The sequence below is a fragment of the Tursiops truncatus genome, chromosome X (genome assembly GCF_011762595.2).
Source record: "Tursiops truncatus isolate mTurTru1 chromosome X, mTurTru1.mat.Y, whole genome shotgun sequence".
Classification (NCBI taxonomy): domain Eukaryota; kingdom Metazoa; phylum Chordata; class Mammalia; order Artiodactyla; family Delphinidae; genus Tursiops; species Tursiops truncatus.
In genome coordinates, this window is record NC_047055.1 from 99,288,020 (window position 1) to 99,432,198 (window position 144,179).

A 144,179-nucleotide genomic window follows, 5' to 3' on the forward strand; every position below is an offset into this window, starting at 1 on the left:
TCCCACTACTGGGCATATACCCTGAGAAAACCAGAATTCAAAAAGAGTCATGTACCACAATGTTCACTGCAGCTCTATTTACAATAGCCAGGACATGGAAGCAACCTAAGTGTCCATCAACAGATGAATGGATAAAGAAGATGTGGCACATATATACAATGGAATATTACTCAGCCATAAAAAGGAAAGAAATTGAGTTATTTGTAGTGAGGTGGATGGACCTAGAGTCTGTCATACAGAGTGAAGTAAGTCAGAAAGAGAAAAACAGATACCGTATGCTAACACATATATATGGAATCTAAGAAAAAAAAAAAGAAAAGGTCATGAAGAACCTAGGGGCAAGACGGGAATAAAGACACAGACCTACTAGAGAATAGACTTCAGGATATGGGAAGGGGGAAGGGTAAGCTGTGACAAAGTGAGAGAGTGGCGTGGACATATATACAGTACCAAATGTAAAATAGGTAGCTAGTGGAAGCAGCCACATAGCACAGGGAGATCAGTCAGCTAGGTGGTTTGTGACCACCTAGAGGGGTAGAATAGGGAGGGTGGGAGGGAGGGAGATGCAAGAGGGAAGAGATATGGGAACATATGTATATGTATAACTGTTCACTTTGTTATAAAGCAGAAACTAACATACCATTGTAAAGCCATTATTCTCCAATAAAGATGCTAAAAAAAAAGGGAATGGTGGATGCAATTTTCTTCAACAAAAGATCTTATAAATTTCATCATCAGAATATATGCTATGGAAAGTTTTTATTTAAAGATATTTTATCTATTCAGTGATGTTAACAGATGCACTGATAGGTTATTGCCAAATTTGTAATATTTAAAACTTCTTGAGATATTAGAATTGTAGGGTACTGAGTCAGGAAGTATCCATTAATATTTATCCTTTATGCTGTTTGTTTCTTCTCCTGATGACAATAGAACAGGAATGGATTAAAACTGAAATGGCTCAATTAATGTATTCAGTCCTTAATGAATAATGTAGGTCTGGGTTTATGTCTTGAGTGGGATAGTGGACTCTGAGTCATTTCTAAGCATCTGGCAATAGGTACTATAATTTTAGTTTTTAGGACTGTCTAACCTACTGGTCACTAGGTCATGATGTCCTTCAAGATAGGACCTGTATTTTGTTCCCCTTATTCTAGTACCTATCCCAGGACCTTGTTTCCCCAAAGTTTAATGAATAAATAAATTCTTTAAAAATTACCTATTTTTCTTATCTATGAACTTGCACTTATTTTTTATTAGCCATCATTTCATTTCCTGCTGGTTCGATAACCTCTTTCAGTTTCTTTACACTGTTTCTGTCCTCAGCAGTTTTCCACACAGTTTCTCAATTTCCTTGCACTTTGAAGTCTAATTAAATGCTGTTATTCTCTTTTTCAGATTGTTAATGAAAATATTAAATAAGATCAGGTAGAATAGCATTTAATCAGGACTCTCCTAAGTGAGCAGCTTCTAGTTTGCAGATAAAATGTTTGTTTAGGGCATTCGGTTAGTTTTCATTTCAACGTACCTTCAGTGTATTTGGAGTAGACCTTTCATTTTAGACCTAGTTGTTTATCTAATTATCATGTTAACGTATGACTTTAAGCATTTAATTCATATCATAACATAGCAATTCTTTTTTTTAACATCTTTATTGGAGTATAATTGCTTTACAATGGTATGTTAGTTTCTGCTGTATAACAAAGTGAATCAGCTATACATATACATATATCCCCATATCTCCTCCCTCTTGCGTCTCCCTCCCACCCTCCCTATCCCACCCCTCTAGGTGGTCACAAAGCACTGAGCTGATCTCCCTGTGCTGTGTGGCTGCTTCCCACTAGCCATCTATTTTACATTTGGTAGTGTATATATGTCCATGAACCTGGCATTCCTTAAGGATTATAATTAAGGACTAAAAATTACCCTGACAATGTTTGTCAAGTTAGCATCAATATTGGTAAAGTTCAAAGTAGGAAATACATCCTGTAACAGCTAATTAATGATAATATAATAAAATAGTCAAAATGTAAGAAGTATATAAAAGATAATTTATGAAGAATGGTTAAGATCATTTTATTGTCATAGTGATGGTAAACAACAGAATGTCCTGAACCCTCCAGCTGTAGGAATTTAGGTTAGATGTATGATTTTCCTCAGAGAGCATTGTTAAAGAGAGTGCAGTGCTTTCGTTAAGGAGGTTACAGGAAGTGGAGAGGAAGCAGGGATTATGGAGATAAGCATGTTAAATAATAGATATGTGAATGCAGAGAGGAGCATAAACTCCACAGAGAGAGAAGAAGCATTTTGAAGAAAACACATTAGGAATAAGAAAGAAGAAACAATATGGGACTTGAGTTACTCTATGTTTATTTGGATTGGTGGATTGTTTAAAACCTCTCCACAAATGTAGAAGAGTCTGAGAAAAAAAAAAAGATACAGGAAATGTTCTGGAAGTTATTTACTCAGTTGTACTCAGTTGTGTGTTTATGTGTGTTTTGTGTTATTTATGTGTCAGCAGTAAACGCTTGTATATTTATGAACCACAATAGAAATAATTATAAGTTAGGGCATTGGTGTTATACTCTTTGCTCAAAAATATAATGGAATGAAATAAAGATATCATATGAGTTTTTAAATAATTTAATTAGATTACATAAAATATGATTAATGCTACAACTTAGAACAATACACAGAGATGAATAACTCACAAATACATTTGTATTAATATAATAATGAAGACTTACCTTTTTTTAGAAGGGAAGGTAGGAACTTCAGAAGCCAAATTAACTGTCTTAGTAGCTCTTTAAAAAAGATCTTTATGAAAATCGAAGGAATATAAAAAAGAAAAACATTGCATGAAGCAATTTCACATATAGTGTGGAAGCAAACACATAAATCAACCAACCAACCAAAACCCTAATGTACCAAATGAATGGAGGTTTGTGATAAAATATTACGACAATAGAATAGAGTTATTTCAATAATGTTTAGGAAATAAAATAAGAGCACCATTTGAAGGGGGAAATGATTTAATGTTACCAGATAACTGAAAGAATAAAAAGGGGTGAGTAGAACTACACAGCTCCTATGTCCTTCCATCTTCTCTGTCACAGAAGATAGAAGATACCAGTAAGAGGACATTGATTTCCAAAATAATCAAGGTGATTGTATATAGTGATTGCTAAAAGCTGTCTAGATTTTTTTTAATGCAATAAACTATAGCCTGGCAAGATTGATATTAATCTAAGATATAAATCTACAGTAGATTATCAAACAGATTGTCAGTATTTAAAAATACAGGAAGTCACCCCAAGGATGTAAGATATATTCAATAAGAATAATTAAAATGAAGAGTAAATATAGTTGTTTATTTTAAAATATTTTCTATATCAAGGGATATTGACTGGACATGTATGATTGATTTCAAAGATTTTTAATACAATTTTTAAAATTAAGGTATGTTAGTTATAGGATAGTAAGCTAGGTACATTCATAATTAATTAAAATTTATTGTTGGTACATGAGAATAACATTTTAATACTCAGTACCTGAGAAGACGATTTGTCACATAACAAAGATATAGGAGAAGTAAAAGTAGCATGTAAAGGTGAAAATTTTCCATTTGTAGAAGCATTGCAAATTTAGCTAATAATCCTTAAAGAGTTCAGTGTATTAGGTGATCTGTTGTTGTATAACAAATTACCTCAAACTTTAGGCCCTTAAAACAAAAAACATTTATTATCTCACAATTTCTGTGGGTCAGGAATTTGCACATGGCTTAGTTTGATGTCTCTGCCTCAAGGTTTCTCATGAGACTGTAGTTAAGATATTGGCCAGGGCTGTGGCTTTCAGGTGAACACATGACTAGAGGTAGAATTGCTTGCAAGCTTCCTCATAATGCCTTTGGAAGGCCTCAGTTTGACCAGAGACATTCGCTCATTGTCATGTGGTCCTCTCCATAGGGTTACTCACAGCATGGCAGCTTGCTACCCCCAGAATGAGAAAAAGAGCAGGGATGAAAGCTACAGTCCTTTGGTAACCTAAACTTGGAAGTTATATCTCATCATACTTGTCACTTTTTTTTCTGTTTGGCTAGAGGCAAGTCACTAAATCCAGTCCATACTGAAGAGGTAGGGGATTCATAAGGATACAAGGACAAAAATTTGAGGAAGTAGGAATCATTGGAGGCCATCTGGGAGGCTGCCTACTGGTCTCCAATTATTCACATCTCCCCCACATGCAAAATACACATTTTCCCTCTTAAGTTTCACAAAAGACTTACTTCGTTACAGTATCGTCTCAAAATCCAAGATCTTATCATATAAATTAAGTTCAGGAATGGATGAACCTTTTGAGTGTAGTTCTTTAAGTCCGGTTATTCCTGCACAATTTTTCTTAATTTATAGACCCGTGAAACTAAAGAGATAAGCCATCTGCCCCACACATCCAACATAAAATGGTGATACAATCCTGAGATAAGTGCTACAGATGCTCCTGTTAAAATGGGGGGTAATTTGGAGCCATGAAAGATTCACTGTTCTATAGAAATTCTGAAATCCACCTGTAAAAGTGTTAGAAGTTCCTCGATAATGTCCATGGCTTTCACCTCCACCCTCTGAACTCTACCTTATGCAGTATAGGTGCTGGTTAAGCGGTATATGAGAGGCTGTTGTCTTTGCATCTGATGTTGGTAGAGCTGGAAGTCCACAGGGCAGGTTGTCAGGTAAAGAAGGTGGGTGCAAAATGCAGAGAGCAAGAATAAATTGGAACCTACAAGCACAAGGTGGAGACAATGCGGACAGACCAAAACTATGTCAGTTCTTGTTTAGTTGTAGAAGCTAAAGAATTGTAAGAAAATAAATGTTAGTTGTTTTTAGCCACCATGTGTGTGGCAATTTGTCATAGCAGCCTCTGAAAACTAAAGCAAAAGCCAAGGTACCTAATAGCAGCCTATCAAATTATACCATATCTCTGTTTGTCTTGCTCAGTCTTGTCTTATCCAATATACTTTACAACGATTTTAATGAGGATAAGAATTAAGTTTTTTTTTTAGTTAATTAATTAATTAATTTTTGGCTGTGTTGGGTCTTCGTTGCTGCGTGTGGGCTTTCTCTAGTTGCGGCAAGTGAGGGCTACTCTTTGTTGTGTTGCACGGGCTTCTCATTGCGGTGGCTTCTCTTGTTTCGGAGCACGGGCTCTAGGTGCACGGGCTTCAGTAGTTGTGGCACACACTCAGTAGCTGTGGCTTTTGGGCTCTAGAGCGCAGGCTCAGTAGTTGTGGTGCATGGGCTTAGTTGCTCCGATGCATGTGGGATCTTCCCGGACCAGGGCTCAAACCTGTGTCCCCTGCATTAGCAGGTGGATTCTTAACCACTGTGCCACAGGGAACCCCAAGAATTAAGTTTTTGAATGATGAACGCTGAGAGAGTTTCTTATTAATTTTAGATATTAGGGGGGATCTCAACTATGATCATCCACCAGCAGCATCAATTTTTTGTGTTCTAGAACTATTAGCAGATGTATTAGTAAACTTATATTCAAAGAACTTGATTTATGTTGTCTCTTCCAGAACTTCAGTCACAAATTGATTGTAATTTTCTGTCCTTACGTACAAGATTCAACTGAAAAATGCAACATGAAAAAGACATGACCTAATAAAAGGGGTATAAAATTCTTCAATTTTTTAATGGACTCAAACTAAGTGCGAGTCATCATTTTGACTGACTTAAATAACAATGGTGGTGGTAAGGGAATGAGGCTTAGATTTCCGTGCCTGGAATTCTTATATTTTCTACCCAGGATATCCCATGTCCAGTAATAGGGCCTTTGAGAAATCAAATGAATAATCAGAAAGTCTCTTGATGACCACCAAATTGGAAAAGGAAAAAGATAACCTTGGGAGATATTTCATCTAGGCCATTCCTGTACCATTTTTGCATCCTAGATCCAATGCCTGAATAAACACTGGAAAATTATATATTGTCTTTTCAAAACTCCATAATGACCACTCCCTTAAATTAATACAAATTTTACTCAATTAGGGTGTAATGTAATTTTTTTTGCATTTTGCTTGGCTTCCATAATATTCTTGTTCTGACTCCCTGAGATTTCAAGGATAAAATGTTAAGGAGAGAGTTAGGAGGCTAATAGCATTATCTTCTTCTGCCTCAAAGTCCTTGATAATTACATAGGTGAGATCCTAATTTTACTTATTATATTTGGTTCTTCCTAATTTCTGTTCATCCTTAGGAACTGAGGTTTAGGAGGAAGAGATGATCAATTCCCTACTCTCACGTTTTGATCTTATAGTAAGGAAAACAGACTCTTATTTGATCAAATCATACATGTACTTCTTTTACTGCTGTATTTAAAGAAGGACATTATCAAATTGGAATACCAGGAAGAAAACAATCAGAATTTTTAGGGACTGAAAAATCAGGTTTTATGAGGATTGATTGATGGTTTGGGGGCTATTTGGCCTGAACAAGAGGAAAACTAAGATGGCTGTTATAGCTATATGTTATGTATAAAGGCTATCATATGAAAAGGGATTTATTCTGTCTAGCTGTAGATTTCAGAACTAGGTGGCACTAAACAGAATTTTAAAAGAATCAAACTTCAGTTAAATAGAATATAGTTTTTTAAAAATCATTTATAGTTGTCCAAAAAATCAAACATGTTGTACAGTATTGACTTTCTTGACACTAGAAGTATTTAAGAAAGATCAGATCATCATTTATGTATGCTGTAAAGTGGATTAATGCATTTTATAAAATATATGAGCTGGTTACATCTAAGGCAGGAATTTTAAACCTGGAATATATGCTCTGTAAGAGATCTTCAGATTTTCTTTGAACTACCTATAGTTAAGCAAAATTTTAAGTGTATTTCATTGTACATTTTTCTAAAGGGAAGGCTTACAGCATTAATCGGATGCTCAAAAGGGTTTTGACTCTTGAAAAGATTAGAAATCCTTGCTGTAAGTTTTTTTTGCAACTCTGAAGTTCCAACATTCTATTCAAAGTAATAATGTACCTTTAAGTGTACAGCTCTGTGGTAATTATCATTTTTGACCTTTTATGAGTTTAGAAAAATTCTAGCTTCTTCCACCCACATTGCTGTCAATTTGTTAATTTTTTTGGCCTCTGCCCAGTAAGTATTTATTTTGGTGTTGAATGGTTTATTTGTGATAGAAAAGTATATGGCTTCCACTTATAATTACTTTAAGAACATAGTTTGTTTATTTTTGAGGTTATGAAGCATCTGTTGCATCAGAAATATTAGTTCATATAATCTACTCAGTATCTCTGGAGCTTTGAAATTGTTAAATAAAAACGATGAATAATTGTCACAATGGGCAAAGTCAAAGGAAATAGATTTCTAAACTATTAAATATAGCTGAGAGACTATTAAAAATAGCAATTGAAATGAGTTCAAATGAATTGAAAGGTCATTTTATGAATTTATATATGGAAGAAAATGTGTCTCTGAGGGCAAAATTGTTCCCTCCAGTACCCAATATCAAGAACTTTAGTGCACTTTGTCCTTCTTTATAATTATTGCTGGGAATTGAAGGGCTCTGTTTTCTGTTAGCCACTGGGGAAATCAGAGGAAAATGACCTTTAAATAAATAATTATAAACTAGGTTTCACTGCCATCTTCAATCGCTTCTCTCCTTTTGAATACACTTTTAATATGTTTTTCTGATTATTCTGAAGAGTAGATTTTGAATAAATTTGGGCTTTGAAGTACTTTAGAAAGATTTCTATCTAGATTCCTCAAATCTGTTAAAGAGAGAGGAATATAAACTGATGCAGCAGCTTAAGTACATCTGGAATAACTAAGAAAGAAACACATTAAAGTTAATTAAGACCAAAAAAAAAGCAGCTTTTATCTCATACTTATGTGGATGAAAAAATGATTCTAAATTATAACATTTCTCTAGCTAAATTGGCCAAATGCATATCCAGGGAGATATAGTTTTTCAGCCTGAGATTTCTAGATCACTCAGCTAGTTATCTACTTCCATCAGGATAAGCAGGTATACTGGGACTTACAGCTAACTGTAGGTTGTTGCTTCTTTCGCCTTTCATCAAAAATGAGAACATCTGTAATCATCACAGAAGGATGCTGGCCTGTGCCTCTTGGATGATGTCCAGCAAAGTTCTCCAGTGGGCTAAGCTTGGATAGCCCTGCATGAGGAGAATAGACAATTACTGAGGAATGGCTGAGAGGAAGTAAATTCTGAGTTTGTAAAACAAAAATAACCCACACTGTAAAATAAACTAGAATGTGTAATATAAAATGTGGCGAAGAAATGAGATATACTTAAGGATAAACTTAAAGATGTATTTTATAAGAAACAAATTTAACAACTTAAGAAAAATTATCATGATAATTTTCATTGTTGTTACATAAAAATGTACTAAGCAAGAATACATTCAAATCTAAGTTGTAGCTCAGTGTCTAGACACAAGGAAATGCTTTTTGAGAGGAGACAGAAGGATGTGGGAGTGGGCTTAGATCATATTTCACAATGAAGATAAAGTGATAAAGATTAAGTGACTGCATTTGTGTTTAAGTACAGACAGTATTGTTGTGTGATAGGAAGTGGAAGGAAAGGCAAACCCAAGAGATATGAAGAAAGAGGAAGCAAACTATGAAAGAGAATGACAATTAAAAATATTTTTAAAAAAGAAAAAGGAAGAGAGAGGAGAGAGGAAATGAATGAGGGAGGTAGAAGAGGTGTGAATAAAAAAGAATGAAGACAGGTAATTATTTTTATGCCTGATTTGGATCTATACCGACAGACATTTCTCATATTACATCTGCAGGCCTAATTTTCTTATTAGATTATCTGCTGTACAGTCAACTCTTCCTTTGGGGAGAAAAGAGGCAACAGTGGCTTTTTTTTTTTTTTTTTTGCAACAGTGGCTTTTTCAAGGATAGTCCCCAGCTAGATTTCCACACTGCTCTCAAATTATAACCATAAGCTGTGATTCATATGAGGTAAAAGGTATATTTATTTTAAATTTCCAACAGAGAAAACCTACAAAAAGAAAAATATATATTGTTCAACAATAGTTATGTTCCACAGTTTCCTAGAGATTTGACCATAATGTTCTCTCTTAGAGAGTGGTTAAAATGAATGATTGGATGACCTCTGAATTACTACCCATATCCTTTAACTGATTTTCTCCCCAATCTTCAGTATGTCTACCTGGATTCACAAAATATATAGTTAAGGCATAGTCTTTCATCCTTTGTCCTATACTCTAGATTCTGAGCTTTCACTCAACTTTACACAAAGCTGTGTGTTGCTCATGACATACCTACCATAGAGGTCATGACCTGAAGCTTCGAAAAAGATCTGAATATGAATCCCACTTCTGCTTCTCATTAGCTCTATGACCTTAGAAATTTATTTAAAATCTCCCCGTAAAATGGCAATGGTAAGAGCTACCTTGAGATATTGTTTTGAAGATTAAAGAACATACAGTTAGCACAATGCATGACACATTTAAGTGTTCAATATATATGGGCCTTTGTTGTTTTCATTCGTAAAGGTACTATGTGTTCTCCACCTCATCTAAGAGTTTGCTCTCCAGGTTCTGCACTCTGGCTAGAGCGATAGTCTTTTCTCAGAGACAGGGTTCACTTTTAACTGCTTATGGAATTGGTGACAGTAGACAGGTATCAGTCTGTTGTGCTCAGTATCCAGAAGAAATAAGCAAAATATAATGAAACCTTCTAGATAGTACTTTATTACTTCCAACATCTCTTTCAGTTTACCCCTAAATTATTGTAGCAGTCAATAATATGAACTCAAATGGAAGTTAACCCTTAAAAATGCCCAATCATATTATTATATTTTTTCAATTTTAACTGGAAACTTTTATAGAGGTAATTGTAAATTCACATACAGTTGTAAGAAATAATAAAAAGAGATTCATGTACCCTTTATCCAGTTTCCTGATAGTAACATTTTGCAAAAACTATAGTATAATATTACCACCAGGATATTGGCATTGATACAATCCGTCCATCTTATTTAGGTTTAGTCAGTTTTACTTGTATTCATCTGTATGTGTGTTTGTGTGTGTGTGTTGCTCGTGTGTGTGTGTGTGTGGTGTTAGCTTTATACAGTTTTATTATATGTGTAGGTTTTTGTATCTGTCATTACATTCAAGATACTAAACAGTTACATCACCACAAAAATTCTTTGTATTGACTTTTTTTTTGCGGTACGCGGGCCTCTCACTGTTGTGGCCTCTCCCGTTGCGGAGCACAGGCTCCGGACGCGCAGGCTCAGCGGCCATGGCTAACGGGCCTAGCCGCTCCGCGGCATGTGGGATCTTCCCGGACCGGTGCACGAACCCATGTCCCCTGCATCGGCAGGCAGATTCTCAACCACTGCGCCACCAGGGAAGCCCCATGTATTGACTTTTGATAACTACAAACCTCCTTCCCACTGACTACACTCCCTTGCCAGAAACTACTAATATGTTCTGTTTCAAAAGTTTCTCATTATTTCCTCTTCATATATTAGTCATATATTTTTTTTACAGCAAAGGAGAGATTGAGGACATATATAAGTAAAGAAACCCCTTCCCTTCAGAAATCTGGCCAAAAGAAGGAAAGATTATGACTCTCATGCATTAATAATTTTTGTCCAGGTTACCATAAATAATATTTGACTCTACTATATATGTAAAATAATTACGTGGCCTCTGATACAGGGTTAGCACTTGCTAAATCCTCTTTACTTCTATCATCTTATTAATATTATTATTATAAATTATAAATATTATGTCTAATTTATAGTCATATTTCCTTGAACACATTATTACCTTTCATGCCACTGTGCCTTTGAGTTGTCTGGAGTATCTGTCATTATCCAATGGTATAATATTTATTCTCAAGACCTAATTTTTAGAAATCCCCTCTGAACCCTATCCTTTCTCATTATAGTGTATGACATCAGGCAGAGTCCAGAACCATTCCACAGGATTGACTCACTCATTCTTCCAGCTTCTGAGACTGTTGGCTGCTGACAGTCTTCTGTGTTCTTTTCAAGGCTTGGCTCTCTGCTGTTTTGCTGTAGGTCACATATCCACCCTTCCAGGGGCAAACCACATCCAATTACTGGTCAATGCAGGGGTGGAGGTATAAAGTCCAGGTTCCCTCTCTTCAAGTTCAGCCAATTCTCAAGGACATTTCAGCACCAGAACTCCTCCATGGGACCGGCTGAGGCTTTTCTTAAGACTATGTCAGAATCTTTCCCTATCTTTTTTCGTTCTCCCAGAGGTTACTCCCCAATAAACTTACTGCATTCAAATATCACTTTAAGAGTTTACCTCCCAAGAACCCAACCTATAAAACTCATGCTCTACCACCACTGAGTATTTTTCCTCTGTGTTTTCAAATATTCATATGAAAACTTATATAGGATTTGGATTTTATCAAAATTAATATTTCTCCCCAGTCATATTTGCTTCGTATTCAACACTCTTGCTCAGGTAACATTCATTCAATCACTAAACATATATTAATTGAGAAATTACTATATACCATGTACTCTACAAAATCCTGGAGGTACAATGGTGATCAAAACCAGAGACAGACATTTTTAAAGTAAAATGTACATATAACCTTGTTCTTTTTGTGTTGTCCTTTCTAAGTTGGCTAGTTTGAACTACAGCTCTTGTCCTTTTTCTCTGCCAAGAGGGAAGATTCCCTGTATTCATAGGGTAGAAATCAGCATTGCCTCAAGTAAAACAAGACAATGAAGACTTATCTTACGAGAAATTTATAAAGAAACGGTATCATTAATTTATAGACTTTGTCAGCTTAACATTTTTCATACTTGATGTCCTTGAATTTCTAACTACATCCCTGTGTCAGACCTCTCCGGAAATAAGGATGGTCCACCTGCTCTTTACGTGTGGCCCTTCTGCGTCTTTCTTCTGTCTCCCAAATCCTTTTAGCACTGAAGTGGTTAATATCAGACACACCTTTAACTGTGATACTGATCTGCAAGATAGAAAACCTCTTAAAACTAAGCATAATGTAGCCATGTTGGTTACAGTGGATTATTTGGATCCAAGAGTGGATAAAGAGACGAACAATAGGGCAATTACAAGAGGTACTCATCAATAAGGGGTGCCAGAGAACAAAATCCCTGGTATGTTACAGAATGGGAAACTTTGTGTTTATCACTATTCTTCTCAGGGAGAATAGTGTATATGATTGAAAAGAAAATAACTGGAAAAGGAGAAAAACTGCTTAGGATGGGACTCCTGGGCGGGGCGGTGGGAGGATGCTCACATAACAGTGTGTGGTCACTAATGTGCCTTCCTAGGAGGTCAGGTATGGTCCACTGCATGCATTTATTTTTTGAGCAGCGTCTGCAAATTTGGGGCCAGGGACAAATATCTTTTTCTACTAGTCTTCCTTGTCAACCGTTTCCCATAAACCTGGGGTCCCCAACCCCTGGGCCATGGACCGGTACCGGTCCATGGCCTGTTAGGAACCAGAACACACAGCAGGAGGTGAGCAGTGGGCGAGCAAACAAGGCTTCATCTGTATTTATAGCTGCTCCCAATCGCTCGCATTACTGCCTGAGCTCCGCTTCCTGTCAGCATTATGGTGAGTTGTATAATTATTTCATTATATATTACAATGTAATAATAATAGAAATAAAGTGCACAATAAATGTAATGTGCTTGAATCATCCCAAAACCATTCCCCCACCCTGGTCTGTGGAAGAATTGTCTTCCACGAAACTGGTCCCTGGTACCAAAAAGGTTGGGGACCACTGCCGTTAAAAACCATTGAAGCTCTCTTATGACAAAATGACCAATAGATAATAAAGGATAGTGGCTTGAAGGGGCAACATATCTTGGCCTCATTTTGCTTGGGACAAGCAGGTGGTAGCAGCTGCTTTCCCATCTGAAACATTTATACTGACCAGAGGGCAGGAGGTTATGTTTCCGTTTACTTTGGTGTCCTTCGGAATCAGGAGCTGTGATTGAGTAAATTAGCATTACTTTCCTTACAAAAACTTCCAACTCAGTGAGAATGATAGAGAGGGGGTAGGATATGGAAAAAACAACCAGCTTCATCTGTGATGCATGTAATAACCCCCTGTCTTTCTAAAGGAAAGCTATGGTGAATATTTCACTCATAAGCCATTATGGTGTTGAATAACATACTTATCTCAGGTGAAAAATCAGTGTAGCTTGTATAAAAAGATCTACCCTCAAATATTAAATGAAATTTTAAAAATCATGAAATACTTAAATTTCATAAAATGCTTGAAAGTGTTTATTATTCACTTAAAACTGAACACTCAGTGAAATCATTAGTCCTTAATTTCTCAGGTGGCATTGAAACATTTGAATATTCTTGGTCTTATTTCTCCCCTCTTCGTTCAACATCCATGTGTTGAAAAACTGACTTGTGTACATTGAAGAATTGTTTTATTTTAAATTATTTTGGATAGACTTTTATGTTCAAAGAGTAATTGTAATAAGAAAGAATTTTATGATGATTTATGAAATATAACTTTTTAAAAAGTTTATGGTTATTATGATTCAAAATTTAGAATCTAGTAAACTTTTAACTTGTGGGAAGGGCTATGTCCCGACACAAAATGTAACCTTTTGTAACCATTAATAACAAATGGAAATAGTGGTTGTCGATAGATAGTCTCTGTGGACTTATGAAATATAGGATCTCTGAATGGCATTTCAGAATATATCCTCTCTGTATTCCACCCCTCATTATGATGGATCTGCCCCCTTGTTCATCATTTGGTATTATATTGTTTAACTGGCTGAATTCAAGAAAAGAATACAAATTTCTATAATTAAAATAAATTTAGGTGGACAATAGGGAAGTTAATTTTAAACTATTCTCTGTATAACTGACTAGATTTTGAAAGGCTGAGTGAATGTTTTCTAAATTTTCTTAGTGTCCTCGGTGAACTTCGTAAGAAACTATTATTAAGGCTCATAATGATAGAGTATTCAAGTTGGCAGACAGCAGAGCCAGAGTTATCAGGCTTGATTTCAGTGCTCCCAGAGACCTGAGACTTGGGTCAGGTCCTTATAACTTCTGCTAGCTATGGATAAGCTATCTCACTTTTCTCATATTTATCTCCTAATGCAAAGGGCAAGCAGAAGTGTTCTTTTCCAGGTTTCCTAACCTTGATCAGTCAGTTTTCATTATTTGGTTTGGTCTCTCCTGTATTCAATAAAGGTTGAAAAGATGACTCTCTCTGTTCTTCAGGATTTTACCTTCAAATGGAAATTATATTTCCAAAGTCAGTAACTTAGAAACATTGACTTAGAACTGGAAAAACCTTAGAAATCACCATGAGAAGGTGATTTTAAAGCAAATGCTTTTCCTTTTTAATATCATAATGAATTTTTAAACTATGATCATATCAATGAAACACTTAGACACAGAAAAGCCTTTCTCAACATCAGCATCATAAGGAAACTCATCCAGTGTATCTTGTGGGTTTTTTTTATACTAATGTATTTTTTTCCCCAAAGGCCTAAAAGTAAACTCTGTCAGAGTGTTTCTTCTTACTAAATCCTTGAGTGATGCTATATGAAACAGGGAGAATAAAATATAACCAATTCCATAATGATACACCACTCCAGAAATGATTGGATTACATAGAAGGGCATCAAGGTGAAAATCTATAAAATGGTGATTGATATATGGTCTATATACACATAAAAATTTTAATTAAGAATTTTACAGAATGCAGTGTGTGTTGTATCTTTTAGATAGAATTACACTCCCATAACGTTCACCTTAGCTTTTCCCTTTTATAGTCAAACATTTTCTGCCTTCCACTGTCAGTGAAGCATTTCCTTAATAATGATCAGAAATAACACTGTCAAGTTTCTATGCCACATCTTCTTGACATTACATTTCCCAACCACTCTATTAATGCTCTTAGTTTTTAGTTAATGTAAATGTTTTCCTTTAGCTTTCTACCAATCCAATATTTTCTAAATTATTCTAATAGTAGTTAGAAACATTTCTGGATTTGGAGTAAAAATATCTATGCCAAATTCCACCTCAGCTAGGGTCTGAAAGAAAATGGGCAATTCACCTTTACTTAGAATTTTAATATCCTCATTTATAAAATAGTGATGACATCTACCTTACAAATTCGTTATATAAAATATGAACTCATATATGCAAATAAGTTGTGCAGTAAACATACACTACAACAATAAACACAAAAACACATGTAACCCAAGTATGTCTCATAATCGATGAGTAATTCTGATATCAGGACTTTGTTCTTTTGCCCAACTAAAGCTGTCAATAATTCTGTGATATCGTCTACCATTTTAGGTGTCACGGGTTCAAGGTATTATATATGTAGCTGAGAAAAAAGCTATTTAAAGTCACAGCTGACACAGACATGTTTGCTTCCTAGGATCTCAGCATAATATTCTCAGGCGTATGGCCCCTTGTTAAAGAGAATACTTTGATAGACTGCAGTAACATGGTAGAGGAAATTTTTAGGGCACTCTCTGGAAGCCCATAAGGAGAACTAAATTACTCTGTATAAAAAAGTATCAATTTTGAGGTGCCAAAACTGTCCAGGAAGAAGATGGTCTGGGTTTAGCATGTGGAAGGATGGCTTACACAAAAGGTGAGATAGCAAGGAGAGATTCAGGATCAAGGAGAAAAAAAAAATGAAGCCAGGGGATGAGGAACACAAATGTAAGATACTCAAGGATCCTCAAGAATGATGTAGACACTGGATTTTTTTCTGTGTGAAATATGACTGGTTTTATTTCATTCTTAAAGGTCAAGGTGACTGCAGCATGCTGGAGGGTACAGGGGCCCTTGGCAGTAGACAGTTGTGTCACATTGGACTCTTATTAGTCAGGAGATTAACCACATTATTCAATTTCTGTAGCACCATATTGAACTGAATGCTGAGACATATGTTTTGAAAACATAGTACCATATAAAGACAGATATTTAAATTAAAAATGAAGTGGTCATCTTTATGTAGGAAAATGCATAACCATTCAGAGAGGTAAATCAGTAGTGTCTAATACTAAAAGTGGCAAATAAACCATTGGAGCATTGGAAAGGATCTACCATTTTGACTAAAGGTCTTACTCTTTCATATTTGAATTAATATGTAATCAATTTTCTGCTTTAGAGAAAATTAAAAATGGCATACATTGTAATTAACATATAATAATAAAAATGAGTGATCTAAATAAACACTTAAGAGATGAGATTTGTTACCTATGTATCCTGAAGTGAAAAGTGAAAATTTTTAGATATGGAGAAAGACCATATTTTCATGAAGTTATTGTTTCTTAATTTGATGACTCTATCATTTTTTCCTTTTATGATAGCAATATATTTTATAAAATCTTACTTAAGAAAATATAACTAATAATTGATATTCTCAATATTTAAAAAGTGAGCTTTAAAGCATTGAAACACATTTTTTTCTCATACATCACATATAATATATAAAATGATGTTTTTATTCATAGTATTAAAAAAACATTTTATTTGCCTAATGAATAATAACTATCTTTTTGTTTAGATGCAAACTGCAAATATTAAATTGATTTTGTTGTCACTATTCTCCTTGGTGTATTTAGAATATTTAATTCTAAAAGCATTGGTCCTTGAGCTTGCCAAACTCAAAATTAATTATATTTTTCCTAAACATATTGTTTATTTTAAATAAAAAAATTTGAAATGTTTTTCATTTTTCATACATATCTCAAAATCCTTTCCAATTAGTGGTTTACAACATACTTAGGAAAAAAGTAAATGTAGACATTAACTTCTGCATTTAGAGATGAGAAGTTGGAGCTTAGAGAGAGTAAGGGATTTTTCAAATGTGTGCCTCTCAAATTTCACTGGATTTATGCCACAGAAACCTGAATTCCTACCACTGTTTCTTTTTAGGTTGCAATGACTAGTAATTCTTAGTCTAATTACCTACTGCACCTGTTTTCACACCCTTCCAACTCCATATGATTCCTAGAAGCTAGTAGTTTTCACTAGCAGATTCTAAGAAATATGAAGAAAATGGTAATGATGTAGACCTTCTACATAAATGTAGGTTTGTGACATTCAATGCTATTTCTATTTTGAATTGACAATGTTAGAAGCAGAGGTTATTTTCTCCTAAATACTAGGCTTGCAATTAGTCTCTGCTGCCCCTGGTGAGTCTGTATGCATATTAAACTAAGGCAAATGTGATAGTAAACTATTTTCACATATTTTATACCCAAAGATAACACTTAAAAAAAATAGTGAACTCTAACATCTATTAGAATTATTTTAATCCTGAAAGCAGAATGTAGTGTTTGGTAGAGCTATACTCTCATTTTAGTTGCTGACTTTATTTGGCCTCTATAAGAAGGCCCAGTTTCTTCATTTTAATTATTGTATCAGCCACATTTAGAGTATCTCCTTAGCTTAAGTGTGATTTTATTCCATTTATATGCTGTTATTTGAGCAATGTACTATGCCAAAAACGTAAACTTCTCATTATCATCACTATTACTATTATTCTCATTTGAGAGACTTTTAAAACTGAGGTTTTTGGATGTTGAGTGACTTGACTTGTTGAAGAACACACAACTATGTACATATTAAGGTATAAGCTCAGATCCTGCAAATAAAAATACAGGTTCTTTCTACCATAATACTCAATAAAGAAAGACGTGATAAATTTTCAAGCAGCAATTCAGAACATTTACAAACATTTACTCTTTGTCAAGTGCTGTGTAAGTTTCCAAGTATACAAAAATTAGTAAAAACCCCATGCCTGCTTTTAAGATGCTTATAATCTAGTGAGGAAGACAGAATACTCAACAGATCACAATGTATTAAATATATAAAAGGTACTGTAGAAAGAAGAAAAAGACTCGGACAATAGTTATATAATGTTGTTGATAGTATAGGCTTTGGAGTCCTAAATTTTAACCTTTACTCTGCCACTTACTGTGTGATTTTGGACACAGTTTAAACTCTAAGTCTCCATTCCCCAGTTTTCATATCCAGTAAATGAAGAGAGCCCTGAATGATAGTTTGAAAGATAAGCATTAGCATGGTGATTGATATATGGTACATACTCAATAAAAGTTAGCTTAACAAAAGTTGGGATATGAGGAGAGGGGGAATATTTGATCATTTGATATGTATCTACAGAGTTCAGCAAATAGAGTGAGGGGCATGTATAGTCCAGATACTGGAAAGATCTTATGCTAAGATGTAGAAAGAACAAAAATCCATATACCATGGCTATAATAACTGTTATAGGGAATAGGGGAACAAGGAGAACATGGACTAGGGGAGGAAGATAAATCTGGAGAGGTAGTTTGGGATTAGCTGACTAATTAAAATAAATAAGATGCAGGAGTTGAGGCTATCCCCAAGATTTTCATTTTGTCCATGTGGATAGACAGTGATGACATTGCCATATATCATCAAGTACAGATACTATCTATTTCAAGACATAACAGTAATTTAGTAACATCTTTTCTGGGGAGTGAAAGTACATAGTACATTTTGCTATTCTCCAAAAATCACTTATGTTTACAAATATAATTTTATATGTATATATATATATATATATATATATATATATATATATATTCTCCTTTTAAGTACCTTAAAGTATAAGGAGAAAGGTATTATCTTTCAGCTTGATACATTCTTGAGCAAAAAATCATCATAATAAAACACATTCATTGAGTGTTTAATATGTGTCAGAAATTGTCACAGGGTCCTTATCTCTTAAAACTTTGAAACAGCCATACAAGTAGTATTAGCTAATTTACATATGAGAAAATTCAGAAAGCACTACCAAGATTATTTTATAATCTTCTAACATTGATTTTTGTCATGCCTCAGACTTAGACAGTCCTTAGAAGGATTCAACAGAAGTAAAAAAGTCAGGGCATTATGATTGCTGTCTATAAGACTCAAACAAGGAACAGAGGTCATGGTATTTTCTACAGCCACATGTTTAATAAAAGAGGCCATTTTTATTAGAAGGGAAGCTAATTAGCAGTACTGTTTCACTTTCTTTTCTTGGCCCATTGAAATACCCATGAAAATATAGACAAATGCTAATTTAGTTATTTTATGATCTCTAGAAGAATCACCAGTGCAAATGAATAAAACTAAGAAAGCAGACATGGACAGTGTCGGAGGCAGTTTTCCCTATGTCAACCACATGTCTCTGCACCCAAGTATTAGGGTCTGATTTCTAACCAGAAATACAAACAACATCACTGTCCTAGCACTATAGCTCTTTCTAATGTCTCTTCATTCATATCTTTGACTTCCATCCATAATTAATCATTCCTTCCACATCAGCATTTTTGTCAGCTTTATTGAGGTATAATTGATATATAAAACACTGAATATATTTAATGTATACAATTTTATGAGTTTGGGCATATGCATACACCTGCGATACCATCACTACAATCAAGGTAGTAAATATATCCAACCCCTCCAAAAGTTTCCTGTGTCTTTTATTTTGTAGTACGAGTACTTAACATGAGACCTACCCTCTTACTTTTTTAAGTGCAGAACAACATATCATTAACTATAGGCACTGTGGTGCACAGCAGCTCTCTAAAACTTATTCATCTTGTATAGCTAACTTTATTTTTTTAATTTATCATTTATTTTATTCACTTAGTACAGTAAGAACACCTTTCCATGCAATTAAATATATTTATACAGAATCCTTTTTCTTTTTTTAACATCTTTATTGGAGTATAATTGCTCTACAATGGTGTGTTAGTTTCTGCTTTATAACAAAGTGAGTCAGCTATACATATACATATATCCCCATATCTCTTCCCTCTTGCATATCCCTCCCTCCCACCCTCCCTATCCCACCCCTCTAGTTGGTCACAAAGCACCGAGCTGATCTCCCTGTGCTATGCGGCTGCTTCCCACTATCTATCCGTTTTACATTTGGTAGTGTATACATGTACATTTATACCCACTGAAGAACAATTCCTGATTTTTATCTCTCCCCACCCCCTGGCAACCACCATTCTATTTTCTACTCCTATAAGTTTGACTGTTTTAGATATCTTATATAAGTGTAATTATGCAGTATTTGTCCTTCTGTGACTGACTTATTTCAGTTAGCTTAATGCCTTCCAGGTCTGTCCATGTTGTCATAAATGGTAAGATCTCCTTCTTTTTTAAGGCTGTATAATATTCCACTGTATTATATACCACATTTGGGAACTAACAATAGTAATATAAGTAGGTCAGAAGTTAACTGGATAGGCTAATTTCACATTTGATGATTGAATATAAAATAATCAGTGCATTTGGATAGAGACAGGAGATAGTCAGAAATGGCCTAATAATTTAAAATTAATTTCTTATTTTTGTAGTACACTTATCTACTTTCCAAATTTTTTAGAATGGGATATTATTGACATTTTATAAGCAAGAGGGTGATATAATCTGATATATGTTGTCAAAATAGTCCTGGTTGCTGTTTTGAGAATATATTGTAGAGGGAAGCATCAGTCATTCAGGAAGGAGATGGTGTTGGCTTAGAAGTACAGTTTATCAGATTAGAGTGATAGAGTTGATATGTTGGGAATGAGGAAGGAGATGTCAAGGATGACTCCCAGGTTTTTGGTCTTGCGTGGCTGGGAACCATCTACTGAGAGGAAAATGACTGAAAGAGAAACATATTTATAAAGGACTACCAAACATTCATTTGGAGGTATGATAAGTTTAACAGTTTTCTAATTCATCTCTGTGGATGTCTCAGTGACACAGATGGATATATTAGTCTGCAGTTAAAATAGAAAGAGAAGAAGAGAGGTGAGGGAGTCTGTTTAAGAGAGAGAAATGTGGGATTTATCGGTATATTAAAAGCAGTTAAACCTATGGAAGTGGATGATACCACCAAAAGATAGAGTGTGTAGAATGAAAGATAAGAAAGACAATTTCTGAGAACTGAATCTCTGAAATTTAGAGATAAGTTAGACAAAAGGGGGCTAGCAAAGAAAGTCAAGAAATCAAAGAGAAATCAGAGAGATAAGAACAAAGCCAGGAGAGTCATATCAAAGCTACTATGAAAGTATTTTAAGAGGAATGAAGTAACTGAGTATGTCAAATGCTGTTAAGAGATCCAGGAAGATGAGACTGGAATAGTGCTTAATAGATTTAGCAAAATGCAAGTTATTGGTGACCTTAGTAAGATGAAGTTAGCATTATTCATCTTGTAAGTAAGAAAATAAAAATACTCCTCGAGTACCAGTGAGTATCCCACAGGGTAGAGATAGTCTGAATTTTTACTGTAATAATATTTTCTCATGAATTTATATATCTATATAGAGCTAGATCCCAGAGGAGAAGGGCATGGGAAAGAGGTTGTAGGGTGATTGTGGAGAAGTAATAGAATTGCAGAGAAAACCAGGGATATCCAAAATGCTACTGCCAACCTTTGGATAAGAAAAAGAATGTTAAGAACTATCTTTATTGTCATGTGCGAAAGCAATATAACACCACTTATAAACAATAACCATTTTGGGAAACTAAACTTGAGCCATTATTTTCATTCAAAAATAATTATTTTTACCATGCACCAGATGTTGTGCTGAGAATTGGACACAAGGTGAATAAGACAGATTTGGAATTTTCCCACTGAGCCTTGCAAGGTAGATAGACAATAGAAAAATAGAGCATAATATCAAAGAGGGAAGTGTTATGGTGGAAACGAAGGGAATTTATTTATTTTCTTCATTAAGACTTAATGGTGTATAATTGACATAAAATAAACTGGTATAAAATAAAATTGACATAAAATAAGCATAATATTTACATATGATAAGTTTTGAAATAATTATGCACCTGTGAAATCATTATGGCAATCAAGATAATAAACATATTTATTATACCCCACAGTTTTCTTGTGCACCTTGTAATCCCCTCTCAACCTTCCCCACATCCTCCCCATTCCAAGGCAACAACTGCTCTGACTTCTGTCACTATATATTAGTTTACAATATAGGAATTTATATAAATGGAATCAGAGTATGTACTGGTTTTCTTCTCTGGCTGCTTTCTCTCAGCATAGTAACTTTGAGGTTCATTTATGTTATTGCACGTATGAATGGTTTATTTGATTGTACTGCTATTATCTATTTCATTATATAGCTACACCACACTTTGTTTATCCATTCATATGTTGGTGGACATTTGAGTTATTTTCAGTTTTTGACTATTACAAATAAAGCTGTTTTGGAAACAAAGAGAATTTAAAGCAGAGCAAAAGGTTGGAGGGAAACTACAATGAGTAAGGTGGTCAAGTAAAATCACTCTATAGATATACAAGCTGATACTTGGTGAATGGAATCAGTCAAATGACACCCTCTGCATTATATATCACATTGCTATTAGTGTTTGTGTAATTCAAAATTTGGGGTACAATTTCCTATTTTACCTTCTGTATACTTAAAATGATATCTTGCTAAATATAAATAAGTTAACCTATGATATATTGATATATATCAGTATATTCTCTAAAGTGAAGCTAAGAATATATGGTTTTACAGATCTGCCCTTAACCTTAGAAAGAGTAGTTTCAAAATATAAATGAAATATTTGGGGTTCTATAGTTTTTGCTCATGGAATTCATGACAGATGATCAAATGGTTAAAAGACATTCTTCAAGTAAACTGTAATATGTATTTTATTGATATTTATGAATTTATTTATTATAGTATTGAAAGCTTAATTAGAACAATATGAGAAATGCTTTCAAGTCTTTATGGTATAAAAGTTAATTGACCAATAATAAAGAAACAGATTTTGAAACATATTAGAAACACATTTTTAATGTAATTTAGATGAATTTAACTGAAGAACAAAGCAGAGCAAAATAACACCTTGCAAATATTTGTATTAAAGTGTCATTGAGAAAGTTTTGGAAAGTTTTAAGTTTTGCCAGACTTACAGCTGTTGCCTATTTGAGAAGAAGAAACAAAAATTCTGCTCGATGATACTTAAAAAGTAGGGTAGAAAATATCTTTAGAACTTTTGAGATTTTAATTGATAGCTAGTGCATGAATATCAGTGAAGCAATGTGTATTTCATTAAAGAGCTCTAGCTTATTAGTTACAAGGTAATGTTTTGTGGTAACTGAGCATACCCAGTTCTGAAGTCAAGTCAAAATCTTTCAATTTGTTTCAATTTTTTTTAATTGAAGTATAGTTGATTTACTGTGTTGTACAAAGTTTATTTATTTATTTTTTTGGCCATGCCACGTGGCTTATGGGATGGTAGTTCCCCAACCAGGGATTGAACCCAGGCACTCAGCAATGAGAGCACAGAGTCCTAACCACTGGACCGCCAGGGAATTCCCTCAAGTGGTATCTTAAATAGTCAAGTTGAACATAGTTTTAAATGGATACTGGTGCTCAAGTGTGTGTATACTTAGGAGATCTACAGAAAAGAATATTTGAATCCAATTCTGTGTGAGGGACATGATTAGCATATCTTTAGAATGCGGCATAAAAGGAGAAAGATAAATATTTGGGCAAAGGGAGAGGTAAAGAAGACCATGGACAGTTTACTTTAAATGAATTTAAGATCAAACATTTTAACTGAGCTCCAAATATCCATGTTGCATGTGAAATTTTCTTACTCTCCTATCTTTGTCTTCCAAAATTCCTGACTTTCACATTAATACAGTTAACTAGAGGTGAATGCTTTTGGACTCACTCTGATAAAGAACCGTTTATTTACATCATAAGAGCGATAACATGGTACCAGTATCTGAATCTCCCCAGTGTCTCACTGTGCACTGAAGATACGTGCCACAAGTGGGACTGTTGTTATGATTCTACAATACACAAATTATAAACTTGAAAAAATTTTCCCCTTCTTCTAGTATGCCAAAAAAATTCCCAATATTTCCATCCAAATATAATGTTAATTTATCTGTCCAAATAGAAGGATCTTTGATCTTCTTAGCTAATTTGATTAATGCAGACAAGTATTATAAAGAAAACATATTAGAGTATTAGATAACATATCTGGAGGATAAAAGTTGATTGAGATATGTAAGCACATGGCAGTCATTCACAATGTCTCCGGAATCATTATTTTTACATATTGGATCATTTTCACCGTCACACATATTCTAATTTTCTGCATTACAGAATGACCTCACTTTCCACTTAACTACCTTGAAATCTCCCTGCTCAACTTTGCAAGAATATTCCTTAAAGATTTGCAGTCATTAGATCCTCTATACGTACTTCTCCAAATTTCTATTGAACACACTCTAATCAGGCATCTGACCCCACTTCCACCAAAATATTTTTACTAAGGTTATCTGTGCATTGTTAAGGCTAATTACTACTTCTTTGTCTTTATCTCATTTTGATACAAATGGTCAATCCTTGCAAGATTAAATGCTTTCTTCACTTTGTTTCTGTAACACCATACTCTTCTGACTTTTCTCCTAGATTATTGGCTGTTTTCAATTTCCTGTCCTCATTCTTACTCATTGACCTACTTCTTGATTTCAGAGAGTCTTAGATTTTTTTTGTACCACTTTTCCCTATGTGTACCTACTTCTTTGTTAAATTCAATATTTTCATGGTTTTAAATAATATCTATACACTGATAATTCTAAAGTGTCTGAAAAATCTTTTCATTAAACTTGAGATTTTAGGGGGCTTCCCTGGTGGCGTAGTGGTTGGGAGTCCACCTGCCGATGCAGGGGACGCGGGTTCGTGCCCTGGTCTGGGAGGATCCCACATGCCGCGGAGCGGCTGGGCCTGTGAGCCGTGGCCGCTGGGCCTTCGCCTCCGGAGCCTGTGCTCCGCGACGGGAGAGGCCACAGCAGTGAGAGGCCCGCGTACCGCATAAAAAAAAAAAAGTTTTAAAAACTTGAGATTTGAAGTACTAGTGATTTAGATATCTAAAAAGTATTCAAGGACTTCCCTGGTTGTGCAGTGGTTAAGAATCCACCTGCCAATACAGGGGACACGGGTTCAAGCCCTGGCCCGGGAAGATCCCACGTGCCGCAGAGCAACTAAGCCCGTGTGCCAAAACTACTGAGCCTGCACTCTAGAGCCCACGAGGCACAACTACTAGAGCCCGTGATCCACAACGAGAAGCCACTGCAATGAGAAGCCTGCGCACCACAACCAAGAGTAACCCCCACTCGCCACAACTAGAGGAAGTCCACGTGCAGCAATGAAGACCCAACACGGCCAAATAAATATAAACAAACAAATAATTAATTTTAAAACAGCATTTAAAAGTCAACCTATCTGTACTGGATTGCTCTATTTTCAAGTTGGTTAATCTTGAAACTGCAATGCATGAAATCCGTTTTTCTCTATGGCTCTAAGTTAGAGTTTTCCAAAAGATGAGGAGGCTATTACTCTCTGAGGATCATCATGCTTAAATATGGTGATAGATGAGTGCAAAATTTTCTAGTAGTTTGCAGCTTATCCTTGTTCTCTTCTCCTCCATGTCTATCTGTTCTTTTTGACTGCCTGCCCTTGAACTATGCTATGGTAGATCTTTCCTGTTTTGTCACTGAAGATCTAATCTCCTCCTTTTCATTTTACCCTTATAAGTAACATCAGTGGTCTCCTTTGTTCTTTGAATTCTAGTTAGTTTGAGTCAATTAATGGCCCTGCCAGAAGATTGGATGATAGTAAGAAAATGAATTCATGGTATTTATTCCGCTGGCTCCCACTCTTCTGGGCTGTCAATGGCTGTGTTCTTCTGAAGAAAGGAACATTTGATTTTGTTTGGAATCCTCCTACATTCATAGCTACAGAAGTAACCAGAGGTCTTTCTGGTAAGCACTACATTTCTTTTCCCCTTCAGGTCTAAGGGGGTTACATTACATTTTTCCAGTGTTCCTACCACCAGGATTCTCCACCATTGCTTTTATTATTTTTTTTAACATCTTTATTGGAATATAATTGCTTTACAATGGAGTGTTAGTTTCTGCTTTATAACAAACTGAATCAGTTATACATATACATATGTTACCATATCTCTTCCCTCTTGCATCTCCCTCCCTCCCATCCTCCATATCCCACTCCTCCAGGCGGTCACAAAGCACCGAGCTGATCTCCCTGTGCTATGCGGCTGCTTCCCACTAGCTATCTATTTTACGTTTGGTAGTGTATATATGTCCATGCCACTCTCTCACTTTGTCACAGCTTACCCTTCCCCCTCCCCGTATCCTCAAGTCCATTCTCTAGTAGGTCTGTGTCTTTATTCCCATCTTACCCCTAGGTTCTTCATGACCTTTTTTTTTTCCCTTAGATTCCATATATACGTGTTAGCATACAGTATTTGTTTTTCTCTTTCTGATGTACTTCACTCTGTACGACAGACTCTAGGTCCATCTACCTCACTACAAATAACTCAATTTCGTTCCTTTTTATGGCTGAGCAATATTCCATTGTATATATGTGCCACATCTTCTTTATCCATTCATCTGTTGATGGACATTTGACTCTTTTTGAATTATGGTTTTCTCAGGGTATATGCCCAGTAATGGGATTGCTGGGTCGTATGGTAGTTCTATTTTTAGTTTTTAAAGGAAGCTCCATACTGGACTTATGTGAGAGGGAAGTTTGTAGCAATAAATGCCTAAATTAAGAAGAAAAGAAAAGATCTAAAATAAATATCCTAACTTTATACCTCAAGGAACTAGAAAAGAACACATTAAACCTAACGTTAACAGAAGGAAGGAAATAAAGATTAGGGTATAAATAAAGGAAATAGAGGTAAGAAAAACAATTGAAAAGATCAACAAAACTAAAGATTGTTTTTTTGTAAAGATGAATAAAAATGACATTTTTTAATCAGACTATGAAAAGAAAAGAATCAAACAAAACCAGAAATGGAGGAGGAGACACAATATGATAATACAGAAGTACCACGCACCATAAGAAACTGCTATGAACAATTAATACACCAATAAATTGGACAACCTAGAAGAAATGGATAAATTCCTAGAAATATACAACCTGCCAAGACTGAATAATGAACAGAAAATCTGAACAGATCAATAATCAGAGTAAGGAGATTGAATGAGTAATCAAAAACCTCCCAACAAAGAGAAGCCCAATATCTGATGGCTGTACTGATGAATTCTCCAAAACACCTAAAGAAGAATCGATATCAGTATTTCTCAAACTTTTCTAAAATATTGAAAAGGAGAAAGAACTTCCCAATTTATTTTACCAGACCAGCATTACCCTGATACCAAAGCCAGATCATGACACTATAAGAAAACTATAAACCAATATCCATGATTAACATACATGCAAATATCCTCAAGAACGAATTAGCAAACAAATTGAAGAGCACGCTGAAAGGAACATACTCCTTGATCAAGTCAGATATATCTTTATGGTGCAAAGATGGTTCAACTTAAATCAATAAATTTGACACACCATATTAATAGAAATAAGGATACAAATTATATGATATTCTCAATAGATTCGGAAAAAGCATCTAACAAAATTCTGCATTCTTTCATGATAAAAACTCAACAATTTAGGTATAGAAGGAATGAATCTCAACATGATAAAGGCCATATATGACAAGCCCACACCTAACATCATGCTCAGTGGTAAAAAGCTGAAAGCTTTTTCTCTAAGATCAGGAACAAGACAAGCATTACCATTTTTACCACTTGTATTCAACATAGTACTGGAAGTTCTAGCCAAAGCAAATAGGCAAGAAGAATATATAAAAGTCATCAAATTGGAAAGGAAGAATTAAAATTATTTCTGTTTGCAGATTACATGATTTTATATATAAAAAGCCCTAAAGACTCTACAAAAAACTGTTAGAACTAACAAATTTAGTAAAGTTGTTGGATACAAAATCAATACAGAGAAATCAGTTGTGTTTCTATACCCGCAGAACAAACTATCAGAGAGAAATAAAGAAAACAATCCCATTTATAGTAGCATTATAAACAATAAAATAGTTAAGAAAAAAAATTGACCAAAGCAATGAAAGACCTGTACACTGAAAACTATAAGACATTGATGAAAGAAATTGAGGAAGACATAAATGTAAAAGTATATCACGGTCATGGATTGGAAGAATCAATATTGTTAAATATGTACATTTTACCCAAAGTGATATAGAGATTCAGTGCAAAACATCAATGGCATTTTTCACAGAAATAGAAAAAAAACCAACCTAAAATTTGTTTGGAACCCACAAAAGACCCCAAATAGCCAAAGCAATCTTGAGAAAGAAGAACAAAGCTGGAGGCATCACACTTCCTGGTTTCAAACTATATTACAAAGCCATAGGAATCAAAATAGATTCATACTGGCATGAAAACAGACACATTGACCAACAGAAGAGAATAGAGAGCCCAGAAATAAACCCAAGCAAATACAGTCAACTCATATTTGACAAAGGTGACAAGAACACACAATGGGGAAAGGATAGTCTCCTCAATAAATGGTGCTGTGAAAACTGGATATCCACATGCAAAAGGATGAAACTGGACCCTTATGTCACATCATTGTCAAAAATCAACTCTAAATAGATGAAAAACTTAAAAGTAAGACCTGAGAAAAGGTAAAACTCATAGAAGAAAACAAGGAAAAACCTTGACATTGGTAGTAGCAATGATTTTTTGAATATGACACCAACAGCCTAGGCAATACAAGCAAAAATAAACAAGTGGCCCTACATCAAACTAAACTAACTAAAAAGCTTCTGCACAGCAAAGGAAACAATCAACAAAATGCAAAGGTAACTTATGGAATGGGAGAAAATATGTGTAAACCATACATCTTATAAGGGGTTAATATCCAAAACATATAAGGAATTTATACAACTCAATAGCAAACATAAATAAATAAGTAACCCAATTTAAAAGGATCAAAGGACCTGAACAGACATTTTTCCAAAGAAGATATACAAGTGGCCAAGAGGTACATGAAAAGATACTCAGCATCACTAATCATCAAGGAAATTCAAATCAAAACCACAATGATATATTGTCCTCTCACACCTGTCAGGATGACTTTTATTAAAAAGAGAAGAGATAACAAGTGTTAGGATGTGGAGAAAATGGAACACTTGTACACTGTTGGTGGGATGTAACTTGGTACAGCCATAGTGGAAAACAGTATGGAGTTTCCTTAAAAATTTGAAAATAGAACTGTCATATGGTCTAACAATCCCACTTCTGGGTAGATATCCAAAGGAAATAAAATCTGCATCTTGAAAAGATATCTGCACTCCCACGTTCACTTCAGCATTATTCACAATAGCCAAGATATCGGAACAACCTAAGTGTCATTTGCAGATGAATGTGATTATGTATATAATGCAATGTTATTCAGCCCTGAAGCAGAAAGAGATCCTGTCATTTGTGACAATGTAGGTGAACTTGGAGATCATTATCGTAAGTAAAATAAGCCAGACAGAGAAAGACAGGTATTACATGGTATCACTTCTATGTGGGATCAAAAATAGTTAAGTTCATAGAAGAAGAGAGTAAGAACAGTGCTTGCTAGGGGCTGGAGTTGTGAGAAATGGGGAGATGTTGGTCAAAGTGTGCAAAATTTCAGGTTGATACTGTATTGTATACTTTATATTTGCTAATAGCACAGATCTTAAATGTTATTATCACACATACAAAATGGTAATTATGTGAAATGATGGATATCTTAATTAGGTTAATTGTGGTAATAATTTCACAGTGTATAAATATATCAAAACATCACGCTGTACACCATTAAATATATACAATTTTTTATTTGTCAATTTTACCTCAATAAACCTGGAAAATATTTTCAACTACTATAGTGGGGTGTGTGTGTGTATGTGTGTAATTTGTAATCTGTTACGTCCTTTAATTGCATTTATTATGATGCAAATTCCTTATTTTATGCTTTCAGTCATTTGAAACCTTTTTTATTGGCATTTTTAGTTTTTTCTATTTCTAACAGGACTGATCCTTTTACTTGTTGAAGCTTCTGACTAATTTCGGATGGATAGTTTTCTTATCTGTTTATAATTTTGAATTCTGAGTATCTTCAGTAATGCTCTATATGTGGAGATTTTTCACACAGTTTTGTTCAATTGTCCCTTACGAGGTATTTTGTATTTGTATGGCTCTATGAGTGTCACTCGTCTGACACCACATATTGTTCATTTTTCTACATTAGGCTTCATTCTTCTGCACTTTGAGCATAACTTCATATTCCAAATCTACTCAAAGCACTTATGCCCATTTTAAAAATTGAGATGTTTGTTTTCTTATGTTTTAGTTGCAAGTGTTCTTTGTATATTATGGATACAAGTCCTTTGTTATCCTATATGTGTTTTGTAAATATTTTGCTCCACTCTGTGGCTTGATTTTCATACTCATAACAGATTCTTCTGCAGGGCAGAAATTTTTAAGTAATTCTAAATTATCAATTTTTCTTTCATGGATATTGCTTGTGTTGTTGTATTTAAATAGTTATTGGCAAAACCAAGGTCACCTAGATTTTCTCCTATGTTATTGTTTAGGAGTTTTTTAGTTTTGCATTTTATATTTATGTCTATGATGAATTTTGAGTTAATTTTTGTGAAATGTGTAAGGTCTGTGTCTGGGTTGTTTGACTGATTGATTGATTGATTGCATATGGATGTCCAATTTTTCCAGCACTGTTTGTTGAAAGACTTTTATTTCTTCATTGAATTGCCTTCTTTGTCAAAGATCATTGTATTATATTTGTGTGGGTTTATTTCTGGACTCTCTATCCTGTCCCATTGATATATTTGTTTTTCTTTGGCTAGTACCATAATATCTCGATTATTGTAGCTATTGGGTTGGTCAAAAAGTTCACTTGGTTTTCCATAATATATAATAAGTCTTGAAGTCAGGTAGTGTCCATCCTCCAATTTTCTTATCCTAAATATTATGTCATCTAGTCTGGGTCTTTTGCCTTTCCATATAAACTTTAGAATCAATTTGTTGATGTCCACAAAATAACTTGCTGGCATTTTTATTTAAAATGCATTCAACCTAAGATCCAGTTGAGAAGAACCGGCATCTTGAAAATATTGTCTTCTCATCCATATACATGGAACATCTATTCATTCATTAGCTCTTGGATTTTTTTTTTGTAAGTTTTGTTTTTGTTTTCTAGTTTTGCTCCTGTAGAGCTTGTATATATATTTGTTACGTTATAGTTATACCTAAGTTTGTATTTCTTTGGTGTTAATATATAAATGTATTGTGTTTTATTAAATTCCAAATTCTAACTCTTCATTACTAATATATAAGAAAGGGTTGGGCTTTTGTATATTAACTTGGTATTCTGCAAACTTGCTGTAATTGCTTTTTAGGTCCAGGAGATTTTGTTAATTCTTTGGGATTTTCTACATAGACAACCATGCCATCAGTGAAAAAAAGAGTGTTTGTATACATTTTCTCAATTTATACCTTTTATTTCCATTTCTTGACTTCTTGCATTAAATAGGGATTCCAGTATGATGGTGAATAGGAGTGGTGAGCATGGGAATCCTTGTCTTGTTCCTTATCTTAGCATGAAAACATCTAGCTTCTCACCATTAAGTACGATGTTACCTGTAGGTTTTTTGTAGAAACTCTTTACCAAGTTGAGGAAATTCCCCTGTATTCCTAGTTTGCTGAGAGTTTTTATTGTGAACTGGTGTTGGCTTTTTCCAATTAGTCTTTCTGCATTTATTGATCCGATCATATGATTTTTCTTCTTTAGTCTGTTGTTGTGATGGGTTATATTAACTGATTTTCAAAGGTTGAAGTAGCCTTGCATGCCCGGAATAAATCCCACTTGGTTCTGGTGTATAATTATTTTATACATTATTGGACTTGCTTTGTTAATGTTATAGAGAAATTTTGCGTATATGTTCATGAGAGATATTGGTCTATAGTTTCCCTTTCTTGACTTTGCCCGGTTTTGATATAAGGGTAATATTGGCTCCATAGAATCAGTTTTAGAGTGTTCCCATAGCTTCCATGTTGAAAATTTTGCAGAGTATGGGTATAATTTCTTTCTTAAATGTTTGGTAGAATTTACAAATAACCCGTCTGGGTCTGATGCTTTCTGTTTAGGAAAGTTATTAAGTATTGATTGAATTTCTTTAAAAGATATAGGCCTCTTCATATATCTACTTCTCCTTTCTGAGTTTTGATAAATTGTATCTTTCAAGGAATTGGTTCATTTCACCCAGGTTATCAAATTTATAGTCATAGAGTTGTTCATCATATTCTTTTTTATCCATTAATGTCCATGAAATCAGTAGTATTGGCCCTTCTTTGATTTCTGATGTTAGTAATTTGTGTCTTGCTGCTTTTATTCGTAGTTAACATGGGTAGAGTTTTATCAATTGTATCAATCTTTTAAAAGGGTCAACTTTTGTTTTTATTGATTTTCTCCATTAATTTCCTATTTTCAATTCCATTGATTTCTGCTAATTCTTCTTATTTTTAATTTTTCTTATTAGTTGAAGTTAGATTTATTCTTTCTTCTAGTTTTCCTAAAGTGGAAGCTGAGATTATTCACTTTAGATTTTTCTTCATTTCTAAAGTATGCATTCAATTCTATAATTTCCCTCTAAGCACTGTTTTCATTATATCCGGCAGATTTTGATAAATTATATTTTCATTTTTCTTTAGTTCAAAATATTTTTAATTTCTTTTGAGAATTATTCTTTGACCCAAAGTATGTTGTTTAATCTCAAAGTATTTGGGAATTTCCAGCTATCTTTCTGTTATTGATTTCTAGTTCAATTTTATTATGGTAAGATAGAATATTTTATGTGACTTCTAGTGTTTTTAATTTGTTAAGGTGTTTTATGGTGTTAAGGTGTTTTATGGTCCAGAATGTGGTCTATCTCAGTGAATGTTCTGGTTGAGCTGGAGAAGAATGTGAATTCTGTTTGTTGTTTATGAAGTATTCTATAGATGTAGATTAGACCCACTTGGTCGATGATGTTATTCAGTTTATCTATATCAGTTTTTGCCACACGTATATTGAAGGTCTTTTGTTAGGTGTATACACTTTAAGGATTATTATATCTTGTTGGACAATCGGTGGTTTTATTATTATGCAGTGCTACTCTTTATCTCTGATAATTTTCTTTGCTCAAAAGTATGCTTTGTCTGAGATTAATACAGCTTTTTCAACTTCTTTTCGATTAGAGGTATCCTGGTGTATCTGTCTCTATTTCTTGACTTTTATCTATCCATGTCTTTATATTTAATGTGGGTCTTTCTTATAGACAATATACAGTTGGATCTTGTCTTTTTAAGTCTGTGATTTTAATTGGTATATTTAGACTATTGATATTTAAAAGTGATTATTGATATAATTAGATTGATATCTATTACATCTGTTACTGTTACATAATCATTAGCGTTTTCTTTTTTTTTCTTCCACTCTTTGCTACCTTCTCTGGTTTTAATTGGGCATATTTTATGGTTCCCTGTTTTCTCCTCTTTTGGCCTATCAATTATACTTTTCTTTAACTTTCCCTAGTGGTTGTACCTGAATTTGCAATATACATTTACAACTTATTCATGTCCTCTTTCAAATAATGTATTATACTTTATATGCTTTAAATACTTTCTAACAGAGTATTTCCAATTTTTCTCTTCCATCCCTTGTTATATTGCTGCCATTAATTTACTTATCCATAAGTTGTGATCACTAATTGCATTGTTGCTATTATTATTTTGAAAAACAAAACTGCTGTTAGTTCAATTACATATAAGAAAAAATAGATTTTATCCTCAATAATTTTTCTCTAATGCTCTTCCTTTCTTTATGTAGATCTGACTTCCTGACCTTCTTCATTTTCCTTCTTCCTGAACAATTTATTTTATTATTTCTTGCAAGGCAGGTCTACTGGTGAAAGACTTTCTCAATTTATTTTCTTTTTGAGAAAGTTCTTATTTATCCTTCACCTTTGAAGGATAATCTTGCAGGTACAGAATTCTACGTTGGTGGGATTCTTTTACTTCAACGCTTTAAATATTTCACTCCACTTTCTTCTTTGAATGGTTTCTTAGGAGAAGGCCATGTGATTCTCTTTTTTTTTTTTTTTGAGAGAAAATCCGTTTTCTTAATTTTTGTGTCCATGTTTACAAAAAGTAGTTTCTTGTAGGTTGATATTCTGTAAGGTGGGTTACTTTGGAGTCACAACTGTCTTGCAACAGGACTCAGGATGAATATCTCACCATCTGATAGATGAATTGAAGTATGGACTTTATTGGTGCAACTTAGAGCAAGATGAGAGAAGGCATGGTTTACCATGCTCCCATTATTCCCTTGGAGGAGCTGAAATTGTGTGCTTGTGGGTTTCTGTGTTATTTCAAGGGTCACTGGGAAATTGGAGTCCTCCCTCCTGACCTTGGACATCTTGGACACGTGGGAAATTGTGGGTGGCAGAGGTGAGAGGAAGCCACTTTTCCCACATGAAACTGAGCTTGAGTTTAACCCTTCTGGCTAGAAGAAGTGGCAGGAAATCCTTCTTTCACCTAGCCCCTTGTCAAAATGGGTTCTTGGGTCATTTTCAGAAAATGTTGCTCCTTGCATAGCAGCTGATAATTTACATTCCTTAGAGGTTCATTCATCTATTTCCTTAAATTTTTTTATGATAGCAGATAAATTTCTTATGCTATTTTAAAGTGTGTCATATTACTTGAGATTCCCCTGACATAAGATTTAGTTGACTTTTTAAAAGTTATTACAAAATAATGGCTATATTTACCTGTGCTATACAATATGTCCTTGCTGCTTATCTATTGTATAGTAGTTTGTACCTCTTAATCTTGTACTCTATCTTGCCCCTTACCCTTCTCTCTCCCCACTGGTAACCACTAGTTTGTTCTCTATATCTGTGAGTCTGCTTTTGTTTTGTTATATACATTCATTTGTTTTGTTTTTGAGATTGCACATGTAAGTGATAACATGGAGTATTTGTCTTTCTCTCTCTGATGTATTTCACTAAGCGTAATACTCTCTAGGTCCATCCACATTGTTGTAAATGGCAGAATTTCATTCTTTTTATGGCTGAGTAATATTCCATTGTGTATAGATAGATAGATAACACATATTTCTTATCCATTCGTTTGTTGATGGACACTTAGGTTGCTTCCATATCTTGGCAATTGTAAATAAAGCTGCTATTAACATTGGGGTACATGTATCTTTTTGAATTAGCATTTTTGTTTTCTTTGTATATAAACCCAGGAATGGAATTGCTGGATCATGTGGTAGTTTTATTTTAGTTTCTTGAGGAACCTTCATAATGTTTTTGTTAGTGACTGCACTAATTTACATTCCCATTGACAGCATACAAGGGTTCCTTTTTTCTCCACATTCTCGCCAATATTTGTTATTTGTGGTCTTTTTGTGTTTTTTTTTTTTTTTTTTGCAGTACGTGGTCCTCTCACTGTTGTGGCCTCTACTGTTGCGGAGCACAGGCTCTGGACGTGCAGGCTCAGCGGCCATGGCTCACTGGCCTAGCCACTCCACGGCATGTGGAATTTTCCCAGACTGGGGCACGAACCCGCGTCCCCTGCATCGGCAGGCGGACTCTCAACCACTGCACCACCAGGGAAGCCCCTATTTGTGGTCTTTTTGATGATAGCCATTCTGACAGGTGTGAGGTGATATCTCATTGTTGTTTTGATTTACATTTTTCTGATGATTACTGATATTGAGTGTCCTTTCATGTGCCTGTTGGCCATCTGTATGTCTTCTTTGGAAAAATGTCTATTCAGGTCTTATGCCCATTTTTTAGTCAAATTGTATTTTTGACATTGAATTGTATGACAGCCAACTGTGTATTTTGTCTTTTAGTGTGACTTGATTTTTCATTGAATGCCACATGTGATGTACTGGGTAAAGGGAATTGAGGAAATTGGGCCTTTACATTAGGTTTTAGGTTTCTTTGGCTAGAGATCAGGCTGTATCTATAGGTGTCAGAGGCTTATATTTCCTCTGGTTTCCTTGTTTTTGCCTCCCCTGTTGTCTTAGAGTTTCCTTAGAGACTTCTTAAATAATGTCTGAGACATGCTACTCATTCAGTTGTATTATCCTGTTGTTATACAGGAGCCCTATTGGTGTTATGATAAAGTCTGGGGGGAGAAGAAGGGTTCTATAGCTCTATGAGTGGGTCTCAGTCTTTTATTGAACTCTTGCTCTGGTCTGTGACCTTCACAAATGCTTCTCAATTACTACCACCCTCTTAGATGAAGCAGGGAGACTAAATAGGGCTGGAGTTGGGTAGTTAGTTAGACTCTGGTAAAACAGATTGTCTTGAAGTCCAACCTTGTTAAGAAAGAACAAAAAACCCTGGGTGTATTTAAGAATGGCCTTTTTTTTTTTCCTTTCCATCTGCTGGCAGCATAAGGGTTTTCTTTTTTATCTTCACTGTGAGAACCTGGTGGGGCTCCTTGAGGTAAAACTCACAAAAGTATGGGGCCCTCTCCTGGAGCTTTTAACCCTCAAACATGTCCACACTGAGTCCCCAGCAATTCATCATAATAGTGTATGTTTGCCTACCTTGTATTGCTTCCTATAGATGTTTCTGCTCCAAAAGTTGTAATTCTTTATATATGCCTCTCTGTATCTCCAATTTTAGATGCTGTGGTTTTCCTTGTGACCTCAGTTCCTAAGCCCTTCTTAGGAAGAGCTGTTCATTTTCTTTTTGTTCACCTTTTATTACTCTTTTTTTTCTTGTGTGGACAAAAGTGGTGACTTCTAAGCTTCTTACATGCCAGAATAGAAACTAGAAGTCTCTATTATTTTGTAAACATTTCATCATTTCTTAACTCAGAATTATTTCAAGTTCACTGAATTCTCACTTTTAGTAGCCTTCAGTTGTTATTCCATAGAGGCATTCAGGTCTCTTATTTTTGAGGAAATTTGTATTTTCTATAATTATTGTTTCATTTTCTTCTTCTAGGTTTTCTTAATCTTGGTGCTATAGACTTTTGGGGCAAGATAATTATTTGTTGTGGGGAAATATCCTGTGAATTGTAATACATTTAGCACCATCTCTGGCCTCCACCTACTAGATTCCAGTAGCACCTCACTAGTTGTGATAATCAAAACTGTCTGCAGATATTTCCAGTGTACTTCAGGCGAAAAATTGTACCCAGTTGAGAGCCACTGTTCAATCTATATTTTCTCTCTTTTTTCTTTCTTGTTCAGAGTTTTTTGTCTTGGTCTTATATGTTAAAGGCTTTCCTAAGAATGTTGGAAGCTTTAAAAATATGAGGCATTGAAAAGCCACCTTAAGCACGTGAGTGGGGCTTATTGAGTAGAGTGCTTTACTGTAATGAAACTGGTTGCCCATTAATAGGTGTTTTCCTGGAACTATTCAGTTTTTCCAAAAGTAAATTTTCTCATATTCATTCTGGCACATATACACCTGGATGCAAGAACTCTGATAGGAGAAATGGGCCTGGGCATTTTACTATTCAATATGTAGACTACAACCAAATTTCTCTCACCAAGTTCTATCCTCTTACACTAACATGTTTTAGTTTAGAGATATTGGTTTCAATTTCTCTCTAAATAAATGTTATTCATCTGTAATATGAAATAGCCACATGGCTCTCTGTAGGTAATGACCTGGATTGTTAGCTGTTCTTATTAAGAGATTTCGACTAATACCCCTGTTTCAAGCCGATCTGTCATCCTCACATCCCTAAGTCTCTGGTGCTTTCAGTCTCTGAATCTGTATAAGTTTGCTCATCTTTCATATATTCCTTGGAAAATCACTCAGGTATAAAAGCTTTCAGCTCTCTGGTATGTCAGCTATGCTTTCTCATTGATATTCAATTACCAAAAAAGTATTAATTACTCATGTCTGTTGCTTTTATATAAAGGTTCAACGTGCTTTTATTGTAACCTTTATCTCAATTTTTTTCTTTTCCATATGAATATTAACTGTGTAGTGACCATTTGTAGTCCTTTCATATTTTCATTTCTCATTGATTAGCAAGAACTCTAATATTTTATAATATTTGTATATATGTTTATAGAACATATATGAGTATATAGATAGGCTGAATATATATATATATATATATATATGTTTCTTCAGCCATTTTATTTTTCTATTTGCTTAATATTGCTTAGTTTTCATTTATATATATATTTAATATATATTTACTTATTTTCTTTTTTGTATGATTTTTCCATACAAAACATATTACTTCTATAACTCTTATGCTTAGAATATCTTTCCTCACTCTAATATGTAATAATTAAAAAACATTTTTTACAGATAATTTTCAAAATTCACCTGAAATTTATTTCACATATTGAAATATAATAATCTCACTTTCTCCAAATAGTTTATCTTAATAATCCAGACATGGCTTTTACATTTCTAAAATAAATTGTGATACAAGGTTTATCATTTATTAAAGTCTTAATTATATAAGAACTATTTCTTTTCTTTTTTAGTACATTGATATCTTCATTTTTTCTCTCACCAATATCACTGTACTTTAAAATGTATAGCTTTTAATTGTATTACTATCTTATAAGGAAATTTATCTGTTATTCATTTATAATCTTTTATCTAATAATATCACAAGATTATTTTTTCCTAATAGATTTAGAACCATTTTTTGGAAATTTTTTATCATGCTGAGGTTTTGATTCTAACTGTATGTTGCCAAAAATTATTGTAGAAAGAATCAAATGTATATATGCTGTAAAATGACTTACAAATCTGCAGCAAGTTTTGAGTGGTCAGTAGTTGAAATATACACAGATAATAATTAAAGCAACAACAACAACAAACCTTATATCACTGCCCAGGAGAAACCACTTATAGTAGACATTCTTGAGTGATGTCACCAAATCATTATTCAAAGTAATTCTCTATCTGATCTGAATATGAAGTTTTATGGTGGGTTAGAAATGGTCTATAGATAAAAATTAAGCATATATAATCGAAATCTATCTTGTAGACAGTAAGAAATATAGATGAATGTCAAGACAAGTGATTTAGTTTTGTTATATGTAAGAGTATTGTATCAAACTTAAAACAATGAAAATTGAACTCGTTATATTATATGCAAAGATAGCATTTCCATACTTTTTTATATTCTACATTTTATGATAAGCTTAAATATCTGATGTCATCTATGACTCCTTTATCTGAATTGCCCTTTATACACAATTTATTGATCTCTCTAATCCCGCCTCATCACCTTAACTTGAATTGTCGTATTTTATTTCCTGATTTTGTGATTATGAAAGCTACTTATCATTCCTCCCATTTCCAATCCAGCACGTACAGAGCCTGTAGGTGATCACTCCATCCCAACAATAAGTAAAAAACTGAACAAATCGAAAATAAGCAACTCTTCTTATATCCATCAGAGATAAAAGGCTGCAGGGCAAACTGCTGCCCCCCAAATTAGAACAATCAACAGGTGGATACAAAGAATCACAATTTATAGAATCAGAAACCTATAAACAGAAACTTCCATGGTAACCACTTCCAGGGTAGGCAAATATAAACTGTAATGACAAATTACTGGAGGCTCAGTGTGGAGAAGTCTGAGAGTTAAAAACTTCAGGGTGGGTCCCAATGTTTGTGGAGTGTGCCCACACTTTTGTGAGTTTTACCTCCAGAGCCTTACCATGTTCTTACAGTGAAGATCAGAGAGACATCCTCTTATGCTCCAAGCAGAGGGAGGGGAAAAGTAAATCTTGAAATATGCTGGGGGAGGGAGAGACACCTTACCTATAGAGGAGCAAAGAAAATAATTACATATGACTTCTCAGAAACCAATTAAACAAGAAAAGAGTAGAGTGAAGTATTTAAAATGTTAAGGAAAAAAAAAAAAACACCTCACCAACCTAGAATTCTGTATCCTGTGAAATTATTTTTCAGAAGTGAATTAGGGTAAGCTGTGACAAAGCGAGAGAGAGGCATGGACATATATACACTACCAAATGTAAGGTAGATAGCTAGTGGGAAGCAGCCGCATAGCACAGGGAGATCAGCTCGGTGCTTTGTGACCACCTAGAGGGGTGAGATAGGGAGGGTGGGAGGGAGGGAGATGCAAGAGGGAAGAGATATGGAAACATATGTATATGTATAACTGATTCACTTTGTTATAAAGCAGAAACTAACACACCACTGTAAAGCAATTATACTCTAATAAAGAAGTAAAAAATAAAAAGACTTTCTCAAACAAAAATTGAAAGAATTTGTTGCTAGGAGACTTGCTTTGCAAAAAAAAAAAATATTAATTTTTTTTTCAGAGAGAAGGAAAATGGTATAGATTAGAAACTTGAACCTACATAAATAAAGAATGTTAGCGAAGGCATAAGTGATGGTAAAATAAAAAAATTTTAATTTTCTTATTTGTAATTGATTTAAGAGATAACAGTTTGTTGACAATAATCATAGCAACAGTATATTCAATGTTGTTGAATGTTATAGCTTATGTATAAGTGAAATGAATGACAGCAATTACACAATGGATAGAAGGAAGTATTTAGGAATACTTTGTTATTATAAGGTACTTGTGCTTCCTGGGAAGCAGTATCATGTTATTTGAAAGTGGACCTGGATCAGTTGTAAATGTATATTGCAAACTCTAAGGCAACCACTACAAAAAGTAATAAAAGAATAATCAATATGCTAAGAAAGGAGAGAAAATGGAATCATATCAAATGGTTAGTTAAAACCAAAAATGGCAGAAAAAGAGTGGAAGACAATATAAGAACAAAAACAAGGTAGACAAATAGAAAACAGTAGATATGGTAGATATTAATCAAACTATATCAATCATATTAAACTTCAATGATATAAATACAGCAGTTAAAAGACAGAGAAGGTCAGAAATAAGACCAACTAGATGTTGTCTACAAGAAACCCTCTTTAAATATAAAGACACATATACAGGAAAACTGAAGGCATGTAGAAAGATATACCACACTTACACTAATGAAAAAGAAGCTGGAGTAGCTAATTAATTTCAGACATAGCCAACTTCAGAACAAGGAAAATTATCAGGGTTAAAGAGGGACATCACATGATGATACATTCTTCAAGTGCCCAAGACCTAACAGTCCTTAATGTGTATACACTTAAAAACAGAACACCAAAATACTTGAGGTAAAAGCTATTCATTGCTTTATTTTCCACCTTCCTCCTTTTCATCTCACCCTTAAAACTTTCTAATCTTTCTAAATCATAGCTCTAGTCAAGTTATTCCCTGTTGAAACTTCAGTAGCCCTTCACTACCTAGAGAAGTAAGAATAGTGCTCCTGACTTTCCGCCCAATGTTCAGTATGACAATTCATTCCATTTTCTACATTTATTTACCACTATTTACTTTATGTCAAATAAGTCCTGTGCTTTTCCTGCCTCCAGAGCTTTTGTTCCTATTGTTTCTTACTAGTGGAACTTCTTATCTCTGTTTTAGACAGCTGAAATCCTAACCTTTCCTTTGAACATTTGAAATGCTATGTTTTAAGTACTAGGCCATTTTTCTGAATATTTTTATTTACTTGTGAAAACTCCCTCCTCTGAACGTTGTTATAGTTTTATTGAATATTTTTTGTTTGCAAAATATAATATTCTACCTCATGTCACAGTTATTTGTGAATTTGTCTTATTAACTTCTGTATTATAAAATATTTGAGGACATGGTTCAATCATTTTGATATGTTCTGTACCATATAGCATGGACAATTACACACAGATGGTGTTTAAATATGTTGGTTGGGTAAATTTTGGGGGGGGCGTATAGTTGTTTTACAATGTTGTGTTAGTTCCTACTGTACAGCGAAGTGGAGTTCCCTGTGCTATACAGTGGGTTCTCATTAGTTATCTATTTTATACATATTAGTGTATATATATCAATCCCAATCTCCCAATTCCTCCCACCCCACCCCTTTCCCACCTTGGTGGCCATATGTTTCTTCTCTACATCTGTGCCTTTATTTTTGCCTTGCAAACCAGTTCATCTGTACCATTTTTCTAGATTACACATATATGCATTAATATACGATATTTGTTTTTCTCCTCTGATTTCACTCTGTATGACAGTCTCTAGGTCCATCCACGTCTCTACAAATGACCCAATTTCATTCCTTTCTATGGCTGAGTAATATTCCATTGTATATATGTACCACATCCTCTTTACCCATTCATCTGTCGATGGGCATTTAGGTTGCTTCCATGACCTGGCTATTGTAAATAGTGCTGCAGTGAACATTGGGGTGCGTGTGTCTTTTTGCATTATGGCTTTCTCTGGCTATATGCCCAGTAGTGGGATTGCTGGGTCATATGATAATTCTATTTTTAGTTTTTTAAGGAACCTCCATACTGTTCTTCATATTGGCTGTATCAATTTACATTCCCACCAAAAGTGCAGAGGGTTCCCATTTCTCCACACCCTCTCTAGCATTTATTGTTTGCAGGTTTTCTGCTGATGCCTATTCTAACCAGTGTGAGGTGATACCTCATTGTAGTTTTGATTTGCATTTCTCTAATAATTAGTGATGTTGAGCAGCTTTTCATGTGCCTCTTGGTCATCTGTATGTCTTCTTTGGAGAAATGTCCATTTAGATCTTCTGCCCATTATTTATTGGGTTGTTTGTTTTTTTAATTTTTTTTCTTTTGTTTATATATTTTGGAGACTAACCCTTTGTCTGTTGATTCATTTGCAAATATTTTCTCCCATTCTGACGGTTGCCTTTTCGTCTTGTTTATGGTTTCCTTTGCTGTGCAAAAGCTTTTAAGTTATATTAGGTCCCATTTGTTTATTTTTGTTTTTATTTCCATTACTCTAGGAGGTGGTTCAAAAAAGATCTTGCCATGATTTATGTCTTGCTGTGATTTTTGTGTTCTTCCTATGTTTTCCTCTAAGAGTTTTATAGTGTCTGATCTTACATTTAGGTCTTTAATCCGTTTTGAGTTTATCTTTGTGTATGGTGTTAGGGAGTGTTCTAATTTCATTCTTTTACATGTAGCTGTCCAGTTTTCCCAGCACCACTTATTGAAGAGGCTTTCTTTTCTCCACTGTATATTCTTGCCTCCTTTATGAAAGATAAGGTGACGATATGTGCGTGGGTTTATCTCTGGGCTTTCTATCCTGTTTCATTGATCTATATTTCTGTTTTTGTGCCAGTACCATATTGTCTTGATTACTGTAGCTTTGTAGTATATTCTGAAGTCAGGGAGTCTGATTTTTCCAGCTCTTTTTTTTTTTTTTCCTCAAGATTGCTTTGGCTATTCGGGGTCTTTTGTGTCTCCATACAAATTTTAGGATTTTTTGGTTCTACTTCTGTGAAAAATGCCATTGGTAATTTGATAGGGATTGCACTGAATCTGTAGATTGTTTTGGGTAGTATAGTCATTTTCACAATATTGATTCTTCCAATCCAAAAACATGGTATATCTCTCCATCTGTTTGTGTCATGTTTGATTTCTTTCATCAGTGTCTTATAGTTTTCTGAGTATAGGTCTTTACTTCCTTAGGTAGGTTTATTCCTTGGTATTTTATTCTTTTTGTTGCAATGGTGAATGGGATTGTTTCCTTAGTTTCTCTTTCTTGGTTGGGTAAATTTTAAAATTTATTTTATTTATATCAGTGACAGTAGAAAATAACATCCTCTTTCATGAAGACTTCCTGATTATTCAAATCATTTTTTTATCTCTCTCTAGTCTGAAATTCTTTAGTACCCAATCTTTGCATCAATTGTTTTAACAGTTAATGACTTATTTAATGGTGAATGTGTGATCCCTGGTAGTTTAAAATTTGCGTGAGGGCCAGGGCAGTTTTCATTATCTCTTTTGTGTTCTTTACAGTGCCTTGAATACATAAGTGGATCCATGAATACTTATTGAATTAGATTGAATGTAGTAGTCTTTATCCTTCTTCCAATATGCTACACATTTGACATGCAAATGAAGCATCAGTAAATTAATGGACAATTGTGAAAATATTATGTAAGTTGCACATAAAATTCAGCTTCTTGAGAGGAGTATTTATCTGCACACATGCAGATAGTCTGCCAAACTATTGCAGCTTCATTTACTCTAAAATTTTTATTACAGAGCTACAGTTTGGTGTACAACTATTACCCTGAATAACGATCCATTTGTTTATCCATCATTTAAGTCTTTATTTCAAAATGATTTCCCCACATTGGCCATTTTTGGTACTTTATAAAATATATGGGTTGTATATATCTTGCCTGCTACCTTGCATTTGCCTTGTTTCTTGGTTGGATCTCAGTCACAGTGAATTATCCTCAAAATAATAAGCACATTTTTCAGTCAACAGAGAAGTTACATGTAAATATGTGTTCCTTAAAGTTTCTCATAATTCACCATGTGAGAGATACATTTTCATGAGGTAATATAAAGGCTGGTTACAAAGAAGAATGTGATCACCTCTTTAAGCCTTCATCTGACATTTATGGGTCTTGATAGGTTTAAATAATATGTAACTTTGCAGAGTTGATTAGGGCAATGTTCTTCCTCCCTCTTGGAGTTTATTGTTATTGAAAGCATTATAGTTAATAGAACTCTGTATTATTTTGTTACAGAAAATTATTAATTTTTAAAAAAGCTCCTTTAGAGAATTTAATTATTTTGTGTACCAGTGAGCATTGTATAAATACAGAAGCCAATTATTTAATGCTTTAATATCATTAACAGTAAATATTGTTTTTCTTTTTAAATCATCACATTGTGATAATCAGAATTTTTAATTACTAATTATTTCTTAATTTGATATGCCCTGGGTGTTAGTATATGATCTGGACCACTAAAAAGATGCTGAACAATGTATATGACAGAAAATCACTGACCACACTAATGAAAAGTTTTTTGACGTACATGCCACATTTGTAAATAATGTCAGTATATTTTACAAAGGGCCAGAATTGCTCAAAATAATTACTCATGAATTAGCATTAGTCAATATACTAAAGGCTTTTATTGATACACACACACACACACACACACACACACACACACACACAAACACACACACACACACACACAGAAAAACATCTTCAGGAATTTTTTTCAAGGATTTCAAGAGGAAACTGCAAGGAAATTTGCCAAAAGTGATTGAAAATACCATTGTGGAATCTTCAAGTTTAAAAGAAAATAATGAAAGAGTATAAATTAAATTATATTTTTTCAAGTGATGACCAGATATTGAAGTATAAACACTTCATAAAAAATAGGCCTCATTTTCATTATCATTTTAATGTGCTTTCAGACATACACAGTATTCTTGCAGTATTACTAATGGTGTTCTTTCAGACCTGCCTTCACACCCAGTGCCTTTAAACTATTATTATAACTGTTTTTTATAACAATTTCTATGTAAATGCAAAGTCCTATGGGGCTAGGCATTACTGGCTTTTTCTTTTTATGAACATTTTTAGAATACAATTTGACAGCATTTCCTCCATATATTTATTTTATGATGAAAATAAAATTCCTTACATATTTTATAAATAGTATTATTTTTGCATTTATTGCAAAGTATCAGACTAGAAAATTAACTAGAACTAAATTTTTTACAATTATTGGAACTTTTTAAAGCCTATTACTCACTTACTGTCTCTTACTCTTCTAAGCAAAGCCTCTATTTCATCATAGTATCTGAAATGTATCTCTTCAGTGAATATATACTTTTCTGTTGCTTTAAAATACTCTTCTCTTTATAGCTGTGAGCATTCATAAGATTATGCTATGGTTTGTTATATGAGGCTAAGATTTTTCACTGTGTGAATTCTCACTTGCTGGTAACTTTTAACGAGCTGCCTAGGTAGACCAAAATACTAATAAAAATATTAATAAGAATAAAAATTCTGTCCTAATCTGATGTTTTAGAAATTTGAAATATTTTACTTTGTCTTTTACCCTTCTGTTTGGGGTCCTATAAGAAATTGCATCATTACAGTTTGTTTCCCATTCCTTATTATCTACATATTGAAAGTCTCCATCCTTTTCTAAATTCGCATTCCCTGTCCAATTTCATTGCTAGCCTATTTCAGCTTCATTTCTTCCAAAGAATGGAAAAATCATAAAGAAAAATCCATGAAGAAGAAAGTAGGAAGGAAAGAAGGTTATAAAAGCTCACGGGGATTCATAGAAGGTTTGAAGTAAAAGAGGACCTCAGAACTTTTAATTCTGGATAAGATGGAGTAAACTCATTTCATTTCTCTCACTGTATACAGCTATAAAAACTGGATAGAATGCATAAAACTATTTGAGCTTTCTAAAAAGTAAATACTAGCAAGCATGTTAGGGAAGAAGATTAGAATTTGAAATACCCCCAATTTGGTGGCACATTTACCATTTTTTTCTCCACCAGTATCTTCCAGTCTGAAGTCAATGAATTGAAGTGGAACCAGAGCACAGAAAAAGAGACCTCCAGGAGAAGACCTCTAGTTATAGTTAGAGGAGAAGGAAAAGGAACTCCTAAAGTTCAAAGGGAGTGTGAAAATCCCTCATATGGATATATTTTTAATTTTCTCTGTTCTTTCTCTTTCCAGTTCCCAAGTATTGGGTTGGCCAAAAAGTTCGTTTGGGTTTTTCCATTTGGTCAACCCAATAATTCTATGGTGACTGTGGCAGCAGGAACCAAGACTCTGATGGAGGGGAACCTTCATCTCTGTTCAGTGTATTTGTGGTTCCAAGAGTATGGGGCAAAAATTGTTTTTTTTTCCTCTGTCTTCCTTCCTACAGCTTGGCCCCTCTCATACAGGTAAAATTGCAGAAGTACACAGCAAAACGAGGAAATTAAAGCCCAAATTTCTGGACAAGGACTGAAAAGAGGAGCCTCAGGGGAAAACTGAGATATCACTGAGAGAGAGGAGCTTGGGATAGTGATGTTGTTTGTGAAATCCTGAACTCATTCTTAAGTGGCTTATGCAGTAGAGCTGCTCCTATTTAGCAAAGCATAAACTTTGAAAACTGAACTAATGGGTAGATGAAGGCCCAGGTTCCAGACTGATGACACACAGTGGGCAAATCAGAACAGCACTAAAAATGCTTTGAAAACTGAATTGTCATTGGAACCACAGCTCACAGAAGGTGGGATGGAAGTTGTGGCTTGAAATTAACCACGTCAGTTGCCTTCTAAAACAAAAAGATCAAGATTATTCTCAGAATCTAAACAAAACTCAGTATTTACAGTATATTCAGAATATCTAGGATACATATATGAGGCAAATATCGATATGCATGAAACAGGAGCAAATGCCAAGATGACACAGATGTTGGAACAATCTCACAAAGATTTAAAATAGGTTTTATAAAAATGATATGGGAGGGGTGGGATAGGGAGGATGGGAGGGAGGAAGACGCAAGAGGGAAGAGATATGGGAACATATGTATATGTATAACTGATTCACTTTGTTATAAAGCAGAAACGAACACACCATTGTAAAGCAATTATACTCCAATAAAGATGTAAAAAAAATGATGTGGGAAGCAATCACAAGCTCTCTTAAAACTAATGGCTGAAAAAGGTATCTCAGGGGAAAAAATTAATATGTAAAGAAGAATAAAATGGAAAGTTCAGAACTGAAAAATGTTTTAACTAAAAAAAAAGAAAAAAGAAAACAAATAACAACAAACAGAAAACAACTTGATAGAAAAAATAGCTGAATGGAAATAACAGAGGAAAGAGTGGACACAGATCACTCAGTAATTACATCAAAATTTAAAAGGTCTAACTCCTCCAATTTAACGATCAAAATTGGCAGACTAAATAAAATCCCAACTGTGTGCTCCTTAAAGGGGACAAACATTAAATATAAGGAAGATAAATTTTTAAATAAAATAATAAAGTTATGCAATGAAAACATTAAACAATGAAGAAACTTGTGTACATATACAAATTTCAGACAAAATTATCTTAAAATCAAGAATCATTATTAATTATAAAGAAAGATATCCCATAATGATAACATGGTTAATCAATGAGGAACACATAACTATCCTTAATTTTTATGATCTTAAGTACATATTCTAGAAATATATAAAAGAGAAAATGACAAAACTAAAAAAATAGAGAATTTCACAGAGTGGGGATTTTAACAGAAGTCTCTCAATACCTGCAAGGCAAAAAATCAGTAAGGATACAAAGAAACAGAAGAGAATTATCAAACTCTATCTAATTTGCATATATAACATACTGCACAGAGTGTAGAAAAAACATCCTATTGAAGTGCATATTTCTAAGATTATAGCATTGATAAGTTTTCTAAAATTAGTTATATACTCAGCTATAAAGAGGGTTCCAACAGAATTCATAGGACTGAGATCATACTGAGTATATTATCTATGCTCAGGGGAATTAAGAAAAATTAAAAAAATAAAATAATAGCAATAAAACCTCAAACAATTTCAAAATTAAGCACTAAGGACAAAATATAAAGTAGGACATAGTATGAGCCCAATGGTACTGAAAATATCTGTTAATGAAACTTGTAGAATGCAGCTATAGTGTAACCGGAAGAGACCAGTACTGAACCCAAGTTTGGCTGCTTGCCGCTCCAAAGGCCAATACTTGAGAGACAAGTGTTGGTAGAAAAGGAAAAGTTGTTTTATTCAGGAGGCCAGCAACCTGGGAAGATGGTGGACTAATGTCCTAAGACCATCTCCCAGTTGCCAGTTAGGAGACAAATGTTTTAAAGGCAGCCTGAGGGAAGGGACTGCAGGCTACATGAGCAGCTCGTGTGCAATTCTTGGATTGGTTGGCATCAAGATGAAGTTTCAAGCATCACCCATCTTCTGGTATCTATGTGCTTGTGGTTGGCAGTTTTCATCTAGTGGGGGTCTGCTTCCTGTGAAAACAACTTAGGAATATGTGTCAGACCTTTATCTATATCTTTCAGGGAATTGGGAGTTCAGTGACTCTGCTATGTGGCTGGTTTATAGTCTAAATTGTTACCAGTTTCCTGGCCCAACAGCTATTCTTTCTCTTGACATCTTCACATTTCCTAATTATTACCTCTTGAGACAGCCTTTTGAGACGCAGGGGAGGGCTGGGAGACTAAAGCTTTTCTACAAACAAGAGGACAAGATGGGGGGGGAGGTTCTGCCCTGGAAATGCCCCATAAGGTCCTGCTTGGTTATAATCCCCCTATTTCTTTGATACTCCTCAAACCTGAGGAGGAACAGGTGCGTAACAAGAAAGGGAATAAAGTTTTGGATGTAGAGGTTGATCATAAACTTGGCAGAGGAACTCAGTTTTAGGGGATTTAGTTTTAATCCCCACTCCTGTTTCAATAGCAGTGTGTAGAGAAAACTAATAGCTTTAAAATACATACACTAGAAAAGTATAAAACGTTAAAAATTGATTATCTATATATTTCTCTGCAGAGAGAGTAGGACATAAGTTATACATGAGCAAAAATTAGTAAGAGAAAACAATATAAAATATAGAAAATCAGCAAAGCTAAAAGGTGGTTCTTGGAAATTTCTAGTACATTTTATAACTCCTTGGCATAACTGATCAAGAAACAATGAAAGAAGGCACAGACTTCTAATATCAAGAATAAAAAAGGGTCAACATTACATGTCATACAGATATTATCAACACAAAATAATATAAATGTATGATACTTATTTTGAACATTTGATGTAATACAACAGAAAAATAGAAAAAAACTAATTGTACAATATCTACAGTTAGCCTTCTCACATAGAAAATCTAGGATTAGATGACTTGCTTTAAGAATTCTACCAACCAGTTAAGGAAGAATTTTTGAATCTTAAAGGAATTGTTTGAATATTTCCTTTGAATATTTGAGCAGGAATATTTCCCATCTCAGTTTATGATGCTAGCAAAATTCTAATTCCCAAATCTGACAAATATATTTGAATAAATGGAAAAAATCCTGTTCCGTCTCTTTTACAAACATAGATACAAAATCCTAAATAAAATATTGCCAACATTAATCAGTGGTATGTGGAAAGGGAGAAGTCACTATCAGTTTGTATTTATTGCAAGAACACATGGTCAGTTTAACATTTAAATATATGACAAAAAATTTACTATATTAATATTTGGTTCTTCCTCCCAATGTTGGGACATGCTTATTCATCCCGTCTTTTAAAATAGTTGTCTTAAATTTACATTCCCATATTTCATTATGAATTTCAGAATCAAAATACTTTTGCTTATCTTGTTAAAAATCTCAGAGTCATATAACTGTCCTGATCAATTCTTTCTTGAAAACTTTCAGTTGCAACAAATATAGGAAAAAAAACTGTTAATTTTTCTTCTCATTTATATTTTTTTGAGTAATATAAAACCAACAATCCACTCACAGTTTTAGTGGGCATAAACTCCCAGCCAGAGGTTACATTTCCCAAAAGTCATTGAAGCTGCGTGTGGCAATTTGACTAACTTTTGGCTATTCAAAGATGAATAGAAGTGTGTGCAACATTCTGCTCACACTATTTTAAAAATAAAGTTTATTTCCTTTCACTTTTTTTTTTGCCCTTCTTACAGGCTAGAGCAATGATTGATATGACCGTAGTGTCAAAGCTGACCATGTTGATGAGGACAATACCAAGGGTAGGGAGAGGGAGTAGGAAAGAAACAAGATAGAATAAACCTAGTTTCTTTCACCGCATTGTAGATCTGAGCAGCCTGCTCACCCTGGACAGCCTGTGTATTGCTGGACTGTTACATACAGAGAAACAAAACTTTATATGGTCTGAGCTACTCTATTTGTGATTTTCTTTGTTACAGCAGAGTAATTTATACCCTAATTAATAAGTAAGGAAAGTAAAACTCTACAATAAGGACATTTAATTATTACGTAACAAGAAATTTGGATGTTTCCAGGTTTGGCAAAACGCCTCAGCAATGGCAGCAAATAGCTAGGCTTTTTTTCTATGTATCCCTTATGCCACTCTCAGCATATTATTCTTATTTTTATACTCCCATTGTCCAAAAATGAAAGTGTCTCTAAGTATCTGCTCATAAAATAAATTTCAACTAAAGTTAAAAGAAGTATACATTTTCTCTTAAGTCTCCAGCATCCTTTACCTTATGGCTCTGACTACGCATAAGTGGGTTATCTTTCCACCCCTAAAAAGAATCTCTTACAAAATAGAAATGAAATTATTTTGCTTAGATTAGGTCAATCATAGTTTCCCTAAGGTTTAGAGAATGACACACATATTGCTACTTGAACAAATTGGATTTCCATAAACTAAGGAAGGGAGCATGGGGTGCCCTTGGGAATACCACCAACAGTGACATTCCATTCATTTCCTAGTTCAATACTTATATAGGTGCTTTTCCCTGATACATACATATGATATTTTTCTTACTTTTTTTCAATGCATTTATACCCTCTCAAACTGAGAAATACCCACAGACTCATCATCTAGTTACCAAATCTAGCTTAAAGTAAATGATGTCTGGTTTTACACTTATTCATTAAGTCTAGATGTGGCTCCTTTATATAAAAAAGATAAATTACCTGCCCCCAATATATGCACTATATAGTGAGGGAGAAGGAATAAAACAACTGCATTTGAGTAGGGGGAGGGGGAAGAAATTCACAGTTGTTTTTGGTCCTTAATATGTATAACAACTTACTAGCAAGGATTAGTATTGATTTTCTGCCTTCAGTAGGATAAGCTCTTTGTTGATGTAATGGACTAACTATATTAATTGATTTTTGAATATTGAACCAGCCTTGTACCTCTGAAATAAATCCCACTTGGTCATGGTGTATTATTCGTTTTATAATGTTGTTGGAGTCAATTTGCTTATACTATGTTGAGGATTTTTGTATCTATGTTTGTTAACGACATTGATCTGTCTGCAATTTTCTCTGCTTGTTGTACTTTTATTTTATTTTTAAATTAGGGCAATGCTGGCTTTATAGAATGAGTTAGAAAGTATTCTTTCTGCTTTTATTGGCTGGAAGAGATTTGAAGGAATTGGTATAATTTCTCCCTTAAATGTATGATAGAATTCACCAGTGAAACCATGTAGGCCTGGTACTTTCTCTTTTGGAAGGTAATTAATTATTAATTCAATTTCTTTAATAGATATAAGCTTTTCAGATGATATGTTTCTCCTTGTGTTAATTGTGGTAACTGTATCTCTTAAGGAATCGGTCCATTTCATCTAGGTTATCAAATTTGCGGGCATAGAGTTGTTCAGAGTATTCTTTTGTTATCTTTTTAATGACTTGGGAACAGTAGTGATGCTCTTGCTCTTCTTTCTGATATTGGGAATTTGTGTCTTTTTTTTCTCTCTAGGTTAGCCTGGCTAGAATTTTATCAGTTGCATGGATCTTTTCAAAGAGCCAGCTTTTGTTTTCATTGAGTTTATTGATTTCCTGTTTTCAATTTCAATCATCTCTTCTCCTTTTTCCCTTTATACCCTTTGCTTTAGGTTTATGATGCTTTTTTTTCCTCTAGTTTTCTAAGGTGGAAGATTATTGTATTTAGATATTTCTTTTCTAATTTATGTATTCAATGGTATATTTTCCCTTAAGCACTCTGTTTACCATGTCACAGAAATTTTGATAAGTAGTATTTTCACTTTCATTTAGTTCAAAATATTTTAAAATTTCTCTTGGACTTCTTTGACCCAAAAGCTATTTAGAAGTATGTTGTTTACTTTCCAATTATTTTGGGATTTTTCCAGCTATGTTTCTGTTATTTTTTAGTTTAATTCCATTGTGATCTGAGAGCATACTTTGTATGATTTTTGTTTTTTAAAAATGTGTTAAGGTGTGTTTTATAATACAGACGGTGGTCTATTTTATTGACTGTTCCATGTGAGCTTGAGAAGAATGTGTGTTCTCCTGTTGTTGGATGAAGTGTTTTATAAATGTCAATTAGATCCACTGATTGATGGTGCTGTTCTCTTCAACTGTAACCTCACTATTTTCTGCCTGCTGGTTCTGTCAATTACTGATAGAGGAGTGTTGAAGTCTCCAACTATAATAGTGGATTCATCTATTTTTCCTTGCAGTTCAATCAGTTTTGCCTCACTCATTTTGACATTCTCCTGTTAAGCACATGCACATTAAGGACTGTTCTGTGATTTTGGGGAAATGACCAGTTTATCATTATAAAATTTACCTTTTTATTCCTAATAATTTGCCCAGGAAACTGTCTGAAATTAATATACCTATGCAAGCTTTTTTGGTTAGTGTTAGCATGATATATCTTTCTCCATCCATTCACTTTTTTTCTTTTTTTTTTGCGGTACGTGGGCCTCTCACTGCTGTGTCCTCTCCCGTTGCGGAGAACAGGCTCCGGTCGCGCAGGCTCAGCAGCCATGGCTCACGGGCCTAGCCGCTCCGCGGCATGTGGGATCTTCCCAGACCGGGGCACGAACCCGCGTCCCCTGAATCGGCAGGCGGACTCACAACCACTGCGCCACTAGGGAAGCCCCCATTCAATTTAATATAGCTGTGTCTTTATATTTAAAGTGAGTTTCTTGTACACAGCATGTAACTGGGTCTTGTTTTTTTATCCACTCTGTCAGCCTCTCTCTTTTAATTGGTATGTAGAACATTGCCATTTAAAGTGGTTATTGATATAGTTGAATTAATATATACCATCTTTGTAACTACTTTCTATTTCCCTCCCAATTTTTTGGTCTCCCACTCTATTTTGCTTCTCTGGTTTTAATTGAACATCATCATTTAGCATGCCATTTGTTTTTCTTTTGAAGATTTTTGGGGGTTGCGTTAGAATTTACAGTATATGTACACTTACAAGTAATTTAAGACCGCTTTCAAATAGCACTCCACTGCTTCATGGGTAGTGCAGCTACCTTATGATAGAGTATTTCCAATTCTTCCCTCTCATCTCTTAAAACTTTGCTGTCATTCATTTTACTTATCCATAAGTTATAATTGCTTAATACATTGTTGCTATAATTATTTTGAACAGTTATCTGTTAAATAAAATAAGGATAAGAAAAGTGAACATTTTATTTTACCCTCATATATTCTTCCTTTAATGCTTTTCCTTTTTTTTACATAAATTTGAATTTCTGACCTGTGTCCTATTCCTTCTCTTTGAAGAATATATTTTAACCATTCTTGCAGGTCAGGTCTACTGGTGACAAAATCCCTCAGTTTTTGTTTGTCTGAGAAAGCCTTTATTTCTCCTGCACCTTAAAATTTTTAAAAATCTAGGTGAAATTCATGTAACATGAAACGAACCATTTTAAACTATGCAATTCAGCGGCATTTTGGACAATCATGTTTTGCAACCACCTTCTCTATCGAAATCTAAAATATTTTCATCACCCTAAAAGGCATTCCCATACCTGTTAAACAATCACTCCTCATTCTTTCCAACCCCTGGCCCCCAACAACCATTAATTTGCTTTTTGTCTCTATGGAGTTACTTATTCTGGAAATTTCATATAGCTAGAATCATACAATATGCAATTTTTGTGTCTTGATTCTTTCACTTAGCACAATGTTTTCAAGGTTCGTCCACTGTATTGTGTTAATTCAGCATCCTGCTACTTTGCTGAATTCATTTATTAGTTCTAACAATTTTTTATGGACTCTTTAGGATTTTCTATGAATAAGATCATATCATCTGCAAACAAAGATAATTTTACTCTAGGTAAGTTGTTACATGCAATACTTGAAGAAACCACCTCACCATAAAAATATGGTTGGCCCCCAAAGTTATTTATCCTGATGAACTAAATTAATCCTAGTCAGGGCACTTAGGAGGTAACTGCCTTTCTCTTATGTTACTAAAACAAAAAAAGTTAGATGGTATACCTAAACGAAGATGAAAGAAATAAAATCAATTAAATCAGTTATCACAATAAATTAAAATAGGCTAATTCATCCTAATTGCCAGGAATTAAAGTGAAAAAATATTTGGGCAAATATTTATTCCCCTAAAAATTACTTTAGAAATGTAACACAGATATGCTGAACAAAGAAGTGATGAGAAATGATTTACCAAACAAATAGGAACAAAAATCTATCAGAAGACGCAATATTCATATCATAAAAGGCAGCATTCAACACTAGAGCCAAAAGCATTAATTATGACAAAAAGGGAGAGTGTTCCCCTTCACAAAGATGTGGATGCTACAATTCCTGTAATTTTGTGAATATGTTACCTTAACTTGGAAATGTGACTGAGGTTAAGGATCTGGAGAAGGGAAGATTATCTTGGATCATCTGGCATAGCCCAACCTAATCACAGGAGTGCTTAAAAGCAGAGAACCTTTCCTGTCTGTGGACAGAGGGAGATATGACCACAGAAAGATGAGAGAGTTGTAATTTTACTGGCTTTGAAAATGGAGGAAGAGGGCCACTAACCAAGGAATGTGAGTGGCCTCTGGAAGCTGTCACTGTCAAAGAAACTGATTCTCCCTTAGAGCCTCCAGGAAGGAATGCAGGTGATGTAAATCCAAAGTGACTCGTGTCAGATTTCTAATCGACAGAACTGTAAGATAATAAATGTGCATCATTTTAAGCCACTGAGTTTGTAGTAATTTTTTACAGCAGCAATATAAAACTAATACAGATTTCTACAATAGCACAATTAATAATCAACAGAATATAAAACTGTCACAATTTTTATGCACCAAACAAAAAAGCAATAAAATACATAAAGCAAAAACTCCTAGACAATACCAGAATACTAGAAACATCATGGTAAAATATTTTAATATACTTGTTTAAGCCAAAAAAGAAGTATGGCTGCTTGGGATTTAAACAATACAATGTGTGTGTGTGTGTGTGTGTGTGTGTGTGTGTGTGTGTGTGTGTGTGTGTGTGTATATATATATATATATATATATATATATGAATGAGTGGAGGGAATGAGGGGGAGGGATTACCCTCTGTCAGAAGGTAAGTTTTTTACCCTCTGTAAGAGAGTATATATTAATCTATTTAACTTGTATAGAACTTAAAAGTATTGGTTTTGAGCTTGGCTACAAACAAAAAGTTGAATATGTTCTCCCAAACAGATTCTTATAGGCCATATTCTCAGACCATAAAAAACCAGATGTCATAATAAAAGCAAAGAATCAAAAAATGGCATGATCCCCTGAAAATAATTTTTCTCTACTAGAAAATAATGACAAGTCATCTAAATACCTCATGGATTAAAGAGTAAATATATAAATTTTGAAACAAAATACCATCCATTGTGTTTAAATGGAGTTCCATCTTGGTTTCTAAGGCTGCATATTTCAGCTATGTAACTGTACAGCTCATGTGTGATTATTCCTGTCCTTTCTGGGTGATTTCTATTCTCATTTTATTGAATAGTCCCTGCTTCTTTAAGATAGGTATTAATAATTTTTTTCACAGGGCATAGGAAATTTCCACCTGATCTGTTTTTGATTATCTTATTTGTATGAGGTGGGCATTATGTAAAACACTATTTAGAAATTACAGCTTTCAAGTTATCACCTCAAGAGAGATAATTTCACTTTTTGAACAATCCAAATGTATAAAGAGTTCAAATAAAAAGCAGAAATGTTTAGGTAAATTTGAAATTTCTTGTAATTTGTAAGATATGTTTTTGCCAAAAGCTAATTATTAACTGCCAAGAAACCAGCAATATTTTAAACTTTAAACTTCAAAGAGACTGAAATGGTAATAAAACAGCTCCCTCTCCCATTTCCCAAGTATCCAATAACTGTTGGAAGGTATGTGATGATCTGCACAATGACAGATTTTTATATAACATTTTTTTAAATGATTCTGTATTCTCAATTCACTCACAAATCACTCATCTTATGGAATAAAATGAAAGTGTTAAAGCAGGATTGCTTCTCCTATGGGCTTCTAGAGGAATTTATTTACTGCATAAAACATTCTTGTCCAAACAAGAGGAAAAATCATCAATTAGAGGTTTGAAATCATTCACCATGATGCTATTTTCAGTGAAGAAACTAGGAACAGTAGCCTTGACACTTGCTAAAAATCTGAATGTCTTAAAACCTACGTGCTTGGCCTTCTGGGACTTCCAGATGTTGTTGTCTTAACAACAAAGAATAAAATAGCTGGCAAGGTATATCTCACCATCTAGAGAAAGCTGAAAGCAGAGTGAATGGTATAAACTAGTAAGGATTCGTTAACTTTTAAGATTTAAACAATTGTTTTATGCATAAAATGTATTAAATGTATAACCTGTAAGCAACATATCCAGTTAATGTCTATAAATCCTTTACATTTAAAAAAATATTTTCTAGAAGAAAACATAGGCAGTAACCTCATTGATATCACTTTTAGCAATGTTTTTGTGAATCTGATTCCAAAGGCAAGGGAAACAAATGCAAAAATAAACAAGTGGAACCACATCAAACTAGAATGCTGCATTATATATAATGTAATACTACTCAGCCATAAAAAGACTGAAATTCTAAAAATGAAATTAAATTAAAAAATAAAAGGCAAAAAAAAAAGACTGAAATTCTGCCTTCTGTGACAGCATAGATGGACCTTGAAGGTATTATGCTAAGTGAAATAAGTCAGAAGGAGGAATATAAATATGAATACTGCTAAATTTTTGCTCAGGAGTGTGACTTTTTTCTCAGGCATTTACGGATGGACATCTTGAAGTATTTTTGATGTATTTAATTTTTTTCCTCTGTGCACGCAGATAAAAATTGAAACGTTCTTTCCTTGAACTTCCTTTTATTTATGCCTCTTTCTGTTTTCCTTACCATTGTCCTTGTTCTGAACTATATTAGCATATATCTAGATTACCATAACAGATTATTACTGGACTTTTTTTTTTTTTTTTTTTTTTTGCGGTACGCGGGCCCCTCACTGCTGCGGCCTCTCCCGTTGCGAAGCACAGGCTCCGGATGCGCAGGCTCCGGATGCGCAGGCTCAGCGGCCATGGCCCACGGACCCAGCCACTCCGCAGCACGCGGGATCCTCCTGGACCGGGGCACGAACCCGCGTCCCCTGCATCGGCAGGCAGACTCCCAACCACTGCGCCACCAGGGAAGCCCATTACTGGACATTTTTGATTGGTTTTCATTACCTTAAAATCACCCCACATAGCCCCTGATTAATTGTTCTTACGACATAATAACAACTTGAATACAAATGCTGCTCATGGAAGGCAATCTCAGCAGCTTGTAAAAACTCAATTAGTGGACATCTTCACTTTACCCACAAGGCTCAAGGGGTTCAGCACCATTTCTGGTGCTTCAGAGGTAGGCATCATCTCCAGTCTACTGAGATGCACAGAACTGCTATTATCAAACTTATACTGAACAATGTAATTGGCTCCCAAGGCTAATTTGACTCCTCTTACTTTCTTGCCAACTTCTTGAGATCTCTCCTTCAATTATACCTTTTTGTATATATGTGCTACTTGAACAGTAATTACTTAATTTTTAGTTACATATGTATGTATATGCCCACATTTACATATACACACACATATATATACCTATATCTAAGCATTTCATAAGTACGTGCTACTAGAGCTATGATTAGTTAATTACTGAGTTATATTTGCATATAAATCACATAAATACTCTCACAATCTATAAATATGGAAATCTAGAACTCTCTCAGGAAACAGTTGATGGCCTTTTGTCTGGTATCAGTCATGGTGGTTGGGATTCCTACAGCTATCTTATAACCTTGAGTATGGGTGCCATGTAAAAAAGGATAAAGGGCAAAAAGATAGAAGAAGCCTAAATCACTGTTGTCTCCTTCGAAAACAAGATCAGCCTTGGACTGACCACTTCAGTCTACCTTTTTGTGTTTAAGACATTGTATTTAGGTTTCTGGTAAGAGTAACCATAAGCTATTCCTACCTATGATACAGTATAATCTAAATGGCATTAAATCAGAAACAACCATTAATAAGAATATGGTTTAAGAAATTATGTCACATGAACTTTATAGATTTTGATCAGAAGATTCAGGAAAATGATTTTGCATGGGGTAACTCTCTCCCCGTTCTTGAGTGTGATCCATACTCTCAACTCCCACGTAATCCCCTGTTTCTATGCAGTCTTTAATATAACAATTTTGGAGTATGTAGATGCATAAAATATGTGTGTGTCTTATATACTATGACTGAAGTTATGCAGAATATCTATGTACATAGAACTTAAAACTTACGTGCAAAAATGAAAATTGTATTTAGCTGGTAGGACCATAATTGATTTTCTTTTTCATTTTTCAAAATTATTTTTGCTATTGTTGCAGCTTTGAAATTAAACATTTAAATTTTTTTATAAAGAAGCAGTTGATTGTGATTGATGCTGAGATTTGGGACTGGAAGGCTCTGGAGGGGATGAGCGATGATTTTTCAACAACTTTTTACTACTTAATACTTAAATTTTAGCTAAATTATCAGGAGGCAGAAGAGTGATTAGAGTTAGGAGGTTATGAAATAATTATGTGAAAAGCAAAAATATAACATAATTATATAGATTTACTAAGTTGAATGGTAATGTTTTTTCTTCTTCAGTTTTGACACTCTAGTAATAATTTCCTCACCAATTCACTTAAAAATAGATACTGTCTTCTGTGATATCAGTCTAAAAATGTTGTTACATACATGTCTATATTATGCTTACTCCAAAAGCAATGAAGTTAGTAGGGTTGAGGGCTTTAACAGTGTAAGAGCTCTGTCAATGATTTTTAAGCCATAAGCATCCTTTATCTAACAATGTTCCAACCATTTAACCTTGAATTATTTGTTTAAGCAGAAATACAACCTTCCACTGAGTTCAAGTCTGTGAGCATTTTCGTTCTCCCTGAATGTTAGATTAATAGCCAGATGCCAGAAAAAATTCTACATAACACACTAGATTAATAGGGCCTATTGTAGTAATATTAAAAAAAAATCAGCGCTAGTCAGGGTTCTCCACAGAAACAGAACCAGTGTGTGTGTGTGTGTGTGTGTGTGTGTGTGTGTGTGTGTGTGTGTGTGTGTGTGTGGAGAGAGAGAGATTTCAAGAAATTGAAATGCATGATTTTGAGGACTAGCTAGTCTAATCTCTAGGATAGGCTGGCAGACTGGGAACTCTCAAACAGCAATCGGTGCTGTAGTTTTAATGTAGAATTTCTTCTTCCTTAGGGAAAATTCAGTTTTGCTTCTAAGGACTTCCAACTAATTGAATGAGGCCCTTCCACGTTATCACGAATAATCTCTTTTGCTTAAAATCAGTTGATTATAGATGTTAACCACAACTACAAAATATCTTCACAGCAACACAATAGATTAGTGTTTGAAGTTAGTAGGGTACCACAGCCTAGCCAAGTTGATGCATTAAACTATCACAGTCTATCCCTTGTCAACTTGACACTCATATGCATCTCTTTAACCATACTTAACCTTAAGTAAAGACAATAACAATGTCATACTTCCACCTAACATGAGACAACTCTCTTGTGTACAAAGAAAACTGTGCTAACCCTTTCCCCAGGAGGGGATGTGAAATCCTTGGGTAATGTTCATTCTTTTCCATGTTATCCTGTAACTTGAATGCTGTCATGTAAACTTAACTATTATGAATACATCTTATGTCAGATGATAATTAGTTAAGAAAGAAAAGATAATATTTATTATATACAGTATATATAATTAATATGTATAAAATAATACATAAAGGTATAATATACTATAATATGTATACATACACACAAAAATATTTACAACAATATAAAGAAGAAATACTCGCAGTAATCAGTCTTCATTTCTGCAACTGGTCACATGATCATAGCTGGTATTTATAACTACCTTCTTCTACTACCCATTCTGTATTTCCTTTACCCTCAGCAATCCCCTTAGCTGGTAATGGTTCTTTGCCTAATGCGCCACCCCAAACCTTCATTCATGAAGTGTCTGGGTCATTAGTAGTCCTTTCTGATTTGGGTTGTCATAGTTTTCCATTGACAGGGCATGATAGCACTAAGAGATGCCCTAAGGGATCTCCTATATTCCAGATTGTGGGATTGGGAAACGTTAAGATTTTTTTTACAAGTGGGAGACACTAAAGCATGTTTGTACACTGTGGACTGAGCAAGTAGAGAAGAAATTGATGATGGAGAAAAGGCGGGGGGATCAAGGAAGGGGGTAAATTCCTTAAGCAGGATAGAGAACATGGATCACTTTTTTTTTTTTTTAGAAATGTATGCCTGACATGTTTTTTTAATATTTATTTATTTATTGGCTGCCTCGGGTCTTAGTTGCGGCACATGGGATCTTCGTTGTGGCATGCGGGTTTCTCTCTAGTTGTGGCATGTGGGCTCCAGAGTGCGCAAGCTTAGTTGCCCCGCGGCATGTGGGATCTTAGTTCCCTGACCAGGGATGGAACCCGTGTCCCCTGCATTGGCAGGCAAATTCTTAACCACTGGACCACCAGGGAAGTCCCTTTTTTTTTTTTCTTGTTGACAGACTTTATTGTTAAATCACAGAAATCCAATTTCCTCTCACAAATCAGGATAAATCAACCCAGTCAGTATAGTGATTACTTTCTTTGTCTGTTATTTAGAGACATGAGGAGACCAATTTGGCTGGGTATCAGTCTTAACTTCTAGTTCAGTGAAATCATTGTTGTATCTCCTGATGTAAGCATTCCTTCCCTTGAGATTAAGACCTCTAGACCAACAGAGCATGAGGTCCTGGGGACAGAAAGCATCATTTTTCTAGTGCATCACTAGAGGTAACAGTGAGTAGTGTTACTCCTATTTTCACCCCTTGATTCCTAGGCCTGTGACTCCTGGGTATCAGAGAAAAAGTACTATATATTGGATGCTGATTTAGAGCATATACAGAAGGTTACCTCTGTCTTGCAAGGAGTTTCCACCTATCTGGTCCTGTGTCAGAATTTTTGAAAGAGCTTTCCACTATTCTATCAAACCAGCTGCTTTAGGATTACAGGTAACATAGTAAGACTAGTGAATTCCTTGAGCATGGGCCCCATTACTGCACTTCATTTGCTGTGAAGTGAGTTCCTCGATCAAAAGCAATGCTATATGGAACACCATAATGATGGATAAGGCATTCCGTAAGTTCATAGATGGTAGTTTTGGCTGAAGCATTGTGTGGAAGGAAGGCAAATCCATATCCAGTATAAGTTTTTATTCCACTAAGAACAAAGTGTCGCCCCTTCCATGATGGATGTAGCCCATTGTAATCAACCTGCTACCACATAGCTGGCTGATTACCCTGAGGAATGGTGCCATATTGGGTGCCATAGTATTGGTCTCTGCTGCTAGCATATTGGGCACTCAGCAGTGATTATAACCAGGATAGCCTTGGTGAGTGGAAGTCCATGTTTCTGTACCCATGCATAACCTTCATTCCTGCCACTATGGCCACTTTGCTCATAAGCGCACTGGGAGATGACAGGAGTGGCTGGATAAAAAAGTTAACTGGTGTCCACAGAACAGGTCATCATATCCACTTGATTATTAAAATCCTTCTCTGCTAATGTCACTCTTTGTTGAGCACTCGCATGGGAAATACATATCTTTACACTTTTCACACATTCAGAGAGGTCTATCCACATACCTCTTGCACAAATGTCCTGGTCACCAATTTTTCAGTTGTGTTCCTTCCAAGTCCCTGACCAATCCAGCCAAATCATCGGCCACAGACCATGAATAAGTCTACAATCATATATCTGGCCATTTTTCCTTCCAAGCAAAATTTACCAGCAGAGGTACTGCTCAAAGTTCTGCCCACTGGAAGGATTTTCCTATACCTCTGTCCTTTAGCACTGTCCCAGAAAAGTGCTTTAGTGCTATAGCTTCCCTGTTTGGGGTGGTGCCTGTATATTGTGCAGAACCATCTGTAAACTAGGCCCAAGTGTTCTTCTTCTCATCAGCCAACTGATAGTAATGAACTCCATGAGGATATAGGTGCAGGCTGAGAGAGAAGACCGTACAGCAGAAGTGGGAACCATGGGCATTTGGGCCACTTCTTCATGTAACTTACTTGTGCCTTGAGGACCTGCTCAGGCCCAATCAAGTATACACCACTTCCATTTGATGATGGAGTGCTACTGTGCATGCCTAACACTGTGGCTTGGTTAGAACCAGTTACTGGATGTGTTAGGTAACACCCAGTTCATGATGGGCAGATCAGGTCGCATGGGAATGTGGTGGTACATGGCTATGTGTTCATTGTCTACATGGCCCAGTAGCAAGGCAAAAGCTGTTTCTCAAAAGGAGAGTTGTTATCTGCAAGGATGGCAGAGCTTTGCTCCAAATTCATAAGGATCTGTACTGTGATTCGCCTATAGGAGCCTGCCAAAGTCTCCAAATAGCATTTCTGTCTGCCACTGAAACTTCAAGCAGCATTGAATCTGGTGGATCATATGGTCCACATGGCAGAGCATGACAGCATGGACTTTTTGCAGACTATTCTCTTTTTCTCAGCCCCACTCAAAGCTAGCAGCCTTTGGGGGCCATTGAGTAAATGGGATGGAATAGCACAACTAGATAAAGAATTCATTGCCTACAACATCCAGAGACCCACTAGGCATTGGGTACCTTTTCTGGTTGTAGGAGGGGTCAGATTCAACAACTTAACCTTAGAAAGGATATCTCAATATGCACCTCACCACTGGACACCTAGAAATTTCACTGAGGTGGAAGGTCCCTGAATTTTTGTTGGATTAATTCCCCAACATTTGGCTGGGTTTGGCCAGAGTTGTTGCTACTACTTAGTCACTAAATCCAATCAGCAAAATGTCATCAACTTAATGGTCTTTTGATAATGTCTTGTGGAAGGGAAAGGTGAACAAATTCTCTGTGGACTAAATTATGACATAGGCTTGGGGAGTTGATATTCCTCCTCTGAGTTAGGAGAGTGAAGATTTATTGTTCACTTGCCATGTGAAAGCAAATTGCTTCTAGTGGTCTTTACTAACAAGTTTGAGAAAAAATGGATTTGTCAGGTCAATAGCTATATAACAGGTACCAAGGATATGTTAATTTGCTCAAGTAATGAAACCATATCTGGAACAGTAGCTGCAATTGCAATCATCACCTGGTTATGTTTATGATGATCCACTGTTGTTTTCCAAGATCCATCTGTTTTCTACACAGGCTAAATAGACAAATTCAATGGAGATGAGGTGGGAATCACCACCCTTTCATCCTTCTAGTCCTTGATGGTGGCACTAATCTTTGCCATTTCTCTAGGAGTGAGGTATTCCCTTTGGTTTACTATTTTTTGGGTAGAGACAATTCTAGTGGTTCCACTCGGCCTTTCCTACTATCTTATTCCTCACTTCACAGGTCAGGGAGCTAAAGTCTGAATTCTTTCAGTTGTTGGCTATGTCTGTTCCAGTTACATACTCCTGAAGTATAGAAATGACCACAGGATAGGTTTGGGAACCCATTGGACCCACAGTGGGAATGGACCTGAGCTAAAACTCCATTGATCACCTGGCCTCCATAAGCCCCTACTCTGACTGGTAGACATTTTTGTTCTCCTGGAATTAGCATCAGTTCAGAGCCAGTGTCTGATAGTTGCTAAAGAAATGGTATCTCCTTTTCCTCAAAGCACAGTTACTCTGGGAAAAGGCTATATGTCCCTTTGAGGTAGGCTGGGAGAAAAATTAAGAGTATAAATTTTTGACAGCATAGCGAGGTCTTTGTACAAGGGGAGCCAGACTCCCCTTCATTCAAAGAGCTCTGGGTCTATAAACTGGCTCAACTCTGGGGATTGATTGAGGGATAGTCATTCTCTGTTTTAATCATTTAAGTTAGACTTCTTTTCATTCCACCTAGAGCTCTTCCATATATACAGATAAAATAAGAAGTTTGTAGACTGCCCATCTATTTCTTTTTTAGGGATGCCATGATTAACTAACCAATGCCATAGGTAAGTCTTCATTGACTCTCCTTTTCATTATTGTAAACATTCTACCTTATCTTTGGTGAATAAGTGCTACCACTGGTGTCTGCCACTTTGGGATTTAATTATCATTGTATGTAGGAATATCAGTTAATTAACAGCAGTTTTTGGTATAATTTCTGACCTACAGAAAAGAGTGACAGTTGTGGTGAAATGTGTGTTTTCTGGACCCTCCCCAGGTGGGTGAACATTTCTTACACGATAAAACCAGGCTAACATTCCAACCTCCCTAAGCCTTTGGATCCCTTTCTCTATAGTATACCAGCGCAATTCTGGCACTTCAAATTCATATATTATAGGCAGCTTTTGGTTGGTACATGTTTCAGCCAACCAACTAAACTATTAGAGCCCTTTCTAACCCCTTGAGCTGCAACACTGAATCCAAAATCTCTTTAATGGGTCCGTATCAATAAATTCAGGCTGACCCAACTTTATGTTCCTTTTACCCGATACCTTTATTCTCCATTCTCACACATACTCCCCATATTTCTGTCCATATAAATTGGAAAAATCATTTAATTCCTTTAAAACACACTTCCTCATGGGTCAGCCATTTTACTTCACCTTCGTCTTTCAAGTCCTGCTGGAAATTAGGTCTATTTACAGGTCTAGAAGCAAACATAGTAGGGTAGCTCCAGGGGAGAATCAGTAGTGTCTTACCAGACAATTACCTCATGAGTTAATTGTTCCTCATAATTGTTAATGGTTTCTCAGGCAAATCAGGGTTAACCTCTTCAGATAGGGGTAGAAAGACTGCCTTTTCTGGCAAAGGTTTTAGCAGAACTTAGGGATTTAATTTCTCCAGCTTTATTTGCAATCTGCCCATATATACCCATTCTAAAATTCAGGATCCCATTCTTTCCTAATAAATAACCTCACTTTAACAGAAGACCCCCCGAAGGATGGTAATTCAATTTGTGTTGAATTTAGCTCCTCACAGGAAGAGGCTCTGGGTTTGGTTTTCAGCAATGTCAGCCCTGTGGCTATAGGAGTTAAAGTTTATTTCAGGGCAGACGTAGAAACTGATGTGGACTGAACTATGTCCTCCCCGAAACTCATATGTTGAAACCCTAACTCCCAGTGTGAATGTACTTTGAAATTTGGCTTTTAGGAGGCAACTAAGATTAAATAAGGTCATAAGGGTGGGGTTTTGAGCCAGTAGGATTGATGGCCTTATAAGAAGAGGAAAAGAAAGAGAGATCTGTCTCTCTCTCCATGAACACTCATCAAGGAAAGACCATGTGAGGACACAGTGAGAAGGTTGCTCCTGTGCAGATCAAGAAGAGAGCCCTAACCAGAAGCCAAACCCTGTTGGACCTCAGTCTTGGACTTCCCAGCCTCAAGAACTCTGAGAATAAAGGTCTGTTGTTTACGCCAACCAGTCTATGATATTTTTTATAGCAGCCTGAATGGATTAAGACACAGCCTGAGCTGGCTAACCCAGAAACTTTCAGGTCATTTACAAGGTACTTGAGCTGGGAATTTGAAGCCCTGTACTCATCCTTTTCTTTCCACACTTTGTTCAGTGCAGTTAGTATTAGAATAGGCAGATAGCTAGATATGAGCAGAGAAAGGGGGGCACGGACCAAATGGCAGGAAACCATACATCTTGTGAACAACAGGGGTCCATGAGCAAAGAAAAGCAGGAACCTCCAGACTGACAGGAAACTACACATTTTGGATGACAGGGGTCCTGGAGGCAGACAAAGAAAGGTGGAGAAACACTGGAATCTTGTGTCTGAATGTAACCTTTTGCTCATTATGCCCTCATTACAATAAAATTAGCCTTGCAGGTAAGAAGTATCCATCAGGCACCTACACCGTGATGCTTCCCATCAAGACTAAATAAGGACAAAAAACACTCCTTCCCTCAGGAAGGTGAAGCTGGGATGAAAATCAGGAAATATGACTTAAAACTCCTCCCTTCCCAATGAATATTCCGCCTATTCATTTCCACACACCCTGTAACCAGCTTGCCAAAGAAACTCAGGGCAGCTACTCACCCGAGTCTGTCCAATCTCCCCTTGAGTGTGTACTATAGCTCAATAAATCCTTGTTTTGTTTTCTTGACCTCCCTATCGAATCTCTGAATTCTTTCTGCAACAAGAACCTACTCCCCAGTAACATTAGGAGTAAACAGCCTATCTCATTATACTTGTTGTTTGACAAAAATATTCTAAGGTATCAAATTCAGGGTAAACAGAAACTTGCCTTTTATAAGTATTTGACTTGAAGGATTCAATAATGATGTTTTACATATCTCTATTGCCACATTATGTCGTGGACTTTTACTGCATCTTTACCACTGGAAATAGTCATTAGTTAGATTCAACCAACTGAGGATCAGAAATATTCCCCCCAAAAGTTTCAGAAAGTTCCACAAAGCAAAACTTGAATTTTACAGCTTCTGGCAACTATTTACTTAGCATTCACATTATATTTACAATTATTTACCTAGTATTTACATTATAGTAGGTAATAAGTAATCTAGAGATTATTTGAAATGTAACGGAAGATGTGCAAAAACTATGTGCAAATACTCTACCATTGTATATAAGGGACTTGAGCATCCACAGATTTTGGTATCCAAGGGGTGGGGGGGGGAGGGGAGTTGTGGTCCTTGAACCAATCCTCCATGGATACCAAGGGAGAACTGTAAATAGATCAATTTTTTTTTTTAAAGGAATTGGCTGGCAGTTGAGCAGGCTGGCAAGTTTGAAAAGCTTAGGGCAGAACTGTAGGCTGGAAACACTCAGGTAGGAGTTGATGCAGCAATCTGAGGCAGAACTTCTTCTTCTTCAGGGAAACTTCGGATTTGCTTTTACAGGCTTCCCAAGGATTGCAAGAGGCCCATTTACTATTGAGAATAATCTCCTTTACTTAAAGTCTATTGATTTTAGATCACATATCATCCACCACATCATCACCACATCTATAAAATACCTTCACAGAAATATCTAGATTAGTATTTGATTGAACTGTCCTCTATGGCTTAGCCAAATTAACACATAAAAACTAATCGTCCCAAGTAATATATGATAACTTACTGGATCTACACTATCCAACTGCCTGATTCACACTGAAGTCTCTTTCTATACCTTGTAAATAACTTATTTGTGAAAATTTATTTTAAGAAGCTTGTAATTGTTTTTACCCTAGTCAAAACTGTTTATATAACATACTGTGCACATTGCTTAATGTAGGCAGAGCAGAATCTTTGTTTCCTGAGGGCACATTATAAAATTCCCCTCCTTAATAAAGTTGTGTGTGGGAAAACATTTTTAAAAATACAAAAATATCTATGAACAAAAATATTCATACTAATTTATAAAACTATTCCCTACCCAGGTAATCTTCCTCTCTTAATACAAAAATCTCTTCTTTCCCACTGTATGCGCATTATTCTTAGCAGTCCCTCAAAAAAGGTCTCACTTGTTAAGTTCACTTGCATTGCCTGTTGGTATTCCAATGTATGAATATTCCATTATATATTTACCCATTCTATTGTTGAAGGACGCTTAAGATGGTGTCAGTTTGGGGCTATTAGAAATAATGGTGCTGTGGACATTACTGTGCATGCCTTTTGGTGAATACATACATGAATTTCTTTGGTGTATATGTGTAGGAATGAAATTGCTAGAACAAATGGTATGCTTATATTAAACCTTAATAGGTAGCAGATTCCTCAAATGATTCTATTTTTCTATTTAAACTTCCACCAACAGTACATGAGAATTTCATTTGCACTGCATCCTTGTCAGAATCTGGTACTGTGTGTTTTTTTTTTTTTTTTTTTTTTAATTTTAAGCCATTCTGGTGGGTGTGCCACTGTGTAGTAGTGCATTATTACTCTGTGCATTACTCTGATGACTAATAAGGTTGATTTCCAATCCTTAATTTTATTAGCCATTGGGAGGATGAATATTTTATATATATGGATATATACATCTGTATCTATCTCTATATAAATATCTGTATCTATATATGTTAGGTGAGGTATTTCTTCATTATTTTGCTCAGTTTTGAAATTCAAGATTTATACTTTTATATTACTGATTATATCTTACAATCCAAGAACCTGGTATATTTATTAAGTTATATTTATATTAATTTCTGAAAATGTTTTTATAGTTTTCTATGTAAAATGTTTTACTTCCTATAATGTATAACTAGGTATTTGATTAACTTATTTATTCTATCTGTAGAAACTTTTCATCTGGGTATAGGGTGTACTCTGCAAGTTTTTTGAAAGAAAAACTTTATTTATTTAATGGATATAAGATTATAACTTCTTGTGTTATTTGTATTTCTCTAGGATATGGTCTATTTCATGTAAATTTTCAAATGTATTGGCATCAAGTTATGCATAAAATATTCTTACTGTCTTATAGGGACAATCTTTAGTGCTTACTTTTTATTATTGTGTGTCTTATATTTATTTTATCAGTCTAGCCATAAGTTTATCAATTTTATTATTTTCAAAGAATCAGTATTTGGCTCTATTAGTTTTTATTTTTCCAATTTTTTTCTTGTAGTAAACTACACAACATAGAATTTACTGTTTAGCCATCTTTAAGTGTACAGTTCAATGATACTAAGTACATTCATAAGTTAATGTTCTACAACCATCACCACTGTCTATCTCCAAAAATCTTTTCATCTTGTAAAACTGAAACTCTGTACCTATTAAACAATAACTCTCCTTTCCTCTCTTCACCAAGTCCCCAGCAACCACCCTGCTACTATCTGTCTCTGTAATTTTGACTACTTCAAGTACCTCATGTAAGTGGATTCATACAGTATTAGCTTTTATGTGACTGGCTTATTTCACTTAGCATAATGTCCTTAAGTTTTGTCCATGTTGTGGCATGTTGAAGAATTTTCTTTCTTTTGAAGGCTAAATAATGCACCATTGTATGTTTATATCACATTTTGCTTATCCATTCATCTGTTGATGGACACTTGTGTTGTTTCCTCATTTTAACTATTGGGAATAATGCTGCTATGGATATGGGTATACAGATATCTCGAGACCCTACTTTCAAGTCTTTTGGGTATATACTTAGAAATGAAATTACTACATCTTATGGTATTCTATTTTTATTTTTTTAAGGAATCACCATACTGTATTCCATAGAAGCTGTACCATTTTACATTCCCACAGATAGTATACAAGCGTTCAAATTACTCCACATTCTCACCAACACTTGTTGTTTTCTGTGTAATTTTGGTTTTGTTTTTGGGGGGATAATAGCCATCCTAGTTGGTATGAGATGGTATCTCATTGTAGTTTTGATTTGCAGTTCCCTAATGATTAGTGATGTTGAGCATCTTTTCATGTGCTTATTGGATATTTGTATATCTCCTTTGTAGAAACGTCTATTCAAGTCCTTTGCCAAAATTTTAATCAGGTTATTTCGGTTTTCTTGTGGTTGTTGAGTTGTGGGAGTTCTTTATATATTCTATATTAATGCATTGTCAGATACATGATTTGCAAATATTTTCCCATTCTGTAGGTTTCTTTTTTAGTCTATTGATTGCATCCTTTTATGCATAGATGTTTTAAATTTTGATGTAGTACAATTTATCTATTTTTACTTTTGTTGCCTGTGCTTTTCATGTGATGTCCAGGAAATCATTGCCAAATCCAATGTTGTGAAGTTTTCCATTCTGTTTTCTTCTGAGAGTTTTATAGTTTTAGGTCTTACATTTAGATTGTTAACCCATTTTGAGTTAATATATGTACATTCTGTAAGGTATGGGTTCAACTTTATTCTTTTGTATGTGGATATCCAATATTACCAATACTATTTGTTGCAAAGACTGTCTTTTCCGCCATTTTAAGGAAATGACACCCTGATCAAAAAGCATTTGACTATATATGTGAGGGTTTATTTCTGGGCTCGCTATTCTGTTCTATTGGTCTGTACGTCAGTCTTTATGCCAACACTATACTATTGAGATTACTGAAGATTTGTAATAAATTTCAAAATCAGTAGTGTGACACCTCTACTTTGTTCTTCTTTTTCAAGATTATTTTGACTATTCAGGTTTCCTTGAGATTACGTGTGGATTTTAGAATGGATTTTTCTTTTGGGCAAAAAAAAATGCAATTTTGATAGGGATTGCATTAAATTTGTAGATTGCTTGATTGGATCTGGGGAATGCTAGGATTGGGCTGCATATAAGTGTATTAATTTTCCACATCTGATGTAACAAATTACTACAAATTTAATAGCCAGAAACATCACACATTTATCACCTCACAGTTTATTTATTTATTTTATTGGAGTATAGTTGCTTTAGAATGTTCTGTTAGTTTCTACTGTACAATAAAGATAATTTTATTAGCCATTGGGAGGATGAATATTTTATATATATGTATATATACATCTATATCTATCTCTATATAAATATCTGTATCTATATATGTTAGGTGAGGTAGTTCTTCATTATTTTGCTCAGTTTTGAAGATTAAAAGGAAATGAAATTGAGTTATTTGTAGTGAGGTGGATGGACCTAGAGACTGTCATATAGAGTGAAGTAAGTCAGAAAGAGAAAAACAAATACCGTAGGCTAACACGTGTATATGGAATCTAAAAAAAAAAAAAAAGGTTCTGACGAACCTAGGGGCAGGACAGGAATAAAGATGCAGACGTAGAGAATGGACATGAGGACACTGGGTAGGGGAAGGGTAAGCTGGGACGAAGTGAGAGAGTGGCATGGACATATATACACTACCAAATGTAAAATAGCTAGCTAGTGGGAAGCCGCCACATAGCACAGGGAGGTCAGCTCAGTGCTTTGTGTCCACCTAGAGGGGTGGGATAGGGAGGGTGGGATGGAGACGCAAGAGGGAGGCGATATGGGGATATATGTATATGTATAGCTGATTCACTTTGTTATAAAGCAAAAACTAACACACCATTGTAAAATGATTATACTCCAATAAAGATGTTAAATAAATAAATAAATAAATAAATAAATAAATAAATAAAAGAATCTGTCTCAGACAGTGCAGGGGACACGGGTTTGAGCCCTGATTCAGGAAGATCCCACATGCCTCGGAGCAACTAACCCTGTGCGCCACAACTGTTGAGCTTGTGATCTAGAGTCCATGAGCCACAACTACTGAGGCCATGTGCCACAACCACTGAAGCCTGTGTGTCTAGTGCCTGTGCCCTGCAACAAGAGAAGCCACCGCAATGAGTAGCCCCTGCTCGTCACAACTAGAGAAACCCCGCGCACAGCAACGAAGACCCAAAATAAATAAATAAAATAAATAAATTTAAGATAACCATGATAAATATTGGTAAATTTAAGATAACCATGATAAATATTGGTAAATTTATGTTTAACATATTAGCAATATAAAAGAAAAATAAACAAATAAAATAAACAAATAAAAAGAACCAACTGAAAATATCATATAAAGAAAACATAGTAGGTAGAAAACAATAACCAAATAGTGTGGACAAAGTGAAGTGGAAGATTTGAGTGAAGAATTCTTCCAAGTAGCAAGACATTCTGCAAAAATAACAAGTAAAAAATATAAACAGTAAGTGTATTGGAGTATCAATATCTAGATTTTTATCATCTTAAATAGGAACGTAAAAAGAGATGTGTAATTTTTAAAGTAATGGTCAAAATAAAATTCTCAGAAATAAAGATGAAGAAATTCAGGTTGAAAGAACTCATAGATTTTTAAACAGGAGAGATCATCTCATACCTTTTTTAGATATTGATAAAATTTAAAATTATTAAAGTTTTAAAACTTCCAGACAGGAAGATAGATCGGCTACAGCACACAACATAAGAATCAGAATTTCCACACAATGTGAGATGCTAGCATACTAAACAAAGGGAAAGAATTTTAAACTAAAATTTCATATCCAGCAAAAGTTTCCTTCAAATGTGAAGGTCAAGTATGAGAGTTACCTCAGAAAATTTGCCACATGAAGATTCTTGTTGAATATTCTTGTCTCCTTTGTCATAGATTAATTGGCCATAAGTACATGGGTTTATTTCTGGGACTTCTATCGTGTTCCATTGATCTATATGTCTTTGTGCCAATACTGTACTGTTTTGATTACTGTAGCTTTGTAGTGTAGTCTGAAGTCAGGGAGTGTGATTCCTCCAGCTCCATTCTTCTATCTCAAGATTGTTTTGGCTATTTGGGGTCTTTTGTGTTTCCATACAAATTTAAAAGTATTTTGTTCCAGTTCTGTGAAAAATGTCATTGGTAATTTGATAGGGATTGCATTGAATCTGTAGGTTGCCTTGAGTAGTATTGGCATTTTAATCATATTGATTCTTCCAACCCGGGAACACAGTGTATCTTTTCATCTGTTTGTTTTATCTTCATTATCTTTTATGAGCATCTGATAGTGCCTCCTTAGGTGGGTTTATCCTACGTATTTTATTCTTTTTGATATGATGGTAAGTGGGATTGCTTCCTTAATTTCTCTTTCTGATATTTTGTTATTAGTGTATAGGAATGCAAGAGATTTCTGTGTATTAATTTTGCATACAGCAACTTTACCAAATTCATTGATGAGTTCTAATAGTTTCCTGGTAGCATCTTCAGGATTTTCATGTCATCTGAAAACAGTGACAGTTTTACTTCTTCTTTTCCAATTTGTATTCCTTTTATTTCTTTTCCTTCTCTGATTGCTGTGGCATGGACTCCTAAAACTATGTAGAATAAAATTGGTGAGAGTGGGGATCCTTGTCCTGTTCCTGATCTTAGAGGAAATGCTTTCAGATTTTCACCATTGAGTATGATGCTAGCTGTGGGTTTGTCATATATGGCCTTTATTATGTTGAAGTAGGTTCCCTAAATGCCCACTTTATGAAGAGTTTTTATCATAAATGGATGTTGAATTTTATCAAAAGCTTTTTCTGCATCTATTGAGATGATCATGTGGTTTTTATTCTTCAATTTGTTAATGTAGTGTATCACATTGATTGATCTGCAGATATTGAAAAATCCTTCATTCCTGGGATAAATCCCACTTGATCATGGTGTCTGATCCTTTCAATGTATTGTTGGAGTCAGTTTGCTAGTATTTTGTTGGGGATTTTTGCATCTATGTTCATCAGTGACATTCGTCCGTAAATTTCTTTTTTTTTGTGATATCTTTGTCTGGTTTTGGTATCAGGGTAACGGTGATAGAATGAGTTAGGAAATTTTCCTTCCTCTGTGCTTTTGGGAATAGTTTTAGAAAGATAGGTGTTAACTCTATCTAAATGTTTGGTAGAAGTTACCTGTGAGGCCATCTGGTCCTAGACTTTTATTTTTTGGGAGCTTTAAAATTACTGATTCGGGCTTCCCTGGTGGTGCAGTGGTTGAGAGTCTGCCTGCCGATGCAGGGGACACGGGTTCATGCCCCAGTCCGGGAAGATCCTACATGCCGCTGACCCTGTGGGTCCAGAGCCTGTGCTCCGCAACGGGAGAGGCCACAACAGTGAGAGGCCCGCATACCGCAAAAAAAAAAAAAAAGAAAAAAAAATTACTGATTCAACTTCAATCCTGATAACTGGTCTTTTCATATTTTCTATTTCTTCTTGGTTCAGTCTTGGAAGGGTTTACCTTTCTACGATTTTCTCCATTTCTTCTAGGTTGTCCATTTTATTGGCGTATAATTGCTCATATATGGCCTCTAATAGTCGTTTATATTTCTGTGCTGTTGGGTGTAACTTCTCCTTTTTCATTTCTGATTTTATTGATTTAGGGCCCTCTACCTTTTTTTCTTGATGAGTCTGACTAAAGGTTTATCAATATTGTTTATCTTTTCAAAGAAGCAAAAGATGTGGTGTATATATATATATATATATATATATATATATATATATATATATATATATATAATGGAATATTACTCAGCTATAAAAAAGAATGAAATAATGCCATTTGCAGCAATATGGATGGACTTAGAGATTATCATATTAAGTGAAGTAAGTCAGACAAAGATAAATATCATGTGATATTACTTTATGTGAAATATAAAAAAAGATACAGATGAACTCATTTACAAAACAGAAATAGACGCACAGACATAGAAAACAAACTTACAGTTACTGAAGGGGATAGCAGGGGGCAGGGGGAGAGATAAATTAGGAGTTTGGGATTAACATATACACGCTACTATATATAAAATATATATCCAAAAAGGACCTACTGTATAGCACAGCAAACTATACTCAGTATTTTTAAATAATCTATAAGGGAAAATAATCTGAAAAAGAATATATATATATATATCTGAATCACTTTGCTGTATGCTTGAAACTAACACAACATTGTAAATTAAGTATACTTCAACTTTTTAAAATGGTTAAAGAAAAGATTCATGTTGAAAACACATTTGGAGGGTGTGTCCCAATAAGAGGATAAATAAATCTACAAGTTGCAGCAAAAGATACTAAAAATAAGAATTATACAACACTCGTATCAGACAAAATAGACTTTAAAATAAGGACTATTAAAAGAGACAAAGAAGGACACTATATAATGATCAAGGGATCTATCCAAGAAGAAGATATAACAATTGTAAATATTTATGCACCCAACATAGGAGCACCTCAATACATAAGGCAAATACTAACAGCCATAAAAGGGGAAATCGACAGTAACACATTCATAGTAGGGGACTTTAACACCCCATCGCCAATGGACAGATCATCCAAAATGAAAATAAATAAGGAAACACAAGCTTTAAATGATACATTAAACAAGATGGACTTAATTGATATTTATAGGACACTCCATCCAAAAACAACAGAATACACATTTTTCTCAAGTGCTCATGGAACATTCTCCAGGATAGATCATATCTTGGGTCACAAATCAAGCCTTGGTAAATTTAAGAAAACTGAAATTGTATCAAGTATCTTTTCCGACCACAACGCCATGAGACTAGATATCAATTACAGGAAAAGATCTGTAAAAAATACAAACACATGGAGGCTAAACAATACACTACTTAATAATGAAGTGATCACTGAAGAAATCAAAGAGGAAATCAAAAAATACCTAGAAACAAATGACAATGGAGACACAACGACCCAAAACTTGTGGGATGCAGCAAAAGCAGTTCTAAGGGGGAAGTTTATAGCAATACAAGCCCACCTTAAGAAGCAGGAAACATCTCGAATAAACAACCTAACCTTGCACCTCAAGCAATTAGAGAAAGAAGAACAAAAAAACCCCAAAGCTAGCAGAAGGAAAGAAATCATAAAAATCATAAAAATCAGATCAGAAATAAATGAAAAAGAAATGAAGGAAACAATAGCAAAGATCAATAAAACGAAAAGCTGGTTCTTTGAGAAGATAAACAAAATAGATAAACCACTAGCCAGACTCATCAAGAAAAAAAGGGAGAAGACTCAAATCAATAGAATTAGAAATGAAAAAGGACAGATAACAACTGACACTGCAGAAATAAAAAACATCATGAGAGATTACTACAAGCAACGCTATGCCAATAAAATGGACAATCTGGAAGAAATGGACAAATTCTTAGAAATGCACAACCTGCCAAGACTGAATCAGGAAGAAATAGAAAATATGAACAGACCAATCACAAGCACTGAAATTGAAACTGTGATTAAAAATCTTCCAACAAAGAAAAGCCCAGGACCAGATGGCTTCACAGGCGAATTCTATCAAACATTTAGAGAAGAGCTAACACCTATCCTTCTCAAACTCTTCCAAAATATAGCAGAGGGAGGAACACTCCCAAACTCCTTCTACGAGGCCACCATCACCTTGATACCAAAACCAGACAAGGATGTCACAAAGAAAGAAAACCACAGGCCAATATCACTGATGAACCTAGATGCAAACATCCTCAACAAAATAGTAGCAAACAGAATCCAACAGCACATTAAAAGGATCATACACCATGATCAAGTGGGGTTTATTCCAGGAATGCAAGGATTCTTCAATATACGCAAATCTATCAATGTGATAAACCATATTAACAAATTGAAGGAGAAAAACCATATGATCATCTCAATAGATGCAGAGAAAGCTTTTGACATAATTCAACACCCATTTATGATAAAAACCCTGCAGAAAGTAGGCATAGAGGGAACTTTCCTCAACATAATAAAGGCCATATATGACCAGCCCACAGCCAACATCATCCTCAATGGTGAAAAACTGAAAGCATTTCCACTAAGATCAGGAACAAGACAAGGTTGCCCACTCTCACCACTCTTATTCAATATAATTTTGGAAGTTTTAGCCACGGCAATCAGAGAAGAAAAGGAAATAAAAGGAATCCAAATCGGAAAAGAAGAAGTAAAGCTGTCACTGTTTGCAGATGACATGATACTATACATAGAGAATCCTAAAGATGCTACCAGAAAACTACTAGAGCTAATCAATGAATTTGGTAAAGTGGCAGGATACAAAATTAATGCACAGAAATCTCTGGCATTCCTATATACTAATGATGAAAAATCTGAAAGTGAAATCAAGAAAACACTCCCATTTACCATTGCAACAAAAAGAATAAAATATCTAGGAATAAACCTACCTAAGGAGACAAAAGACCTGTATGCAGAAAATTATAAGACACTGATGAAAGAAATTAAAGATGATACAAATAGATGGAGAGATATACCATGTTCTTGGATTGGAAGAATCAACATTGTGAAAATGACTCTACTACCCAAAGCAATCTATAGATTCAATGCAATCCCTATCAAACTACCACTGGCATTTTTCACAGAACTAGAACAAAAAATTTCACAATTTGTATGGAAACACAAAAGACCCCGAATAGCCAAAGCAATCTTGAGAACGAAAGAAGGAACTGGAGGAATCAGGCTCCCTGACTTCAGACTATACTACAGAGCTACAGTAATCAAGACGGTATGGTACTGGCACAAAAACAGAAAGATAGATCAATGGAACAGGATAGAAAGCCCAGAGATAAACCCATGCACATATGGACACCTTATCTTTGATAAAGGTGGCAGGAATGTACAGTGGAGAAAGGACAGCCTCTTCAATAAGTGGTGCTGGGAAAACTGGACAGGTACATGTAAAAGTATGAGACTAGATCACTCCCTAACACCATACACAAAAATAAGCTCAAAATGGATTAAAGACCTAAATATAAGGCCAGAAACTATCAAACTCTTAGAGGAAAACATAGGCAGAACACTCTGTGACATAAATCACAGCAAGATCCTTTCTGACCCACCTCCTAGAGTAATGGAAATAAAAACAAAAATAAACAAATGGGACCTAATGAAACTTCAAAGCTTTTGCACAGCAAAGGAAACCATAAACAAGACCAAAAGACAACCCTCAGAATGGGAGAAAATATTTGCAAATGAAGCAACTGACAAAGGATTAATCTCCAAATTTTACAAGCAGCTCATGCAGCTCAATAACAAAAAAACAAACAACCCAATCCAAAAATGGGCTGAAGACCTCAATAGACATTTCTCCAAAGAAGATATACAGACTGCCAACAAACACATGAAAGAATGCTCAACATCATTAATCATTAGAGAAATGCAAATCAAAACTACAATGATATATCATCTCACACCAGTCAGAATGGGCATCATCAAAAAATCTAGAAACAATAAATGCTAGAGAGGGTGTGGAGAAACTGGAACACTCCTGCACTGCTGGTGGGAATGTGAATTGGTTCATCCACTATGGAGAACAGTATGGAGGTTCCTTAAAAAACTACAAATAGAACTACCATATGACCCAGCAATCCCACTACTGGGCATATACCCTGAGAAAACCGAAATTCAAAAAGAGTCATGTACCAAAATGTTCATTGCAGCTCTATTTACAATAGCCCAGAGATGGAAACAACCTAAGTGCCCATCATCGGATGAATGGATAAAGAAGATGTGGCACATATATACAATGGAATATTACTCAGCCATAAAAAGAAACGAAATTGAGCTATTTGTAATGAGGTGGATAGACCTAGAGTCTGTCATACAGAGTGAAGTAAGTCAGAAAGAGAAAGACAAATACCATATGCTAACACATATATATGGAATTTGAGAAAAAAAAATGTCATGAAGAACCTAGGGGTAAGGCAGTAATAAAGACGCAGACCTCCTAGAGAACGGACTTGAGGTTATGGGGAGGGGGAAGGGTGAGCTGTGACAGGGCGAGAGAGAGTCATGGACATAAACACACTAACAAACGTAGTAAGGTAGATAGCTAGTGGGAAGCAGCCGCATGGCACAGGGATATTGGCTCGGTGCTTTGTGACCGCCTGGATGGGTGGGATAGGGAGGGTGGGAGGGAGGGAGATGCAAGAGGGAAGACATATGGGAACATAAGTTTATGTATGACTGATTCACTTGGTTATAAAGCAGAAACTAACACACCATTGTAAAGCAATTATACCCCAATAAAGATGTTAAAAAAAAAAAGAATTATATAACAGTTTGGTGATTGTTTTCTTTTCTTAAAAATATCTAAGATCAAAGAAGAGAAAAAATGTGTATCCTTAACAATGAAGAACTATAGTTTTGTACAGTATGCACTTGATAGAAGTGGAAGTGATAGAGATTAAAGAACAAGAAATTTGGGGAAATATTTCTTTTTCTTTAGAAAAAAAATTGTGCATTTAAAATATGTGTAGGACTAATTACAATGAGTTTGGTCCTAAGACAGGATCAATGAAAAAATATGCAATGTTTACCTTTCAAACTAGCAGAAAAACTTGTTATGACTCGTGGAAATATTGAAAACGCAAAAAGCAAAAAAAAAAACCATCAGAAAGAATGACACAGCACTTCTCATATTTTGTTGGCAAAAGCAAGTCACATGGTAAATCCTGCTATCAGTGGGGAAGGAAAGTATAATCTTACAATGAGGGGCAGCAAATATTTTAAACAATTATATAATCCATGAGAATAAATACAAAACAGAATAAGATACATTACACAATAACAGTTTTGTATATTAAAAATACTTACACATAAAATACAGTGCAAGAAAGCAAACCAAAACACATGAAGCACATTATAATGATTTCCTGTGAATGGAGGGAAAATACTGGGAGTGGGAAATAAAAAATTTTAAATAGAGATAATATTTAAAAACTAAAATAATTTAAAATTCTCCAGAAAAATAAAAAAATAACATATACCCGGAATATATTGCTTTGGGTATGGTGTGAATAAAGTTATCATGAAAGGAATTTGTTGTCCTTTTCTCTAGAGAGACTGTGGAATTTTTTAAATAAAGAGAAATATGTTGCTCAAAGGACAGTTTACATTCAGATGTGAAGGAACTCTGCTAAGTAGCTTAAGCTGAAGAAATATTTTTTTGTAGAGGATTGTAGTCTTAGAAGTCAGCCTCAGCATACAGTAATTACCCCTTGTGCTCAGTTTCACTTTCTGCAGTTTCAGTTACCCAAAGTCAACTGTAGTCTGAAAATATTAAATGGAAAATTCCAGAAATAAATAATTCATAAGTTTCAAGTTGTGTGCCATTCTGAGTAGCATGATGAAATCTCATGGCATCCCACTCTGTCCTGCCCAGGATGTGAATTGTCCTTCTCTTCAGCATATCTATGTTGTATATGCTACCTGCTCATTAGTCACTTAGTAACCACATCTGTTATAAGACTATCGCAGTATTGCAGTGTTTGTGTTCAAGTTTTTACTTGATAAATGGCCCCAAAGTGCAAGTGTAGTGATGTGGGCCATTTAGGTATCCTCCTACTGTGCATAATTTATAAATTAAACTTTATCATGTATATGTATGTATGTATAGGAAAAAGCATAGTATATATAGGGTTCAGTACTGTCTACAGTTTCAGGCATCCACTGGGGTTCCTGGAACATATTCCCCACAGTTAAGGGGGGAACTACTGTATATGAAAAGGAAAATGTTTATATTCCTGGCACAAGAGAAAAAGAAGTTTTATTATGTTTGTGAAGTTTAGTGAGGATCTAGTACATTTAACCAAAGAAGGAGGGATGCTCTGGATTTAGAAATGAGAGCAATAATTGGAATTTACTAATACGGAGCAAATAAAAATATAAAATGAACACTCCCATTTCCCTTGATGACTGTGTAACAGGACTGAAGAAAATATGGGCAGATTTTAAAGTAAGATGAGCAACTTCAGTAGAAGACATTTCAGGCATTAGTTGGTGAGTTTAAAAATGTTGGAGCAATTTTACATGATACTGGCTTATGCTCTGAGGAAAATGCTACAGAAGTAGTTGGGTTGTGACTAGAGAGACGATACGATAAGGTTTATTAAAGGGTAAATGGGCAATACCATAATTAAGCAACTTCTGATATGGTTGTAGTATGGAGTGGGAATGGCATGAAACATTGTAGGTGTTATTATTCTACTCTGCCACTTGACAGTAGTCAGGCAAATGATCTGTGAGTTCTCTTAGCAAACCAAGCATCCATGTTTCCATATTTCACAGTATGAGAAACCCCACAATGTAAAGTGTAGAGGGATGTTAGAATAAGCAACAAGTTAGCTGAAAAAGCAGAGAGGGGAAAGGTTGTTTGCATGCCCAGGTCTTGAACAAGAAGCAACTGGATTTTCCATCTAGTACGTCTAGAAATCCCTTCTAGAAGTCATTATTCATAGATTGAAGGATGTTTAGGCAGGAAGTAGAATCATCATCCAATCCTGCATCATTGGCACCCTGATGTAAGCCACATGCCTGGTCAATTGTGAGGTTTATTGTTAAGTGAATCAAATTAACAGAAGAAAGGAAAAGAATCGGGAGAATGTACACATCTACAGAAAGTAGGCTCTTAAGATTTTAACTCACCCTGACCAAGACCCTTTGGGCTTAGGTTTCAAGATAAGCCGTCAAAGAATGGCACATTGTTTTCCCTTGCCATTTCCTTTGCCTCTCTGGGGAATGTTGGAGGAGGAATGGCTGAGTGAGTAATGATATGTAGTAATATCACTAATTTACCATGATCTTTATTTGATAAAAAGCAATCAAGGATATCTTTTTGAACCACTTTTAGACTCTATGTCGTTAAATTTTCTATTCCTCTTCTCTTCCAAAATCAGATTTTAAGCACATTTAGCCCACCGAATATACTTACTTTGGCATCAGTGACCGGAATCTTAACAAAGCACATAATATTTTCTTTCCATCCACTCATGTTGACTTTAAAGATATTGTTGCACTAAACCTCTAGGCACTTACAAATGCATAACAGTGTATTTTCTTCCCAGTCAGAGTTATGAGAGATTATAATGCACATAAATCAAATTGTGTTTCACCCTATGTGAGAAACTTCAGGTCTCTTATCGTTCAGGTTAAAAAAAATGACATCTCAGAAAAAGTATTTGGCATAATTTGTCTCTCTTTTAGGCCCTTAAACTAAAGGAAAAATGGTAATAACTCATCACCAAATAAAGATCTAAAAATGCACAAGTTTAACTGTTTTTCCCTGCTAGAAGGCTGACACCTTGAATTTTTTTATTACAACTTAAAAATGTATTTTATTACATAAGTCAAAACATCCAGTATGGATCAATCCAGTACAATAGATTGTTTAATAATTCTATGCTATGTTTCAGGTAAAAAATTAAAGTTTGAATCTAGAAACCAAGGGGACAATATAAAACAAATAAGTGTATATCCCTCAGAAAAAATTACCTATACATGGTAAAACCTAACATAAGATTTATAAAGAAAACTATTTTTCACAAAATAGAATAATAATATAGTAACTACAGTATAATTTTTAAGAACCCTAAAGAGTAGGTTCTAAGATCAGGCATAGTCCTAAACACAAGAGATATGAGAAATAGACATATAAATAAATACACAGTTGAGGTTAAGTGCTATAACAGAAATAAAGCACTCTTATTCCCATTTATAAAAAACACAAAAGTTGTAGTAGAAGCCCAGAAAACATTATAATACATAAACATCTCTTGACTTTGTAGGATATAAGACTTCATAAATTAGTTTATTGATTTTTGTTTCCTACAAAATAATATCTAATCATGGGAAACAGGTATTTTCATACTTCTAAGAAATGGTGAAGAAAAATTCAGACCAAAAAGCAATATTCAAAGCTTCATGGAAATGTCAGTAAAGAAATGAAATAACATCTGTGGTGTTGTTCTTTTAAAAGCTATTTCTGTTTTATGAAAGTCAGGTGAATAGTCTAAATGTTAATGTGTATAGACATCTAAAAGAATGAAACATCAAAATGAATATGTAAACACAGAAATGTGGAAAATAATTGAAAATGGTCCGGTAGGGGAGTAGGATTGTGTATGCAACAGTAATTTTTAGGCATGAACAGACAAAAATTTCCACAATCAATGGCTTGATGCCATAATGATATTATGGGTTAATATGCTTAATATTTCTGTAATACTGAAATCTTGAAAATTTTTTGAATTGTTGTATAGGAGGCAAGCAATTATATCCTCCACACTGCTATCTTGTCTTTATATTAAGAACTAAAATATACAAAATACCATCCTATTCTAAGGACAAAAAGAAATTCAGGGGAAAATGACAAGATCCGAGTATATTAACTTATCAGATTTAGCCAACCATTTTCTGTGCATCATAGCAAGGACTCTGTCTGGAGTATTATAAATAAGTGCTTCTGAATAATGACAACACTAATGAAACATCTACAGGTTGTAACTCCATCTGCTCTTTTGTTCAATTTGCCATGTGAGTTAAATGGCGGAACAAGAGTCAGGGAGTGATGAGGCAAAACTGCTGCTTCAAACTAGCCTAGACAGCTCTATCAAATTCTTAAGAGTCTCAATTTGGACAATTTTGTGTAATAAGATACAGACATTTTTAAACAGGAAAGGAAATTGATAATGCACCTTCATAAGGTTTCCAAAAGAAATCAGTAGTAGGAATTATGTTTCTAGTTAATAAAGCATCAATGGCATACAAATCCTAGACTCACCCAACAGCAAATATAAAAGAAAAGAAGCAAAACATGACTTGGCAATCTCCCATTTTCAGTAGATTCCACTGGACCCTTTTCTAAGACTTTCACAGCAATCATGATGGTGGTAACAGAAAAATATTGCTCAAGATTGAATTAATTCATTGACTTCATCAAGAAATATTTATTTGTCAACACATATACGTCAGGAGCAATTAAGGTATAGGGTTACAGCAATGAACAAACCAAATCCATGAGAAGCTTGCAGTACAGACATGTAGACAGTAAAAGTATTTAAATAAAATATATAATGTGTTATATAGTAAGTGCTACAGTGAAAAAGAAAACAGGACAATCTTTCATACTAATTCTGTTGGACATGTATATCAGTTTTGTTTGGTATTACGAACCCTGTATTTGTCTTAAATGAATGTCTATTTATCTTCATGGTTCCGACTCTATTTCTAAATGTTCTGAAATTTGGTGGCTAATGTCAATTTTGTTACTGTAACCATGACTCTAATGATTTTCTAATTCAAACCCTTCTCAGACTTCAGCTTTCTAGAATTGTTTTTTTGCCTTTTCTCTTTAGGAAAACCCCTCCATTCCATTTTTAATGTTAGTTGCTTTTTCTGAAAAATGCAAAACTCTGTCTTGGCTTACAAGGCTACTACATATAATGCAAGTTGGGTCCTGTGAAAATCCAGATATCATTCACATGGGCTCAAGGGTATGGCAACACATAGAATTGTGCAACACACAAGTTAACTCAACCATAATGGCTGCCCTCAAGAATTTTCAACTATTTTAAGCTGCTAAATTTTGGGAGTTTGTTGTGCAGCAGAGATTACTAATTTACCTATGAACTAGGTTCACCTAGCATTACACTATTATTCGTCATGATATACACATAGTCTGTTTTCTTCTTTTTTGTTGTTCTCTATTTTTATTATAGGGGAGTTTCCTTACCCTCTTCACTGCTTCTAATATGCTCATATCTTTTGTACCAGGTGTTATGGTAAAATATGTTACGTTTTTAAATTATAACACAATATTTTTTGCATCATTTTCTGAATACCTGATATATGTAAGAAACAAAAATGAATTTAAAAAGGGAAGAAAAAACAATTTATTGTCTTCCAAATAAGCACGTCAATTTGTTTAAATATCTCTATAGATCAACTGTTAAGCATAGGAATCAAGGCCTACAGATTATTTATTATGTGATAATTCAGAGCATGTATTTGGAAAACAACATAAGTTGGTTAATTAGCATAATCCCAGCACTCAGACCTAAAGCTGCAACAGGACTGAGGGTAAATATTTTCTCATATTTACAAGTTTAAATTTCTAAAAGTTGTTTGTTCTTGATTTTATGCCTTGAAGATAATTTGATGAAACATTTAATAAGCAATTATTCTTAGCATTCTATAACGAAATACTGCCACATTCTTGGCGTCTGCTTTCTTTGAAGAAGAGCCACATCTATTATTACCTTTGGCCTCATTTTCAGTGAGAAACAATGGGCCAAAATTACACTGTTATATAATTCAGTGATCTGAAAAAGCCAATATACTTGTTATAGGAATTCAAATAAAATAAAATGTAATATTCAAATATTATGTGGATAGAAGTATCATGAATTACAAGACACTTAGGTGAATTTAGAAAATTAAATATTGAATTATCTTTCTAGGTTTTTCCTCCTCATCTATAAAATGAGAGGCTAGAATTTGATGACCATTTAGGTCCCTTCAAACCCCAAAATTCAATGATTCTAGAAAAAACTTAATAAAAATAAAGGAAAAAATCCAAATTAATAAGAAAATGTAAATATTTTACATATGGTGCTTTGAACCTAATAATGTGATCAAATACAAATTTATAGCTTTATTATAAATTATTTAAAATAGTTTTGGCTTTCTTAATGATTAATATTTATAAAGCAGTCATAGTGCCCCCAATCCACTACTGAAGAATAAAGCATGCTATCCCCTTACTCTACACTAATTAAATAGAACTTATTTTCTTAGTCTCTCACAATTTTGTCATTCCACTTCTTGCCCAGACTCTTTAAATAAGATTAAAAAATCTTTACACTTTTCCTGAGGATATTACCTAATGAACTTGTTCCAACTTACATTTTTGTAGAGCTAAAAAGAAAACAGTTTCTTTTCCACATTTGCATTCATTGTGCTTCCTTTTACATATTTTAGTGGTATGTCAAATGAATTCACTCATTCATCCATTCATTCATTCATGTGTTTTGCCAAATCAAACAATCCAAGAAACAAAAGTATTGAATGCCTACCAGATATCATGGATCTTAGTTCATATTCCTCAGAAACAGACTGTGGCAGGGCTTCAGGTACATGTGTTTTACTGAGGATGTGCTCTTGAGGAAAAACTTGTAACAGGAGTTACAGAGGCAGGATAATGAAAAGGAAACAGCTCATTGAGGATGCAGTCTCACCTAAAATCTAGGATTCACCAGTATGGAGGTTTCTCAAAAAACTAAAAATAGAAATACCATATGACCCAGCAATTCCACACCTGGGTGCATATCTGAAAAAAATGAAAACACTTATTTGAAAAGATACACATACCTCAATGTTCATAGCAGCCTTACTTACAATTGCCAAGGTATGGAAGCAACGTTAAGTATCCATCAACAGATGAATGAATAAGAAAGTGTGGTGTATATATATATATATATATATATATATATATATATATATATACATACACACACAATGGAATACTACTCAGGCATAAAGAAGAATGAAATTTTGCCATTTGCAGCAACGTAGATGGACTTTGAAGGCATTATGTTATGTGAAATAAGTCAGACAGAGAAAGACAAATACTGTATGATATCACTTATATGTGGAATCTGAAAAAATACAACAAATTAGTGAATGAAACAAAAGGGAAGCAGACTCACAGATTCAGAGAACAAATTAGTGCTTACCAGTGGGGAGGGGGGAAGGAGGAAGGGCAATATAGGAGTAGGGGGGGAAAAAGGGTTATCATGGAATTATATGAAATCATGTGTGTGAAATTTTTGAAAATTGTAAAGCACTATACAAGACAAAAAGACAACTCTCAGAATGGGAGAAAATATTTGCAAATGAATCAATGGACAAAGGATTAATCTCCAAAATATATAAACAGCTCATGCATCTCAATATTAAAAAAAACAAACAACCCAATCCAAAAATGGGCAGAAGACCTAAATAGACATTTCTTCAAAGAAGACATACATATGGTCAAGAAGCACATGAAAAGCTGCTCGGCATCACTAATTATTAGAGAAATGCAAATCAAAACTACAATGAGGTATCACCTCACACCACTCAGAATGGGCATCATCAGAAAATCTACAAACGACAAATGCAGGAGAGGGTATGGAGAAAAGGGAACCCTCTTGCACTGTTGGTGGGAATGTAAATTGATACAGCCACTATGGAGAACAGTATGGCAGGTCCTTAAAAAAGTAGAAATAGAACTACCATATGACCCAGCAATCCCACTACTGGGCATATACCCAGAGAAAACCGTAATTCAAAAAGACACATGCACCCCAACGTTCATTGCAGCACTATTTACAATAGCCAGGTCATGGAAGCAACCTAAATGCCCATTGACAGGTGAATGGATAAAGAAGATGTGGTACATATATACAATGGAATATTACTCAGCCATAAAAACAAACAAAATTGGGTCATTTGTAGAGACATGGATGGATCTAGAGACTATCATACAGAGTGAAGTAAGTCAGAAAGAGAAAAACAAATATCATATATTAACGCATATATGAGGAACTTAGAAAAATGGTACAGATGAACCGGTTTGCAGGGCAGAAATAGAGACACAGATGTAGAGAACAAACGTATGGACACCAAGGGGGGAAAGTGGCAGGGGTGGTGGTGGTGGTGGGATGAATTGGGAGATTGGGATTGACATATATACACTAATATGTATAAAATGGATAACTAATAAGAACCTGCTGTATAAAAAAATTTAAAAAAAGAAAATTGTAAAGCCCTATAGAAGTTAAAGAATCTTTCAATCAGTAAAAAAATTAAAATTGAAAAAAGAATAGTCATTTACCCAAGGGAAAAGAAAAAAAGAAGTGGATCCTCCAGTCTACTTATGATTGCATCGCCAACTACGTTCTTCACTGAAACTTCATGGGAAACGTTGAGCCAAACGATTTACCTAAGCTGCATGCAAATTCATAATCCAGAGAAAGCTTGAGACAGTAAATGATTATTGTTGTTTTAGTCCATTGAGTTTTGGGGTGACTCCATAGGCAGCAATACATAACTAATACAGAGCTGTCCAGTGGTAAAACTGTGGGTCCCTGGGTATCCAGCCACCCTTGAAGATCTTGGTATCTTCCTTTCCCTAATGCACAATTACCTTACTGCATGGTCATAGGTAACATTAAGGAAAGACGGCGGAAATTGCAAATGAATACACGTATTAGGATAGTGTATCAGGACACAATCTCTCCCTGAGCAGTGAGTACCAAATCTGAGAATTAGTTCAGTTCCAGAAACCGCAAAGGACTATGACTCTTTGGAAGGACAGCTACCCTCAGCCTCCTGGTAATCCATCTTGGATTTCATTTGATTGTGTATCTGTATATCTTCACCCTAGGAATGTCATATTCTATTAAACATTTTCGTAGCTCTCTTGGCAGCCACTTTAACACTGCTATTCATTGTGATAACTGTGCCCACTTGTGATAGCTAAGGACCTCAACCTGGCGTCTGATAGCTTGGATTCCTGTCTTCCTCGTTGCTATAAGGCAGCTCAGTTCTATAACAAAAGTTTCTGCCATCATCCCTGCCCTACAAAGGACAGCCAATACTGGACTTCTCAGTGATGATCTTGCCTCTCCTATAGGTTTCTTATTTATCACTTTGGTAAATGGAGGCTTTCCCTTGGAACTTAATCATCTGGTGAGTTTCCCAGCATTAGGATATTCGTCTAGCATGCCTATTTCTCTGAGCCTTTTGATCCCTTGCCCCACTATCTGTCACAGCACTCAAGGCATTTTTACTTTGAGTAGTGTGGCCCTTCACTTTTTCCAAGATTCCAAGAGCCATCTTTGCAGCATGTTAATGCCTTCAGTGGAGTCCTTGCTAGGGTGTTAAATTCCTATATCATGAGACTGTACAACTTGTACACTAACTGACCTTATGTTCTGTTCCTTTGATCTCTAACCCTCAGCATCTAGTCCTTACCCATTCTCTTGCTCCTTCCAGCATATGTTAGCCAGCTCCTTCAACATATAGTTCTTCTTTTCTCTTTACAAGCCCAGCACATTTCTGGACAAGTTATGTTGGCATTTGACTCTTGTTATATTGTGGTTTCCAGGAAAGGAGATAGCAAGGGAAGTGCCTTAGGGAGGCAAATATTTAAGGTCTTTGCATTGCCTTAATAGACGGGGGTGCACTCATTTCTAACAAGGAGGAGTGGAACCTATTAGAGCCCTGATGTTGGCATAGGAAATCTTCTGAGGCTGAGAAGTCAACCTCTGAAGCTCCACCACTCATAGAATTAAGTCCAGAGCCTGGTCATCTGCTCTATCTGTTCTTTGGCTATAATAAATTAAGGTCGTCTTAAATTCTGTGAAAGATATCCTCTGGTTTTCACAGTTTTCCTTAAATTAGTGATTAGTCTCTCTAAGCCTGTTATTACCTCTCTTCTAGGAACCACTAGTGCACAGCAGCACCCACTCAATTCTGTAATATTTATGGAATTTTTTCCTCGTACCTCTTAAGCAGCAGAGATATTACACCTGCCAGGGTGCTCTTTCCTACCAGTACATTTACATCCACCATTGGTGCAATTTTTTAACAATTGTACCTCTAAAACATGTCAAGGATTAACCGTAATAAGTATATTTGACCTACTAGTAGTGTTTGGATCTGTTTGCGTGCTGGCCAGCGAGTAACATACCCCTACAATCCCTGTTTAGAGTTTGCTTCCTCGGACCATACTTGGTACTAATTGTTTTAGAGATAGTTCCCAGGAAACAGACTATGGTAATGATAATTATGGGCAGAAGATTTGTTAGGGCATGCTTTAGGGAGATACTCCTTTTAGGAAGATGCTCCCACAAGGAAGTAAGGAAGGAAGGACTGGAGAGAGGGACAAAGTGACAAAGGGCTATTGTAAATAGAGCTGCAATGAACATTTTGGTACATCACTCTTTTTGAATTATGGTTTTCTCAGGGTATATGCCCAGTAGTGGGATTGCTGGGTCATATGGTAGTTCTATTTGTAGTTTTCTAAGGAACCTCCATACTGTTCTCCATAGTGGCTGTACCAATTCACATTCCCACCAGCAGTGCAGGAGTGTTCCAGTTTCTCCACACCCTCTCCAGCATTTATTGTTTCTAGATTTTTTGATGATGCCCATTCTGACTGGTGTGAGATGATATCTCATTGTAGTTTTGATTTGCATTTCTCTAATGATTAATGATGTTGAGCATTCTTTCATGTGTTTGTTGGCAGTCTGTATATCTTCTTTGGAGAAATGTCTATTGAGGTCTTCAGCCCATTTTTGGATTGGGTTGTTTGTTTTTTTGTTATTGAGCTGCATGAGCTGCTTGTAAATTTTGGAGATTAATCCTTTGTCAGTTGCTTCATTTGCAAATATTTTCTCCCATTCTGAGGGTTGTCTTTTGGTCTTGTTTATGGTTTCCTTTGCTGTGCAAAAGCTTTGAAGTTTCATTAGGTCCCATTTGTTTATTTTTATTTCCATTACTCTAGGAGGTGGGTCAGAAAGGATCTTGCTGTGATTTATGTCATAGAGTGTTCTGCCTATATTTTCCTCTAAGAGTTTGATAGTTTCTGGCCTTACATGTAGGTCTTTAATCCATTTGGAGCTTATTTTTGTATATGGTGTTAGGGAGTGTTCTAATCTCATACTTTTACATGTACCTGTCCAGTTTTCCCAGCACCACTTATTGAAGAGGCTGTCCTTTCTCCACTGTACATTCCTGCCACCTTTATCAAAGATAAGGTGTCCATATGTGCATGGGTATATCTCTGGGCTTTCTATCCTGTTCCATTGATCTATCTTTCTGTTTTTGTGCCAGTACCGTACTGTCTTGATTACTGTAGCTTTGTAGTATAGTCTGAAGTCAGGGAGCCTGATTCCTCCAGTTCCTTTTTTCGTTCTCAAGATTGCTTTGGCTATTCGGGGTCTTTTGTGTTTCCATACAAATTGCGAAAATTTTTGTTCTAGTTCTGTGAAAAATGCCAGTGGTAGTTTGATAGGGATTGCATTGAATCTATAGATTGCTTTGGGTAGTAGAGTCATTTTCACAATGTTGATTCTTCCAATCCGAGAACACGGTATATCTCTCCATCTGTTTGTATCATCTTTAATTTCTTTCATCAGTGTCTTATAATTTTCTGCATACAGGTCTTTTGTTTCCTTAGGTAGGTTTATTCCTAGATATTTTATTCTTTTTGTTGCAATGGTAAATGGGAGTGTTTTCTTGATTTCACTTTCAGATTTTTCATCACTAGTATATAGGAATGCCAGAGATTTCTGTGCATTAATTTTGTATCCTGCTACTTTACCAAATTCATTGATTAGCTCTAGTAGTTTTCTGGTAGCATCTTTAGGATTCTCTATGTATAGTATCATGTCATCTGCAAACAGTGACAGCTTTACTTCTTCTTTTCCGATGTGGATTCCTTTTATTTCCTTTTCTTCTCTGATTGCTGTGGCTGAAACTTCCAAAACTATGTTGAATAACAGTGGTGAGAGTGGGCAACCTTGTCTTGTTCCTGATCTTAGTGGAAATGCTTTCAGTTTTTCATCATTGAGGATGATGTTGGCTGTGGGCTGGTCATATATGGCCTTTATTATGTTGAGGAAAGTTCCCTCTATGCCTACTTTCTGCAGGGTTTTTATCATAAATGGGTGTTGAATTTTGTCAAAAGCTTTCTCTGCATCTATTGAGATAATCATATGGTTTTTCTCCTTCAATTTGTTAATATGGTTTATCACATTGATAGATTTGCGTATATTGAAGAATTCTTGCATTCCTGGAATAAACCCCACTTGATCATGGTATATGATCCGTTAAATGTGCTGTTGGATTCTGTTTGCTAGTATTTTGTTGAGGATTTTTGCATGTATGTTCATCCGTGATATTGGCCTGTAGTTTTCTTTCTTTGTGCCATCCTTGTCTGGTTTTGGTATCAAGGTGATGGTGGCCTCGTAGAAGGAGTTTGGGAGTGTTCCTCCCTCTGCTATATTTTGGAAGAGTTTGAGAAGGATAGGTGTTAGCTCTTCTCTAAATGTTTGATAGAATTCGCCTGTGAAGCCATCTGGTCCTGGGCTTTTCTTTGTTGGAAGATTTTTAATCACAGTTTCAATTTCAGTGCTTGTGATTGGTCTGTTCATATTTTCTATTTCTTCCTGATTCAGTCTTGGCAGGTTGTGCATTTCTAAGAATTTGTCCATTTCTTCCAGATTGTCCATTTTATTGGCATAGCGTTGCTTGTAGTAATCTCTCATGATCTTTTTTATTTCTGCAGTGTCAGTTGTTACTTCTCCTTTTTCATTTCTAATTCTATTGATTTGAGTCTTCTCCCTTTTTTTCTTGATGAGTCTTGCTAGTGGTTTATCTATTTTGTTTATCTTCTCAAAGAACCAGCTTTTCGTTTTATTGATCTTTGCTATTGTTTCCTTCATTTCTTTTTTATTTATTTCTTTTTTTTTTAACATCTTTATTGGGATATAATTGCTTTACAATGGTGTGTTTGTTTCTGCTTTATAACAAAGTGAATCAGTTATACATATACATATGTTCCCATATGTCTTCCCTCTTGCGTCTCCCTCCCTCCCACCCTCCCTATCCCTCCCCTCCAGGCTGTCACAAAGCACCGAGCCAATATCCCTGTGCCATGCATCGGCCATGCCATTTTTATCACCACATGAACCAGTCATTGGCCAAGGGATGCTTCCTGCGAGGGGGGTCTAATCTTGGACAAAGCATTTCCCTGTTGCCAAGTACAATTCCCAGTGAGTTACATAGCTGTGAAGTTGGCAGCTCATATCCCTGGCAGCTGGGAGGAGGATGCCATGACTCTGAAGACAGGGCCCGGGTGAAGTACTACACTATGCACTACGTATATTGCTAATATTACTGTTGTACATAATAACAACAGCAATAATAGTAATAAGATTATTATTATTGCTGTTTGTGATGGTTAATTTTATGTGTCAATCTGACTAGGCCAAGGAGTGCCCAGATTAAACATTATTTCTGAGTATGTCTGTGAAGGTGTTTCCAGATGAATTTGCATTTGAATTGGTGGACTCAGCAAAGTATATTGTTCTCTCCCATGTGAGTGGACATCATCCAATCCACTGACGGTTTGAATAGAACAAAAAGGAGAAAAGAGAAACTCACCCCTTTTTGCTTCCTGTCTGCCTATTTGAGCTGGGATGTCAGTTTTCTCCTGCCCTTGGATTGGGATTTACATCACCAGCTTCTTTGGTTGATGGGCCTTCGGACTCAGGCTGTAATTAGACTACCAGCTTTCCCGGGTCTCCAGCTTGCAGATGGCAGATCGTGGGACTTCTCAGCCTCCATAATGGTATGATGGTGTGAGCCAATTCTTAAACTCTTCCTATATATAGAGAGAGAGTTCTCTGGACAACTCTGACTAATATATCACTTGAAACTATATTGCAAATAGCATGATCCTTTATACCTAAATACTTCAGTGTGTGTCTCCTAAATTCTAGGAGGTTCTATTTTATAACCATACCACAATGAACAGTGTCAGGAAATCTCAAGTTGATACAATATTATTATCTAATCTATAGAAGATTGTCCCAATAACATAATTTATAGTGATTGCTTTGCAATCCAGGATTGAATCCGGGATCAGCCATTGCATTCAATTTTCATGTCTCTATCCATTTTAGGTTGCTAATTATGTCCTTCTCAGCTTTCCTGAAATTAAATTCCAGAATTTCCTGGATTGAGGTATCATGATTTTTCTTACAACTTTGATATGAGATCTAGAAGTGGAGACCTATCACATGACCTGGCACAAAAACTCTGATTTTGAAGCCCAAGAAATTATTTAAGATTCTTATATATCCCCTGTGGTACTTTAAAACTGATATAAGAACAGGGATGTTTCACAATGATCAGTGAACAATTTAGAACACGATAGGTGTGTGTGTGTGTGTGTCTGTGTGTGCTAAGAGAAGTTTTACTATTTGAACAACATTACTTGTCTCTTGGTATTGAAAAACACAGGGCTTATGGTCCAATAGCTGTCAACATAAATGCTAACTGTACTCTATTACAGCCATATGAAATTATTGAAGATTCAAAATAAATTTAGTGTGCAACTCTGGAATTGACTATTATAATATGTGCATTTGCAATTAGCAGAGAATGCTTATATGTCTGAGTAAGCTAAATTGAAAGAAGTTCCAGGAAGGTAATTTTCTTCACATAAGAACGTCTAAGCAATTTCCCAATTTATAGTTTTCTGTTCTCTTATTTATTTTTAAACTTGACCAGCTTTATTTTTACAGCTGAACAGCATATGAACATTTTCATAACCCCCGAAAAAGGCTGCTATATTTTTCTCTCTTTACATCTCCACTCTGGGAAGCTTGTGTGATACTGGCCTCCTCACTAAAAAACAACCTGTAGAGAGAAATTCGGTCCTGCTTGACACCAATGAGACAACTTTAGCCTGGATATTTAAATTGAGGGTAAATTATTTGTTTTATGTATTATTTTGGATAATTTATCATCATTTAAATCTGTTCAAAAGTGGATAACCTTGTAGCATTGTTATCACCAATATAAAACTAGGGATTTGGGCATTATTTTCAAATCTTCTCATAGGTACTTGGTTAAGAAATTTAATCAATATCCCTTCTTAAATACCTTATATATCTTTATCTCTTTATTTCCATCACTTCCCAATCCTTATTTTTTCCTCACCTGACTTATTATTATTATTATTTTTACAACTCCCTTATAGCCTTAGAACTACTTATAGATGTTTTGTAATGCTTCCTTATCTCTCCCTAAACATGAAAAAAAATACCACAGGAATAACTAGAAGCTATACAACTCTACAGCATCTTTTATCTTTTTTTTAAATTTAGCCTTCTCAGGGCTACTTTAAATAGTAGGAAAAAAAAAACTTTTCAAATAAATTATGAATAAGCTCCCGTCAAATTTAGTTCAAGCGTGCATTAAGGGACGAGGCCTCGGAGTGGACCATTTCAGAAATTCTCCTTTTGGGTGAACATAATATGGAAAAAAGAATGGTTAGAGCAGGACTTTTCAATCTCTGCACTATTGACATTTTGGGCCGGACAATTCTTTGTTGTGGCCGGGACATCTTGTGCATTGTAGAATGTTAGCAGCAACCCTGGCCTCCACCCACAAAATGCCAGTAGCACCTCCTTGTGACAACCAAACATTTTTCCAGATATTGTCAATTTTCTCTTGAGGGGAAAATCGCCCCTGATTGACAACCACTGGGTTAGATACAAGAAAAACAAATAATAAGGCTAGTCTGACAGTTAGATGGGTAACTTAGGTTCCAGAAGTTCTTAATCTCTTTTAGTGACAGAAGAAAGTTGTTCAAGCATTTTATCAGAAATTAGAACTCCTCCTTAGAAGGATGCTGTGAAATTCATGTTGCAAAATAATTCTGACCTGTTTGGGACAATCCTTCTTTCTCAATGTTCCTCAGCTTTATCAAATCAATATAACGTTTTCTGGGAAAACATAATGTTCTTTTTACTATCTTAAATTCAAAATTATAATTGAAAAAGTTTTAACTATAATACTAATGATAAATAAGAGGAAAGTAACTTAAATGCAAATGACATGCGTTTTAGTATGTTGATGCTCATGCCCGATTACACCAGAAGAGATAAGGAAGCAGTTACATGCTTTCACCTGTAAAGGGAATCACCATAAAAGCAACAGCTACAAATGCAAACTGAGAGATGTGCTGTACCGGCAACTCAAATACGTGAGCAGCATCACTGTGAGGGGTGCAATTTTCTGAAATAGCAAACCGATACAATTCCAAACAAAACAAGAAGGTCGTACAGCCTTCTTTCAACTTAAACAGTAGTGATTCTGGAGAAGTTCAGTGTATTAAATCCATGTAAAATTTTTGTTTATATGAAAAACAGAATTAGATTCTATGATCAGATGTCTATTAACATATTTTTCACTTTCATAAATGCCAGGTACAATACTCCAAATCTGGGCAGGATGCAGGTCAGTTATGCATAGTGAAGGACTGTCCTGCATATTGCAGGGCATCTAGCATCTCTGGATCTAGCTGCTCAATGCCAGTAGTGCACCCCAATCATTATGCCAACCAAAACTTGACTGAAATTTTTCAAAACTCTCTCTAGAAGGTAGAACCCTGCTCTCAATAAGTCTCCTCATGGTTCTAATTCTGTTCCTGGGTAAAATCCACAGTTCTTAGAATTCTGTGAACAAATTTAACCCCAGAGGAGTATAATAATTGGAGATTACCTGCACTAACCTTCACAAAATCTGATACAGTAGGATGGAAGTGGGGTTTAACAAGTGTTGCAGATGAATCTGGTGTAGATGATTTGTTGCCAGTACTTTGGGAAACTGTTGAAAATGTGTAAACTTCCTTTGTGCAAAGTTGAAACTGTTATGGGAAAATTAGTTGAGTATGTTATGCATCTGGCAAACAGTAGTGGTCTGCATTTCCTCCCTCTTTACCTTATAATCTTAAAATGTTGTCTTTAAGTTGTCCATCAAATTCCTTGAAAGTGTCTCCTAATGAGGATCTTTTTCTTATTGTTTAATTTGAAACATGGAATAAGGTGATGCAATTTTCAAACTACAGAAATAAGTAGAACCTATTGTGAGAATTCTTTTCAATGAATTTTGTCATTACATTGAAAACTCAAAAATCTTCATCTGAAAGTTTTTACACTGGTATAGGATATATTGATAGTAAAATGGATGGTAAATTTACGATTTACAGATGTATTTCATATTATCTCTTTCCTTTTTCCTATCATACATAGAAAATAGACGAACTTCAGAGGGAGCTTCCTGAAAAGAGATAGTATGAAATACGCCAAATATAAAGCCTTGAGGAAAGCTGATAAGAACCCATGATTATATGCCTAAAGGTTTGCATGCAAAAAAATTAAAATGATCAGTCACTTAAAATAAAATCTACTATATATATAATCTTATTGTGTTAATGGTTGTGATTATGAAATTATAATTTTAAACAGTATCATTATAACCTATTTGGGGGACATAAAATATTTTTAATGTCTCCATATTTTTCTCACCCTAAAGAAATTGGTACATTCCTACTTTAAAGTTATTTATCTAAATGTAAAATGCATCATTAAATTTTAACTTCTGAGTCCACTTGCAATTTCTTGTTACTGTAAATCAGTATAAGAATGAAAAGGATTTGTCTCACTTTTGACACACACTCAATATGAGTGAGATAAATACAGGTATTTAAATACAACTAAAATACAATTACTTGTCAAAATAATTTGGATACAGGATTAATAATACATCATTTTCAAACATACTACATTAATTCTATGAGACTCAAAATGAAAATGTAGTTAATATGTGGAGATTCACTACCCATTATGAAACTTCATTGGTATTTTGAAAGATCAAATATAATTTTAAAAAATCAGTGAATGCTATGAACTGTGATCTAGACTACTTTAGATGCAGGATATAATGAAAATTATAGATGTGTACAAAATTTCCCAACTAATTGAAATGCTACTCTCAGTAAGTATAGTCTGCTCAAAAAAACTAAAGATTAAACTTTTAACCATATGTGGAAAATTGTTTGTTTAAAATTAAGATATATAAATATCAATATCACTCTTAGGGTCAAATCATGTTGTTCAGTTTCTACTAGGACCTGACTTTGTACAAATTTTTTTGTCTAGATAATAACATCTTACATTTTTATAGTGTCTTACACTTTTCATATCATTTACCTTTAGCATTAGTTTTATAAATTAGGTTCTCCACTTAGGAAAGCAACCTGGTTTCCAATTTTGGTCCCATCAAATTTTAATTTTATCCCTGGCTAGTTATATAACTCATGTGTAAAATAGGTATAACTTCTATTCTTGAGAGGATTAAATAAGTTACTCTATAGAAAGAGTTTAACACAGTAGGCATATGCATATTATTTGCTGTTATTTTTATTTACACCTTATAGATGAGAAATCCGAAGCTCTGAGAGAGAAAATAAATGGTACAAATCAGTGTTTTACACACTTTTTAAACTTTTGGTTGTGATGCTGAGTGTAAAATATATTTTATTTTACAAACCAAAATGCATATGCATTCATATACATACATACACACACACACATATATTTGAAACAAAAGTTTCACAAAGAAAATTGACTTTTGCTATATGCAGTGCACTCAGATTTTTTTCGTATTTTATATTACTCTGTTTTTGCCCGTTTACCTTTTTTTTTTCTAACATCTTTATTGGAGTATAATTGCTTTACAGTGGTGTGTTAGTTTCTGCTTTATAACAAAGTGAATCAGCTATACATATACATATATACCCATATCTCCTCCCCCTTGCATCTCCCTCTCATGCTTCCTATCCCACCCCTCTAGGTGGTCACAAAGCACCGAGATGATATCCTTGTGCGATGCAGCTTCTTCCCACTAGCTATCTATTTTACATTTTGTAGTGTATATATGTCCATGCCACTCTCTCACTTTGTCCCAATTTACCCTTCCCCCTCCCCGTGTCCTCAAGTCCATTCTCATGTAGGTCTCTGTCTTTATTCCCTTCTTGCCCCTAAGTTCTTCATGACCTTTTTTTTTTTTTTTAGATTCCATATATATGTGTTAGCATACGGTATTTCTTGTTCTCTTTCTGACTTGCTTCACTCTGTATGACAGACTCTAGGTTCATCCACCTCACTACAAATAACTCAATTTTGTTTCTTTTTATGGCTGAGTAATATTCCATTGTATATAAGTGCCACATCTTCTTTATCCATTCATTTGTTGATGGACAAATAGGTTGCTTCCATATCCTGGTTATTGTAAATAGAGCTGCAATAAACATTGTGGTACATGACTCTTTTTGAATTCTGGTTTTCGCAGGGTATATGCACAGTAGAGGGATTGCTGGGTCATATGGTTGTTCTATTTTTACTTTTTTAAAGAACCTCCATACTGTTCTCCATAGTGGCTGTATCAATTTACATTCCCACCAACACTGCAAGAGGGTTCCCTTTTCTCCACACCTTCTTCAGCATTTATTGTTTGTAGATGTTTTGATGATGGCCATTCTGACCAGTCTGAGATGATATCTCATTGTAGTTTTGATTTGCATTTCTCTAATGATTAAAGATGTTGAGCATTTTTTCATGTGTTGGTTGGCAATCTGTATATCTGCTTTGGAGAAATGTCTATTTAGGTCTTCAGCCCATTTTTGGATTGGGTTGTGTGTTTTTTTGATATTGAGCTGCATGAGCTGCTTTTAGATTTTGGAGATTAATCTTTTGTCAGTTGCTTCATTTGCAAATATTTTCTCCCATTCTGAGGGTTGTCTTTTGGTCTTGTTTATGGTTTCCTTTGCTGTGCAAAAGCTTTAAAGTTTCATTAGGTCCCATTTGTTTATTTCCATTTCTCTAGGAGGTGGGTCAAAAAGGATCTTGCTATAATTTATGTCATAGAGTGTTCTGCCTATGATTTCCCCTAAGAGTTTGAGAGTGTCTGGCCTTAAATTCAGGTCTTTAATCCATCTTGAGTTTATTTTTGTGTATGGAGTTAGGGAGTGTTCTAATTTCATTCTTTTACATGTAGCTGTCCAGTTTTCCCAGCACCACCTATTGAAAAGGTTGTCTTTTCTCCAATGTATATTCTTGCCTCCTTTATCAAAGATAAGGTGACCATATATGTGTGGGTTTATCTCTGGGCTTTCTATCCTGTTCCATTGATCTATCTTTCTGTTTTTGTGCCAGTACCAGACGGTCTTGATTACGGTAGCTTTGTAGTACAGTCTGAAGTCGGGGAGCCTGATTCCTCCAGCTCCGTTTTTCGTTCTCAAGATTGCTTTTGCTATTTGGGGTCTTTTGTGTTTCCATACAAATTGTGAATTTTTTTGTTCTACTTCTGTGAAAAATGCCAGTGGTAGTTGGATAGGGATTGCATTGAATCTATAGATTGCTTTGGGTAGTAGAGTCATATGCACAATGTTGATTCTTCCAATCCAAGAACATGGTATATCTCTCCATCTGTTTGTATCATCTTTAACTTCTTTCATCATTTTCTTATAGTTTTCTGCATACAGGTCTTCTGTCTCCTTAGGTAGGTTTATTCCTAGGTATTTTATTCTTTTTGTTGCATTGGTAAATGGGAGTGTTTCCTTAACTTCAATTTCAGATTTTTCATCATTAGTGTATAGGAATGCAAGAGATTTCTGTGCATGAACTTCGTATCCTGCTACTTTACCAAATTCATTGAAGCTCTAGTAGTTTTCTGGTAACATCCTTAGGATTCTCTATGTATAGTATCATGTCATCTGCAAACAATGACAGCTTTACTTCTCCTTTTCTGATTTGGATTCCTTTTCTTTCTTTTTCTTCTCTGATTGCTGTGGCTAAAACTTCCAAAACAATGTTGAATAACAGTGGTGAGAGTGGGCAACCTTGTCTTGTTCCTGATCTTACTGGAAATGGTTTCAGTTTTTCACCATTGAGGATGATGTTGTCCGTGGGTTTGTCATATATGGCCTTTATTATGTTGAGGTAAGTTCCCTCTTTGCCTACTTTCTGCAGGGTTTTTATCATAAATGGGTGTTGAATTTTGTCACAAGCTTTTTCTTCATCTATTGAGATGATAATATAGTTTTTATTCTTTAGTTTGTTAATATGGTTTATCACATTGATTGATTTGCATATATTGAAGAATCCTTGCATTCATGGGATAAACCCCACTTGATCATGGTGTATGATCCTTGTAACGTGCTGTTGGATTCTGTTTGCTAGTGTTTTGTTGAGGACTTTTGCACCTATGTTCATCAGTGATATTGACCTGTAGTTTTCTTTCTTTGTGACATCTTTGTCTGGTTTTGGTATCAGGGTGATAGTGGCCTCATAGAATGAGTTTGGGAATGTTCCTCCCTCTGCTGTATTTTGGAAGAGTTTGAGAAGGATAGGTGTTAGTTCTTGTCTTAATGTTTTATAGAATTCACCTGCGAAGCCATCTGGTCCTGGGCTTTCGTTTGTTGGAAGATTTTTAATCACAGTTTCAATTTCAGTGCTTGTGATTGGTCTGTTCATATTTTCTATTTCTTCCTGGTTCAGTCTCAGCAGGTTGTGCATTTCTAAGAATTTGTCCATTTTTTCCTGGTTGTCCAATTTACTGGCATAGAGTTGCTTGTAGTAATCTCTCAAGATCCTTTGTATTTCTGCAGTGTCAGTTGTTACTTCTTCTTTTTTATTTCTAATTCTATTGATTTGAGTCTTCTCCCTTTTTTTCTTGATGAGTCTGGCTAAGGGTTTATCAATTTTGTTTATCTTCTCAAAGAACCAGCTTTTAGTTTTATTGATCTTTTCTATCGTTTCCTTCATTTCTTTTCCATTTATTTCTGATTTGATCTTTATGTTTTCATTTCTCTGCTAACTTTGGGGTTTTCTTATTCTTCTTTCTCTGATTGCTTTAGGTGCAAGATTAGGTTGTTTATTTGAGATGTTTCCTGTTTCTTAAGGTAGGATTGTATTGCTATAAACTTCCCTCTTAGAACTGCTTTTGCTGCATCCCATAGGTTTTGGGTCATCGTGTCTCCACTGTCAGTTCTTTCCAGGTATTTTTTTGATTTCCTCTTTGATTTCTTCAGTGATCACTTGGTTATTAAGTAGTGTATTGTTTAGCCTCCATGTGTTTGTATTTTTTACAGATCTATTCCTGTAATTGATATCTAGTCTCATAACGTTGTGGTCGGAAAAGATACTTGACACGATTTCAATTTTCTTAAATTTGCCAAGGCTTGATTTGTGACCCAAGATATGATCTATCCTGGAGAATGTTCCATGAGCACTTCAAAAGAATGTGTATTCTGTTTTTTTGGATGGAATGTCCCATAAATATGAATTAATTCCATCGTGTTTAATGTATCATTTAAAGCTTGTGTTTCCTTATTTCTTTTCATTTTGGATGATCTGTCCATTGGTGAAAGTGGGGTGTTAAAGTCTCCTACTATGATTGTGTTACTGTTGATCTCCCCTTTTATGGCTGTTAGTATTTGCCTTATGTATTGAGGTGCTCCTATGTTGGGTGCATAAATATTTACAATTGTTACATCTTCTTCTTGGGTTGATCCCTTGATCATTATGTAGTGTCCTTCTTTGTCTCTTCTAATAGTCTTTATTTTAAAGTCTATTTTGTCTGTTATGAAAATTGCTACTCCAGCTTTCTTTTGTTTCCATTTGCATGGAATATCTTTTTCCATCCCCTCCTTTTCAGTCTGTATGTGTCCCTAGGTCTGAACTGGGTCTCTTGTAGATAGCATATATAAGGGTCTTGTTTTTGTATCCATTCAGCAATTCTGTGTCTTTTGGTGGGAGCAGTAATCTATTTACATTTAAGGTAATTATAGATATGTATGTTCCTATTCCCATTTTCTTAAATGTTTTGGGTTTGTTATTGTAGGTCTTTTCCTTCTCTTGTGTTTCATGCCTAGAGAAGTTCCTTTAGCATTTGTTGTAAAGCTGGTTTGGTGGTGCTGAACTCTCTCGGCTTTTGCTTGTCTGTAAAGATTTTAATTTCTCCATCAAATCTGAATGAGATTCTTGATGGGTAGACTAATCTTGGTTGTGCATTTTTCTCCTTCATCACTTTAAATATGTCCTGCCACTCCCTTCTGGCTTGCAGAGTTTCTGCTGAAAGATCAGCTGTTAACCTTATGGGGATTCCCTTGTGTGTTATTTGTTTTTTTCCCCTTGCTTCTTTTAATATGCTTTCTTTGTATTTAATTTTTGATAGTTTGATTAATATGTGTCTTGGTATGTTTCTCCTTGGATTTATTCTTTATGGGACTCTCTGTGCTTCCTGGACTTGATTAACTATTTCCTTTCCCGTATTAGGGAAGTTTTCCACTATAATCTCTTCAAATATTTTCTCTGTCCCTTTCTTTTTCTCTTCTTCTTCTGGGACCCCTATAATTCGAATGTTGGTGCGTTTAATGTTGTCCCAGAGGTCTCTGAGACTGTCCTCAGTTCTTTTTAGTCTTTTTTCTTTATTGTGGTCTGAAGTAGTAATTCCCCCAATTTTATCTTCCGTGTCACTTATCCGTTCTTCTGCCTCAGTCTGCTATTGATCCCATCTAGAGAATTTTTAATTTCATTTATTGTGTTGTTTATCATTGTTTGTTTGCTCTTTAGTTCTTCTAGGTCCTTGTTAAACATTTCTTGTATTTTGTCTGTTTTATTTCCAAGATTTTGTATCATCTCTAGTATCATTATTCTGAATTCTTTTTCAGGTAGACTGCCTATTTCCTCTTCATTTATTAGGTCTAGTGTGTTTTTACCTTGCTCCTTCATGTGCTGTGTGTTTTTCTGTCTTCTCACTTTGCTTATCTTACTGTGTTGGGGGTCTCCTTTTCGCAGGCTGCAGGTTCGTAGTTCCCTTTGTTTTTGTGTCTATCCCCAGTGGCTAAGATTGGTTCAGTGGGTTGTGTAGGCTTCCTGGTCGACGGGACTAGTGCCTGTGTTCTGGTGGATGAGGCTGGATCTTGTCTTTCTGGTGGGCAGGTCCACGTCTGGTGGTGTGTTTTGGGGTGTCTGTGGCCTTATTATGATTTTAGGCAGCCTCTCTGCTAATGGATGGGGCTGTGATCCTGTCTTGCTAGTTGTTTGGCATAGGGTGTCCAGCACTGTAGCTTGCTGGTCGTTGAGTGAAGCAGGGTCTTGGCTTTGAGATGGAGACCTCTGGGAGATTTTTGCCATTTGATATTATGTGGAGCTGTGAGGTCTCTTGTAGACCAGTGTCCTGAAGTTGGCTCTCCCACCTGAGAGGCACAGAACTGACTCCTGGCTGGAATACCAAGAGCCTTTCATCCACACTGCTCAGAATAACGGGGAGAATATGTAGAACAAAAGAATGAAAGAGGATAAAATAAAAGAAAATAAAGTTATTAAAATAAATAATTATTAAGAAAAAAAATTTTTGTAAGTAAAAAAAAAAAAAAAGGATGGACAGACCCCTAGGACAAATGTTGAAAGCAAAGCTATACAGACAAAATCACACACAGAAGCATACACATACACACTCACAAAAAGAGAAAAAGGCGAATACATAATATATCTTGCTCCCAAAGTCCACCTCCTCAATTTGGGATGATTCATTGTCTATTCAGGTATTCCACCAATGCAGGGCACATCAAGTTGATTGTGGAGATTTATTCCGCTGCTTCTGAGGCTGCTGGGAGAGATTTCCCCTTCTCTTCTTTGTTCTCACAGCTCACAGGGGCTCAGCTTTGGATTTGGCCCCGCCTCTGCATATAGGTCACCAGAGGGCGTCTGTTCTTCCCTCAGACAGGACGGGGTTAAAGGAGCCGCTGATTCGTGGGCTCTGGCGCACTCAGGCCAGGGGGGAGGGAGGGGCACGCAGTGGCAGTGGCGGGCTGCACAGGCTCCCCGGATGTGGGGTGTGGAGAGTGACCTGTGCTTGCACACAGGCTTCTTGGTAGTGGCAGCAGCAGCCTCAGCATTTCATGCCCATCTCTGGCATCCGCGCTGTTAGCCGAGGTTCGCGCCCGCCTCTGGAGTTCCTTTAAGCGTCATTCTTAAAGCCCTCTCCTCACACACCAGGAAAGAAAGAGGGAAGAAAAAGTCTCTTGCCTCTTTGGCAGCTCCAGACCTTTTCCCAGACTCCCTCCCGGCTAGCCGTGGTGCACTAACCCCCTTCAGACTGTGTTCACGCAACCAATCCCAGTCCTCTCCCTGCGCTCCATCCGAAGCCCAAGCCTCAGCTCCCAACCCCCGCCTGCCTTGGTGGGTGAGAAGACAAACCTCTCCGGCTGGTGAGTGCTGCTCAGCACCATTCCTCTGTGAGGGAATCTCTCCGCTTTGCCCTCAGCACCCCTGTTGCTGCGCTGTCCTCTGCGGCTCCAAAGCTTCCCTCTTCCACCACCCGCAGTCTCTGCCCGCGAAGGGGCTTCCTAGTGTGTGGAAACCTTTAAGCCTCCTTCACAGCTCCCTCCCACTGGTGCAGGTCCCATCCCTATTCTGTCTCTGTTTTTTCTTTTTTCTTTTACCCTACCCAGGTACGTGGGGAGTTTCTTGCCTTTTGGGAGGTCTGAGGTCTTCTGCCAGCGTTCAGTAGGTGTTCTATACGAGCAGTTCCACCTGTAAATGTATTTCTGATGTATCTGTGGGGAGGAAGGTGATCTCCACGTCTTACTCTCCGCCATCTTGAAGCTCGAGAATTTTTAATTTCATTTATTGTGTCATTCATCATTGTTTGTTTGCTCTTTACTTCTTATAGGGCATTGTTAAACATTTCTTGTATTTTTTTCCATTGTATTTCCAAGATTTTGGATCATCTTTACTATCTTTATTGTGAATTATTTTTCAGGTAGTCTGCCTATTTCCTCTTCATTTGTTTGGTCTGGTAGGTTTTTACCTTGCTCCTTCATCTGCTGTGTGTTTCTCTGTGTTCTCATTTTGCTTATCTTACTGTGTTTGGGGTCTCCTTTTTGCAGGCTGCAGGTTCGTAGTTCCCGTTGTTTTTGGTGTCTATCCCCAGTGGCTAAGGTTGGTTCAGTGGGTTGTGTAGGCTTCCTGGTGGAGGGGACTAGTTCCTGTGTTCTGGTGGATGAGCCTGGATCTTGTCTTTCTGGTGGGCAGGTCCGCTTCTGGTGGTGTGTTTTGGGGTGTCTATGACCTTATGATTTTAGGCATCCTCTCTGCTAATGGGTGGGGTTGTGTTCCTGTCTTGCTAGTTGTTTGGCATAGGGTGTCCAGCACTGTAGCTTGCTGGTCGTTGAGTGAAGGTGGTTGCTGGTGTTGAGATGGAGATCTCTTGGAGATTTTGACCATTTGATATTAGATGGAGCTGGAAGGTCTCTGGTGGACCAATGTCCTGAACTTGGGTCTCCCACCTCAGAGGCACAGCCCTGACCCCTGGCCGGTGCACCAAGAGCCTGTTATCCATCCGGCTCAGAATAAAAGGGAGAAAGAAAGAGAAAGAAAAAATATAATGAAATAAAATAAATTAAAATAGTTATTTAAATAAAAAATTATTATTAAAAATAATTTTTAAAGTAATAAAAAAAAAGAAAGGAAGGAGAGAGCAACCAAACCAAAAGAAAAAAAATCCACCAATGATAACAAGCGCTAAAAACTATACTAAAAATAAAAAAAAAAAAAATAACGGACGGACAGAACCCTAGGACAAATGGTAAAAGGAAAGCTATACAGACAAAATCACACACAGATACACACTCACAAAAAGGGGAAAAAAAAAAATATATATCGTTGCTCCCAAAGTCCATCTCCTCAATTTGGAATGCTTCCTTGTCTATTCAGGTATTCCACAGATGCAGGGTATATCAAGTTGATTGTGAACATTTAATCTGCTGCTCCTGAGGCTGCTGGGAGAGATTTCCGTTTCTCTTCTTTGTTCACACAGCTCCAGGGGTTCAGCTTTGGATTTGGCCCCGCCTCTGCGTTTAGGTCGCCTGATGGCGTCTGTTCTTCGCTCAGGCAGGACGGGGTTAAAGGAGCCGCTGACTGGGGGCTCTGGCTCACTGAGGCCGGGGTGGGGGGGGGGGGGAAGGGGCTCGGAGGGCGGGGCGAGCCTGCGGAGGCAGAGGCCGGTGTGACGTTGCAACAGGCTGAGGCGCACCGTGTGTTCTCCCGGGTAAGTTGTCCCTGGCTCACGGGACCCTGGCAGTGGCAGGCTGCACAGGTTCCTGGGAGAGGAGGTGTGGAGAGAGACCTGTGCTCGCACACAGGGTTCTTGGTGGCGGCAGCAGCAGCCTTAGCGTCTCATGCCCGTCTCTCGGGTCCGCGGCTCGCGCCCGTCTCTGGACCTCCTTTAAGTGGCGCTCTGAATCCCCTCTCTTCGTGCACCAGGAAACACAGAGGCGAGAAAAAGTCTCTTGTCTCTTCGGCGGTTCCATACTTTTTCCCGGACTCCCTCCTCCCTAGCCATGGCGCACTAACCCCTTCAGGCTGTGTTCACACAGCCAACCCCACCCCTCTCCCTGAGGTCTGACCTTCGAAGCCCCAGCTCCCAGCCCCCGGCCGCCCCGGCGGGTGAGCAGACAAGCCTCTTGGGCTGGTGAGCGCTGGCCGGCACCGATCCTCTGTGCGGGAATCTCTGAGCTTTGCCCTCTGCACCCCTGTTGCTACGCTCTCCTCCATGGCTAGGAAGCTTAACCCGCCTCCGCCACCCGCAGTCTCTGACCGCGAAGGACCTACCTAGTGTGTGGAAAGCTTTCCTCCTTCACAGCTCCCTCCCACTGGTTCAGGTGCATTCCCTATCCTTTTGTCTCTTCTTTCTTTTTTCTTTTGCCCTACCCGGGAACATGGGGAGTTTCTTGCCTTTTGTGAGGTCTGACGTCTTCTGACAGCATTCAGTAAGTGTTCTGTAGGAGTTGTTCCACATGTAGATGTATTTCTGATGTATTTGTGGGGAGGAAGGTGATCTCCACGTCTTACTCTTCCACCATCTTGAATCCCCTCCCCTTTTATCTTTTGATTGTGACACAGTAAATTGATTTCCCCACATATAGTTTAGCACAACCAATAGTTTAAAAAACATAATTGTGGACACATAGCCAGGATATTACAGAGTTTGCACTTGAACCCATAGCTGCTGTAGGCTACAAGTACCTTGAAGGTAACAGCCATGTCGTACTCAACCCTGACTTGTCATAACACCAAGTACAGTGTTTTGAACAAAGGAGATATTTATCATGCTTTCTGAGAAATTTATGACTCTAAACTTTCTGACTCCTTGGAACTTTTCTATGGGTGAATACAGTCTTTTTTGCACATAAAATGTTAATTTCATATTAGGACAGACATGTTTCATGAAAAGAAGTAAAAATACTAGATTTGAGAACGATTAATAAAACTTGCAAAAGCAGTAATTCTGAAAAAAATGATGAATGGTAAATCACAAACTAGACATGAATTGGCTGTGTGACATGGCAAGAGATCAATTTTTGTGTGTGTGTTTCAAAACATCACAAATCAAAGATGTTAGAATTGCTTTTTGACACTCCAGACCCGGTAAGTAAATGGTTGGTGATCATGACCAATGGTAAGGACCACAGTGATAAAGAATATATTAGTGATAGTCTGCATTCAGTTGAATCAATTAGGATAAATGTATGAAATTAATAAATTATCCAGTAGTCCTAAGATAGTATTTGTATCCATATTTTCCCATACCAAAGTTTAATGAAATTTGTTATTAAGAATTTATAGTGGCCCACTATAAAGTTGACTCCACTTCTCTTTCCTAACCCTCAGTAACTAGTTTTGTCATTCTCCTTATGCAAAGAAAGAAATAAAATGAAGCAAGAGGCTGAGTGATACAGAAGTTGTGCAGAAAGATTTTCAATTAAAATTTGTTTGAAATTTCTAACAATGTGACATACTTCAAATATGTTTTGTAAAGACTGAAATTCTGTACTGTAAATTAGAAAGGGGTTAATAGATAGATAACAGATAATATAGCAATCCACAAGAGCTACAGATACAGTGGAAATATAAGTACTCTTTAACAATTGCATTCTATTTATGGCCTTTTCTGAAATACTGAAGTATACAAGTTTTCCTGTAACTCTTGACCCAGGTACTAACTCACAGTATATTATTCCTAGACACAGAATCCATGATCTCATAGATAGAAAAATTTGAAACCCTCATCAGACTAAATTGTCGTAGTGAAATTTTCTTATTAGTGACATTAGGTAACACAAACACAGTTGTGATAGTTTAACTTCAGTATCTACTTGTATTACTTTAAAATCACTGAGAAATTGAGTCCATTTCAATGAAAATATATTTCTGACCATATTTCACTGTAGCATGCATATGGAAGTCAACAGCATTTGTCCATAGAGTGGAATTTTATCAATGATTTAATTACTGAGAGTATGTAGAATTTCCTCTCTTGAAAGTACAGAAAATATTTGTCCAAATAAATTTCACTCCCTAGTTCTTTTTATTAATCGAGCCTGTTTTCAAAAGTGTCTATTAAATGAGCTTTTCAACTGCAGGACCCACTAATGTATTCTCTATGAAATCCAGTGGGTTGTAGTAAGCATATTTTAAAATATGTTAATGGAATGGAACATTAAGAGTAGAATAGAATAGAAGGCAATATCAAAATTATTTGGCCATAGTAAGGGTATCACTTCATAAAACATTTTTTTTCAGTTACAGAAGTGTGTGTGTGTGTAAACTATTTCTTACTGTACATCATGCTCAAAATGTGTAGAATAAATACTCTGTGTGGATATAGTAAAGAATGGCTGACAGTGATACATTGAAATTTGTAACTTGAAATAGTTTTACTTTAAAAGTATAAGAGGGTTGTATTTTAGAATATTTTATGTATACATATAATATATAATAAAATATATAATATATGCCTTAGAATTTAATGTTTTGGGAGGAGAATCCAGTGTACAAATCAACTATAGATTATATTCATTTTAAATTTGTTTCTTACTGAATTCTAAATGGATAGCCTAGTTTAAACCAATGTTTTATTAAATAGAATAAGAAGAAAGCTGAAAGCTTCAAGTTAGATTTCATACTGGTTCACATTTAAAACTCTGAGCTATGAAACAGGCAAAAGAGGCAAGACTTGTTAGCACCTGGATTGATATATGATGACACAAAAATAGGATGTAATGAATTATCAATAATATTCAACAGATAAAGTATAATGAAGAATGCACATGGCAAATGAAAATATAGAACTTGAAGAAATTTCAATGATCCAATATTTTTCACTAGCACTAAGATAAATATTTCAACATATTTCAATATAGTTGTCATAACTTGTGCTATCAGTATGTTACTATAATTGAGATATCATTGTCTTAATACAGTTCCAAAGACCTCAGTTAATCTCATAGCATTCTTATTTTCATTCAACCTCTGTCTCAGATGCGAGTTACTACACCATCTAAGCCTGCAACTATATATTTAATTTCTTGGCAGAGATGAAAGTTTCTAACTTTTATCCTGCCTATAATTGTCATTTAAAAGCAATTAAAACCATTTAGTAATGTTCTTCATTTCACAAGTGTTCATGATGACTACAGCATAACTAGTGTATAAATATTCCCTTGGCTGAAAACTGACTAAACCTCTAAATAGATATTTACTGTAGATATACCTCTCTATTATTACCAGAAAACAAAAGCATTTATGGTCAAACACATAGACAATAAATGGAGGATTTCTGGAAATCAATCATTTGTGTCATCCTTAAAGCTGTCAAGGTTGCATTAGAAAACAGAACCAATTAATGGTGTTACTCTTTCCAGAATGACAGTTAAGTATAGATACTTAAGCATATTTCTAGTGCCTATGTCTTATTAATTTTGAAAGTAAACTGAAATCTAACAGAGAAGGTAGGCCACACAAACCAACAAAAAAAGCACAGAAATAAATTAGTGGGCACAGGCAAAAAGTGATATTCTAATTTGACACACAGGTTCTATTTCGGGCAGGATTTCAAAGCATTGTTGTGTCTTCGAGCCTGTAAAGGAAATGTTTCGCATAGTGGTGCAAAACGGAAGTGAAATGTATACTGAAAATAATGCTTTTTTGCATTTCTTGTTCTGCCATTCCTGTGTCAGTAACATTCAGCGTGTGCTATAAAAAAATGATAGATTAGAAGAAGAGGTATATGAATAGCCTCATGAAGAGCAGTAATAGCTGTCACAACTTCCCCTGCTATTAACCAAACCATTCAGTTACTAAAGAGTAATCCCTTTGAATAAAAGGCAAAAAGCTTCCTGAGTTGGATCACATGTAATTCTGCTGTTTTAGTGGATGAATTGGGTTATTGCCTTTCCTCCCTATATATTTTGGACTGAATCTGGTCTTTTATGGGGACAGATTTTTTTTTCATTGTTTGATAAGTCATAGACAATGGGAAATTGTTCTTTAGAGTCCCTCCATTAAGGCAGGGAAGAAGAAACCAAACTGTAGTTTCTATTGATGGCCTAGTTAGACATGTGACAACCTAGGAATTGTAGATCACTGTTAATCAGAGAGAAAAATTTGGCACTAAGGGAGATGTGATGGCTCTGAAATTAAAGTTAATTCTAATACAGTGGAAAGAAAACAGGTTGATACTCATATCACGTGGATTTAGGTGAGCTTTGCCATTTATTGTCTTTATTATAAGAGCCTACATTAATGTGATAATATGTACTTTATGTATAGTGTAAAAAAACTTGTAATAGTATGCATCCACTTCTCTCCTATTAACCTTTGTGTTATTATTACCCTATGTATTAATGACAGGTATATTGTCAACCTCACAATATACTGTTATCAATTTTGTTTAAAAAGTAAAGTATCTTTTAGAGATATAAATAAAAGAAAATTGTATGTATATTTACCCAGGTAATTACCATTTCTGATGCTCTTCATTCCCTTATTTATATCCCTATTTTTATCTTGCATCATTTTTCCTCTGCCAGAAGGTCTGCCTTTAAAATCTCTTGTCGTGTAAGTATGCTAATGATAAATACTCTAGCTTTTGTATGCCTGAGAAAATTTTTATTCACCTCTATTTTTGAAGGATTGCTCATGCAGATAGAATTTTAGGTTAATAGAATCTTTTCATTCAGTAATTTAAAGATAATGCCCCACTGTCTTCTCACTTGCATTGTTTCTAACAGGAAATCTGATGTCATCCTTATTTTTGTTCCTCTATTCATAACAAGCCTTTCTTTCCTTGCTGCTTTTATGATTTCCTCTTTATCAGTGGGTTTGAACAATTCAATTATGAAATGCCATTGTGTATTTTTTTCTTGTACTTAGGATTCATACAGCTTCCTGAATTTAGAGAATTTTCATCCATTATTTATACAGTTATTTCTTCTGCATCCCTTCTTTTCCTTCAGGGACTCTAATTACATGTGTAATAGACTGCATAGCACTGTCCCAGAGTTCACTAATTTCTCTGTTCATGTATTTTGACTCTCCTTTCTCTTTGTGTTATACTTGCCAGTTTAGTAATCTTTTCAGTTGCCAAATCTGATTGGTTGTTGATCACATCCAAAATATCTAACACATTTAACTTTACATCTTTATAAGTATGATTTGGTACTTTTTTGTATCTTGTATAACTCTCCTTAACTATTTAAGCATACTGAATGCTGTTATAATAAATATTTTAATGCCATTGCCTGCTAAATATAACATCTATGACAGTAATTTATTTTTATTGAGGTGAAATTCACATAACTTAAAATTAGCCATTTTAAAGTGTACATTTCAATGGTATTTAATATGTTCACAGTGTTGTGCAACTGTCACCTCTGTTTGGTTCCAACGTATTCTCATCAAACCCCCCAAACCATTTATTCATTAGGTAATCACTACCCATTCTCCCCCAACCTCCAAGAACCTGGCACCACTAATCTTCTATATCTCTATAGAGTTACCTATTCTGAATATTTCATATAAGCAGAATCATATAATATGTGACATTTTTGTCTAGCTTCATTCAGTTATCATAAGGGTTTTTAGATTCATCCATATTGCAGTATGTATAAGTATTTCATTGTTATTTATGGTTAAATGATTATTTCATTGTATGAGTGTACCACATTTTGCTCTTTTTCTTAATTGAAGTATAATTGACATACAATATTTAGATAGTTTCAGGCATACAACATATTGATTTGACAATCAAATACATTATGAAATAATCACAACATAAGTCTAGTAACCATGTCACCATACAAAATGATTACAGTATTATTGACTATATTCCTTATATTGTATATTACATCCCCCTGACTTACTTTGTAACTAGAAGTTTGTACCTCTTAATCTCCTTCAGCTGTTTGTCAAACACCTCACCTGTCTACCCTATGGAACCCACCAGTTTGCTCCATGTATCTATAAGCCTGTTTCTCTTTTCTTTGTACGTTTGTTTTGATTTTCAGATTCCACATATAAGTGACATTATACGGTATTTGTTTTTCTTTATCTGACTTATTTCACTTAGCAAAATACCCTCTTTCATCCATGTTGTCATAAATGGCAAGATTTCATTTTTTTATGGCTGAGTAATATTCCATTGTGTGTGTATGTGTGTGTGTGTGTGTGTGTGTGTATGTGTGTGTGTGTATGCTTCTTCTTTATCCATTCATCTGTTGATGGACACTTAGGTTGCTTCCATATCTTGCCTACTGTAAATAATGTTGCAATGAACATAGGGTGGTGTGTATCTTTTTGGATTAGTGTTTTTGTTTTCTTCAGAAAAATACCCAGAAGTGAAATTGCTGGATCTTATGGTAGTTCTAAGTCTAATTTTTTTTTACAAACCTCCATACTCTTTTCCATAGTGGCTGCACCAATGTACATTTCCATCAACAGTGCACGAGGGTTCCCTTTTCTCCACATCCTCCCCAACACTTGTTGTTTGCTGTCTTTTTGACGATAGCCATTTTGACAGGTATGAGATAATGTCTCTTGTGGTTTGATTTGCATTTCCATGATGATTAGAGATGTTGAACATCTTTTCATGTGTCTGTTGGCCTTTGTATGTCTCTTGTGGAGAAATATCTATTCAAATCTTGCCCATTTGTTAATAGGATTGTTTGATTTTTTTTATGTCGAGTTCTTTGTTTTCTTTGTATAATTTTGATATCAACCCCTTATCAAATATATCATTGCAGATATTTACTCCCATTCAGTAGGTTGCCTTTTCATTTTGTTGATAGTTTCCTGTGTTGTGCAAAAGAGTTTTAATTTGATGTAGTCCCATTTGTTTATTTTTGCTTTTGTTGCCCTTGCATGAGGAGACAGATTCAAAAAACGATTGATGTCAAAAAGCATACTACTTACATTTTCTTCTAGTTGTTTCATGGTTTTAGTCTTACTTTTAAGTACTTGATCCATTTTGAGGTTTTTTTTTGTATATAGTATAAGAAAATGGTCCAGTTTTATTCTTTTGCATTAGCTGTCCAGTTTTCCCAGCACCATTTATTTTTTAGTTTTTGTTCCCCCCTACTGTATATTCTTGACAAATTTGTCATAGATTAATTGCCCATTGAAGCATAGATTTGTTTCTGGGCTCTCTATTCTGTTCCACTGATCAATGAGTCTGTTTTTGTGCCAGTACAATATTGTTTCAATTACTATAGCTTTGTATTATAGTTTGAAATCAGGGAGCATGACACCTCATCTTTGTTTTCTTTCTCAAGATTGCTTTGTATATTCAGGGTCTTTTGTGGCTTCATACAGATTTAAGGATTATTTGTTCTAGTTCTGTGAAAAATGCCAAATCTTTTGATTGCTTTGGGTAGTGTGGACATTTTTAAACTATTAATTCTTCCACTTCATGAGCATTGTAGTCTTTCCATCTATTTGTGTTGTCTTCAGTTTCTCCACCAGTGTCTTAAAGTTTTCTGAGTAAAAATTTTTTTACCTACTTGGTTAGGTTAATTCCTAGGTATTTTATTCTTTTTGATGAAATTGTAAATGGGATAGTTTTCTTAATTTCTCTATCTGATAGTTCGTTGTTAGTGTATAGAAACACAACAGATTTCTGTATATTAATTTTGTATCCTTCAACTTTATAGAATCTATTTGTTATTCCTAATAGTTTTTTGGTGGAATATATAGGGATTTTTCTGTGTATTATTATGACATCTACAATGACGGTTTTACTTCTTCTTTCCAATTTGGATGACTTTGATTTATTTTTCTTGTCTGATTGCTGTGACTAGTACTTCTAATATTATGTTGAATAAAAGTGACAAGAGTGGTCATCCTTATCTTGTTACCAAATTTAGAGGAAATGCTTTCAGCTTTTCACCATTGAGTATGATGTTAGCTGTGGGTTTGTCATATATGGCAGTGGTCCACAACCTTTTTGGCATCAGGGACTGGTTTCATGGAAGACAATTTTTCCACAGACTGGGGGGGGATGGCATGGTTTCAGGATGATTCAAGTGCATTACATTCATTGTGCACTTTATTTCTCTTATTATTACATTGTAATATATAATGAAATAATTATACAACTCACCATAACACAGAATCAGTGGGAGCCCTGAGCTTGTTTTCACTTGCCCCTCACTGATAGGGTTTTGATATGAGTCTGCAAGCAATTGATTTGTTATGGTCTCTGTGCAGTCAAACCTCTCTGCTAATGATAATCTGTATCTGCAGCCACTCCCCAGCACTAGCATCACCGCCTCAGCTCCACCTCAGATCAGGCATTAGATTCTCATAAGGAGCCCTCAACCTAGATCCCTTGCATGCGTAGTTCAAAGTAGCATTTGCGTTCCTATGAGAATCTAATGCTGCCGCTGATCTGACAGGAGGCAGAGCTCAGGCAGTAATGCGAGCAATGCGGAGTGGCTGTAAATACAGTTGAAGCTTCGTTCACTTGTCTGCTGCTCACCTCCTGCTGTGCAGCCCAGGGGTTGAGGACCCCTGAAATATGGCCTTTATTATGTTGAGATATGTTCCCTCCAGATATGTTCTGGAGAGTTGTTTTTCATAAATAGGTGTTGAATTTTGTCAAAAGATTTTTCTGCATATATTGAGATGATTTTATGATTTTATCCTTCATTTTTTAATATGTATATCACATTGATTGATTTGCATATATTGAGCCAACTTTGCATCCCTGGGATGAATCTGTTTTGATCATGGTGTATGATTCTTTTAATGTACTGTTGAATTTGGTTTGCTAATATTTTGTCGAAAATTTTTGCATCTACATTCATCAGAGATATTGGTCTGTAATTTTCTTTTTTTGTAGTGTCTTTGTCTGGTTTTGGTATCAGTGTATCTACTGGCCTTGTAGAATGAGTTTGGAAGTGTTCCTTCCTCTTCAATTTATTGGAATAGTTTGAGAAAGATAGGTATTAAATCTTCTCTAAATATTTGGTAGAACTCACATGTAGAATTCACATGTGAAACCATCTGGTCCTGAACTTGTGTTTATTGGGAGTATTTTGATTATGATTCAGTTTTGTTGCTATTAATCAGTCTGTTCAGATTTTCTCTTTTTCATGATTCAGTCTTAGCAGATAGTATGTTTCCAGGAATTTATGCATTTCTTATGGGTTCTTTAATTTGTCGGTGTACAATGTTTCATAGTAATCTCTTAGGAGATTAGGTTGCCTTTCTGGATAGTGTCATTTAATACAGGGAAGTTCTTTTTTTTGTAATTTTTCATGAAGTTCAGTTTATGTATTTTTGTTGCTTGTGCTTTTGGTGGCATATCTAAGAATCCATTGCCAAATCAAAAATCATAAATTATACCCATGTTTTCTTTTAACAGTATTGCAGTTTTTTTAGTTACATTTAAGTCTTCTTCCATTTGATTCAGTTTTTTAATATGGTGTGAGATGGGATCTGTCTTCATACTTTTGCATGTGGATTTTTAGTTGTACCAGCAACATTGTTGAAAAGACTATTTTTCTCCATTGAATCCTTTTGACACCCTTGCTGTAAATCAATTGACCATAGATATGAATTAATTTGGAGACTCTCAATTTTATTTCTTTAACTTCTATTCTTTTCCTCCCTAAGTTTACTGAGATATTATTGTTTTATAACATATGTAAGTTTAAGGTATACAATATGATAGTTTGAGACACATACATATTGCAAACTGATTACCACAATAAGATTAGTTAACATCTCCATCCCTCTACATAATGACCATTTTTTTGTGTGTGGTGATAATATTTAAGATCTACTCTCTTAAAATCTTTCAAGTATATAATACAGTATTGTTAATTATAGTCTTCAATCTGTACATTAGGTCCCCAGAACTTACTCATCTTATAGGTGGTAGTTTATACACTTTCACCAACATCTTCCTGTTTCTTCCACCCCACCCCACCCCTGGAAACCACAATTGTATTCTTTATTTTTGTGAGTTCAAGTTTTTAAAATACTGCATGTAAGTAAGAATGTACAGTATTTGTCTTTCTTTGCCTGATTTATTTCACTTAGCATAATGCCTTCAAGATACATCCATGTTGTTACAAAAGGCAAGCTTTTCTACTTTTTTATGACTGAATAATATCCCATAGTGTGTGTGTGTGTGTGTGTGTGTGTGTGTGTGTGTGTATGTATGTGTGTGTGTGTGTGTGTATCACATTGTCTTTATCCGTTCGTCCGTCAATGTGAATCTCTTGTGGACAGCATATAGTTGGATCATGTATTTTATCCATTTTGCATATATATATATGTATGTATGTGTATATATATATATATATATATATATATATATATATATACCTTTTACCTTGAAAATTCAATTCATTTTTTTTAAGTATTGGGAAGAATTTACTTCTACCGTTTGCTATTTGTTTTCTATATATCATATATATTTTTTTGTTCCCTCAATTCCTCTATTACTACCTTCTTTTGTAGTTGATACTTTTCCTAATGTTACATTCAGATCACCTTCTCATATCTTTTTCCTGTGCATTTTTTTTCTTAGTGGTCACTTGGAGATTACAACATCTTAAGCATATAATAATCTAATTTTAATTAATGCCAAATTACCTTCAATAGTATTCAAAACTCTACTCCTATACAGTTCTTTCCCTACCTCTTTGTTGTTATTATCACATATTACATATTTCTACATTGTGTGCCCATTAACATACATTTATAATTATTTTTAGGCATTTGTCTTTTAAATAAAACAGGAAAAAATAAGAAGTTCCTAATCAAAAATAAAATAATACACAATATGGTTACATATCAACATTATATTAAACAAAAGAAGCTATACACAGAAGAGCACATACTGTAGGATTTCATATATGTAATATCCAAATACAGACAAAAGTAATCTATGATGATAGAAATCCCATATTAGACGTAGGAGTTGGGAGAGAAATGACTGGAATGGAGTGCAAGGGAACATTTGTTCTACTATATATATTTTGAATGGTGGTTGCATGGCTATATTTAATTGTCAGAGCTCATCAAACTGAACATTTAAAGTTCATGCATTTTACTGAATGTTAATTACATCTTGATAAAGTGAAAACCTGTTGAGAAAAGTATCAGATCGTTGGTTAAAAAGAAATCACAGAACAGTCAAAAGATTTTCACCTCCAAATGATGAAAAGAGTTTTCCAAGAATAACACGTAAAGATCACAAAAATAATCTTTTGCTTCATTTGTTTGTTAGCAGAATAGAATCATCCCCCAGTACAAAATCCTTTTGTCCTGAAATATGTCACTACCTAAGCACAGCCTTCTTGAGTTTTGTCTCTCATCCCCAGCGTATTCTATTAGTGCAGCAAATTCATATTTCTAAATTATTAACATTTCTGCCCTTTTGTTGTAAATGAAACAAATGTTGCAAAAAAAAAATTTTTAATAAAATAATACTGTTTTTTTTCTTTACCTATATATTTATCTTTACCAGTGTTACTTTTTTTGTTACACATTTGAGTTCCTGTTTAGTGTCCTTTTATTTCAACCTGAAAGGCACCATTTAGTGTTTCTTGTAGGGCAGGCCTACTAGCGCTGAATGCCTTCATTTAAAAAAAAATATGGTGATGTCTTAATTTCTCCTTTATTTTTGAAAAGTAGTTTTGCCAGAAATAGAATTCTTGGTTGACAGATTTATTTCCTTCAGTGCTTTAAATATACCTTCCAACTGCCTTCTTGCCTCCATGATTTCTGATGGGAAATCAGCTATTTTCTGATTGAGGATGCCTCATATATGACGAGTCATTTCTCTTTTGCTGCTTTCAAAATTCCCTCTTTTTGTCTTTGGCTTTTGGTAGTTTAATTATAATGTGTCTCAGTGTGAATATCTTTGTGTTTTTTGTACTTGGAGATATTGAGCTTCTTGGATGTGTATATTTCTATCTTTATCCAATTTGGGAAGTTTTTGGCCATTCTTCCTTCAAAAATTCTTGCTGCCCCCTTTTTTCCCTCTCCTTGTGAGACTCCCACTAGCCTGCTCCTCAGACTGGATTTTTTTTTTTTTTTTTTTTTTTTTTTTTTTTTTTTTTGCCGTACGCGGGTCTCTCACTGTTACGGCTTCTCCCGTTGTGGAGCACAGGCTCCGGACGCGCAGGCTCAGTGGCCATGGCTCACAGGCCCAGCCGCTCCGCGGCATGTGGGATCTTCCCAGACCAGGGCACGAACCCGTGTCCCCTGCATCGGCAGGCGGACTCTCAACCACTGCGCCACCAGGGAAGCCCCAGACTGGATATTTTTAATTGACCTGTATTTAAGTTCACCGAGTCTTTTGTCTGTTCAGTCTGCTACTGAAAACCACTAGTGAAGATTTCATTTCAGTTATTGTACTTGCAGATTCAGAATTTCTATTTGGTTCCCTCTTCATAATTTCTGTCTCTTTATTAATATTCTCTATTTGTTGAGATTTTTCCCCCTCATTTCCTGAATTTATACTTTTCATGGTTTCCTTTGTGTCTTTGAGCATATGTAAGACATTTGGTTCAAATTCTTTGTGTAGTAAGTCAAATTGTCCTCAGGGGAAATTCCTATTAATTTATTTTTTTCTCTGTGTTTATTCCATACTTTCTTGTTTCTTTTCATGCCTTGTATTTTTTTGTTAAAAACGGGAAGGTTTGATATTATAACATGGTAATTCTGGAGATCAGATTCTCTCCCTCCCAGTGTTTGTTGTTGCTGCTTTTTTGTAGGTTTTAGTTATTTTTCCTTTACTGACTTAGCCAAACTATTTTTGTTAGGAGTGCATTCTCTATTGTGTATGATCTCTGAAATCTCTATTTCTTTTATTTATTTATTTATTTTTAAAATATTTATTTATTTGGCTGCATCAGGTCTTAGTTGCAGTACGTGGGCCCTTTGTTGTGGCACGTGGGCTTCTCTCTAGTTGTGGTGCGCAGGCTCTAGAGTGTACAGGTTTATTTGCCCAGTGGCATGTGGGATCTTAGTTCCCCAACCAGGGATCGAACCCATGTCCCCTGCATTGGAAGGAGGATTCTTAACTACTGGGAAGTCCCTCTATTTCTTTTAGCTTAATGGTCATCAAGTGGTTTGATGAATTTCCGTAAACACCTGGAACAAACAAACAAACAAAAATACCTTTTGGAATTTGCTGATTGTTTCTGTATTGAGGCGCTCCTTCATTGCTTAACAAGGCCATTTGTAACAGTGGCTTAGCCTTCACTTCCTGTTTTCATTGAGCCTACTGATCAGCCGTATGTGAAATCTTAAAATCTTCTCAGGTCTTTTCTGAGCATGCATCTTATCCTGGGCATATGTGTGGCTTTCTAGAGTCCATGATAAATGTAAGAACTTTTCAAATTCTTATATTCCAAAGTATCTCACTCCCCAGCCTGTCTTCCCAGTCTTTCAGTATGTCTATTGTTTGACACAAACATAATCTTTTGCCCCAGAGGGCAGTGGCTTGTTCATTTGCCCCTCAATATTTTTGAGGGATATGCTCTGTGTAACCATTTTTGCACACTGAGAAATTTCCAAGTTAGGTTAATAAAGGCAAGCCTCTTACATCAGTACGGCAGGGAGCCCCCAGACAGATCAAAACAGACAAATACAATTCATTGAAATCAAGGTTTACTCTGCTCTCTGTAGAACTAGACACATATACCAGGACCATGAACTGTCATCATCAAGACTGTCGCCAAGCCAGGGAGGGTCTTAGAACAAGAACAATTTTGTGGAACACCACAAAATTCTTCTATCATATTTCAATCACCTATTTCTTGGCCAAGAATTTGCCCAGAAAAGTCTCTCAAGGCAGTAATCTGGGGCAATCTTAGGGCTCACTGTGTTTGATTCCCATCTCAGTGAGATCATTGTCCTTCCTTCCTAGCCTAATGAACAGTGCCTTGAAAATTGTTGACTCATGTCTTTTACCCATTTTGTACATGTTTCAGGCAGCAAATAAAACTAGTCTTTGTTAATCTTTCTTCATCAGAAGTGGAAATTCTTGCCATTTATCAACTTGATCTTAAGCAGTCATTCTCCTACATTTCTACATACATAAATTAGGACTAATGACATCACAGGATTATTGTGAACATTAAGTAATATAACATGTTTGTCAGTAGAGGACCATAGTGTGAAAACCATTATATTTAATTCTGGATGACCTAGATCAAAACACTAGGGATTCTAAAAATTTAGATAACCAGAGAACTAGAGATTAGTTCGGTTATAGAAAATTCTAAATGTAATCGAGTGTTCTCAGAATGCTAGTGACTATCTATGGCTTTGTAGAGAAAAAGACATTGGAAATGTCAATGTTTACCAAATATGTGACATATATTTTTATTTCATTATAGTTTGAAAAAGGAGTCTCATTTTATTTGTTGAGTGAGTATCCTTTATCAAAACTCTTAGTGCTGTAATGAACAGATTTGCTGCTAGGTCTCTTTAGGCAGGAAGTATTTGAGTATTAGACTGATTATCTAAGTGACATTGTTTATTGCAAGTTGTTTTCTCACACAGTTATTTTTCAGGACTATCTACACCTGCGATTTGGGAGTGACAGCTTATATAATGTTCATTTCAGGCAGTGCTAAGTTTCCTCTTGTTCATGGCCCAAGCTGAAATCCTTCCCTCTGATAAATGAGGACCTGGAACAAGAATTTGACAATTTCTGGTGTTCAGTCTTCCTTCAAACTTTAGTTCCCTGTTAGAATTAATTTTCTGTGTGAGGGAAAAAGCACTATTCAACCAGACCCAACAGAGTAATCTTTACATAGGGGAAAATTCCCTACTGGCTTCACTGCCATTGTTCCAGTATTGCTTTAAGCTTTATTTCTTAGTATGGCCTTGGATATCTTGCTGCTGACAAAGAATGTAAAAGTAATGTTAGTCTCTGGGGCAAGTTATCTAATTTTTGTCACCTTTATGACAGTTGTGTTTCTATCTTTGTCTATCTTTGTCATACAACTCTATTTCTCTTCCCACATTTCCCATATTTTAAACTCAGTATAGGACTAACTTGAAGCTCTCAGCATAAGCATCATTTCTTTGGAACCTGCATTCCTATTTCTAGATTTTACACCTGGGTATCCAAATCCCGTATGTTGACTCGTACATCTCACGACTGTATGAAACTTGTAGAAGCTTGCCTCTTGCCATTGTCTTCTCCTTATAGGAATCTCTTCTACAAATTTGTTCATCCTCTGCTACTCACTCATTTTGTTAGTCATCTATTCTTTGATTTAAAAATATTTTTGGACCTTTACTAAGAATAGGCAATATGCAAGGTGTTGGGGATAAAATAGTGAGTGAAATAGTGTGTGATTCAACTTCTGTTTGAAAATGCCCAGTGATGGTAATTCACCATGCCAAACAGCACCACATTTCATTTTTAATTCAAATTGCTAAACTTGTCGTACATAGATAGAGACATAATCTCTCTCCCTCTAATTTCTACCATCATCTTCTACCACTATCCCTAGTGCTAACCTCTGGAGGATAATTCTTCTTATTTTCCCAGAGGACAATTATATTTAACTATGATTACACCTGTCTGTATCAGCATGGCAAATGGACTCTTAAAACTGACCCTAGAGGCAAAGCTAGACTCATGCAGCTATAGTCAGAACTGGTAGAAGATAGAAATAAATGTATACTAGCATCATTTCCCAATTTATGGGAAGACTTTTCAGTACAAATTAAACTACACTTAAAAAGGCAAATGTGAATCTAACCACTGACTGCTTAAGGTAATCCAGAGTGGCTTTTCTAAAATACCAGTTGGAATATATAGAACCACCCTACTGATACTTATAATTCCCAATCCTAGAAATTAAATGGCTATTTTATGTTAATTCTCCCATTTCAATGTTTGTGATTAGGTTGCTTTAGAATGATGCAACATTGAGGTGACTTTAGAAAGTGGCGTTAGAAAGTATCTTTATAGTGATTCATGAGCTTAGGAAACATTTCATCATAGTCAGTGGCAGCCTAGAAATACTCGTTAAAAATTGAAAGGCCAATATGTGTCCATTTTTGTAGGCAGTAAGCACACTAATAGTTGATTGACAGAATGAACAAGTCAGACACTCCAGATAATTGATGAAGTTACAAAATATCCTAAAGACAGTCTCATCATTCATTGGTGTTTATGAGCACATGGGGATTGGGATAAATGTAGAGCACTTAGCACATCAGGACATTCCTCCCACTAGAAATGTGATATTGTTTCCATATGTGTGATGGAAATTTATCTCTTCACACCAAGTGATAGTTTTGGTTTCATATCTCTATTGTTTCGATATCTATTTTTAAAATCTTCTATTATGTGTAGTCTCATCTTTGAAGACTTCTTAATATTTTTTTCAAAAAATGAGTCTGAGAATTTTGGCATATTTTAGGAGTCATTTTTCAGGGTTGATCTAGCACTTTTAGGCATAATGTTTCACTCTATCTTTAAAAGTAAGAAACACATTGGTAAGGTAACAATTTAAAGTTTGATGTAGAGATGCATGCCCTTAATTCAGGTTCAGAAACCCAAAGTTTACATGCACAGATTGTTTAAGAATCCATTTATCAGGTATTTAATTGAAAGAGAACCATTGGTTTTATTTGCCTGATATGGAACAGTGTGATATATTTTCCAAAAGATGCAAAATAGACTACATAAATATTTATAGCATCCAAAACAAGGTAAGTAAACATTACATAGTTTGTCAAACCATACCTTCTATAAGGTAATCATGGTTTCCCAAGCTCTAGATATAAATTTCCCTTTTGCTGTGATTAATGTCCATGTAGAGATTTATTTGGACCTCCAAAACTTGCTGGCTCAGAATAGGATATACCACCTCTTTTTTCACTACTATTCTCTTCCATTGAGATTATATTCATGTATTTGTATTATTTAAAAATTACTTTGGCTTCCCTGGTGGCGCAGTGGTTGAGAGCCCACCTGCCGATGCAGGGGACACGGGTTCGTGCCCCGGTCCGGAGGATCCCACATGCCACGGAGCGGCTGGTCCCGTGAGCCATGGCCGCTGAGCCTGCGCGTCCGGAACCTTTGCTCCACAGCGGGAGAGGCCACAACGGTGAGAGGCCCGCATACCGCAAAAAAAAAAAAAAAAAATTACTTTTATTAATGCGCTCTCTCTCTCTCTCTCTCTCTAAATAGGCCCTAACTTCTTCCACATAAACTCTCAGTGACTAAACATGTTAGTTTTACTTTTATAGTGTTTATTATACCTAACCCAGCAATTTCCAATCACACATCTAATGGCATAGGGGAAAGATCACTAAATTAGGAATCAGAAAATTTCCATTCATTATGATTTTTTGTTTAAATGTATCTCCAAACCTACCTACTACTTTTAGAATATTTTGAAAACGGGTATTATATCTCATAGTTACATACAGCTTATTATTTTTCATAGAGCTTAATAAGTGCTTATGGCATTGCATTGAACTTCAAGTTGAAATGGGTCACTAGAAAATTGGACCCAGGGCTATTGTAATACCTTGTGAACTTGTTTTCCTACCCTCAGTTTCCCCACTTTTCATAAGGTTCTATTAACTTCAGACTCAACAAACTCAAAATCCAACATAATATCTTCCCTGAAAAAGACTATTTTTCCTACTTACTTTCTTGGCTTGGAAAACTGCATCACCATGTACTCAGTTTTTCAAGCTCAGGATCATTTTGTGTCCACAAGGTAAAGACTGACATAAACTCTCTTATTCAATCACCAGTTGGTTCTATTTTTAAGATATCTAAAAACAAGACCTTATCATCTTATCTCTATTTCGACTGTTCTAATTCACACTCATCTTTTGTGCCATAACTTACTGGTATCCTGCCTCCAATTTATCTCCTATGTACTCCATTTTCCACACAGTCACAAGGATGATCATTTTATACCACAGATTTGATCATTTTCATCTCTTTGCTATAAGCATCATAGCCTATAGTTGTGGTAGGACTCTACAAAATAAGAGTGACATAGAAATAGACCAACTCACATGGTGGTTGAAATTCACCTTTGAATTACATAAATATGTAACTGGATTAAAAAGTGATTTGACACTGATAGTGCCTCTAGAGTAGCTGCATGCAAGAGGCAAAAGGAAACCTTTATTCAGAGAATGCTTTGATAATACTCTGCCTTAAACTGTAAAGACCAGTTTTTTTGCTCCCCAATTTAGATGCATTCTTTAGTAACGGTGTTAATAATGTAAACATTGTTTATCACCAGTCAACTGATTTTTTTGTCCATGTCTCAATCAGTTCCAAATCCAGGTAGTTTAAAGGATTGTTGTTTCCTGGTATACCTCAGCCTCCAAAGTGTCCTCAAATCTAGTAAAGCTGCATCTGATATTTTACTGCTATCTTGGAATATAAATGCAAATGGTCAACTGTATATAATTATGACTTCTATCCAGGAAAACAGGAATAGTTTATTCAATCCAAGTGTCATAATTAGAGTCAGATAGAATTGGGGTTATAAATGAATATTCATAATACTTTAAACTACTCAAGTGAAAATTAAAGTAAAAATATATAATTCTATTTTGAACATGAAATGTTATTGCCCAAAAGACTTACAAAAATATAACTTACTTCTAAAGAATTAGCCTTTATTGATAAATAAGGGCATAAAGTTATACTAACATGAATCTTAAAATTTTATTAGTTTGCTTATGTTTCCTGTTATTTTTTATTCCTGGGTTTCTCCTTTGCATATTTTCTGTGTTACTGATAATGAACTTATGATATCAATACAGCTACAACTTTCTAGGGAGATAGTCATCATCATGTAACAAGGCAGAAATCAATATTAGTTAGTCATACACAGATTATTTATTTCCTTATATAATTAGTGTGAAGGAACCTTGATTTCATTAGACATACTATTATGAGAAAAAGAGATAATTATAATCTCATTGGCAATAAAACAATAAAGATGTAAACTTTGATTATTCCTCTTAGTAAACTGACAAGCAATGGGTTTTTGAGAAAGCAATAATATCTGTGTTTTAAAAAAGTAATAGAGCTCTTGAAAATAAAATAGCTCTGAAGATTCTTAAACGTGTCTTTTTGTGGACACATGTTTTCATTTCTCTTGGGTAAATATCTAGGAGTGGAATTGCTTGATCATAGTGTAGGTATATGTTTAACCTTATGACAAACTGCCAGACTGACTTTTAAATTGGTTTACCATTTTATACTCCCACCAACAATATATGAGAGTCAAGGTGCTCTAAATCCTTGTCACCTTCTGGAGGTGACAATCTTCTTATTTTAGCTGTTCTAGCTTGTGCATGATAGAAAATTCTACTGGACGCTGCTGGCCTAGATGCTAGTTTTTTATGGCAGGCTCTATAGGTTGAAAATGAGCTATATGTTTGGAACTTTAAAGAAATGTAGATATATTTGTTTTATAGTTAAAATATAAGGAAATTTTTAACAAGAAAATTAAAGAAAATACACATTTTAAATAATCTGATATTACTTTAGACAGTATGTATTATTAGAATTTTCTCAAACTTCAAACACATACGTTTAGACAGGAGCCTTCTTTAATCACATTCTTTCTGTGTGTCAATATCCTTGAACAAAAGAAGAATGTTTAAAGATGTTCTACAGTTTCTCTTACAGGCAGAATGTTCTGGGACTCTCTGTTTCTGTTCCAGGTCTTCTGTGATACTTCAAATACCCTTTCATTTCTGGCCATAATAAATCTAGATTGCCTTTTTCCCCTCTTAGGCCTATTTGCATACAATAATTTTATGCATTGATAAATAATCTTACAGATGGAGACCACCATGGCATTTTTAAAAAGGAAAAAAGACTTATAATAGGCTACTACAATCACTGCAGACAAAATGAAAAGAGAATTTAATATTGAAAAGAGATTACTACACAGTTTATATAGTAACAAAAAATTTTTGGAGGGTATCAGCAACAAATAAAGTTATTTTATTTTAAAATTTCTGAGTTGATCTACCTACTTTCCATTTAGGAGTTCATTCATGGTAATAAGAATGGGCTGTATTTACTGCAAGATCATAGTTAAATACTGCTATTTTTATCAAATTAATTTCTCAATTACTTTAAATGACATATTTGCACTGAGCTTAATTAAAATTTCATGTAATATTTAAATATGATACTAAAATTTGATAATTTATAGTAAGTTATCATTATTAACACTTTTCCTTTTTTTTTTTTTTTTTTTTTTTTGCGGTATGCGGGCCGCTCACTGCCGTGGCCTCTCCCGTTGCGGAGCACAGGCTCCGGACGCACAGGCTCAGCGGCCATGGCTCACGGGCCCAGCCACTCCGTGGCATGTGGGATCCTCCCGGACCCGGGCACGAACCCATATCCCCTGCATTGGCAGGCGGACTCTCAACCACTGCGCCACCAGGGAAGCCCCACATTTTTACTTTTTAATTATACCATTTTCTTTAGAATATGTCACAGTTTCTTCAATTAATAAATTAGTCTGGCAAAATACTTATTTTATAGAAATAATAATTTAAAACCTTTCTAAAGGCATGACAAAAAAGTAAAAACATGTAATTGGCTCTCCTTGTATGCTCCCAGTAATTTAATAAATCTAAATTCTAATCTCAAAATATATTTTATTTTAATTCATTGTTCAATAATCTTTAAAAAATAAAGAGTATTTTCTTCCTCAAAATTTTGTTTGGCTAAACATACATTTCATAACAAATGTAAAATGGCCACAAAATTTTAAAATATATATATTTTATACTATATTAATAGAAATTAAAAATTGAGGACTTGGAGGGTGATTTTTTTTCTCATCAGCTCCAGTCATTCCCAGAGCAGAAATTGTGTGCCACATTTTTATAGGGAAATGCACAACCTGGGGCACATGATAAGGTGAGATGCCTATGCAGGGACTTGAAACAAAACAATATGTCTATAAAAGGTGGAATCAAAAACACTGAACAGAAAAGGCCAGTAGAATAATCTTGGTTTAATATTAAAAAATAACTTCACATTAGCAGTATACAAACTGGAATTGAATGATCAATCAGGGAGTGATGTCACCATATTCATCCTTAAAGTTATTCATACACAGTTCATGACCTTCTGAGATCTGTAGAGGGCTTTGATAGAAGAAAGTTAAGCATTCAGAATATTCTTGGATTTGATGGATTCTTCTTCCTTTAGTGATAATTTCCTTGGTTTACAATAAAAATTTTAGATTTTGCTTTTTTTTACTCTTTCACACCTTTTATTTTTAAATTAAAGGAAGCTTGTGTTAAAGATACTTCTTATTAAAGCCTTTATTTTTTTAGAGCAGTTTTAGGTTTATAACAAAACTGAGAGAAAGGTACAGAGATTTCCCATATCCTCCCTGTCCCCACACATGCATAGCCTCCCCTGTTATCAACATCACCCACCGGAATGGTACATTGTTTACCCACGATGAACCTCCTTTTACACATCATAATCACCCAAATTCCATAGTTCATTCTTGGTGGTGTACATTCTATGGGTTTGGACAAATGTATAATGAAATGTATCCATCATCATAATATTATACAGAATATTTCCACTGCCCTTAAAATTGTCTATGCCCTTCCTGTTCATCTCTCCCCACAACCACTGGCAACCACTGATCTTTTTATTGTTTCCATAATTTCGCCTTTTCCAGAATGTCATATAGTTGGAATCATATAAAATGTAGCTTTTTTATATTGGCTTCTTCTACTTAGTTATGTAAATTTAAGGTTTTTCAATGCCTTTTCCTGGTTTGATAGCTCATTTCTTTTTAGTGCTGAGTAATAGTCCATTGTCTGGTTGTGCACAGTTTATTTATCCATTCACCTACCAAAGGACACCTCGATTGCTTCCAAGTTTTGGCAATTATGAATAAAGCTGCTCTAAACCTCATATGCAGGTTTTTGTGTGAAAATAAGTTTTCAGCTCTTTTGGGTAAATGCCAAGGGGTTCAGTTGCTGGATCATATGGCAAGAGTATGTTTAGTTTTGTAAGAAACCTTCAAACTGTCTTCCAAAGTGGCTGTACCATTTGACCTTCCTACCAGCAACGAATGAGAGTTCCTATTGTTCCACATCCTCACCAGAAGATATATTTTTCATACTTTCGGAATTATTTTCATATCTAATTTTTGCTGCTTTCAAAGCCTGCCACAGTCTTTATAAATCTATACTACTTGTTACCTAGGGGATTAATATGCATCAGATTATTTTCTTGAAATTTTAATTTTGTAACAATCTTCCCACAAAAAGAGAAAAGAAGTGAGAATGTTTTGCCCTGGAAGAAAATTTTTAAAATTATGCTTTTGCCCATAACAAAATATTCTTATACTTAAGAAGTGAGAAAATTGGGACTTGACTTTATTATCAGAAATGTTGAAAAAAGGTTTAAAAACTAAATTTTCACACCTCAATCTTCCAAAAATACCATTTAGCATTTTATAAGTTATAGAATCTCCTACATACATATCTTAAATATTAAGTAAACATAAAATGTTTAAAAGGGAAATCAAAACACAATGAAAAGTAAATTAACTATAAGCTTACATAGTGGCTTACCATCCTTACCTCAAAGACATGCACATTTATTCATAAATATATTGAATATTATCTACATGCACATTGTATATGCATAGTATATATTTATAAATAATTATGTGTAATTATCTGCATATGGGGGAATGCACGATTATGAATAAAATATCACACATCCAGACTTATAAGATGTGATTTTATATATTATATCTTCATATTGTAAACACTAACAGTCTTTCTGAAGGCTGGAATTTTTTTTTTTTTTTTTTTGCGGTATGCGGGCCTCTCACTGTTGTGGCCTCTCCCGTTGCGGAGCACAGGCTCCGGACGCGCAGGCTCAGCGGCCATGGCTCACGGGCCCAGCCGCTCCGCGGCATGTGGGATCTTCCCGGACCGGGGCACAAACCCGTGTCCCCTGCATCAGCAGGCGGAATCTCAACCACTGCGCCACCAGGGAAGCCCTGAAGGCTGGATTTTAAAGTGACTTTTTTGTTTTGTCATTGATTGAACACATTAGTTTCATTACTAAGAAATGAGAAGCTCTCAAAACAAATAGTAATTAAAATTCCTGAGTTTGCATAAGAAAGTTCTAACATACTGGGATTTGCATTAGATAAACTAAAGTACTCATGTAATTCCCAAGCAGACCCACTTCTAAGGCCAAGTGTCCCTTGACAGAAACTGTGGTACCCTCTAGCTTGTCTTGTAAACTACTATAAATTAAAATCAATTTACCAAGTGATTACTACTTGTTACGAGTATTTTTTTTATAGCTTTGGACTCTGGAATCTTGGCCTTGGGAAATAAAAATTCTTAGTATTGTAATTTTGCAGAGGGTGAAATATGAAAACACCTTTGGGTCAATGTCAGTGTTCTCCAAGCATACTTGAATTAAGCTGTTGGCTGGTGTAATATACTGTACTGTAAATGACTCCTAATTGAAACCCTCATAGACCTACTTCCCCAGGTCCCCAGAACTAATGAGCAAAGAACAACACTTCTATTCCCCTTCTTCATTTAACTAACATTTTATGAAAATTGGAAGCAAAAAATAACAAATTTCTTAACAAATTTATCAATCTATAATATTGGGAAACCTTATTTGCCACGTTTTTTTTTTTTTCCCATTGACATCATGTTGATTCTACTAGCTCCAATTAAACTACAATAGACAAAATGTTTAACTGATAAACTCTAGCTTTATATTTGATATTATTGTTTCCATTCCAATTAATTTAAAGAATGAAAATAACTTGAATATCTAGTAGGTTCTTCATTTTAGAATTTTAGCTGGAATTTTCATGTAAATTCAAAAACTTACAATGAAATAGCAGATTTAGCATAAATGTAGTATTTTAGCTATTGTAAAGCTTAAAGTTATTAACACTATATATTGTAAACATAAAAGCTTTCTCTGCTGAATTTTTGGCATAGTTTTATAAAATATTATTTCCTTATGGTTTACAAGGTAGAGAATTTCCTCCCATTACTTTCATAGCCACTTTCTGGTTGGATAATTTCTTGATAGTCCCACTCTATGAAAGAAAATCACATGCCTTGTGAAGTATGGGATTAACAAAAAGCACGGGATAGGGAGAGTAAAATGCCAATTCTTTCTTTTGATGACCATTTTTTTTTACTTTCATTCCATGGTTCTATTTTATATGTTTCAATGGAATCCACTCCAGATGTCATAATAGAAGAATGAAAAATGGCATCCGTATTTTCTTCTTAAAAAACTTTCAGGCATATGAATAACTTGCATTATTTTTTACCAATACAAATCACATGCATCCAGACATCTGTATTTCTTAAAAATTGTAGCTAGTAGACTCAATTTACTGACACAAACTACAGGGAGTTAATTTCTCAATGGCCCAAACTGCTTAATTTTTCACAAACGGAGTACAAGAACTTCATTAACCTTTTATTAAAAAAAAGAATTTTCCTTTTTTTGAAGAGTCAGCCTATTAAATTATTCTCTCTAATTGCTTTTGATGTTCTAGACAGTAGAGAAACAAGACAACATATGGTTAATTCTCTTGTTACACATCTAACTACTAAATATTTGTGGTTTCTATGATTCCACCAGCAGGGAGAGTTGCCTATTTTTTACCCAATTATTTTGATTCTTTGTTTAATCTATAGTTACTCTGAAATAAGTATCAATTCCATAAGACATAAGCACCCAGACATAGTGGACTTTAATTTTACTTTCCTTAGTTTAAAGATGCAGGCACCACACACCACTGCTAATTTACCATAAGGGAAGGTTCAGAAAAACTTCAAAAGGATAGGGAAAATTTTCCACCATAATGGTTTTGAAATGGAATCTACTTGATATTAGTTTCCTGGTAAATTTTTTAAATTCTAAAACAAAAACAAAAACTTTTATAGTCATGTGAATAGCACATTTTTCTTCTTTGTATAAAAAATTACTAGAAAACTGGGACCTATGTCATCAATATATCTTTTATTCTAATTGAAACACTTCACTCAAAAGGAGGGTTGCTGTTTTAGTCTGTCTTCACATACTAAGAAATAAATGGATTAGCTGCACTTTTTAAAATTCAGGAATCAATTAGTTGTCTACTATGTTTTAGGATGTTTGCCAGATTTGATATGGAATAATAAAAATAATGTCCTATAAGAAGTTTCATAGAAAATGAGGGAGGCTACAGTAGGAGGGTAAAAATATAAGGCAATGGAAATGGAAATATATGCAAATTTGACTATAATATGCATTAGAGTTAGAGTAGGACCCCCAATATAAACACAAAGTACTCTATGAGAAAATCCTTAGGAATTACATCATTTGCTAGTGATAGAAAACCAACCAAAATGGATTAAGCAAAATACAAATTTTAATGATGAACAAACCTGAAAATTTAGAGATATAAGGGACTTTAGGGATGACTGAAGCTTGAATGATATCTTCAATACTTGTTCTCACATTCTCCATCCCTAGGGTCTGCTTTCTTCTGTGCTGGCTCCCTATGCAACCATCTTAGGCGCTCTCCTTCTTCAAGAGAAGGACGACTAGCAGGGCCAAGCTAATATTCTGTCATCTCAGAAAGAAGAGCAGAAAGACAGTATCTCTCTTCCTAATACTTTACTCCCAAACTTAATCTTATGAAGACAGATTTGTTTCTGTACCCATGCAAGAGGTAGTTACTGTAATCAGGGTTGCATCATGCCTTTATTGACCAGCTCTGGGCATCTATATTGTAAAGCCGTAGAGTCAGAGGTAGAGATATGACTTCTTATGATAAATTGGGGTTCTCTAAGCAGGAGAAGAAAGCATGGATAGGGAAAACAGTAGACATCCACTAGAAGGGGTCTGAAGAAGAGAATATGTTCAATTTGGAAAGGAAAGAAATGAGGAAAGATTTTAGAGTCCATACTATTTGAGATATGCCTTAAAAGACACGTCTAAAAGACACACTTAAAAGTAACAAGTGAGGTATGTCAAAGAGAATGGCATTCCAATCAGAATATAAAGCAAGAGCAAAAACATGGATACAGTAAAACATGGAGACACTTCTCAGCGAATGACAGGGAGTCAACAGCTAAGAATTTGGGAATTTACTTTTTGAAAATCTTTGATGAGACATTTGGAATTTTGTGTTCAGTTTTACAGAGGGGCTATCGAATGATTAGGAGAGGGGTCAATATCTGTCCTCTGTGAAGGTTAGTCTGTAAAACTTTACAAGGTGGATGAGATGAGAAGACACTGGTGACAGGGGGTAATGTTAAAGGTCTGTTATGGGGATGATAATGTTAAAAATAATTTGAAAAGAATGAAATTGTCTGAATTGGAAGATTTCAATGGTTTTAAATAATGATGGAGTGAAAGGTTGGGAAATAAGTTCAGCATTCCACCCCCGCCCCATCTCAAATTGTAAGAGAGAATTTCTTCTTTATTGGATTACATACTGGAATTTTACATAATATTTCATTGGAAAAAGGCAAATGCTGCTGCTATTTTTTTTTTTAATCACTGATCTGCCTAACTAATATAAATATGTTATGTACTTCTCTTGGCTGCTCTCACTTTTTCATTGCCTATTATACAGATGTGAACTAAGGAATAAGTTAGCTGGGTGGGTTTCTGTAATGACAGTTCTTTTAATTTTTTTAAATTTTGTTTAACATCTTTATTGGAACATAATTGCTTTATAATGGTGTGTTAGTTTCTGCTTTATAACAAAGTGAATCAGCTATACATATACATATATCCCGATATCTCCTTCCTCTTGCGTCTCCTTCCCTCCCACCCTCCCTATCCCACCCCTCTAGGTGGTCACAACCACCAAGCTGATCTCCCTGTGCTATGCGGCTGCTTCCCACTAGCTATCTATTTTACGTTTGGTAGTGTATATATGTCCATGCCACTCTCTCACTTTGTCCCAGCTTATCCTTCCCCCTCCCCATATCCTCAAGTCCATTCTCTAGTAGGTCTGTGTCTTTATTCCCATCTTGCCCCTAGGTTCTTCATGACATTTTTTTTCTTAGATTCCATACATATGTGTTAGCATACGGTATTTGTCTTTCTCTTTCTGACTTCACTCTGTATGACAGACTCTAGGTTCCTCCACCTCACTATAAATAACTCAATTTCGTTTCTTTTTATGGCTGAGTAATATTCCATTGCATATATGTGCCACATCTTCTTTCTCCATTCATCAGTTGATGGACACTTAGGTTGCTTCCATGTCCTGGCTATTGTAAATAGAGCTGCAATGAACATTGTGGTACATGAATCTTTTTGAATTGTGGTTTCCTCAGGGTATATGCCCAGTAGTGGGATTGCTGGGTCATATGGTAGTTCTATTTTTAGTTTTTTAAGGAACCTCTGTACTGTTTTCCATAGTGGCTGTATCAATTTACGTTCCCAGCAACAGTGCAAGATGGTTCCCTATTCTCCACACCCTTTCCAGCATTTATTGTTTGTACATTTTCTGATGATGGCCATTCTGACTAGTGTCAGATGATATCTCATTGTAGTTTTGATCTGCATTTCTCTCATGATTAGTGATGTTGAGCATCCTTTCATGTGTTTGTTGGCAATCTGTATATCTTCTTTGGAGAAATGTCTATTTATGTCTTCTGCCCATTTTTGGATTGGGTTGTTTGTTTTTTTGATATTGAGCTGCATGAGTTGATTGTAATGTTTGGAGATTAATCCTTTGTCAGCTGCTTCATTTGCAAATATTTTCTTCCATTCTGAGGGTTGTCTTTTCGTCTTGTATAAGGTTTCCTTTGCTGTGCAAAAGCTTTTAGGTTTCATTAGGTCCCATTTGTTTATTTTTGTTTTTATTTCCATTTCTCTAGGAGGCAGGTCAAAAAGGATCTTGCTGTGACTTATGTCGTAGAGTGTTTTCCCTTTGTTTTCCTCTAAGAGTTTGATAGTGTCTGGCCTTACATTTAGGTGTTTAATCCATTTCAAGTTTATTTTTGTGTATGGTGTTAGGGAGTCTTCTGATTTCATTCTTTTACATGTAGCTGTCCAGTTTTCCCAGCACAAGCTATTGAAGAGGCTGTCTTTTCTCCACTATATATTCTTGCCTCCTTTATCAATCATAAGGTGACCATATGTGCGTGGGTTTATCTCTGGGCTTTCTATCCTGTTCCATTGATCTATATTTATGTTTTTGTGTCGGTACCACATGGTCTTGCTTACGGAAGCTTTGTAGTAGAGTCTGAAGTCGGGGAGCCTGCTTGCTCCAGCTCCATTTTTCTCTCTCAAGGTTGCTTTTGGCTATTCGGGGTCTTTTGTGTTTCCATACAAATTGTGAACTTTCTTGTTCTAGTTCTGTGAAAAATGCTAGTGGTAGTTTGATAGGGATTGCATTGAATCTGTAGATTGCTTTAGATAGTACAGTCCTTTTCACAATGTTGATTCTTCCAATCCAAGAACATGGTATATCTCTCCATCTGTTTGTATCATCTTGAATTTCTTTCATCATTATCTTATAGTTTTCTGCATACAGGTCTTTTGTCTCCTGAGGTAGGTTTATTCCTAGGTAGTTTATTCTTTTTGTTGCGATGCTAAATGGGAGTGTTTTCTTAATTTCAATTTCAGATTTTTCATCATTAGTATGTAGGAATGCAAGAGATTTCTCTGCATTAGTTTTGTATCCTGCTACTTTACTAAATTCATTGATTAGTTCTAGTAGTTTTCTGGTAGCATCCTTAGAATTCTCTATATATACTATCATGTCATCTGCAAAGAGTGACAACTTTACTTCTTTTCTGATTTGGATTCCTTTTATTTCTTTTTCTTCTCTGATTGCTGTGGCTAAAACTTCCAAAACAATGTTGAATAATAGTGGTGAGAGTGGGCAGCCTTGTTCCTGATCTTAGTTGAAGTGGTTTCAGTTTTTCACCATTGAGGACGATGTTGTCCGTGGGTTTGTCATATATGACCTTTATTATGTTGAGGTAAGCTCCCTCTTTGCCTACTTTCTGGAGAATTTTTATCATAATTGGGTGTTAAATTTTGTTGAAAGGTTATTCTGCATCTACTGAGATGATCATATGGTTCTTATTCTTCAGTTTGTTAATATGGTGTGTCACAATGAATGATTTCCATATATTGAAGAATCCTTGCATTCATGGAATAAACCCCACTTGATCATGGTGTATGATCCTTTTAATGTTCTGTTGGATTCTGTTTGCTACTGTTTTGTTGAGGATTTTTGCACCTATGTTCATCAGTGATATTGGCCTGTAGTTTACTTTCTTTGTGACATCTTTGTCTGGTTTTGGTATCAGGGTGATGGTGGCCTCATAGAATGAGTTTGGGAGTGTTCCTCCCTCTGCTGTATTTTGGAAGAGTTTGAGGATAGGTGTTAGCTCTTCTCTAAATGTTTGATAGAATTTTTCTGTGAAGCCATCTGGTCCTGGGCTTTTGTTTGTTGGAAGATTTTTAATCACAGTTTCAATTTCAGTGCTTGTGATTGGTCTGTTCATATTTTCTGTTTCTTCCGGGTTCAGTCTTGGCAGGTTGTGCATTTCTAAGAATTTGTCCATTTCTTCCTGGTTATCCATTTTATTGGCATAGAGTTGCTTGAAGTAATCTCTCATGATCCTTTCTATTTCTACAATGTCAGTTATTATTCTCCTTTTTCATTTCTAATTCTATTGATTTGAGTCTTCTCCCTTTTTTTCTTTATGAGTGTGACTAATGGTTTATCGATTTTGTTTATCTTCTAAAGAACCAGCTTTTAGTTTTATTGATCTTTGCTATTGTCTCCTTCATTTCTTTTTCATTTATTTCTGATCTGATCTTTATGATTTCTTTCCTCCAGCTAACTTTGGGGTTCTTTTGTTCTTCTTTTTCTAATTGCTTTAGGTGTAAGGTTTGGTTGCTTATTTGAGGTGTTTCTTATTTCTGAAGTAGGAGTGTATTGCTGTAAACTCCCTCGTAGAACTGCTTTTACTGCATCCCATAGGTTTTGGGTCGTCATGTTTTCATTGTCATTTGTTTCTAGTTATTTTTTTTATTTCCTCTTTGATTTCTTCAGTGATCACGTGGTTATTAAGTAGTGTATTGTTCAGCCTCCATGTGTTTGTATTTTTTACAGATCTTTTCCTGTAATTGATATCTAGTCTCATGGCGTTGTGGTCGGAAAAGATACTTGATACAATTTCAATTTTCTTAAATTTACCAAGGCTTGATTTGTGACCCAAGATATGATCTATCCTGGAGAATGTTCCATGAGCACTTGAGAAAAATGTGTATTCTGTTGTTTTTGGATGGAGTGTCCTATAAATATCAATAAGTCCATCTTGTTTAATGTATCATTTAAAGCTTGTGTTTCCTTATTTATTTTCATTTTGGATGATCTGTCCATTGGTGAAAGTGGGGTGTTAAAGTCCCCTACTATGAATGTGTTACTGTCGATTTCCCCTTTTAAGGCTGTTAGTATTTGCCTTATGTATTGAGGTGCTCCTATGTTGGGTGCATAAATATTTACAATTGTTATATCTTCTTCTTGGATCGATCCCTTGATCATTATGTAGTGTCCTTCTTTGTCTCTTCTAATAGTCTTTATTTTAAAGTCTGTTTTGTCTGATATGATTATTGCTGCTTCAGCTTTCTTTTGATTTCTATTTGCATGAAATATCTTTCTCCATCCCCTCACTCTCAGTCTGTATGTGTCGCTAGGTCTGAAGTGGGTCTCTTGTAGACAGCATATATATGGGTCTTGTTTTTCTATCCATTCAGCCAATCTGTGTCTTTTGGTGGGAGCATTTAGTCCATTTACATTTAAGGTAATTATTGATATGTACGTTCCTATTCCCATTTTCTAAATTGTTTTGGGTTCGTTATTATAGGTTTTTTCCTTCTCTTGTGTTTCTTGCCTAGAGAAGTTCCTTTAGCATTTGTTGTAAAGCTGGTTTGGTGGTGCTGAACTCTCTCAGCTTTTGCTTGTCTGTAAAGGTTTTAATTTCTCCATCAAATCTGAATGAGATCCTTGCTGGGTAGAGTAATCTTGGTTGCAGGTTTTTCTCCTTCATCACTTTGAGTATGTCCTGCCACTCCCTTCTGGCTTGCAGAGTTTCTGCTGAGAGATCAGCTGTTAACCTTATGGGGATTCCCTTGTGTGTTATTTGTTGTTTTTCCCTTGCTTTTAATATGCTTTCTTTGTATTTAATTTTTGACAGTTTGATTAATATGTGTCTTGGCATATTTCTCCTTGGATTTATCCTGTATGGGACTCTCTGTGTTTCCTGGACTTGATTAACTATTTCCTTTCCCATATTAGGGAAGTTTTCAACTATAATCTCTTCCAATATTTTCTCTGTCCCTTTCTTTTTCTCTTCTTCTTCTGGGCCCCGTATAATTTGAATGCTGGTGCATTTAATGTTGTCTGAGAGGTCTCTGAGACTGTCCTCAGTTCTTTTCATTCTTTTTTCTTTATTCTGCTCTGTAGTAGTTATTTCCACTATTTTATCTTCCAGATCACTTATCCGTTCTTCTGCCTCAGTTATTCTGCTATTGATCCCATCTAGAGTCTTTTTCATTTCATTTATTGTGTTGTTCATCATTGTTTGTTTCATCTTTAGTTCTTCTAGGTCCTTGTTAAATGTTTCTTGCATTTTGTCCATTCTGTTTCCAAGATTTTGGATCATCTTTACTATCATTATTCTGAATTCTTTTTCAGGTAGACTGCCTATTTCCTCTTCATTTGTTAGGTCTGGTGGGTTTTTATCTTGCTTCTTCATCTGCCGTGTGTTTTTCTGTCTTCTCATTTTGCTTATCTTACTGTGTTTGGGGTCTCCTTTTTGCAGGCTGCAGGTTCGTAGTTCCCGTTGTTTTTGGTGTCTGTCCCCAGTGGCTAAGGTTGTTTCAGTGGGTTTTGTAGGCTTCCTGGTGGAGGGGACTAGTGCCTGTGTTCTGGTGGATGAGGCTGGATCTTGTCTCTCTAGTGGGCAGGTCCACGTCTGGTGGTGTGTTTTGGGGTGTCTGTGGACTTATTATGATTTTAGGCAGCCTCTCTGCTAATGGGTGTGGTTGTGTTCCTGTCTTGCTAGTTGTTTGGCATAGGTCGTCCAGCACTGTAGCTTGCTGGTCATTGAGTGAAGCTGGGTGCTGGTGGTGAGATGGAAATCTCTGGGAGATTTTCGCCATTTGATATTATGTGGAGCCTGGAGGTCTCTTGTTGACCAGTGTCCTGAAGTTGGCTCTCCCACCTCAGAGGCACAGCACTGACTCCTGGCTGCAGCACAAAGAGCCTTTCATCCACATGGCTCAGAATAATAGGGAGAAAAAGTAGAGAGAAAGAATTAGTAGAAGTAGGAAGAAAGAAAGAAAGAAGGAAAGAAGGAAAGGAGGAAAGGAAGGAAGGAAGGAAGGAAGAAAGAAAGAAAGAAAGAAGGGAAGAAGGAAAGAAAGGAGGGAGGGAGGGAGGAAGGAGGAAAGGAGGGAAGGAAGGAAGAAAGAAAGAAGATACAGTAGAATAAAATAAAGTAACACATAATAAAGTTATTAAATTAAAAAATAATTATTTAGAAAAAAAAGAGACGGATAGAACCTTAGGACAAATGGTGGAAGCAGAGCTATACAGACAAAATCTTACACAGAAGCATACACATACACCCTCACAAAAAGAGGTAAAGGGGAAAAAATCATATATCTTGCTCTCAAAGTCCACCTCCTCAATTTGGGATGATTCGTTGTCTAAAGGAGGGAAAGAAAGAAAGAAAGAAAGAAAGAAAGAAAGAAAGAAAGAAAAGTATAATAAAGTTGTTAAAATTAGTTATTAAAAAAAATTTTTAAAAAAAAACGGACGGATAGAACCCTAGGACAGATGGTGGAAGCAAAGCTATACAGACAACATCTCACACAGAAGCATACACATACACACTCACAAAAAGAGGAAAAGGGGAAAAAATCATAAATATTGCTCTCGATGTCCACCTCCTCAATTTGGGATGATTCGTTGTCTATTCATGTATTCCACGGATGCAGGGTACATCAAGTTGATTGTGGAGCTTTAATCTGCTGCTTCTGAGGCTGCTGGGAGAGATTTCCCTTTCTCTTCTTTGTTCTCACAGCTCCCAGGGGCTCAGCTTTGGATTTGGCCCCGCCTCTGCGTGTAGGTCGCTGGAGGGAGTCTGTTTTTTGCTCAGACAGGACGGGGTTAAAGGAGCCGCTGATTCGGGGGCTCTGGCTCACTCAGGCCGGGGTAAGGGAGGGGCACGGAGTGCAGGGCGAGCCTGCGGCGGCAGAGGCCGGCGTGACGTTGCACTAGCCTGAGTCCCGCTATGCGTTCTCCCGGGGAAGTTGTCCCTGGATCCCGGGACCCTGGCAGTGGCGGGTTGCACAGGCTACCCGGAAGAGGGGTGTTGACAGTGAGCTGTGCTCGCACACAGGCCCCTTGGTGGTGGCAGCAGCAGCCTTAGCGTCTCCCGCCCGTCTCTGGGGTCTGTGCTTTTAGCTGCGGCTCGCGCCCGCCTCTGGTATCCGCGCTTTTACCGCGGCTCGCACCCGTCTCGGATCCGTGCTTTTAGCCGCGGCTCGCGCCATTCTCTGGGGTCCGCACTTTTAGCCACGGCTCGTGCCCGTCTCTGGAGTTTCTTTAAGCAGCGCTCTTAAACCCTTCTTCTTGCGCACCAGGAAACAAAGAGGGAAGAAAAAGTCTCTTGCCTCTTCGGCAGCTCCAGACCTTTTCCCGGACTCCCTCCCGGCTAGTCGTGGTGCACTAACCCCTTCAGGCTGTGTTTGCGCAGCCAACCCCAGTCCTCTCCCTGCTCTTCGACCAAAGCCCGAGCCTCAGATCGCAGCCTGGTCTGCTCCGGCAGGTGAGCAGACAAGCCTCTCGGGCTGGTGAGTGCCCGTCGGCACCTATCCTCTGTGCGGGAATCTCCCCGCTTTGCCCTCCGCACCCCTGTTGCTGTGCTCTCCTCCGCGGCTCTGAAGCTCCCGCGTCCGCCTCCCGCAGTCTCCGCCCGCGAAGGGGCTTCCTAGTGTGTGGAATCCTTTCCTCCTTCACAGCTCCCTCCCACTGGTGCAGGTCCTGTCCCTATTCTTTTGTCTCTGTTTTTTCTTTTTTTTCTTTTGCCCTACCCAGGTACGTGGGGAGTTTCTTGCCTTTTGGGACGTCTGAGGTCTTCTGCCAGAATTCAGTAGGTGTTCTGTAGGAGTTGCTCCACGTGTAGATGTATTTCTGGTGTATCTGTGGGGAGGAAGGTGATCTCCGCATCTTACTCTTCCGCCATCTTCCCCTCCACCCGATTAAGAGAAATTTTATATCAGAGGATAAGTTCTAGTTCATGAGTTTCAACATAGTTCTGGAGCATGTTTATCTCACACCATCTAGAAAGGCAATATGTAGTACGTAAGAGCATGAAATTCTGGAACCAGACACCTGGTCTTTCAATCCCAGCACTACCATTTACTAGTTGTGTAATCTTGGGTAAATTCTGTAACCTCTTTGTGCCTCTTTGCTTGTCTGTAAAATTGTGATGATAATAATACCTAACTATAAGATTATTTTGTGAATTAAGTGTAGGGCATTCAGCACGGTGCCCACGAATTCATAAGCGTTATATATGTGTTAACTATTATTTTATTATCAAAGCATTTTGCTGAGTTTTCATTGAAGGATTAATTGACATTTAATACAGGAAGAATATGGGCCCTATAGATAACCTTAACACTTAAAAACTACAGTGTAGAAATACTAACCTTCTGAGAGGGAATCTGTCACATATGTACTCCCTAAAGCACTATCGGATGATTTCCATTAATATTAATTAGGTCAATAAAAAGTATTAATGTTTAAATACAAGCCATGGTTATCAGAAAAATTTATTAGCCTTAATACTTCACTCCCCATTTGTATAGGATAAATGAGGTAATTCAAAAGAGAGAGATTTTATGTTTTATCATTAGTAAATAGCTAAGCAGTGAAGAACTGAGGAACTCAGCTTTGACCACATCTTGGACTAAGTGAGATTTAAGGATTGTTTGGTATCCAAGGATACCTCTTAATGTAATTTCTATAAATCTGAGAAGAAAAGAGATTGTGATGATCTCATTAGAGAGTAATATGTGGAAGAAGGACCAGAACACGTTGGAAATGCTGCCTAATCAAAGCATTGTTTTCATGTATATTTTATAGTTTTTAAGTGATTTTTTTAGCTTAATGTTTTGTAGCTGGAACATTTTATGTCATAATTACTAGTCTCATCAGAGATTTCATTTTTATTTATACAGATATGTGGAATCTATGATTAGATGTGTGCATTTAGGCCAGTTGGACCTCCTTTATTTTACATCAATGTACTTTTGGAATTTGGAATTCTCCTTTTTCAAGTATAATGCATGTATATCTGGCACAGCTTCCTGCTTGAATCTATTGTTGTGCCTTATGTAAAATGACATTTAGTTTGCTTCTCATTGATTAGAATCAATAACATAAGTCATAATTATGTCCTGGAATAATATGCATTTCTAGTCTGGCTGCACTGTAGGTGGTGGGATATGGCCTGGGAAGCTAATCATCCTTTATCATTTCTTTCCACTTGTGAAAGGGCACCCAGAACGCTAAACAATCAACTTCGTAACTGAATATATAGGATAAAGTTGTTTATAAATTGGGGTCTCTTGTACTAAGGGGAAATATTGAGACCACTCTTTTTGCAAAACATAAATGGAGAACTAAGGCAAAGATAATTCAATCAGAATTTATGTCATCACCTCAAGATTTCAAGCCAAACCACAAGACTAGTACACTGAAATGTGTATATGTGTTGTGATGTCAATGTCCAATTCAAGTTAACTCTACATTTTATTGATCTGATGAGCACATTTGTTTGCTAAAGCCAAAAGACAATGCAGGTTCCCTGTCAGACTGTTATGATTGAGAGACCCCCTAAATTGTTTGGACTTATTGGCTTAATTATTCCACATTTGGGAATCCATGGAAGGGTCTCTGTTCTGGAACACTGATGCATGTGAGACTGTTGTGACTGTTCTCTCCTTTGCAAAATATTCTGCTGCCTTGGCTTCTGTATTAGTCAAGATAAACTAGGTTATGTTAGAGTGTCAAATTAATCCTGAAATCTCAGTGTTTTACCACAACAAAGGTTTATTTCTCAACCACACTACATGTTCAATGGGTATGGGGGAGGGAGGGGCATTTGGGGGTTTTCTCTGGGGCTTACCTATTCACTGAGGCAGGGGAGAGTGGACACAGAGTCTCTAAAGGGCTCTTCTCTGATTCAGCCAAATCCATCACTTCTTCTCCCATTTCATTGGCTGAAACCAGTCATAAATCCTCGGTTAGCCTCAAGGGGTCTGAAAAATGGAGCTCTCCATGTGCCTGAGAAGAAGGAATATAGAATTGGGTTTGGCGAGCACAGCCCTGTCTGCTACAGTTTTTAAGACACTGCCCTGTCCTGGTTCTTCTACCTCTCAACCTGTTTTTTCTCTGCCTCCTCAATGGACTTCTTTTCCGTCACCCCTTGGGGAACTGGTGCTCCCCAAGTTACCATATCCGGTCCACTATTTTTTTTCTCCCCACAACTATCCCCAGGTACCTTCATCCACTCCTCCAGTTCTAACTGCAAACTATCTGCTGCTAACTTCCAGATCTATTATCCCAAGCCCTGACCTACCCAGAAAGCTTTAAACATAAATCCAACGATGACTGATTCAAGGATATCTCAAACTCAATGTGAAAAAAGATAAACACATGATTTTTTTTCCCAACCTCATTCGTCCTCTTCCTGTATTCTTTGTCCCAGTTAGTGGCAGCGTCGTATTTCCAAGTCTAGATTCCTCCCTATCATTCCCAGCTCTTAATTTTGTACGCCATCTTAGCTAGGCTGTGCTGCACAGTTGTTTAGTCAATTATCAGTCTAGATGTCCACTGTGAAGGTATTTTTTAGATGCGATTAATAGTTACATCTGTAGGCTTTGAG